The 144,179-nt window shown below is 32.6% G+C and overlaps 2 protein-coding genes and 4 long non-coding RNA genes across 8 annotated transcripts in view; 3 read left to right on the top strand and 3 right to left on the bottom strand.

Moving 5' to 3' along the window:
* Positions 1–18,898: 18,898 nt before the first annotated feature.
* On the bottom strand, positions 18,899–63,568 carry LOC138124145 (uncharacterized). The gene is made up of 3 exons (XR_011157024.1): positions 63,428–63,568; positions 23,241–23,314; positions 18,899–19,082 (listed from the first exon to the last, which is right to left on the bottom strand). It is a non-coding gene; the product is annotated as an uncharacterized lncRNA (long non-coding RNA).
* A 1,170-nt stretch (positions 63,569–64,738) lies between these two features.
* On the top strand, positions 64,739–65,495 carry LOC138124146 (uncharacterized). The gene is made up of 2 exons (XR_011157025.1): positions 64,739–64,880; positions 64,933–65,495. It is a non-coding gene; the product is annotated as an uncharacterized lncRNA (long non-coding RNA).
* A 22,344-nt stretch (positions 65,496–87,839) lies between these two features.
* On the bottom strand, positions 87,840–90,366 carry LOC138124143 (uncharacterized). Its single transcript, XM_069039086.1, has 5 exons — positions 89,853–90,366; positions 89,699–89,799; positions 89,528–89,641; positions 89,208–89,472; positions 87,840–89,038 (listed from the first exon to the last, which is right to left on the bottom strand). The coding sequence occupies exons 2-5, from the start codon at positions 89,757–89,759 to the stop codon at positions 88,099–88,101; spliced, it is 1,380 nt and encodes a 459-aa protein (XP_068895187.1). The 5' UTR covers positions 89,760–89,799; positions 89,853–90,366; the 3' UTR covers positions 87,840–88,098.
* Positions 90,367–107,846: 17,480 nt separating this feature from the next.
* The window catches only part of retn (retained), a 73,258-nt gene continuing 36,925 nt past the window's right edge, over positions 107,847–144,179 (bottom strand). For all 3 annotated transcript variants that reach the window (XM_069039085.1, XM_069039083.1, XM_069039084.1), the window contains exons 4-7: positions 133,369–133,441; positions 113,971–114,154; positions 109,388–110,043; positions 107,847–109,168 (exon numbers count right to left, since the gene is read on the bottom strand). In XM_069039085.1, the coding sequence (XP_068895186.1) occupies positions 109,044–109,168; positions 109,388–110,043; positions 113,971–114,154; positions 133,369–133,441 (1,038 nt within the window). In that variant the 3' untranslated portion in view covers positions 107,847–109,043. The remainder of the gene's footprint in view (positions 109,169–109,387; positions 110,044–113,970; positions 114,155–133,368; positions 133,442–144,179) is intronic.
* The window catches only part of LOC138124149 (uncharacterized), a 22,149-nt gene continuing 6,908 nt past the window's right edge, over positions 128,939–144,179 (top strand). The window contains exons 1-2 of the long non-coding RNA XR_011157029.1: positions 128,939–129,068; positions 129,922–129,990. This is a non-coding gene — a long non-coding RNA (uncharacterized lncRNA). The remainder of the gene's footprint in view (positions 129,069–129,921; positions 129,991–144,179) is intronic.
* LOC138124147 (uncharacterized) lies at positions 140,601–142,553 on the top strand. The gene is made up of 3 exons (XR_011157026.1): positions 140,601–141,790; positions 141,876–142,013; positions 142,068–142,553. It is a non-coding gene; the product is annotated as an uncharacterized lncRNA (long non-coding RNA).

Consider the following 144,179-nt stretch of genomic DNA (forward strand, 5'->3'; position numbering starts at 1 on the left):
TACTACTTTTTGTCTGCTTTAGTGCTTTCACATTTCTTGTTTTATGCTAGTGGTAAATACGACCTAGACTGAATTGTCGAATATGGTATTGACTCCCATTTTTTCTTCCAATATAAATAACAGTGTTTTTCATAACAAATAAGTCTTACTGGTTTTTCAATAAAATCAAATGTATTCAACAACATAATTTACAACACTAAATAACGATAACAAATAGGTATTTTTTTTATAAAATAGATTGATGATGTCCCCCATTAACTTCTAAACACTTGACAATTCTTCATTTATTTTCAAAAATATTTTGCAGCATTTCTTAGTTAAAGGTACAGCAACACTGCTATCCACAGTTCCACACACCAATTTTCAAAACATGTAAAGGAGTCTCTACAAATTGGTGTGGATTCTCAGCACTCCAAATTATGAAATTGAGGTGATTTTCAAACTGAATACATTATTAAGCACAACTTTGATAATCTACAGGTTGGAGTTCTTGTACAACACTAATTTTATAAAGATGCAGTTGTAGCCTATTTTTAATGATAAACAGGCTATGGATATCTGTAGAGTATTTCATCAGATACTGGTGGTTGTCCTAATGATTTACCCTTGCTAATTGTTCTGATTGTTAAAAATCTGTTCACAATGTTGTTCAGATATTTTGCTGGAATTCATTTTTACAAACAGATAATTCCCCATAAACCTTCCATTTCGAAAGTATAAAACAACAATGAACGTGTTCTGTTCAACAGAATAAACCATTGTAAAGAAAATAAAGCTAAAATAAAACATAAAACATTAAAGCATAACCTCACAAATTTTGCCAGTGTATTTACCTCTAAAAGCGGACGTACTTGCAATTTTTATTGAAAAATACAGATTTTTGGTGTATATTAACTGTGATTAACTGCGATAAAACGAATATAAGGAACCAAAACTCGACTGACAAGCGCAAACGAAACGTCATTCACTAATGTCAGAAGTGACCGTGAAAACGAACTAGAATTTGGCATCGGTTTCAAAAAAGCGGAACAGTAAATTTTTTTTCCAAGGCTGGCTTGACCAGATAATCATTTATAGAGACCCTGTAATATTTCGGATATTCATGTTTCGATCTATTAGAACTTTCAGAAGCCTCTCGTTCGGGATGGACTTAAGTTAAATTGGACTTTTGAATTTAAAATTTTTAACCACATTTTCGGTTTATTCACGTCTTGAAGATCCTGGGGTTTTAAGATTGTGACGTATTTCGAATTCACGCTGTACATATATTTCAACGATATGTGTTCTTATATCATATAAGAACACATATCGTTGAAAATTGATTAAAAAATGCATTAGTATTGCGTCGTGACTAAAAGTTTATACCTGCGGTCTAGACAAACCAACATATTTATTAAGAGCCGTATCTCAGAAATTACCTATTGATTGTACAGAAATGTCTATAGAAAATATTTTACTGAAAATATAATAAGCTACAAAACCTGTTAGAACAATTTTTACGTAGGATCAATTCTAACGGGTGTTTTTTTAAATTTGGCGTCGAAGTAGGCGTTGAAGTGTCAATTGTGAACGCACTATACAGGTTACGGATCACGGATCAGCTGTTTAAATCTTACGCTTTTACACGAGTGGTGCGATCTCAATCGACTCTCCAACGCCTACTTCGACGCCAAATTTAAAAAAACACCCTTTAAATATGTTATTGTATTGTCAAAACTACTTTGCACCTTCTCACTTGTATAAAGCCAACGGCACACCTAAGGTAGTTGTGTAAAATTGATATGAGTATAATTATGTACGAGTAGATATGCATTTTAATTTACAGAATCTCCTGCATCACACTTTGTACAACAAAATTCACGAAATATACGAAATTGAGTATTGTTTTAGATGCTGAGTGGCGTGTTTAGATACTATCGGATGTTCATTTAAATTTCTCCTCAAAGTTGGCGTTGAAGAGTCGATTGTGAACGCATCACTCGTCAGTCTCCAGAGTAAAAACACAAACAACGCAAAAAGTGAGGTTAGATTTTAACAGGTGATCCGTAATCCATGGTGCGTTCACAATCGACTCTTCAACGCCAACTATGAAAAGAAATTTAAATGAACATCCGATACGTAAAATGGCGACAATCTGAAAACTGACAAGGGACTTTTCTCACTTTTTTAATCAAGTATTAGTGGATACAAGTAGTGTGTTTTTCATTCAGCTTACAAAACTAAAGAGGTATAAAAGGTATAAAGAGGTGTAAAAATTTGAAAAAAATCCTAATTAAAATATGCAGTAGGTACGAAAAAAATTTCAATGTGATTTTCTCTAAACTTTTTTTTAATGGCTACCATAATATGTAGGTATCTCAAGATCTATTTACGGGACTAAAGTGCCTTTCCTTCTCTCATAATAATTAATGCCCTCGTGGCATGCGGGTATAAACTTGCACTCAAGATGAAATTTTGTTTATTTTGTAAAATCGTGATTATCTTTTGAAGCTTTCATCTGTAAATACAGGGTGTAACAGAAAAAAGTGCATTTATTTTAACTGGTAATAGGACTAATTTACACTACAACTTTTCTAAATAATTTTTTTTTCGAAAACAAATTTTGAAGGATTTTAGAAATTAATCTAAATGTATGTACTAAAGATTTGCTTACCCGCCTATGGAACGATTTTAATCTAACTAGATTTAATAAAGAAATAAAACAAAGAAGTAACAAAAAACAAACGAAAGTGAAACCTTTTTATTCATAAAGCGCAAATGTAACTTCTCATGAGTCATGACATTTAAGAAAAACAGCAGTAATAAAAAAAAAACAAACAAAAATGAAACCATTTTATTCATCGAGTGCTATACGAAGGGAATAAAAACATTCAGTTTTTACGATTCCTGTTTAAAAAAGTTTTCAGGTTGTTAAAAACTGCATTCAACGTGAACGGCATGCCAAAATTTTGCAAATTCCAAAACACTTTATTTAGAAAAGTTGTAATTGATGAATACTATTACCAGTTAAAATAAATGCATTGCATTCGTATAATTTTGTTTTCATTTTCATACAGTGTGTCGCACATAAGATGAAAACAGCCAGATATTTTCGTTATTTTTAGAAATTGAGCTTTGAATTGTTGCACAGTCGTAGAACTTTATGAGGTAGATTTTTTGAGACCTCAGTCCAACTGTATATTCTCAACCCAGCAAACTTCGACCTAGAGAATGAGGCCAATTTTCGATGTTTTGCCTCACGTTGGAAATATCTAAAGAAGTTATGAGAAAAAGTTGTTTGTAAACCCATTTTGATCATACCTATCGAGTTTTAATGCAAAATTCGCATCGTATAATTTTTTATTTAAAAATGATGTGAATACAAAAATCGTAAAAATAAAACTAACAATGATAGATAATAAACAACAAAAGCAAGCATATCTTTTAGATATAGCTGTTCCAAATTCACATAATATAACACAGACATTTAATACAAAAATTAATAAATATTTAGAACTCTCCGTTGCTATGAGAAATCTTTGGTGTTTAGAAAAAATTTCGATTTTACCATTTATAATTTCAGCAACAGGAATAGTACCGCAATCTCTTTTTAAAAATTTAAAAATTTTGGACTTAGACAACAAATTGGTGGTTGAAATTCAAAAAGGTATATTATTATACTCATGTCATATCGTGAGGAAATTCCTTAACATTGACACAGAACATAAAACACAAAAAAGTCAAAATGTGGAGGCGAGACGCCGGTAATTATGTTGATAAGCACTGCACTATTACTTGATAGTATTATCCGTAATAGTGTATGTACTCCGGCAAAATTGCCGTGCCGCCGGGTGGAGGTGGGATACGCATAGGATAATCAAAAGTCAATGGCTAAATAATGAAACATTGGTTATTTTGTCTTTGGTAATGTAAACAAATTTATTAACATTAATACGAATAATTGAGAAATTCTTACACTACTAAATAAATGAGATCATCTAAATACAGCTCAGTAAATCATATCAAAAATGTCTATAAAATTTTGTATAACGATTATACTATCCTTAATTTTTCTTTACCATTTGAGAAAAGTTAAAAAATTGTAAGCAATTTATTTTCATCTTAAAATACTTTCCACAATTAACATTTACATCAAAATAAATCATATGAGCATATGACTCTTTAAATGGATTGATGAATAGTGTTTAAACTTACGTTTAAAATTTGATCTCCTTCCATAAAGTTTTCATCCATTGCTGATAATTTCTTGACATTCTTCGTTAAGCATAAAAAGTATGTTTGATTTGCAACCATATAATACATTAAATTTTAACATAATATAAATATGAACACCTAATTTCGAATGATCAGATAATTAATATTACATTATTACATAAAATTTAGACATATTAATTTGTCAAAATGACAATTCTATGTCAAGTAATTGCACATGCTTTTTTACTATAAATTTTACTTTATCGAAGAAACAATTAAAGGCAAACTTTTTATGTAAATTAGGATCCAAATTTTCGATTATAAATAAAATAACTGTCGATTGTAAATAAAGAATAATCTGATGTCTTGCGTATATGGAAAATTGTGAGTTTTTAATTTTAATTATTTTTTCAATAATTAAATCAGTGTTGGTATTTTTAAATTAGCCATTGGCTCCGTTTCGCGGGATTGAATTTCACTGGACAGTAAAGACAAAATTTTTTGTATTTTTATACATAAATACATTTGAAGAGCTGATTGAAATTTACCTGGGCCGAGCCAGAGCAACCATTATTATTAATTAATTACAAGTATTAAAAATAAAAAGTTTTCTATCACTCTCATGTATACGCTTGCCCGATATCGTTTTCTAACGACTGTCGCGCCGCCTCGCGGAGGCAGTGCGCAGCTTTCAGTTCGTGTTTTCAACATTCCGCCTGTCTTGATATGTAATATCACTCATTAAAACACAGGAATTTTTGAAATTTTCGCATTCAAGTGTACAATAAATCATGCAAATAATAATAACTTGCGGCTTTCAGTCGATTGATACGAGCTGTTTACGGAAAAAAAAATGTCTAAAGGTAAAATTTTCGATTCGGAAATTGTTGCTATATTTTATATACCTACAAATGAGCAAGTTCAACGACAGAATTTCGATTCGGAATGTTTTTAGTGTGATTTTTGAGATTTAGCAATATAAAAACATATTTAAAGAGGAACAAGCGCGATTTTAATAGTATCTGGAATCTGGAACATTCTCATTGCCAAAGAGCAATTTCATGCACAAAATTGCGATTTTTTGTCTATTCTCCTAAAGATCAAGTGCATATTAAGATGCAACGAAATAAAAATGTTTTGATGACAATAATTCCTAACATTCAATGGTTTTACTTTACGTACTTTGTCCAGTAAATTTAACGTACTACATTAATCATGTAAATTATTAATCCAATTGAAATTAACTGCGTTAAGCGTCTATTGTTTATTTATTGTATAAAAAGTAACAATTAATTGTGGTTTTTTAATTCTCACGAATAAGAGGTTCTTTGTTGTTGGCAAGTACGCATGCCAAATACATTATTAAAATTTCAGTTACCGATTCTTTTTTTCGGTATTTTTGAAACCCGGAACACAGCAAACACCTTCCCGATTGATCACTCTGTTTTTTTTTTATAAATAATTTGAATTTCTTACTTTCAAAAAGCCGATTTTACACGTCGGCAAATACGAAACTGTTTGTTTACAAACTGAAAAATGCCGCGCTTCGCCGCTTGGCAGTGCGTCAATCGATATCGGGCAAGCCTATTAGACATTCACGATCTTTTTGGGACCGAATTAGTTATAACCATCTAGTGTTTTTGTTGGCAGTACCTCGGTGGTAACTAAATACTCTAAAGGAAATTGACACTTTTTGTGTTAGGTTAGGTTGTTTTCAGTTTAAGGATATATTTTCTAAATAGGTACATTGTTGCCGGATCTCTTAAATCTGGTCTGTCTTTTTTAAATTGGAAGTAGCATCGTTGGAAATTTTTTGTCGTATACTCCACTCTTTATCTTGGTGAGTGGTCGATGCGATCAAGCAAGCCATGGGTAGCTTTGTAAGTTTTACTTTTTCCACCAAATTTGTGTGCCGTGTAAATCAAATATTAACTGTCATCGCTGTCATTCGAATTCAGAATCTTCGTCCAGCATTCATCTCCAAATCTCACAATCTTATGTCGCGAAATGTAAATATATAAGCCGTACACATCGATTCTTAAATTTAACAGTTCCCGATATGAAAATTATCGGCGTCCGTCGTCGGTCAATCCGACCGTCGAGCGTCGACCGAACATTATTCCCGTCCCGTGCCGGGCAAAGAAGTTTGGGTGTGAGAAATTAACCGGATTCTTAAACCAAAAACCGGATCAAATTTGACCAGAAAGTGTGTGGCCGGTCTAGAACATTTTGAAATTCCCAAGCAAATTATTAAAATTTTTGAAAACGATGCGATATGAAGATGACACGTTTGAGGTTATGTGTCGGTGGTCTTGGTCCATATGAATCATGAGCAATTTAACCAGGAAAATAATAAATAGAAAGACTTTGCGGCGTCTCTGTAAGTACATTATTGTAATATTTGAATATTTTTCAACAACTACCAACGCACTTTTCCATTGGAACTTTCAAAAACCCCTAAATTCAACTTGACGGCTGAAAATTTCCCAAAGACCACTCACCAAGATAAAGAATGGAGTATAACAGAATTATTTTGGCAATTTTCACTTTTGGTATGACGGAATTTAAATTATGTTTAGTAACTTAATAAATCATTTACTTTCTTACGAATATTCAAATAATAAATCTGGCAATGCGATGGCAAGAAAATGTCGAATGGATACTTACAGGAAAAAAAGTTGCATCACTGAATCAGTTAGTCCAACATCAAAAAAAAAAAAAAAAGCCAACAAGGTCCCAAAAATATCGTGAATAATAAGGACGTTTTTATAAACCACATTTTCAGTTTTCATCTGTATACAGTGCATTTTTTTTAACTGTTGCCATAGGGAATTGCATGGTAAAACTTATACCCCCTGTTCACTTTTGTTCTGATGAAAATATTCAAACCATTTTTGGAACAAAGTTGGAAGATTTTTTAAACTATCGGATAGATTATAATTCAATATCACAAACTGTCGAAAAAGTTGTGAACATTGTTTTTTCTAACGCGTCGGAATAATAGTACGTCGAGCGGTCGCCAGAATAGCGTCCCTGTCAGCACCTGACTAAAGTCCCTAGATATATCCAGGGACTTTACACCTGACCATCTTCACTTTTGACTTTTGTCACTTAAAAAATAAATAGCGAGATCTCCTCGAGGCTATGATTAAATTACTCCTAGCTTTTGGAAGGCAGAACATCTAAACATTTATTTATTAAAAAAAAAACAAAACGTAAAAACGTTAACGCACAAATAACTCAACAAATTAACAGAAATTGTCAAAGGAAGTGTTTTCCTTCGACTGCTAGACAATGTCCCAAGCGATCTTGAAAATTTCTTCGCGTGTTTTGTAAATGAAAATGTAAATGGAATTACATACAAGCATCAGTCATTCTTGCCCTTGATTCCTCCACAGTTTCTGGTGGACCTCTTATGCGTTTTTTTTAACTGTTGCCACAGGGAATTGCATGGTAAAAATTATACCTTCTGTTGACTTATTTTCCACTGCAGATTTTGTGCTAATTTTTATTTTTGTAATAAATCATTAATAAGACTACGTAATGCATACTGTTTGAACAACGACAAGCGTTCTATTTTACTAATTTTACTCTTAATAGTTTATAGTTTATTCACGCCAAGAAAGCAATTACAAGAAAACACACATGGAGCATTAGCAAGAACAAAAAGTGGGAACAAGATGCATCACTTGCATAGAAGTCTCCTACAGTCACTCTTGAACTTATTTGTCGAGACTCCACAGAAGTCTAACTCGTTACAGTAAAGGTTGGCCAGGCGAAGGGCACTATTCAAGGGTGAATTGTAGGAGTAATTGTGTTTATGGCAGTAAACATGAAACAAATTCGGGTGTCTGAGGTTACATAAAGGAACATTAAAGCCGATACGAAGCAGAGCATCAGAAGAATCAACATTATAGTTAATTATTTTATGTAGAAAACACAGCTTGTGACAATCCCTTCTGGTTTTAAGTGAGGGCAAAGACATGTAAGCGGCTACAGAGTGCAAATCATCAAAATTGATATTTTGAGTTCTCAGCTTATATTTCAAATACTTCAAGAAATTGTTCTGTACCGACTCGATACGTGAAATGTGAGTACCGTAAAAAGGTGACCAGATAACACAATTGTATTCTAATATTGAGCGGACCAAGGAATTATATAATATTATAATCGCTCTGGTGTTCTTAAAATCCACTGTCCATCTTTTTAAACATCCCAGCATTTTTCTTCCCCTAGAGATCAAGAAGTCGTAATGTTCATGAAACGATAAATTGGAATCGAAAAAAAGACCCAGGTCTTTGATGGCATTGATAATTTCCAGCTGCTCCCCTTCCAATGAATAATAAGGAACGGAGGGCACAGTTTTCCTGCTGAAACACATTGCCTTGCATTTGCAAACATTGAGTTTCATACCATTGCGTGCGCACCAGTTTTCAATTCTTCTGACATCCTGCTGAAGATCAAATACATCCAGCTGCGTTTTGATGATTTTATAGATTTTTAGATCGTCCGCGTACAGCAGCGATGCCGAGGTCAGACTATCAGTGATGTCATTGATGAAGATTATGAATAATAATGGCCCGATAATAGAGCCCTGCGGTACTCCAGACGTGCTACAGTATGCAGACGACCTCACACCCTTAAGGACAACATGCTGAGTTCGATTGGAAATGTAGGTAGATGTCCAAGATAGGAACGGATCGCGTACTCCGTACGTGTATAATTTATTCAAAAGGATCTTGTGATTAACAGTGTCAAATGCTTTGCAAAAATCAGTATAAATGCAATGCACATCAAAACCGCCCTCAAATGCTTCAAAGACATTATTAACAAAGGCAAAATGATTGGTTACCGTAGATCTATTAGCGAAAAACCCATGCTGTGATGGACTGATAACAGTTTTGAAGGAAGCGGACAAGTGTTTGGCAACTAGCTTTTCAAAGATCTTGGCGGGAACTGATAGAATACTGATGGGTCGGTAATTCTCGAAGTTTTGTTTAGAGCCAGATTTAAACACTGGAGTGACAAGAGCTGATTTCCAGCAGTTCGGAAAAACACCTGAGTTGAGTGAATGTAAATAATTTTACAAAAAAAGTAGTATGCGATATGGGAACAAAAATTAGGTTTTATATTTTAATTTATTATTTATTTCAATCATAGACTCGAGGAGATCTCACTATTTATTTTTTAAATGAAAGTGACAAAAGTCAAAAGTGGAGATGGTCAGGTGCTCGTTGAGCCGACAGGGACGCTATTCTGGCGACCGCTCCACGTACTATTATCCCGGCGCGCGTCGCGCTAGAAAATATTTTTTTTTTGTTCGACACTGTCAGAATTTGAGAATTTTCTCCTGTGTGAACGGATTTTGATAAATGTCACACAACTTGTCAAAACGAAACGTCAAGCTAATTTTAAAGATTTTAAGCGATTTCAAACCTTTAAGGGGCTCGTCGAACAAAAAAACGTTGTATTCAACTCGTTCGTGTGTAAACTGGGCCTTTTTTAGCACTCGTGACCCTTTAAAACTGGCCCACTCGTGCCAAAAAAGTCCCAATTTACGCACGAACTCGTTAAATAAACTACTATTTTCACAACTTTTTTGACAGTTTAGGATATTCAATTGTAGTCTATCCGATAGTTTAAAAAATCTTCCAACTTTGTTCCAAAAATGGTTTGAATATTTTCATCAGCACAAAAGTTAACAGGGAGTATAAGTTTTACCATGCAATTCCCTATGGCAACAGTTAAAAAAATGCATTGTATAGTCCTTGTATCTTGGTAAGGAATTCTGATTTAAGCCCTAAATAAACCGAACAAAGACCCTACTTAAAGAAATTTATTGTCATATTGTGCCTGTCAATCACTAGACTAGATATTTAATTTGAAAAATTATGAAAAAATGTTTAATATAAAAATTGTTTGGTTTATTACCATGCATGACGTTCAACAAAAATTGTCAAATTTCCATGGCATTCTTGATATTGCATTTTATTACTTAGTAAGTTAATTTTATCACCTTTTTTTATTTTTTTTTTTAAATTTTATTCTTTTTCCCCATAATGGCAAAAATGTATTTATGAATACAGAAAGATACGCTTGTTTGAAAATCACACAAAAAATGTATGGGTGCTATTTAAAAAACCAAAGTTGGTTGCCATAGCAGCGAAACAAAAGAAGATAGGAACAAACTAGAAAGACCAGATGATGCAGGATAATACACCAATCAACTTTTATATTAAACATTTTTTCATAAATTGTCAAATTAAAAAGTTACAGCCAGTATTTGATACTTTTGTTCCACCCTGTATAAAATGCAACTGTAGATACCTAATTAAAACATGTAATAGTTATTTGGATCACAAGTCCAGAAAATGATATTTTGCGAGTGTGAGTGATATTGCGTAGCGGAGGCGAAGCAACACGAGCACTCGCAAAACATTTTCTGGACGTGTAATCCACAAAATTTTTCATGCCGACAAATTTAAACCATTTTTAAAAAGTTAAAAATTTGTTTCACAAGCGGAATCGAACCCGCGACCCTTGCGTCCCTGAGCCGAAACGGAGTCCGTTGGCTATATTCAATGCTGCCTGTCTATTCACTAGCGAATTTTTAGTCAAGGTCACTACTAGGCCGGGAATTTTACGTTCCCGGCGGATTTTGAATCATGCAAAACCGTCGATAACGGCCGACGGCATGAAAATGTAATTGCAGCAACTCCCACGCCTTACACCAAGGCAACATGTTGCCGATTGCTGACTTGGTGTAAAGGCGGCGTTACACCAAGGCATCAATTGCAACATGTTGCCTGCAACATTTTTTAGTAATGACCGGCAACATTACTAAAAAATGTTGCAGGCAACATGTTGCCAATTGTTGCCTTGGTGTAAGGCCGCCTTTAGGCCGCCTTAAGTCGCAAAACGTAGCTTGATACTTGAGATGCATAGATAGAATGAGAAATCCCACTTGCAAGAAAAACCGAAAATGCTCCGTCGCGACGGCTTCGTTTGGGTCTCTCCTCACTACTTCCCACAATTTCACTGCGCATCCATTTCCCAAGTACAGGTGACAAAACGTAGCTTGATATAGTGGAACCAGAAATGTAGTGATTTTATGAGGGATGGAGTACATTAACTTGAGAGGGTCAGTTATGGCAGGGCAATAAACTTCTGGCACTCGTAGCGCGACTGGGCTCTACCCACCGGCTCTAACTACCTTTGTCTCCGATGGTCCATTTTCAGACGGCTCAAAAACATCTGTCATAGAAGATTTATAACTCTCTTCAAGTTGGTAATAAAAAAAGTGACCCCAAAATTGTAAAAGAAATTATCGACCAGAGTCCATAAAATCACTATATTTCTGGTTCCACTATACCTGAGATGCGCAGATAGAATGAGAAATCCGATCCGACGGAAAATCCTTCCACGGCTTCGTTTATAGTGGGTCTCTCACCACAATTTCACTGCGCATCCATTTCCCCAGTATCAAGCTACGTTTTGCGATTTGTACAAAAGTACGTTGCTTGTCGTAACTTTAGGATCGAAAAGAGCTCCCTTTCGAAACCCGTTTGAGTGTTATACTGACTGTGTTATAGGTGCAAAATAGAAAAAAATAATTTTTTGTTCGACACTGTCAGAATTTGAGAATTTTCTCCTATGTGAACGGATTTTGATAAATCTCACAACTTGTCAAAACGAAACGTCAAGTTAATTTTAAAGGTTTTAAGCGATTTGGAGCCTTTAAGGGGCTCGTCGAACAAAAAAACGTCGTATTCAACTCGTTCGTGTGTAAATTGGGCCTTTTTTGGCACTCGTTTCACTCGCGTTTTAAAATGGCCCACGCGTGCCAAAAAAGGCCCAATTTACACACAAACTCGTCAAATAAACTACTATTATGGAGGTTTAGAAGTTTTTTTTGTTTTTGTTTTTTTTTGTGAACAACAATTTGATTCTGACCAAAATTCCGTTTTACAAACATTCCATCTAAACCTACGTTTGACAAACTTTTGACTACGTTTTTTGAAAAAAATATACAGTTTTGATTATATCAATCGCATATTTATGATTTATGATAACAAACAGTTAATTCTATAACAATGATATCTGCATTTTATAATTGTATTCATTTTAATTATTACCTTTTACAAAACATCATTAACTAAATGTATTACACGCATTTGGTTTCACTTTTGTATCAGTTAAACTTAAAAAAGACTAGTCTAAGAATAAAATACACTAGTAATACCTACTAAGTAATAAGACAAAAAAATTCAAAATTCAACCAGCAACGCCTTGTTTATGCTATCTACATCTTAAATACGACATACCGTATGTGCATATTTTAAATTGTATTGAAATATTTTTAGATAAGTTAAGAAGAGGACAAAGCGTTTAGGCAAAAACAGAACAAATAGGGTTATAGCCTGCGTTAAATGTTCGAGTATAAATGAAAATAAAATTATCAGAGTAAATAGGGAACGAAATTATGACACAAGCAGTTTTTCAAGGTTTTCAATTCTGCAAATGTAAAAATATAAAAACTTACAAAACCAAAAACGTATACATTTTCTCCCATTGTCTTTTTTATTCTTTTACTCCGCATAAACACACATTCATGTAGACAACTATATGAACAAACAAAAATGACAAACAACACATACTACGAAGGGTTCAATAATTTCATGCCTATTAACCAAATCGTTCAATCAGCATGTCAGATTTAAGTGACTGAAATTGCATCCTTATTTGTTAATGTGTTCGTAAAAAACAAATTTTTTCTTGTGTTAATTTAATGGCGGATAGACTAAAGCTGGACACCCAAAATCATTTAAATGAATTCAGTATCACTGATGAATATTTAGTTAAGATTGTTTCATCAAATTCGGTCTTTCGACTTTGAGAAGGGACATTGTTTAAGCCGACCACTCATACATAGTTAGTTGCAGAGCACATTTTGACTAGTGCCAGGACTGTACGCCATCACATTAAATTTGAAAGCAAAGTACAGCAGCAACATGCAAAATTAATGCAAATGAAATAGATGACAATTGACAAGTGATAGGCAATGGTGGACAACTATGGAGATTGCAGAATCTGACCCTGTGTTCACGGTATACATATGTATAGGCGATAGTCTCCAACGGTTTCTACTTTTCCAGTAAGGTACGAATTTTAAACAGAAATAAATGTAACCATCTTCTTACTTCACCATGTGTTGGGTACAATTGCTGTAGACTGCCCCCAAAGAAAAAAACTTCATAGTGTGTCAACAAAATCTGCGTAGAATATTTTCACCACTGGCGACGCAGGAAATATCACTATATGGATATTACCAAAAGTCATGTTTAATTGATTTTAACTTCTGTTATAGCACCGCCCCTGTCCCACCTGTGGCTTTATCACCGACCCAGTTTTGGTACAAATTTTATAAGGAAAAGTTACCCGAATCGGTGAATTTTATTACCGTTAGTAGAAAATACCACTTGGAATTACCCTCAATTTCTCATTTTGACAAAACATGTTACAATATCAGTACCTACGAAGTTCTATTAAAGTCAGATTTCCTGAATGTAAAGAATACAATTTTGAAGAAATAAATTAGGGTTCTGCGTTTCGAAGATTTCCACAAACATCTCAAGACAGAGGCTAAATACGATGTATGACAAATTTACTTAAATTTAAAAAAAATATGAAGATAAGTACTAGAGAGCGGATTTATATGCGACTAATTTTGATGAAATTTTGTAAAACTATAATTTTTCGGTTCGGATCTGGTGTGTTTTTATGGGTATTCTCATTCGAATAAAATCCTTATGATATGATATTTTAATATGTACAATTTATTCACATTTATTTACAAAAGCTGATATAAATGAGGAAGTATCTAAAGTCCATTCACGTTCGATTTTCCTCTCAAGGTCAAATAATTTAATTTTTTGGCTCTGTAATTATGTTTTGTAAATACTGACATGCAGCTAACCAACATAATGCGATTTAGCAATGCTCAATCCAACCTGTACGGTGTTTACCTGCATGTCACTATTTACAAAACATAATTAGAGAGCCAAAAATTTTAATTATTTGACCTTGAGAGGAAAATCCAACAACTTGTTTAATAAAATAAACATTACAATTGTAGTTTTTCTCTTAATCCCTCGAATCCTTAATTCCCCATTTTCTGGGTTGCAGTTCCAGCGCCAACTCTAATTAAATTCAATGGATCGCACGACATAATTACACCATAAAATAAAAAAATGTGAAATTAAAAATATCAAAGGATACGGACAGACAATAAAATATATTTTTAATTTTCATTTAAATATGCCGCAGCCCAACGGCATTCGTTTCCACTGTCATGACCCACTTGATAGAAAAACTTTCGGATTTGTACCGAGCGATCATTTAAAAAATAAATCGAGTTTGCTTTGGAGCCTATGCTATAGCATGGGTTGCCATAGGTAACACGCCGACTCGATTTATTTTTTAATTGATCTCACCGTATTTTCGCTCGCCGCCTTAACTTACAAATTTTTTCGCGCTAGCCGTCATATCAAATCGCTCTGCTACTGAATGCGCCCAATCGGTTTCGGGGACCTGTTTATTTATATTTTAAATAATAATGATATAGTCTATAGAGGACTGTTTAATTCATCTGTCATTTAATGTTCATCAACCAATGAAACAAACTTAATTTTAGTGATTTCCATTACAAAAAAATTGCAGCGGATATTGGACTAGTACAAATATTATCGAATATTGTACTGTACTAGTAGGTATATCCTGTTCACGTTGGATTGAACATCAGAGGTGCAAATCCCACACATTTGGCATTAACTTTCATATGAGTTATTATAGTAACAGGTCAGTCATTTGCACCACAGCTGTTCTTCCCAACGTGGACAGGTACGGGGTGATCAAGAATGACTGAGTCTGTTGGTAACAATGAAATTTGGCAAATTTAAAATTTACCCACGAAGTTTCATTTTTGTAATAGTAGAATCATAACCTGCATAACCAAGAATGTTTTTAATGTCATCTCAAGTTAAAAAATCCGGTCAGTGCGTGGTAAGTGCCAATTACTAGACAAAAATCACCAGTATTTTCAATTGTTTCATTGCCAACAGACTCAGTCATTGTTGATCACGCCGTATTACTTGAAGTGACTATTTTAAACAAATGAAAATCTTTATTTCAACTTTTTTTTGCAGCGAAAAATGAACAGGTGGGATACGAAAACATTTTCTAACAAATTGAAATGTACAATTTGAAAAAATGAACACATTTGAGGAATTTTATTCATTAAATAGTCCTCCAAATATGACTCGTAGTCAATGTTATGCAGATCATTTTTGCGGTGGTGTTACTCATGTCAACGACGCTTCCGAATTCGACTACTCGTCGTATTACAACTGATTATCTGATAGGATCTACATAATTATATTATAATTATAATTAATTATAATTAAATTAATTGTAATTATAATTATAAAATGTAAATTCACGAGGAAGCCCAAATAAAGTAACAATAGTATATTTCAAACCAAGGTAAGAAAGTGGTTTCTTGCAGACCGCAGGCAAAGATTATAAACCGAGTCGTAGACGAGGTTTGTAAGTGCCTAAGGTCTGCAAGGACACTTTCTTAACAAGGTTTGAATACAATTTTTTTCCCTACCGGCACAACTTTGTTGAAAAAAGTCAAAAAAGATGGTTATATTCGTGATTAAAACGAAAATTTTGAGAATTGAATAGTAGGCTGTGTTATTTGTTTAATTAACTTGTCATCGCATTTGAAGATTTGAGGTTTGTTCGAAAATTTTATATAAACAGGGTAAAGTAATCTACCTACCTAGCTTATCTGTTTATTTTCCAGATTATATGATTGACCTACCAACTTACTTCATTGAATTGGCTTTCATTTATCAATAACTTATTTCACTTTTGACACTTTTGACATTTGTATTTTGGTACAGTTTTGCCATAAACATTTCATGATTAACTTTCTTACCTTAGCGAGAAAGTTGAATTTTCTCACCTCAAATGAGGTATCCACAGCCTACATTTCTAACCGGTAGGGAGAAAAAGTATGTTCAACACTGCTATTATCAATTCTGTGAAGGTGGTATTTGTGTCCCGGCGCCTCTGAACAGCTTTTTGTCCATTTTTATTCCACGAAAGCAAACGTAGTCGAAGTGTTTGTATACTTTTCAGTATGGTTTCAATGTGATCATTATTTTTGGACATATGCGAGTTGTCTCCCCTTAATCTTTTTTCCTTGCAAAAGGATCAGAGGTGAGTTGTCTCTTAACTCTTATGCATAGTGCCTTTTTTTAAACCATGGATGGTAAATAATTGGGTAAAAACTTTTGTGAAATAATTAAACGTCTCATCTTCACATTCAGCAAGAAATTGTATATTTGTCAAACAGGAAAACATGATGATATTGTTTTCGTTGTCATTAACGGTTAAAAAGTTTTCGCCATAATTTGTCTTTATCGAATAAGTACTCGGACAACAAAACATTATGCAAGTCATCTAGAGAAACAGCGTGCTTTGGCATCACATTTCGTCTGGTCCAATGCATGTTCTTCTTAATTAAATAAAACATCATTAGCAAAAAGACTTGTAACGTCGTTATTTCTCTATGAATAACTTTCGGTGGTCGTCCATATACATCTTTATTCGCTTTTCTTTTCAATTTATTGTTGAGAAGTTGCCCATTCAATGTAGATTCTTAAATAATTTCGTTATTATGGTCCACATTTCTTTCTATTATCGAATTGTCAGTGCTTATAAAAAACACAGATAAAGGAATTTTTTCAATTTTTTAATACTTATGACGTAACTAAAAAAGTCCTTGATGATGATCTCATTATCATTCTTGGGATTTATGGATCGGCACGTGCCACCAGTAGCGACGGTGGAGAAGAGACAGAGGCCGAGTAGATGCAGTTGCGGAACTATAATCTGATTGTTCGGGACTTAAAAAAAATTTTTTTTTTTTTTAAATAAATTATTAATAAAAAAAAAATCGGGACTTTATTTTTATTATTCTTTTTTTAACCAATAAAATCCATCTTTTAAGATTTAAAACGGGAAGAAGAAGAGGACCAGTTTGATACACAGTGATACACTGAACTGACTTAATATCTGAATAATATTTCAACGGACTCTTCACAATCACAAAATCAATGCGAACTAAAACTTCATATTTTCAATTAATGGAACTGCTATCATTTCGTTTTTTCTTAGCAATTCTTCAATCCTATTTCAATTATTCTAACTGATTTTCTTATTCTGATCTAATCACAATAAGTTGATTATATTGGGTGATTCAAAATGATTGTGGATAAGAATGGCAACTATGTATGAACAGATATAGTAATAAAAAAAAGGGGATGTGGCCTAGTTGCGTAGAACGATATACGCCGAAGCCTGTTTCACAATGAAGCAGGTTCTTTCTAACACATAGAGAACCAAAAGTCTTGAAAAAAAACTATTTTGTAATACAAATCGAAAAATGCCAAGGAAAACAAACAAACATAAACACGTGGTCAAACTCCCGAAGCGAGGTTAAAACGAATGAGATGCCGGATGCCGTCAAGTGATTTTTGTGGATGTACATCAGGCTTTCGAAAATCAGCGCACGTTTTGAATAAGCCAATTGGAAGCTGCTATTTAAAATACGCGGGCACTAGAGGGCGGTTTTATTACTATATCTGTTGGTTGGCCCAAGTATAGGTGGGTAGGATAGAGTTGACGTTTCTTTGACAGGTCATAGTCGCGCAATTTTGAAAATTGTCAAATCAACGTGCAATGATATAAATCAAATGTACGCTTATGAAATGTCATACAAATGTCAGCTCTACCCCACCCATACAGTTGCCACACCAATTTTCATACATAATTGCCATACTTATCCACAATCATTTTGAATGACACAATAGTATATTATTTAACGAGTTCGTGTGTAAATTGGGCTCTTTATGGTATGAGTGGGCCAGATTAAAACGCGAGTGAAACGGCCCACGAGCGCCATAAAGAGCCCAATTTACACACGAACGAGTTGAATACGACGTTTTTTTGTTCAATGGGCCCCTTCAAGGCTCCAAATCGCTTAAAATCTTTAAAATTAGCTTGACGTTTCGTTTTGACAAGTTGTGACATTTATCAAAATCCGTTCACACAGGAGAAAATTATCAAATTCTGACAGAGTCGAACAAAAAAGATTTGTATTTCTAATGTTTTCTAATTTTACGTTAAAAATTGTTTCCCGTTAAATTAAACTGTTATAGTTTATTGCAGGTAAAGTAATGCGGGGCCGACTGTAAGTGGTTTGTAAACTGTTTGTTTGTTGATGTGATTTATGATTTTAGTCAATATTTCTATTATGGATAAATATACAATACACGCGTGTTTATAATAATAATTACTTTTAGAACCAATTAATTATTTATCAAACATTTTCGTTATAGATAAGTATTTCAATCAGGGTTGGGGGTGGTACTGAGGCCGTGGCGGTATAACGGCTGGGGACAATAGGGTGCTACCGCCACCAATAATGAAGGTCTTCTATATTTTTTGTACACGAAAAAATTCAATTTAATTATAAATTATTGTAAAACAACGTTTTTGCCCAAGGGTTTTATTCGCTTATTATTATTGATAATAATTAATACATCGACTCGTCAAATTAGACAGCCTCAGCTGCAATCGTACTCACCTTTGCCTAATTCAGTTAGTCAAAGGTAAAAGCACAGGACTGGATTCGGGTATCAAGGTTTGCGGTACAAACATGTAAATCATTAGTTAGTTTCTTCCCCCTAACCCGATCATTACGCGGCGCTCCAACCATGGGCGTCCCTATATTCCGGTGGTGCATGTCCTGGTGGCACCTTTACCTGAGGGAAACTTTGGCAAGCCATAGGTTTTCCCAATTTATTTCCCGGGCGATCTTCCCAGCGCTAGCCGGTGACGGTCCTTTCGGATTGTGCTATTGATATGTTCAATAACGCCCGGGTGTTCGCTACTACATGATGTAGTTTAGCAGACTAAAGCAAGATCAGGCAACCCAAGCTGATCCAGAACGGAGGCGAATCCCCACGGGGGGGTCCCTGAGGTGCTGATTAGTCTATCGGTGGGACATTTTTGAGAGCAAGCTCTTGCCTATTCAAGGGCCTTGCTAACCCTGATACTACTAGATCAACTCGGGTCCGTAGAGTCGTCACTCCCTACTGCAATCCAGGACAGGGGGGCAGAAGTCCCAGTGGGCAATCCCCTTGCGGAGGGCACCTGTAGCAGCCCTAATTTTGTGTTCATAGGAAAATTGCATCTTTCCACATTGATCTTATTTGTCCAAACAAGGTTTGCTCGAGGTGGTAGTAATTGTTTTAATATAAAAATGAATTTATGATGCCCTGTTTAATATTTTTAAAATTTGATTGATAACTAAAGAAAGCTGCTGGTTCAACATTCTAAAGTTTTTTGAGTATATGTATATTGCACATTAAAAGTTTGGAATAACAGAAATATTTTACAGTAGGAGTTTTACTGTCATTCTATTTTAAAAATTAAAAATCGATATGTTAGGAAACATGAGTCCAGTGATCATACATCGCACATGAACATAAATAAGAGTTTATTAATCCATGCACATCTACAAAAAAGGGCAATGACGTAATTGCGCGGACACAGAAAGACGCGGAATGGTGTAAATTACAGAAAATTTTCTATTTAAAAAAAATTAAATTAACTTGTCTGAGTTCTTTTCGAAAGATTCAACGTGAAAAAATATTTACCCCTTTACTCAAAGGAAATCTGGAAGTGAATTATATAAAGCTAGATGCCTTTAAACGGCCTCTTGAAATCAGATAAATTAAAATGCCATACAACATTCTTACTATTTCTCCTTACTGTTAAGGCGGCCTTACACCAAGGCAACAATTGGCAACATTTTGTAGTAATGTAGTTGTCGGTCATTACTAAAAAATGTTGCAGGCAACATGTTGCCAATTGTTGCCTTGGTGTAAGGCCGCCTTTACACAACCATCTACAGTTCACGCGTTTTAGAATGGCAAGCGGCTTAGATGCGCAAAGGAAGCGCGGCAGGAGGATAATCATAAAAGCAAAGCCTACCACTTACACATAGGTAGACAGTTAACTGGAAATGCAAACACCTTAAGAGAAACTTAGATCTTCGATCTAATTCTTTGTTGTTACATCACTGCATCGACTCTTATTTACCAAACTGTTCCGAAGCACCAATCGCGGTGCGTATATTTAATTTCATAATTATTTTAATGTTAAAATTGGATTTCTTAATGGATCTATATAAGTATATAAAACATTAAATAAATTGCACTAATAATAGTGAGACTTTTTTTTTATTTTTAGGCAGAATATAGCCTAAGGGAGTCCGTTTCGGCTCAGGGACGCGAGGGTCGCGGGTTCGATTCCGACCCAGGGCGAAAAAAAAAGCTATATTCTATCTCGTGGTTCGGGGGTCACGTTAAACCATTGGTCCCGGTCAATTGAGTTGGTCATCACGCCCCGCACAGATTTGTAAACCAGTCCTAGACTGTGTAACAACATTTAACTTTAAAGAACTGGAACAACCAGAAATTAATATTCAGGCCTCTCATGCATGGCTTAAGAAATCAAATATTCACCCTGAGACGGAGAGTTTTATATTTGGAATACAAGATCGTGTTATAAATGCAAGAAATTATAAAAAACACATATGCGGTTTACAATCGATAATTGATAAATGTAGGATTTGCGGAACTGAAGGGGAAACAATTGAACACATAATTTCTTCTTGCACCGTTTTGGCTCAAAGCGAATATAAGAAACGTCACGATATATTCGCTAAAATTATACACATGAATTTAGCTGCTATATTCAATTTATTAAAGAATACACAACCACATTATAGTTATACACCAGAAAGTTGTTTGGAAAATGATAATTACAAGTCATATTTTGATAGAACAGTTTTAACTGACATTCATATTAAGCATAACAGACCAGACATATAATTTTAAATAAACAAGAAAAGCAAACATATCTTTTAGATATATCTGTTCCAAATTCACATAATATAACACAGACATATGACACAAAAATTAATAAATATTTAGAACTCTACGTTGCTATGAGAAATCTTTGGTGTTTAGAAAAAAATTCGATTTTACCACTTATAATGTCAGTAACGGGAATAGTACCTCAATCTCTTTTTCCTTAACATTGACATAGAACATAAAATACAAAAAAGTCAAAATGCGGAGGCAAGACGCCGGTAATTATGTTGATAAGCACTGCACTATCATCAATATCAGTAGGTACAAATAAATTTTCAAAATACAGTGGCGGACAGAAAAAAGTCTTATTCAGAAATTTAGCTAAAATTGAGTTGAGAAAATATTTTAATAGTAACCATAGAAATAGTAAACAGACTTACATTAGCGAAAAAACATTGTCATACTTTTTTTGTCTGCGACTGCATATCAGTAATAAATCTCACAAAATTCAAATGTGATTGCAATTTGTGATTAACATCAAGATAAAATTGATATAACTGATATAAACCTATCATACAGAGTGATCACAAAAAAACGCCCCAGCTTATATCTTTCTTATTTGACATCTGATTTCAACGAGTAATATAACTAATATATCAAATTAAAGAATTCAAAAAGTACTATAAACTGGATATAAAATGTTGCCCTTAGCAACCCTCCCTTTCAAGGGTTAAGGGTCAACTTTATTTTTTTTAATGGCAACATACATTTTTTTTGGTACAGTTAGATTCATTATGTTTTTCTGAGTTCAAAAATATAGTACACCCTGTATATTTAAATGTCATTCTAATTCCTAATTCTAATAGGAATAGTAGAACTTTATTCGTAACAGGCCATGAATTACTTATGAACACATTTTTATAGTCATGGCAACAATATTTATTAAGTAATACAAACAATAAAATAACAATAATTTTTTTTCAACTGATCTGTTCAAATTGAGCACCATTTTGTTCGAGACACTTCGCGTGGCATTCAGAAGGCTTTCAGGTGGGGTTTCTCTGCAAGTAGTAATTTCTATTATTTCCGAAATATGCTTGCAACATATCCACAACTTCATTATTGTTCATCACAACACTAAATTGGAGAAACAAAATTAAACAAAAATTACGACAAATAATAGTATATTGTATATCAAGAGTTGAAAATGAAAGATTTCGAATCGAAATCGAATTTTCAACACGTGGTATACACGATATTTTTCCGACAACCACAAAAAAAAACGCTAATATTCAATATTCCTTCAAACTTCAAATATTATTCGACAGAGCTGCGGACAAAACATACATTGGTGGCCATGGTTACTACAACTGTGTGCAATGATTTCATTGCGCACAGGCTAGAAGGTATCTGATTGGCTAACCAGTTTCATTGCACACGGGTTCGCTATTTGCATGCAATAGCCAACTTTCAATAATAGTTATTTGTGCGAATTTACGCATTTTTCATAGCGGTCGTCGGAAAAGTTTATTTTTAAAATAAATGTTTATTTTTTTGTGTTTCCATGGCTACAAGAATATCTTAAGTAATTCATGGCCTGTTACGAATAAAGTTCTACTTATTCCTAATGATTTGTAATTGAATTTTATTTATTTCTTATGTTACAATAACATTTAAATATACAGGGTGTGCTATATTTTTTAACTTAGAAAAACATAATGAATCTAACTGTACCAAAAAAATTATATGTTGCTATTTAAAAAATTTAAGTTGACCCGTGACCCTTGTAAGATAGGGTTGCTAAGGGCAACATTTTATATCCAGTTTATAGTACATCATGAACCCTTTAATTTGATGTACCGCTCGTTGAAATCGAATTCCAAATACGAAAGATATAAGCTGGGGCGTTTTTTTGTGATCACTCTGTATAAACTTTTATGAAGATGGATCTTATTGGACTATCAATTACGACAAGGTTGGACCAGTTGATATTGATATAAATAGAAAAAAAATTGCTGAATTAATTTAACTTACGTTCAAATCTAGGGGCTCGTCCTCAGGTGTCAATGCCAAGGAAACTTTTCTGTGATTGACTGTCCTATTTGTGTCTGAAACAAAATGAGAATTCAATGCGACTAAAGAAAATCCTGCAGACAGAGATAAAATCTACTCAAACAATGATCAGTGAAAACCTTTTGCAATAGAAGATTGTTAGCAATATTAAAAAATACAATTGCATTTATACAGGTGTCCCAGAGAACTACCTCCCCAGAGAAAAAAGGGGATTATTTGGGTAGATGTGATAATCTGAATTTTAAAGAAAAAAAGTCCTTTCTCAACCGATAATCGAGAAAAGACATCCTAAACTTGACCAATATAAGTTGAGCACCATCAAGGATGAGGGCAATTTTGCGTTCCCGGGGTTTCAAAATCAAAATTTTCGCTAATTGTTGCGATATCAATAATTATTTTTGCTGTCTAGCAACCTGTCCGATTTGTTAGTAATACCTGAGGACGAGCTACTGCGATTGCCGAAACTGAGAACTTTATAATTCGGTTGTTTTATTTTAGTCATTTTGGAGTCTCTGCCTGTTTTCTATGGGGAGGCAGTTTTGGGGCAGCTGTATAATGGATTTAATATATTTTTTTGTTCGACACTGTCAGAATTTGAGAATTTTCTCCTGTGTGAACGGATGTTGATAATTGTCAGAACTTGTCAAAACGAACGTCAAGCTAAAGGGTTCGTCGAACAAAAAAACGTTGTATTCAACTCGTTCTTGTGTAAATTGGGCCTTTTTTGGCACTCGTGGGCCTTCAAACCGCTCGTTTCACTCTCGGCCTACTTGTGAGAAAAAAACTCAATTTACACACGAACTCATTAAATAAATTACTATTATCTACTTACTAATGGGCTCGTTAATATATCGAAAACAGTTTAATAATGGATCGTATGGTTAAACTGTTTTAGGTAACTTTTACCTTTGTTATATTGGCAACATAATCCGTTTCACGTCAGGCGTCAAGGTAAAGTGTGAAGTTACGAAGTAAATTTAGTAAATACAGGGTGTCTCAGCTAAGACTTTCGAGCCTACAATCAATTGCATATAAATGTGCATCTAAGCAATCCATCAAAATCTGATTTTCTGTTGGTATTAAAGTAACTTTGATTGTCAAAGTTGCTTGCATGTTGCTTGCCCTGCGCGAACCTTGATTATAATTTGTTAGTTTTTTGGACCGTTTTAGCATTGCTGATTTCAAAAGCAGTGTTACGTTTTTTTACTGATTAAATTAAAGTAAGTCTTACTTGTTTTTGTCTTGATATTTTTACCAAGTAAAGACATAACCTGCTATGGATCTGTCATATGTAACTTTTGTAATGTAACTAAATTAAAGGTGCTTTTACACATCCACAGGTCACTTGTTGAACATTTATATGAAATAAACTATAATAAGTCAGTTATTTTCCAGTGGATTTTTGTGAAATTTAAAATGCAGATATTTTGGACGGTGAAGAATAAAATCCCATTAATGCAATCACCCAAGTATTAAAAACGTAATTTTTACATGTCTTTTTAAAATGTTGAATCAATTAAGATTTACATAAAAAATTGATCGTCAATAAAAAATGCTGTAGGGAAAAACTCGTCCTTGAAAGACGTCTGGTTTGCAAGAAAAAAGCAAAAAACTGTGTTAAACGTGGCTGCAAATGCAAAAACGTAGACGCGTATGAAAGAAACGCCCAATTTTGTAGAATTTTGGTCATCCCTTTTCGCAGAAGCGCAAGTGACATATTTGACATTTATCTTGCTAAACATGTGTTAAAATTACATTTTTTAACTCGAGGTAATTTTATTACTACTAATTGAACCTTCACGGTCTAAAATATCTGCATTTTAAGTTTCATAAAAATCCGTTGGCAAATAACCGAGATATTAGGCTCGAAAGTCTTAGCTGAGACAGCCTGTATAACATTTTAAACATTTAGCACAGGAATGACAGACGTTATTGAATTTGTTTCACGGCTACTAGATTAGTTTCAAATGTAAATACAAATCGTCAATGTCTGTTACCAACCCACGCAAAAGTCCCTAGTCGAATATGAAAACTGGAGCAGTCGAAATTTCAGGAATTAGTAAAGCAAAGTAGATAAAAATAGTATATTATACTCGTTTAATAAGACGTATTATCACATTATTTCCATTAAACCACTCCTCGCTGGGCTCGTCGTGCTTTAAACACATTCGTATTATAATTAAGCGTCTTATTAAACTCGTATAATAATATATGTACTATTTTTTAATAAATTTCAAAACACTATGCGTTTATTCACAGTTTTGGGTCATCTTGAAAAAAATGAACAAATCAGTATAATCTGTTGTTTCGACACTGGAAGTGAAGTAATAGATTTGTTATTTGAAAATTTGATACATAAATAAATCTCAAACTGATATTGCTTTTCACCGTTGACAAATAAACTAGGCAAAAATGAATAGGGAATTCCACAATTTTTCTTGAAAAGCAAAATAATTACCCCAATCCTCCCACGTATAATTGATTTCATATAAATGTTCATCAAGTGAGCTCTGCATGTATAAAAGCACCTTTAATTTAGTTACATCGCAAAAGTCACATTTATGAAGGTCATGTCCAATAAATCTTTACTTGGTAAAAATACAAAGACAGCAACAAATAAGAATTACTTTAATTTAATCAGTAAAAAGACGTAATATTGCTTTTGAAATCAGCATCGTTAAAACGGACAAAACTGAAAAATTAGTCAAATCGGGTTCGCGCAGAGCACGCAACTTTGAAAGTCAAAGTCACTAGCTTTGGCGTTAATACCAACAGAAAATCAGATTTTCATGGCTTGCTTAGATGCACATTTATATGAAATTGAGTATATTCTAGTGTTTACACTAGATAAATTTAAAACGTTACAAGTACTTGAAACGTTACATTTAATGTGTATAGATACATATTTCTAACATATTTCATTACAAATTTTAAACTGTATTTATAAAAAATTCCAAAATGGAAAAATTCCCTATTCATTTTTGGCTAGTTTATTTTGGTTGCGTTAATTTACACCTTTTTCACATAAAATTTTACTCAAACTTTAGCAAATTCTAACCACTAAGTTACTGATTATGTGGTGCAAATGACTGACCTGTTACTATGACAACTCATATGAAAGTTAATGCCAAGTGTGTGCGATTTGCACCACTGACGGTCAATACAAAGTGAACGGGTATTAGATCAGGTAACTTTTAATTTTTCATAAATAAAGCAATTTGTTCAATTCTCCAACTACATTATTACTACTGTAGTATGCATAAAATTCTCTTCGAATGTAATCACAATCACATTGGGAGAAGATAACTAAAACGGTGTTAACTAACACCCATTTGCACCGCTTATAGTTAAGTTGTAGTTAACTTTAACTTATATTAAAGACAAATTACTTTGCACGGTATCCGTTAGTAGAACTTAAATGCCTAACTCATAGTTAAAAATTAACTTCCACTTAGGGTAGGGATTAAATCAATCAGTCATTGTTGTGGTCATTGTTATTAGGTTATGTTTATGACACATATCACAAGTTGCTGCCGGATTCGCACAATATCGCTCAATTTCCGAGGGTTCTAGCAAAGAATAAATACGCTATATGAACGTATAGTGTATTTATTTTTTGGTTTTAGAAACTGTTGACGGCTCTCATTTTAAAATTCAATCTCCTGGCGGGAATGACCACGAAATTTTTACGAACCGAAAAGGATACATACTTTTCTATTAATGAACAATTTATTTAACTCGCATTTAAGAATATTAGACGTTGTAGCTAGATGGCCAGGTTCCACTCATGACGCACCAATTTTAAATAATAGCCGTATTAAAGAAAAATTTGAATATAACAATTAAGTACATGAATTTTGTACTGTTAGAGGATAGTGGTTATGCAAACAACTCCCCTTCTAAATCCTGCCACTCCAGTAAAACAACTGGACAACGAAAGTCATATTAAAACGAATGTAGCCGAACGGTTGTTTGGAGTGTTAAAACGAAGATTTCCTATCTTGACTTACAGTTGTCATATTTTGGAACAATTGATTCGGGACGTCAACAATGATGATGTGAAAGAAGTTGTAGAAAGGCGAAGGATTCTAATTAATGATTATTTTCAACGAAGGGTATAAAATTTAGATACATGTAATTGTTTTAGACTTTGAATTGTTTCTGTTTGAATTTTTACATCTACGTAAATAAAACCACTTGTTTGGAGGTAGGTTTTTGTACTTTTTTTAATTGAAAAATAACAAGCAATAGTAAATTAATTAAGATTTCGCAATGCATTCAACTGCTCTTCTTTAATTTCCATGTCTAACATCAACGCTTTTTTCTTGAGTTCAAATATTTCTGCGTCTCTTTTCTTCTTCACTTCTATCTCATCCAACTGGGCATTTACATAGCACAATTAAAATAGAGTAATTTCTGCTTTCAGTTTCTAGTTTTTCAAATTCTAAAGGCGGCCTTACACCAAGTCAACAATTGGCAACATGTTGCCTGCAACATTTTTTAGTAATGACCGGCAACATTAATAAAAAATGTTGCAGGCAACATATTGCCAATTGTTGCCTTGGTGTAAGGCCGCCTTGAGGCAACAGTCACGGTTGCAGAGTTTGCTGCAGGCCTGCGCCGACGCGACACTGGAAACCGCTACCGTATTTTAACCATCAGGCTTACCAACTTTCATTAACTCATGGTTAGTTAACTATTAGTCCAGTCAATAGAGACATAAAAATGGCTCCACCTTGCAAAAGGTACAGAAAAGTTTATATTTGGCAGGTATTTTCTATTAGGCATATTATTAATATTGCCGAGTTTGCGACCTTGGGGGTTGCCGCTCGCCCCGCCATACTGGAGAATAGGGGTGGAAAATCACATTTCTGCGATTATTTTATTATCCGTGCGAGATATGTCTATCTAAGTTATTATAGAAAATGTAGAGCGTACAATTCTCTACATTTTTTGTTGTTGCTTGTAGAAATCGAGAATATCTTTTATTTTTGTACTTTTTATTCTTTTCCACACCACCACAGAGGTAGAGGTATAGATGAGCTAAATTCATCAGAGTTTATGAATTCGGGAATTCCTCTTGAGAATTTTCCTCTTGTTCCTCGGGGTCATCATCATCATCATCAGGATCATTTGGCGTTTACCTTTTTCATTAGTATACAGTTATACACGTTGGAGTCCGATATGCCCGTAGTAGTCCAGTCAATATAAACATTCGACCTTGCAAAAGGTCATGTAGTTCAGATTTTTTAATATGTTCTTTGGACCTCAGCCAAGAGTAAAAAACCAAATTTGCAACTTCGAAAGACTTGTGCGTGTTGCGTGGTAGCCGAAGAACAGCAAAATTTTCGCACTATTTTCAGTTTTTGCTCAATATCTCTTAAGATATGACTCTTACAGAACAAGTTGAAGTTATCTTTTTTAAACTAGATTAAATTCACTTTGTGCGTCCAGCAGTTTCCGAGATACAGCTCTTCAAATATTGGGTATTTTTTCCAAGAAGTGAAAATTTTTTGTTTACGTCTCTTATTTTATTAAATATCGTCAAAAATACTCGCCCCATGAGAAAAGTCAACGGCAATGAACTTGAAGCGTATTTGTTTAGCTTTAAACTGAGATCTGATGGACCGCTGCAGGCCAAAAGTGGAATATAACCGAAAAACTCGAAAAAGGGAATTTGGGAAAAATAAATGAAAACAAGTTTTCAGCGCATCAAACATCACGTATAGGGCATAAACCGATCAAATAAGTTATTTTAACGTAATTTAGTATGTGTGGTTAACAACTTGAAGGGATCTGTGAAGTCGGTGGAGAAATACTGCCCTCAGCGCCAGACTTGTTCTGATTGTATGGAAAATCATCAACTACCCCAAGTATGCTCCTTTGGAACGGGTTCATTAAGCAGGTGACAAGTGGCCTTGAGTTTTATGCCTCAAAAATTATTTTCCTCTCATTTATCCGCACCCCACCTACTGATTTCAATACAGTGTTCATATCACCTTTTGAAGTCAGTGAGAGAAGTAAAGGTCATTTTCAAAAAACCTGCCTCGTTACTTTTGATCAACCACTGTTCTTTAAGGCCAGAGATATTGTTGAGGGTGGCAAACATTCTGAGTTAAGCTGTGAGGCTTGGAGAGTTCCATCTCCTTATGTCATTTATGGGTTGTACGAGCACACATTTTGACTAATCTGATATTGGCTGGCATTATTTTCGATGAGGTAGACTTGACTGGGAAAGAGAGAGCCGAAACGAGAATAAGCTACGTGAGAGTGAGAGGTCTCTCATCTTGTTTGTAAAGGAAAATAGGACTTACCAAAGCTTAAGTGCCAAATTCAAAACTGCATTGCATAATTTGGAAGGTAATCAAAGCTGTGGGACCAATATTTTCACACGTCTACTCCCGTAAAACTATTCATCCAGGCAGAGCGTCAGGGTGATTAAGAACCTTCACCTGTATACTATCGATAAAATGCTACCTTGTTTTCATTCAGTTGGTCACTATTTCTTCACAAAGAGTGCCCACTTATATTTGCAAGATATGATGGCTCTAGAACAGCGGATGGATCCAACTGAGTTTAAGATATTCATAGAACAAAATTTTACTATCCGCCGATCCGATAAATTTTGGCCCGGCCTATGGTCAGATTTGATTGCTGACGTGGTTTATGAAAAGCTACGGTGGATTGGCAAATGTGCGTGGAATCTCCAGCAGTGAGCTAGCACAGTGGACCGTAAAAATGGGGTTCATGATAAACATACTTGTATATGCCAGAACATGTACCCGCCGGAGCTCAAATTAAAGCGCGCCAATGAATGAGAGGAAAATAATTCTTGGTCGATCAAAATCAAGACCACTTGTCACCTGCTCCATGAACCCGTTCCAAACGAGCATACTTGGGGTGTTCGATGATTTTTCCATACAATCAGAACCAGAACAAGTCTGGCGCTGAGGGCAGTATTTCTCCACCAACTTCACAGACTCTCTTCAAGTTGTTAACCACACATACTAAATTACGTTACAATAACTTATTTGATCGGTTTAGGCCCTATACGTGATGTTTGATGCGCTGAAAACTTGTTTTCATTTATTTATTCCAAATTCCATCTTTCGAGGTTTTCGATTATATGCCACTTTTGAGAGAAGTGTTGGACCTGCAACTGCCTGTCAGATCTCAATTTAAAGCTAAATAAATGCACTTCAAGTTCATTGCCCATGACTTTTCTCATAGGGCGAGTATTTTTGACGATATTTAATAAAATAAGAGACGTAAACAAAAAAATTTCACTTCTTGGAAAAAATACCCAATTTTTGAAGAGCTCTATCTCGGAAACTGCTGCATGCACAAAGTTCGGTTGGGCCTCAAACTGTAGCGAATTTAATCTAGTTTAAGACTCCAACTTTTTCTGTGAGACTCATATCTTAGGAGATATTGAGCAAAAACTGAAAATGGTGCAAAAATTTTGCTGTTCTTTGGCTACCACGCAGCGCGCACAAGTCTTTCGAAGTTGCAAATTTGGTGTTTTACTCTTGGCTGAGATCCAAACAACATACTAAAAAATCAGAACTACATGACCTTTTGCAAGGTCGGACCCTTTTTTATGTTTATATTGACTGGACTATAGACGGACAAACAATAAATGCTCGATTTCTACAGGCTGTAACTACGAAACTATTGATCTGACAAAAAAACGTAGAGAAAAATTGTAGAGAATTGTATGTTCTACATTTTTTGTAATTATGTAGTTAGATATACGCATCTCGCACGGATAATGAAATCGGAAGATCAAGACGAACAAATTTCAGGTATTCAATGAATTTCTACTTTGGCAAACGCCAGATGATCTTGATGATGATGATGATGATGATGACCCTGCGGAACAAGAGGAAACTTCTCAACAGGAATTTCCGAATTCATAAATTCTGATGAATTCAGCTCATCTATACCGTTCGACCCAGATCATTCGGGTCCGTCTACCTTACAAAGAGATCAAAAAGAGTAAAACAGTAAACTTCTACTGCATCGTGAACTATGCCCACTGGGGACACCACGTCAAAAAAAAAACGCAACCTATTGCTATATCTCTTTGGTGGTGTGGAAAAGAATAGAAAGTACAAAAATAAAAGAAATTCTCGATTTCTACACGCTTGAACTACGAAACTATTGATCTGACAAAAAAACATAAAGAACAAAAAATGTAGAGAATTGCATGCTCTACATTTTCTGTAATAACTTAGACAGAGGTATCTCGCACGGATAATGAAATAATCGCAAAAATGTGATTTTCCACCCCTATTCTCCAATATGGTGGGGCGAGCGGCAACCCCCAAGGTCGCAAACTCAACAATATTAATAATATGCCTGATAGAAGATACCTGCCAAGTATAAACTTTTCTGTACCTTTTGCAAGGTATTCTAAAACTCCTTATTGATTGGACTATATTACCAGTCTGACGTTCGGTGCAATGTTTTCCAATTGTAACTAGTGGTTAAAGTTAATTAAGAGTGAACTAACTACTGATTTAACTATAAGCGGTGCAAATGGGTGTAAAACATTCATTCAAATCTTGACCCTGATTATCGCCTTTGGCTAGATTTAATTGCTCAAAACGCTCCTGACTGTCTAACACTCAACTGATATCATTTGTTAATTAAAATTTTATTAACCTAAAAGACATAGGCCCGGTTGCATAAAGCGATGTCAAGTCGTTGTTAAAGTTAACATAATGTCAAGCTCTCTGATTGGAGGATATTTAACATTTTATTTGAATCAGCCAATCAAATGGGCGGATTTCCGACTTGACGCGTTGTTAGCTGACACGATGTTAACTAAGCTTTATACAACCGGGCCATAAAGGAGTTGAGACACAGATTAATAAAAGACATTAAAAGTTTATAGAAAGAGAATGAAATATTTAATTCGAATTAAATTTTAGTGCGCGATAACTCATGAATCCGAAACGTCGATTGGTTCAATCTGATCACGTGTTCAGTTAATTTCGCATTTGTTTACGATTAACTTAATTTCGCTTCTCTAACTTGGCCCTTAGATTTGAAAGAATTTCATTGATGTAAAAGTTTCCTTGGTAATGCTGAGTATAAAAAAATAATAATAATAATAAAAGATCGGAACAGCTTTATTATGATTAAGATTTTCTTCTCACTAATACATATATGAATTTTCGTATTCATTAAATTGTTTTAAACCGATTTGCATTTAATATTTGAGTTTTTAATTATTAATGTGTTTTTTATTAATTTTTAAAATGTAGGATTATCATTTAAAAGTTTGAAATGACATTTCCGAATAGGCAATATTTCCTCAAATCTTTGTACATCATATGGTCATTCACTCATTCAAAAATCCAAACGTGCATTTAACATTAATAATGAGAGAATTATTGTTTTACACCCACTAAGAAGGTCATTCACGAAACTCAGGTAATTTGCAAATTGTTAACGAAACGGCAAATACAACGCTTCAACAATATCAGTTGTCATGGTTTATCAATTTGCTACGCCTTATCGAGACTTACCGGGTTTCGAAAATGACCCCCTTAAGAAAACGACTGTTCACTCCTACAAATATCTATAAACTCTCGTACTACCTTATCCCCTCCGCCCTATTTTTAAATGGAGAAATTTACAACATTTTTAGTCGTAATTCGAAACTGTCATGCAACCTGCCTAATTTATAAACCTATCCTAATTATTAATTATTACAACAAACCAAACAGTTACGGAGAAACAAAATTTTTAGTGAAATTAGAACTGGAACTTTCAAGTCATGTCCTGTTGAATACCCCAAGCCAAAGACAAACCTTTAACGATCTGTGTCCTTATGTCCATTACCGGCTTCTTTGTTACGCTATTCAATTTTTTAACAATGGGGTCTGCAATATAACGTTAGAGTTCTTGAACAATCACCTACAAATAATATACAGCCTGAGTCAGCTAAAACAGGTCAGTTGTATAAAACAGAAACTAAAGAATAATTTGGAAATTTTTTGTGGTAAATTTAATGTGTGGTACACTCTCATTGTGTGCACGTTTTTTTATGATTGTATGATAACCCTGTTAGGAGATATTAATTAAAACAAGACGTCAAAAAAATTTTTTTTGTGCAAATTTATACCTCTTTGTATTCAGTTAAAAGAAGATTTTCTTTTAATAACGTTAGTGCATTTGTTTTGGTAAAATTTAATCAGATTTGCTCAAAATAATCCCTTATTCTCAAGAATTATTTCAGGAATGTTGCTCATTTATTCAAAACAAAAGAACAGGATCTCTACTTGACTCTGTTTTGAATGCAAACGACAACATGGCTAGAATAATTCTTGGGAATAAAGGATTGTTCTGAGCAATCTGTTTAATTTTCACCAAAACAAATGCACTAACATTATTTTTAAAAAGTCCTTCTTCAACTGAATATAAAAAGGTACAAATTTGTACAAAATTTTTTTTCTTGTCGTCTTGTTTTAATTAATATCTCCTAACAGGGTTATCACAGAATCCTAAAAAAACCTGCATACATTGAGAGGACACCACACATTAAATTTACCACAAAAAAATTTTCAAATTATTCTTTAGTTTCTGTTTTATACGACTGACCTGTTTCAGCTGACTCATGCTATATTTTTGTATAAAACAGTAACAACAAAAAATATTTCTCTTGTTAACTATTTTTAATACTTGAACGTAAGTGTATTTTAGTATTAATGCACTAGATTTCTCAAATTAGTACTAAACAAAATTTAATTTGCCATTAAAAAAGCTTACATATTTTATTATACATACATTATATTATTTCTTCAAATGCCCGTAAATTAGGACATTATACTGCTGCGTTGATAATGCTAAAGTGTCACTTCATTGTCATGGCATGTAACGAGCTGACCAGCGTCCGTGAAGTAAACTAGCTAATTATTTGAAATTCCTACTTCAAATTGTAACAAATTCGTGTCTGAATGTGAGATATTGAAAGCTGAAGTGAATAAATAAGGTTTAATCAAGAAACTTGTACATTATTGCATAAAATCGATATAATTTATCAGTCTACCCAATCTCCTACCTGGTTTCTTAACATTTCTTAAATAATTTGTTATGAAGGTTTGAAGAAAAAATAGTATATGTTGTTCGGAGCAAAAATGGTTTTATGTGCTTTGGTTGGTTTATCTGCCTCACTGCGTTCCGCAGCCAAACTACCATGTGCTGCGGCATAAAACTCCATTCTTGCTCCTTATAACATAATATAACGGGCCTTCAAATAAATTTATATTTAGAGCAACCTATGGAAATTCATTTGTTAGCAACATTTTTCCAGCGTAGAAAATGACACAAGAAACGTTTGACATTTTCACGAAATAAAATTAGGTTAAAAAATATTTTTAATTTTTGTAGTGCATTTTCCCTATTCCCCCTCCACGGAATATCACAATATGAAATTGGGAAAAAGCTTACTATGTAACCTGTGTAATTCCGGAGAATAATTAGTTACCTACAAAAATTTCTTTACACTGTTAGAATGTCTCCTACGCCTACTCTAAATATATATTTATTTGCAGACCCGATACTATTACATATTATACAGTGAGCGGCAAAAGTATGGAATAAATTCTTTAAAAATTAAACACAATTTTTTTCAAAAAAATCTTTGGACAGGTCAATTTTAGTCTATAAAAATACATATTTTAATACAAAATAAAATTCCAAGCAGTCATTTATTTTCGAGTTTTAAACAGTTTTCAGAACAGTTTTGTTGTTTTCAGAATAAAAATCTCTATCAGAATTATTAAAAAAATATATGTAATCCCATTTGAAAAAAAATTTTTTGACAGTTTACCATTGAAGCCCATGGGGCTAAACTTGAATTTATTAGGCCATTTTGTAGCCTATTAACAACAATTTAATTTGGTGTACAGATAATTAAAATCTTCCGATAAATAACGGAGTTATGGACTCGTCTTCTTTTTTGGGGACACTCTGTATTAATTTGACTATCCCACCTCCACCCGGCGGCACGGCAATTTTGCCGGAGTACATACACTATTACGGATATTACTATCAAGTAATAGTGCAGTGCTTATCAACATAATTACCGGCGTCTTGCCTCCGCATTTTGACTTTGTTGTGTATTATGTTCTGTGTCAATGTTAAGGAACTTCCTCACGATGTGACATGAGTATAATAATATACCTTTTTGAATTTCAACTACCAATGTGTTATCTAAATCCAGAATTTTTAAATTTTTAAAAAGAGATTGCGGTACTATTCCCGTTGCTGAAATTACAAGTGGTAAAATCGAAATTTTTTCTAAACACCAAAGATTTCTCATAGCAACGGACAGCTCTAAATATTTATTAATTTTTGTGTTATATGTCTGTGTTATATTATGTGAATTTGGAACAGCTATATCTAAAAGATATGCTTGCTTTTGTTGTTTATTTAAAATAATAATGTCTGGTCTGTTATGCTTAATATGAATGTCAGTTAAAATTGTTAATGGTTATTATCGTATCATTAACGATTCACTTTATGTTACACATTATAATAATTATGAAGTCCATAATATTCGAATAACTGAGCTTCCTTAGTTACTTATAATACGTTAGTTAGTCATAATAATACATTAGTTACGTGCTCATCATACGTTAGATACAGTGATACGATAAAGCTTGAAATATGTGTAACTCAAATATTATGGGATTTAAACAACGCTCGGACGTTATATAATAAACCCCATAATCTTGTCGTTATATTATAGTTGTCCGTTTTCTCTAAGGTTATATTGGGGCCGTAAAATTATCCCATTGTGTAAAAGTTGATTTGTCTACAATAGGAAACATTTTGTGGTTGTAAACAGCAGGCAAACCCGGCTGGTTGTTTCGTTCAGAGTTTTTGATTTATTGTAGGGGCTCGTAGCTTCTGAAACCCACACAAAAGGGCAGCTTATTAGGAGGTAACAACTTTTTTTGTTCGACACTGTGAGAATTTGAGAAATTTCTCCTGTGTGAGCGGATTTTGATAAATGTCACAACTTGTCAAAACGAAACGTCAAGCTAATTTTAAAGATTTTAAGCGATTTGGAGCCTTTAAGGGGCTCGTCGAACAAAAAAAAGTATTCAACTCGTTCTTGTGTAAATTGGGCCTTTTTTTGGCACTCGTGGGTCTTTAAAACGCTCGTTTGACTCGCATATTTGACGTTTATCTTTCTAACCTTACAAATACTTACAAAGTTAAAAACAACATTTGGATGTACATAATTTATTATACTGAATGCTTTAATTCTTCCATTAAGGATTAAAACAGGATCGGGATATTTTAGCAAGGTGATTTAGTTCACGTACGCTTCCTGTGTCTTCAAACAAATTAACGACTCTCATAACCTTACATTTTGTAAAGCCTACATTTGGATAGTGTTCCACGAGAAAACAAAGTGTCATTGAAGTTCTTACGACACTCTCCACAGGCAAAAATTGTTTCCTTTTTCAACAATATTGAAATGTATGCCCATGTAGTCTATTTTTAGAGTTTTTTCAATAAATTTACACAATTTGACTTTTCTAATATAGCGCGCCCACTTTTGACAGATTTTGAGGGGTGTACAAAATGTTGCTTGGCAACTTTTCATCAATTGTTTCAAAAGGTCACTGCTCAAATACCTTCAAAATTTAGATTACATTTTTAACAACAAAATCTAATCTTTTCTTTTGAATCAGACGAGTGATTCAGTTAATTGATTGTATAGACACCTATTTTTTAATATTTAACAATCTAATAATAATTGCGCTTAATTTTCAATAAAAGTAACATGTGTTAAAATTATATTTTTTAACTTGAGGTAATTCTATTATTACTAACTGAAGCTTCACCGTCTAAAATATCTGTATTTTAAATTTCATAAAAATCCCTTGGCAAATAACCGAGATATTAGGCTCGAAAGTCTTAGCTGAGACACCCTGTATAACCCGGAAAGTGGTATATAACTAAATATAATAATAAGTTTACCCGGTTATATACTTAACAGATGTCAAAGATAACCTCAAAATTTATAATAAATTAATGGTTTTTAAGACTTTAACTAAACGAACACGAAAAATGTTATTCAATATTCGCGCGCTGTCAGTTTTCAAGTATACTCATATGAAAATAACTCTTACTTTTGCATACTGTTCACAGACAAAGAGCACATTAACGTTGAAGTTTAGTAAATCATAATCTCACAAAGTCACATCACAACAGTCCTATTTATGTCTGAAGAAAATGAAAATTCAATGCGACTAAAAAAAATCCTGAAGACAGATAAAAATCAGACATGTGTATATACTTGTTATATCTTGAAAATACCTACCTGATTAAAAATTATGACTGTTAATATTTGTAACAACCTGTGACCTATTTTCTATTCACAAAGTATGTAACATGTTTATTCTAAAAAAATAACATTTTGTTCGTCAGACTGTAACGTTACTCGCGAAAAAATTGTGATTTATGGTTCTTTGTTAATCATTTTAATTCCAAAAATAATGGCGTCCTACACTTTTCTAAATGATGTCGGCGCCTTTAAATGATAATTATAATCAGTTAATAAATACTTGATAAGTTACCTGATGTGCTGTATAATTATATAATTAATTAACACCCGCCTTGAACGCAGGAGGTTATAAGAACATTGTGAAATCACATTTTAAAGTTGTTGTTAATGGACACAAATAAAATACAAACCGCCTACTTGATCAATTAATTCCATAAATTATCTACCAAAAAGCATCAAACACGGTCACTCGCTAATAAATTATTATTAGTCACCATCAAACAGGTAAAATTGAATTTAAAAAAGTAGGTAGATTTTCATTGAGCGTTCTAATCAAGTGTTAACTGATGGACAATTAGATAATTAACGGAATAAACAACAATAGAGTTTAGAAATTTTCCTATATACGTCATATGTGCCACGACTTAGGTGGCACATATGACGCAAGTATTATATTCTCTAGTTTTACGAATCTTATACAGAATGTCTGACCTGAGATTTTTAAGTCTTATATTATTATTTGTACATAGATTATAATAAAATTTAATAGATAGTTACTTTAAAGGGTGGAGATTAATCTTGCGTTATTCAAGAATTACCTCCAGTCTTAAAAACACCATTTTAACTCCCTTTATTTGTGAATTAAATCGTTTAAAGTTCATACTAAACTGTAGAATAACAATAAACAATGACTTCCGCAAAAAGGCAGTCGTACTATACAAGAAAAAGAGGAAAAAACCCTGTTAATTTTCCAAAAGGTACATATTAAAACGCGCATATCCATAAAACGAATGAGCATCATTGTGAAATTTTGGACATTCCTGCAATTTATGACACTTCTGTGACATTTTTGTCAACCTTACATGTTGTGTATGTGTACAAAAATGGTAATGCTGACAAAAATGTCACAGAAATGTCATAAATTGTAGGAATGTCCAAAATTTCACAATGATGTTCATTTATTTCATGGATATCTTAAAATAGTATATTGTATATCAAGAGTTGAAAATGAAAGATTTCACACGATTTGCAGAATTGAGCCACAAGCCGTAGGCGCGTGGTATACACGATATTTTTCCGACGACCACAAAAAAAAAACGCTAATATTCGGCACAACAGTACAACAGGCCATCTCGGCACCGGTAGCCCATGGATAACCGGCCAACTCGGCACCGCGGTCAAGCCAACTCGGCACTGTCTACCTGGGACGGTCCCTCTTTAATATCGCAGCCAGTGACTAAAGTTCTTGCGGGAATAGGTATATCAGAGATTATAAAATAAGATGAAATACTTTTCTTTATAATATACAAATATAATGTTATTTTTATAGGACATTTATAATTAAATATTACCTACAAGACTACTCATTAATTATTAATCTTATATCTATATTTATAAAATTATGACATCTTGCATTAAAGTAATAATTTACGACCATTGTCAAAAATTAAATATACTTAATGAAGAACAAAAAGGTTGTGTTAAAGAGTGTTTTGGTTGTAAAGAACAACTCATAATAGATACGGTAATAATGGAACAAGCTAGAAAAAATAATAGAAATATTTATACCGCATTCATAGACTACAAAAAAGCCTATGATTCAGTACCACATTCATGGTTAATTAAAATTCTTAAAATTTATAAAATTAATTTGGATTTGATTAACTTTTTATCTCATGTTATGACATTTTGGAGAACTACTTTAAATTTATCAATAAACAATAATAAATTAAAATCCGAGCCTATTCAAATTAAACGGGGAATTTATCAAGGAGATTCTTTAAGTCCTTTATGGTTTTGTCTAGCCATTAATCCTTTGACAAATCTATTAAATAGCACTGGATATGGTTTCAATATTAGAGTTAATAATACCACACTAGCCAAATTAAATCATCTTCTTTATATGGATGACATAAAACTTTATGCATCAAAAAAGAATCACATTTTATCTTTACTAACAATAACTGAAAATTTCTCAAATGATATTGGGATGAGTTTTGGTATTGATAAGTGTAAAATGCAATCAATATGTCGCGGTCATTACGAACATTTAGAATATATAACTCAAGAAGGAGAAATCATTAAAAATTTAAATAAAGGAGAATTTTATAAATATTTAGGTATTAATCAATCAAATCATATTCAACACTCAATTATAAAAGAAAATTTAGAAAAGCAATTTTATTTAAGAATTAAATCTATTTTAAAATCAAAATTAAACGGTAATAATTTAATTAAAGCAGTTAATACATATGCTCTTCCATTACTGACCTATTCTTTCGGTGTTATAAAATGGTCCAAAACTAATTTACAGAACATAAACATTAAAACTAGAGTTCTTTTTACCAAATTTAGTAAACACCATCCTAAATCTGCTATTGAAGGATTTAATTTACCACGCGAAAACGGTGGTAGGGGTTTTTCAAATCTAGAAATACTGCTAAAAAATCAAATTGCTTCACTAAAAAATTATTTCCTCAATAGAGCTCGTGATAACACCTTTTTCACTGCTTTGGTTTCAGCCGATAAAGGCTACACACCTTTAAATTTAAGTGATAATATAATTTCAGACATTGTTAAGCCAAATATACCTGACACAATAGCAAATATAAAACAGAAGTCTTTACATGGAAGATACTTTAAAGAACTGGAACAACCAGAAGTTAATATTCAGGCCTCTCATGCATGGCTTAAGAAATCAAATACTCACCCTAAGACGGAGGGTTTTATATTTGCAATACAAGATCGTGTTATAAATACAAGAAATTATAAAAAACACATATGCGGTTTACAATCGATAATTGATAAATGTAGGTTTTGCGGAACTGAAGGGGAAACAATTGAACACATCATTTCTTCTTGCACCGTTTTGGCTCAAAGCGAATATAAAAAACGTCACGATATATTCGCTAAAATTATACACATGAATTTAGCTGTTAAATTCAATTTATTAAAGAATACACATCCACATTATAGTTATACACCAGAAAGTTGTTTGGAAAATGACAGTTACAAGTTATATTTTGATAGAACAATTTTAACTGACATTCATATTAAGCATAACAAACCAGACATTATAATTTTAAATAAACAGCAAAAGCAAGCATATCTTTTAGATATAGCTGTTCCAAATTCACATAATATAACACAGACATATAACACCAAAATTAATAAATATTTAGAGCTGTCCGTTGCTATGAGAAATCTTTGGTGTTTAGAAAAAATTTCGATTTTACCACTTGTAATTTCAGCAAGGGGAATAGTACCGCAATCTCTTTTTAAAAATTTAAAAATTCTGGATTTAGATAACACATTGGTAGTTGAAATTCAAAAAGGTATATTATTGTACTCATGTCACATCGTGAGGAAGTTCCTTAACATTGACACAGAACATAATACACAACAAAGTCAAAATGCGGAGGCGTGACGCCGGTAATTATGTTGATAAGCACTGCACTATTACTTGATAGTAATATCCGTAATAGTGTAAGTACCTACTCCGGCAAAATTGCCGTGCCGCCCGCCGGGTGGAGGTGGGATATGAAATAGATTTTACATAATCATATTCTGATATTTGACAATTATCATATTCAAATATTTTCTGAGATACAAATTTCCCCGCTTCTTTTACTTTTTTGGTTTTTTACAATTATTTGCGTTCTAATACATACTCTGAATTTTTATGTATATAGAACATTGATACTCAAGAAGAGTTTTTACAAAAATATTAATATTTGGGTGCGTATGGTAGAAGGATTTGGCAAAATGCGAATGAAACGATTCACATGGATTGGTAGTTAAGTATAAATGACTTGATTTAGAGGCCCACAAAGAAGGGGGAAATGTGGAAGCTTCCCTTTAGGAAATACCCTCTACTAGGAGGCATCATAGTGAGTGGGCGCTTAGTGTCGAGTTGGCCTATCTCTTGGGGTGTCTTTGAAAACTACCTGTTTTTTTTGGTGTCGAGTTGGCCGGTCAATGTTTATTGCTTCTAAGGTTTGGTGTCGAGTTGGCCTAGACCCGTTTTTTCCACCCCCGGGTGACTGACGAAAAACCTTTGACGCTGTATCTTGCTTATTTTTTATCCGATTTAAACAAATAACACATCAAATGAAATACGAGTAGTTCAGAAAATATTTCAACATTATCTTATTCGATACTTTTTTCCATATTTATTTTTTGACAGACGATAGTCAACCTTTTTTGTCAAATTACACTGTATAATATTTTTCTATTCGTTCTTTTTTTTTTCTTCTGAATATCCGCACATTAAAAGAAAGAACAACAAATTTATTTTAATTGAAAAACAAATTTTAAATTCAAAAATCAAGTAACCAAAGTTGCAAACAATAAAAAATCTATTGCAGTTGTTCAAAATTGCCTCCATGCTGGTCCAGACACTGTCGACACGTTGCATTCAGTAAAAAATTTGGGGGTATTTGCTCACAGACTTGCACTATCCTTCTTAACTCCTCTCAGGTGAGAAGACTTATCTCTTCTCAGGTGAGAAGAGTTACGTGTGATCAAATAAACATTGTCTCGAATGTAACCCCATAAAAAGAAATCCAATGGATTAAAATCTGGGGATCTAGGGGGCCATCAAATAGGTTCCTAAGTACCCATCCATCGATCACGAAAATGCAACATTAATGTGTGCATTATGTGGAGTGGCACTGTCCTGATGAAACACGACTCTGTTCAACACTGCTAATGGAATACCTAGCATTTCATCCAGAAAGTTGCTAATTCCTTGATAATAGAACATGATATTTTGGACCCACTACTCCAGTCTATCTCCAAAAATGCCACACCATACGTTAACACTAAATCGTCTTTGGAAATTTTCTTCCATAACAACATGCTGTTTTGACAAATGGCGTCACTGACAAATATTCAGAGCTCTTTAGTCATTTTGAGGAGTTAGAATATATTTTTCTCTTGTTTACTTTGGTCATTTGATTTTTATAGTATTTTACGGTAGAAGTCCGTTAGGATAGCCTTTACTGCCGAGCCAGAGATTTTGTGAGACGAGCTCGCAGAGCGAGTCGAATAATACTGGCGAGGCTGTAAAGGCCCTAACGGACGTGTATTGTACAATAGTTTTTGTAATATCTCTACGATTCGTTCACAATTATCTTTTTGAAATACATTTTTTTCAACGTCATCGAAAAAACCTAATGATTAAGTGTGCGGACGACGTCGTCATGTCAACCGTTGTTTGTGAAAAAAAATAGTTTCAATGTTGTTTGTCAGATTTGTTCAACGCTTAACTTTCCGTTGAAAATAAACGACTGAAATCAATAAAACATCGCGATCAAGATATTCCCGATGCCTGGATGGCCGCAGAGCAAGTGAGGTCATCGTTATTCCCTGCAAAATCGCGCTTGTGTTGGTGTTAAAATTCTGAAGCATCATCTTCGACCTCGTCTACATCTGCTAGTGGCATACGGATTTCGATTAATTCAAGGTGTGTCCCATAACATTCAACATTAATTATTGTACCAATTGTAGAAAAGTTGAAAAATAAAGTTTAGATCTACGTTGCTATAGTTATTTAGTCATTCATAACGGCCGCTGCCGCTCATAACGGACACCCTTAACGGACTCCGGCCGTTATGAGGTTGTTTACATGGTGACAAACAGTCCGGAAAGCCACCTTTAACAACTAGATATTACAAAAAATGTTTTACATTAACCCCTTCATTTATTGACTTTTGTTTAATGTATGGGTATAGTTCTTTGCATTTTTTTTATTCAGAAAAAAATCTCTGTAATATTGAATAAAAAAATGTACAGTGCCATTTGAAAAAAAGAAGTTGATGTTCATCTGTCAAAAACTGGACCCAAGAAAAAAATTTCATTTAGTTGGTATTTGTTGGTTGGTTGGTTGGTTGGTGTTTTGAAAATTATTTCATTTGATGTGTCATTTATTCAAATTCGATAAAAAAATAAACAAGATACAGCGTCAAAGGTTTTTAGTCGGGCGGACGCCAACTCGGCACTTTATTATACCTAGGGAAAATTTTCAATAAAGTACAACAGGCCATCTCGGCACCGGTAGCCCATGGATAACCGGCCAACTCGGCACCGCGGTCAAGCCAACTCGGCACTGTCTACCTGGGACGGTCTCTTTAATATCGCAACCAGTGACTAGAGTTCCTGGGGGAATATATCAGGGATTATAAAATGAGATGAGGAAATACTTTTTTTTATAATATACAAATAAAATTTGTTACACAGTCTAGGACTGGTTTACAAATCTATGAGGGGCATGGTGACCAACTCAATAGACCGGGACCAATGGCTTAACGTGACTTCCGAATCACGAGACAGAATATAGCCTTTTTTTTATTATTTTAAATTTCGCCCTGGGTCGGAATCGAACCCACGGCCCTCGCGTCCCTGAGCCGAAACGGACTCCCTTAGGCTATATTCTGCCTGTTATTTTTACAGGACATTTAGAATTAAATATTAACTACAAGACTACTAATTAATTATTAATCTTATATCTATTTATCTATATCAAATAGATTTTACATAATCATATTCTGATATTTGACAATTATCATATACAAATATTTTCTGAGATACAAATTTCTCCGCTTCTTTTACTTTTTTGGTTTTTACAATTATTTGCGTTCTAATACATACTCTGAATTTTTATGTATATAAAACATTAATACCCAAGAAAAGTTTTTACAAAAATATTAATACATATTTGGGTGCGTAAGGTAGAACGATTTAAAATAAAATAGTGCGTAGCAAACAAAAATTATGAAGTGTCTATAACGCACCACTCGAACTCCTAGTGCGGAAAAGCAGTACACCAAAATTGTACCTGCGGTTATGGGGGTATTATAAGCAATGGTTGATGCGGAAAAGACATCTGCCCTTCAGGAAATACCCTCTACTGGGAGCATCATATAGATAGGTAGTGAGTGGGCGCTTAGTGTCGAGTTGGCCTATCTCTTGGGGTGTCTTTGAAAACTACCTGCTTTTTTTGGTGTCGAGTTGGCCGGTCAATGTTTATTGCTTCTAAGGTTTGGTGTCGAGTTGGCCTAGACCCTTTTAGTCAGTTACCCGGTGAAATCTATGACTGATAAAACGATTTGCCGAATTTGTAATATTGTTTGCTGTGAGTCATATGCAATCATTTATTTTTCACACTGACCCTAATAAATAATAAGTGATGTTTTTCTCATGATAATATTTCTGTAAATTTTAGTTATTGAATCACTGCAAATTTATTGAGAACTAAAATAATTCATATGTACGTCGTTTGATGTTTTTGAATTTAAAGTAAAATGAAAATGTTTCCCAAAAGACGCAGTAAGCTATAATTATCCTGTTTATCGTCCGATTTCAGTAGGCAAATAGTATATTATTACGAGTATAATATATTGGGTGATTCAAAATGATTGTGGCCAAGTATGGCAACTATGTACGAAAATTTATGTGGCAACTGTGTGGGTATGGTAGAGTTGATATTTCTTTGACAGTTCATAGTCGCTCAATTTTGAAAACTGTCAAATCAATGTGTAATGATATCAAAAAAATCAAATGCACGCTTATGAAATGTCATACAAATGACAACTCTACCTCATCCACACAGTTGCCACATAAATTTTCGTACATAGTTGTCACACTTGGCCACAATCATTTTGAATCACCCAATACTATTTTATCTACTTTGCTTTACTAATTCCTGAAATTAGTGAAATTTCAGCTGTTCAAGTTTTCATATTAGACTAGGGACTTTCGCGTGGGTTGGTAACAGACATTTTTCACAACAATGTAAGGTTATTTTACTAAATTTACTTCGTAGTTTCACTGGTTACCTTGACGCCTGACGTCAAATGGCTGATTTTTCCAATATAACAAAAGCTAAAAGTTACCAAAAACAGTTTAATAATATGCTTCATTATTAAACTGTTTTGGATATAATAATGAGCTTATTTGTAACTCAAAGTAGATAAAAATATACAAGTATAGAAAGGCCTCTACTCGTATTTTGATTGTTTTCAACACTAACTTCAACGTAAAACGATAATTAACTGTTTTTTTTTTCAAATCATGATCTATACTTTCCTAAATTTAGTCTTCTAAAAAAAAAATTGGATCCAGTGACAACGATTTAACAAGTTGTCTTGGTGCAACAATCAATAGAAGAATTACCTAATTTCAATGGTTTGAAATCATTGTAAAGGTGTTTTTTAAAATTTGGCGTCGCAGTTGGCGTTGGAGAGTCGATTTAGAACGCACCGCTCGTGTAAAAGCGTAAGATTTAAACAGCTGATCCGTGATCCGTTATCCGTATAGTGCATTCACAATCAACTCTTCAACGCCAATTTCGACGCCAAATTTAAAAAAACCCCTTATATAAAAGTTATAAAAATCTTTAAAAGCTACAGTCAAATGTTTCACTGCATTAAATAAAAGCGGTTGCTAATCGTAAGAATTTCTCTAAAATAATTATATTGGGTAGAAGTTAAAATTTTAATTACAAAATCTATACACGTAAGTAAAATTGGAGTATTTGTCTGTTATTTTGATGTTTAGATACATTTTTCAACTGTTTGGATTACTTAGGCGATAGAGAAGACATTTTAATAATTTCAGAATTATTGCCTATCTGGTTGATACCTACTCTCTTTGAATTCACTTAACTCAAAAACTCATGGATCTATTCTCTTCTCTTCAAACTTTGTTAGAAGGAGAAAATTCCTGATTGTGTTCTGCACTTGTTTCATGGCATCCTGACCCTGTGCAATAAAGATAAATCTGTATATAAGTTTGTCCCACCGCCGTCTTGATGATTGACATATTTCACTATACATCTGCCTGGGCGAAGCTTTAGTGCCTGTGATCTCCACGGCGCCACTTGAGGGGGGAATGTCACTAAATAATCATAACCTCACAAACAAATGTAATGAATTCAGTGAAGTTGTCAAAGTGCAATGTCAAGAGTCTCATAGTTTAAAAGTAACTTTAATAACAAACATTTTATTAATTTAGTTGATGCTAGTTCTGTTTGGTGTTTCTGGTCTTTAGTATTTTGCTGTTAGTGTTTATGAACTGGCTTTTTTATCGTATTAGAACTAATATTGCGGTAAATGCAGCAACAAGTTCCGTTGGTTGTAAACCTATTTCTGGAATTATATTAAAATTATAATCTCAGTCTTGGATTTGCAGTAGGTAGGTACGGTAGGTGGACAAATAAAACTGGGACACTTAAAATTTAATCTATGTAAATCAGACCATTGAATTGTCAATATATTTGTCAGTGTCTATATAATATGTCACACCAAAGTTAACCTATTTGTGATAAAGCCGTAATTAAACGATGCAAATTTGTAAATTTTGACTTATGTGATTGTCATTTTTGTCCCAGTTTTATTTGTCCATTGACTGTACATTATTTCCTAAGCGGATCATTTCAGATAAAGATGGATCCATAACAAAACAATTATATTTGCTTAATTAATCCGTGCCATTCTTGGTGGGAATGAGTGGAAAGCATACTTTAAGTTTTGTACAGTTTTGAATGTAATTATATAATTTTGGACAAATTATTATTCTATGAATTTGCACTCGCCACTGACCAAGATATTTTCAAAAAACGCGGCGCCGAAACTTTGTTCCTTCCGCACAACCGAACCAGTGCGCAACATCTTGCTTCTACCAATTCAGAATATCCAAACTGTAATTACAATTAAAGTAAAGTATCATTTATCACTGGACAACTACGTATGACTGCATGCATCATGCAGATACATGAGTGTGGAGTGTGGACTACATGTCTAAATTGTCGCGATGCACATGACGTTGTCACACATTTGATAGCATGACAGTTAGTTGCTAACAGCAACTCCCGAAAACAATCCCAAATGTCAGAATCATGAGAACAATAGGATTTTTCGCTCTACGCCCAGGCCGCTATAGACACTCTGACTATCTAGCAGGTCGTGGTTTGCCCTATGGCCTATAGTGCGCTTATTTACGCCGTGTCACCTTACGTCATGTTTTTTACATCAAAATCCTAATGTGAGAAGTTAATTTTTATTAAGTAATTTAATTCATACTCCTTTTAATTTCTTTTTGTTCTTCTAAGAAATTATTACATACTTTCTTTCTTCAAAATGTTTAGTTTTTAATTACATATTTAAAAAATTACTACTGTCACAGTATTTGAATAGTGGATAGAGCAAAAAATTGTACAAAATTGGAGAAACTATCTAACTATACAAGTGTCCTAGAACTGCTTCCCCAGAGAAAAAGGGAGTACATATTTGAGTAAATATGATAATTGATAATCTAAATTGTAAAGAAAAAAAGAGCTATCTCAAGCGATAATCGAGAAAAGACATCCTAAACTTAACCAATCAAAGTTGAGCACCATCAAGGTATAAGATGACCGCAAATTTGCATTGCCGGGGTTTCGAAGTCAAAATTCCAAATAAACTTTTCGCTGATTGTTGCGATATCAATAATTACTATTTTAGACACCCTTAATGAAAAAGGTACTTTTACGTATTTCCAAGCGGACGAAAAGTAACTCTTTTTCGGCCGCACTTTTCCGACCCTAAACCTTGGCGCCATCTGTTGGTCTGTTTAGTAAGTTAACAACGAAACCGACAAAACCGAGTAAACCGACTGAAAACAAATGAAAATTTGACAATTAAATTTAACCAGAGTATTTTATTTGCCAGAAAAAGTGTTGTATCGATTATTTCTGGTGCTTATTTGATGGTGCATAATAAGAAAATGAACGTTTATAATCGATAGCAACAGCGTGATGAAGAAATGTGTGTAATGCAACACCGAAAGTGATGATGTCTAATACATAGTTGTATGAACTTATATTCCTTGTAGCTTAAACAACTATTGCTGTCTAGCAACCTGTCTGATTTTTTAGTACATAATATGTACCTGAGAACGAGCTTCTGGGAAATGAAAACTTTATAGCTCGGTTATGTGAGCTACAGGAAAATTTATTTTAGTAATCTTGTAGTGTCTTTTGCTATCGGCAGACGCCTGGGGAGGCAGTTCTGGGACAGGCTGTATATCGGTGTTATCTTAACACTTTTTTGCACATGTCATGTAATGTTATTGATTATTGATAGAGATAAAACGCACATAATAAATAAAATAATGTTCGTATAATCATTCCATTTTATTTTTACATTTTTTGAAATATAAAAATATTTTTATCCAGACTACTAAATAATAAAAGATTAATAAACAAGATTACCTGGAGGATCAAAGGAGAAAATTTAATTAAATTTCTTTTTAAAAAGCATTATAATTTCCCTCAAAGGTAATTAAAAACAATTTGTTTGTTTTAAGAGCATGTTACACTTAAACTTTTTTCATTTCAACAGTAATTAAAAAAAACACTTATAAGAAATAAATACTAATTTGTTGAAATACAATGACAATTTTGTTCAATCGAAAGAACATAACTTGTTAGTTGCAGGTTTTAAATGAACAGTAAAACTAGATCTATTGTGTTCAAAAAACCCAATTTATGCAACACAAGAAAAATAATAGAAACAATACTAATAATAATCAATCAAATCTAAAAAGAAATCTTTATTTGCAATTAAAAATAAGCCACCTTCAACATTCATTATAGTTTTGTATTTTCAATAAACTAACTGTAAGAAACGTATTTAAAACGTGCTATCTAATTTAGAAGAATTTTTTGTTGTAATAATGACTTGCTAGAAATCTTCGTCAAAAGCTATCTTACAGTCGAATACTTAATACTATTCTTACAATCTACACAAAAAGTTTACAAAGCTTTTCAATACGTAATGATTTCACTACGTGCTTCTCACCAGACTTATATCTAAATATTTCGTATCTAATGGATTTTCATTTCAACGGCAAAGTGAAAAGCGGATTTACCTACTTTTCTAACGATTTTAATGTTGCATTTTGTGAACGTTCCAATAAGCAGAGCTTTATGTATAGAAGCATATGTATCCTATTCGCCTAAACACACAATTATATTTTAATATTGTACTTATGTATTCAACGAAAATGCATTGAAATTTATTAAATAACTAGCTGACCCGACAGAAGTTGTCTCGTCCAATCTAAATTTTAATAAATTTATTTGTGATCGTTTTGTGAATTTGTGAAAAGCTATTGGAAATGTGTAAACAAAGTAAAAATGAGAAATTTTACATGCGAGATGAATAAATTCTATCAGTAGTACACTGCTGAAATGTGATCAATTTGAAACCATGCGGTTTTGTTCCAAAATTTAAGTCACAATTTAATTAAGTCAGCATTTCATGTGAAACAAAATGATTTATTTTCTTACATGAAATTTGAAATCACAATGAATCTCAAGGTGTTTTATTTACATTTCGATTTCAATTGCAAGATCGATGTTCAATCAAAACAAAGAAATTATTTGTTTCGATTGGATTTAATGTGACATCACCATTTCGTTCGTATGATTCACAATTTGAATGTCAAAGACATTTGTGCACGTAGCGAAATAATAAATTGGATTAGAAATAAAACTACATTTATTGGACAGATCACGAAACAACATAAAAATAAAAACAAATGTGATTTTATTTTAATTTAGGCTGGAATTCGTTTTTCTAAATTTTTCTCCAAATCTTGCAGATTTTTTTTTTCAATTGAAAATACGAAATAAAAAGAATCAATCAAATTCGTCGTTATGATCGAGAGTGCATACAAACATTATATTATAATTTTTGCAGTTTGTCCGAATTTTCTGACTTCCTTTGTAATTGTCTCGAATTTTTTTTTCTGAAAACTTTTCCAAGACAATAACGAAGCAAACAAAAAAAGAATTACGCATATTCATCGTTCCAATCCTGAGTTGGTCTCGAGTTCATATAAAAATCCCATTCCAATTTTCAGGGCAACTTTTCCAATTTTTCTTTCCCCAAAAACCTTATTCGGACTATTACGAACATTAAAAAAAAAATAGCGAAATCGGTCCAGCCGTTCTCAAGTGATGCGCTTACCAACGAACAGCATTTCATTTTTATTATACACAGTGGGCCGAAAAAAACGGTACAAATTTTGTACGGTCATATCTTCCTGCGTCATTAAGTTTTTTAAATGATTAATAACTCATGAAGATATGAGCGTACAAAATTTGTACCGTTTTTTTCATAATTATTCTCGTTGTAAAGTAGAGTAATATACAGAAACTGAAGTTCTTGTAATTGTGTATTGTTTGTAAATAATAATTAATAAAGAAAATTTTACAACAACTTCGTCATGGTAGTTTTCTGTACCAAATCTGCGTAAAAGAACTTTTTTTGTTATACTTTTTACTGAATTCATTTTCGATGAAATGTTCATATTAACGTGTGTACCGTACTGTTTTCACCAAATATGGAATGAAGACGGCATTTGAGTGAGTTTGAAGTGAATAGAGCTATTGGAATGTTTGAAGGCGGTCCCACCAAGTAGAAGTAACCCAACATTTTTGGGTTAGCCAGAGTGTTGTAAGTAGACTGTGGAACCGGTTTGCTGAGACAGATTCTGGTAAACAACGGCCTAGAAGTGGAGGACCGCGAAATACAACAGCTCGACACGATCGTTATACGCTTCTAACAAGAGAAGGCACCCTTTCTATCGAGCGTTACAAGTACGAAATGCCTTACGACATGCTGGTGGACCAACAGTTCACGTTCAAACAGTAATAAATCGATTAAAAGCATTTGGTTTAGGCAAATTTCGTCCATACATACTACCTGATATTGGTGAAAACTTCGTACATATATGTCGACGATAACGCTCGTCCGCACAGAACACAATTGGTTTTGGAAATGGAAACGTTAGATTTGCACGGAATTTAACATTTTCAGCTACCTGCACGATCTCCGGACCTCAACCCTATCGAACACGTCTTGGGATCTTCTTGGAAACGCACTGTCAGACCATTTGCTCTCTATTTTGTGGGAACAGATCCCGCAGGAGGAGATTGAGAACTTAATTCGAAGTATTCGATAAACTATACGGATACGAGGACAAAGTACCCGTTATTAGAAATTAAAACAAAAATAATTTAATCTAATCTTAATTTTATTTACTTAATTTCAGAAATTTTACTTTTTTTTTTGGTTTCATTCTGTATTGATTTGGCTAAAAAGATTTGTATTTTTTATGTTCTCTTTTCTTCATTTGTTGTTCACAAACAATAATATCCTTAACTTTTTTGACGCAGTGTATGTAAGCACTATCGTTGAAGTTAAGCAGCGTTAGATGCAGTCAGTGTCTGGATGGCTAACTGCATTTATTATTCTCCACAAATTTTATTTTTGTGACTGGGACCTTAATACTTTGATATTTAAGTACCCACATACTTTTCTAACACGCAGGGAACTTAGGTTCACTAGTACCGCTGCTAGTACAGTTTAATTCCAGTGGAGAGATATCTAACTATGTATATCTACGAGTATATAGAAATTGTATCAAAAGGATCGTATTTTGGAATGTCTGTGATCAATTTATCAAGATAAGCGCGCTTGAACATTATGTGAAGCTGACTGAAACTCTGGTGAAGAACTTCGGCAGACATGATTATAATAATGTCTCTTAAAGTTCATATCCCTCACGTTCACCTTCATGACTTCTATTAGAACATGAGTTCGTACTTGAAGGATCTAGGTGAGCGCTACCAAAATATATCTATTGACACCGTTAGAAAGGACAGCGTAAGGAGAACATGATGGGAGAGCACATTATTTACGGAATTGATTCGTGAAAGTGATTTTTATTTAATCATACAGTTCGAAAAGTGACTTATTTCAAAATCTGTTGGAAAACAAAATATGACACAATTTTGCCGATCGCATCACGATTACAGCGAATAAAATGGAATAGAACTTTGATGCAAGTGTATATTGTCACTGTTTCTTTTCCCCGATGAGCAGCAAAGAATTCTAATCAAAGTCGCGAGATTTTGTAAAGATTAAAAGAACATATTTTGAATTATAGTACGCTGTCGTTAAATTTTCTCACCGAATTGTATTCAAACTAGTTTTTATGTACTTACAATATTTTTATTTTGAATAAACTCAAACTACATAGTTTCTTTCTGGCAACCACATTTTCGTATAAAATAAAATATCCGACAAAAAAATATTCTAGTACAATTGCGTTCGATAATTGGTTTGCATTTATAACATCTATAGGCAAGAGAAAGGCATTTTTGTCAGTTTAACATCGATAACAACGTACCTTCCTTTTTTACAGCGATATTTACATCTGTTGACTGTTTACTAGATTTAGTAACACCATTTGTTTGAACTGGTGATCAAATAAATATCGTAAAATAAAACTAATGTTTTTGTAACTGTCGAAGCATCTAGAAGGATGAGATTATGGTATCACATCGTTCTGAAGAGAAAAAGACAAAAGATGTTTATAAACAATTATTCATAAAATATTGGAAGGAATTTGTATTTGTTGAATTATTTACAACATATGGATATCAAGTTGATCAATCGATAGTTGAAAGCATCTCTCTTATCACTTTTCTCGTAAATTACCATAACGGAAGCGACAAGCCATTTAAATGGCAAGGAGTAGGTACCTGAATAGAGAATAAATAAACATAGTGGCCCCACTATTTGTAGTACACAGGATTTTAGCACTAACGCTGATATGCCGAGGCAAACTTCAAGAGGAGAGTTCCTTTAACTCTTCAAGTATGATATCCAGATCTACGTCCAACTTGTTCACAAATTTAGCACTCCTCTCAGAATCCACCATTGTCCTGTTGCCATCAAACTTCTCAACATAGGTATACATTTTCAAAAAAAAATGTGCGAATTTCAAGAGGGTCAACATCAGTACTGGAAAATTCATTAGAGTCAAGTTTCAGCATCGGTAGTACTGAAAAAAACAACGATGAACATCTATTCTTTGATACTTTAGACCAGGTAACTCACAAAAATGTATCCAACGAAGTACTACTATACGAATATCAATTTAGGGTCATTCACGTAACCTGGTAAGGCTCGATAAGACATTGTAAATTGAAAACCATGACAACTGATATTGTTGAAGCATTACACATATTTGCCGTTTCGTTAACGATTTGTAAATTATCTGAGTTTCGTGAATTTACTCCTTATTCGATAAATTGCTATATTAAGAATAGATGATTTTGATAAAGTTACGGAAACTATTATATGTATGTATGTAATTGGCACAGTTTTCAGCGTTTCACTTAAATTTTCGAGAGCCTCTACTTTCGCCATGGTTTCTGCTTCCTCTTGACACCTAAGATTAAATGTGTGTGATCGATTGCTTGGAAGAATGTGTAAGTTCGTTTACAGCTGTTATTTTGTCTAGCCGAATTCACATTGTTACGGAAAAATATCCAAGTCGTGGATGAATTTATACAGTGGTCCCGATATAATCTGCCAGAAGAAATCCAGTAATAGGTAACGATGAGTAGAACTCATACACAAAAAATGTTTCTAACAAAAGTCTTTTCGTTTTCGTGATAAAAATAATTGAAAATTTGGTCAAAATTTCCTGTACGTTAATGAGTTAATGGGTTTTAAAAAGGTAATTCTGGTTACTTGGCTGCAATTTCTTTAGCAACGGTACCTGTAACACCTGTGACATTTGTCAAGTTTAATTTTAAATTTGCGAATCCTTCAAAAAGTTATGAAATTCACAAAACAAGAATACGCCGATTTGCATTTACTCTATGGCGAAACACGTGGTAATTCAAAACCGGCAAGTCGACCATACGGCGAGCGTTTTCCTGAAGGAGTCCTTCCGACCCCGTTGTACTTTTGTGGAGCTACATCTGCATTTATGTGAGGTTCGTTCTGACTGATTCCAATACGATGGCGTCCCCGATCCTCCATTTAACCCCTCTGGATTTTAATTTTTGGGGACACACGAAAGATTTTGTATACGAAGTTGAAATAAATACAAAAGGCCAACTCCAGAAACGCGTAACAGACGCCGCGAACCAGATTCGTGAAAACCCAGAAATGTTGAATCCTGTTTATGAAAATTGGTATCGGAGTACTCAAATGTGCTTAAATGCCAACGGAAGGCACAGAGAACATTTATTATAAAATATTTTTTCTAGTCTAGGTCTAGTTTACCTTTCATTAGTTAGTAGATATTCTCAGTTAGAGTTGAAAGCACGAATATGTAAAGTGTAAATAAATTTATTCAATACATTATTTTGGCTATTTAACCACAATTAAGACGATACTCTTATTACACCGTTCTTCCACAATTTTGCACACACTACCTCTACATTTATTTACACATTGAGGAACACCACTTTATTTATTACTCATTCATCTCAGTCTACAAAATCAGCTTTTGTACCTAAATAAGCTGGTCAATTAACGCACACAGTGTACAGCGTTTAAATGTCATTAATTTCATTTAGTTTGTCAGATTTGAGATTTGTCATAAACGATTCAGGTACCTATGTTGCTTAGATACTGTCATCCTTACAAACACCAACAATTAATTCCTGAGTAGGTATGTATTTTTGTGGTCAGCAGCGTCGAATGCGTGTGAACCTTCTAATGACCCCGAATTTTTTTGGCAAGTTATATCGGGACCATTCTGTATACGGAAAAATGGAACAGCAGTTAAAAATTTACAAAGTTTTCTTAAAAACGTTCAAGTTGATAGTATATACAGAGGATCTATTTGCTATAGCGTAAGTGAACATTTTTAGTAACATTTATGTCAAGCAATCTATGAGTGAACAGAGTTCGCTTTAGTTTCATTTTGACAACAATGCCTGACAGTTTGTTTTAACGTAAAATATTTTCATTTATCTGCAGTTCTTAAAACTTGGTAGTACACTCTTCTTGCTTCATGCTTTATCTTCGACAATTTTAACCTTAGAACCTAGACATTTTTGTAACAGTGTCTAGGGGTTGGAATCTACCACCGGTTAAAGTTTGTATGATACTATATGAATCACCCTGTATGTGCAACTGTTTTAAGAGAATGTTTTGGTAAAAAGTCGTATAAATTGTATTAAATTCTATGCGCATGATCAATACTACCTAAAGGATATAACAGCTCTTCAGTTATGATTATGATTTTAATTTAGTTCCTTAATGAAGTGCTTAAATCATTTTCACCTACATCTTAATTCTGTTGCTACATCATGGCTCACGGTCTTATTTCAATAACCAGTTTTCTTCATGTCAATAATGCAACTGCGTTCAAATTTAATTACTTAGTAGTAAAATCTTAATTCGGGTCTTCTCTTTACGCAAAATGAGATTTTGTTCATCCAACTAGTGATCTAGTGACTTGAAACTAATAATGTAATTTATGTCTACAAAAAAAGGAGGCAGCTTAAAAGCCTGAATTACCAAAACTTATAAAGATGACAAAAATGTCAATTTAGTGGTCGCTTTTATTTGGCCGCAACTGTACTTAAATCATTTGCACCAACATCTTGATTCTGTTGCCACATTATGGTCCACGGTCCAATTGAATAACCAACCAGTTTTCTTCATATCAGTAATCTGACCGTGTTCGAATTTAATTAGTTATCGTTTATTTGTACCTTAATGATGCCTTAGCAACTTTGAAGACGTTGATTACGATTATGTTAAATAAATAAGTAAACTCTTTTAGCTGTGTTGTAAATATTTCAATAAAATAGTAAATTAAATAATGTACAGGTTCTTAATTTTTATTTGGAAATTTCGTTATTGCAATTTTTGTTGACATAATTAATTTTAGAGTTATCATAAGCGTATAATAAAGTTACAATTAACTTATATGTTGGACGTCTGTAAAAAACAATCTGTAGAACAAGGGAAAATATAAAACAATGTATTTTTAATATAAAAAGTGCTTCAATTTCTTGTCGGCAATATGAAAACCTCAATAGTGATATTAACATAAGTATTGATTTTTTTTTTACATCACCTTAATTAATCACATAATCAATACCAGCTTGCGTCCATCAACGGTTAAGATAACTATCTAGTTTTAATCTATGTAGGTCAGACAAGTTCGCATTATACCCAACAAAAAGTTGTAGTTTCATTAGAAGAACATTATTCTGATTTATATGTTTAGAGAAAAAAATAATAGTCTAAAATCAAAATGCTTCGTTTACTGCGACAAACAATGACTTTAATTTAATATGAACAATTGCGTAGGTGTGCCAGCGTACATTCGCTTGTCGTCAATGCACTGTGATTGATGGATGATAAACACAACTTGCCTTCTGGTGGTGAATTTTGAAATCAGAAAAAGTAATAGTATGGCTTTACTATAATGTCAGTGTGATTATTTAAGCGTTATTTAAATTTATGTCAACTGTTTACGTAGGTTTATTATAAATGAGATAAAAATGTATCGTTCACGCCAAGTCAAAATGGTTTCAAATTTTCCATAATAAATAAAGTCTTTTCACATAGCTTAATTTTAAGTAGGCATTTTAATTTCTGTGACAGGTATGGAATAAAACTAATATTTTAAAGATGAAAACGTCCTTTTCTTAATAAAAATTTACCTCATTACATTAGTTCTATTTTTATTGTTGTATCATTTATCATTTAAATCTTATTAAACATTCTTTACTAAAAACATAAACACTCGGATAGATAAAAGGTTGGTTAAAAGTAAACTCCTTGGGAAATAATGGTGCTCAGTTAAGCCTATTATGTGAAAATTCTTTAGAAACTGTAGCGTTGTGTTAAAAATAAACGCCATTTTTAATCAAAAATATTTTTAATTAGTCATTTCATTTTAGAACTCGAGTTTATTACCAATCAAAGGTAAAGAACACATACTACTGCTATTATTAAAATGAAAATTGTATCTTAAGCTAGTTTGACACGATACTAAATTTTGTAGAAAATTTTTTAGAAAATGAGAGAGACCCTCGATCAGGACCAATGAACGATCAGGATCATAGTCTGTCTGTCAAACTAGCTTTAATATGTACTATTCCGCACACGGAATCTTGGCCAACATTTTTTTGACATTTATAAAAAAAAATGATGTAAACCAATCATTAGCGTCATTAATAAATGACAATTATTAAAAATCACTTTGTAGTTTTTATTCTGACATCAAAAAAGCAAGAAAATGGCATTATCGAGTCAAAAGTTGGGTTGTATTCAATAAAGGCCAGTTCACACATATTTGTCAGTTAAATGTCAGTTATGGCCAAGATTCCGTGTCCGGAATAGTACGGTGCGATCAATTAAAAAATAAATCGAGTCGGCGTGTTACCTATGGCAACCCATGCTATAGCATAAGCTCCAAAGCAAACTCGATTTATTTTTTAAATGATCGCTCGGTACATAATTATATCGTGCGATCCATTGAATTTGTTATTAGAGATGGCGCTGGAACTGTCAACGCATGTCTAATTTTGAACTATCGCGGCAAACGTCACATTTAATGACAATTGTAAAACAGAAAATGGCGAATTAAGGATTCGAGGGATTAAGAGAAAAATTACAATGGGAATATTTATTTTATTAAACAGATGCTGAAAGTGTTCACCATTTTGTTCTAAGCACAAACGGGCCCTTCGTTTGACTCCACTGATATACTCTGTCCACTCATAGATTGCTTGACATAAATGTTACTAAAAATGTTCACTCAACGCTACAACAAATAGATCCGGCGCGAAATTTAAAAAAATGTTTGCACTTAGAAAAGACGAAAGAAAACTTCAGTATAGTAGGAGTAATATATTAGGTTTTATTAATACAGGGTAATTACATTTCACGAGTCGTCGGAATGAAAAATGCAACCCACAATACAGTTTCGAATTTCCGAAAAAAGCTGGGTAATGAAATTAAAATATCCAGCTTTTTTCGGAAATGGCTAAACACAAACAAGAGATTAATATTTAATGCATGAACAAAAATTACCTCTGTATCATTTTCGATGTTTGTACCTAATGTCATGTCCCTTAAAGTGTTCATTATGCTAGATTCTTGAGGCACGCATTCACTCCCCACATTCAAAAAATCAACAAAAAATCGCAACGGAACAGATCAAAACAGCAACACGATCAAAATTAATAATTTTTAAAACCAGAGAAACGCAAACCAAAGCTCTAAAGATGAAAAATCGCAAATATAAATGCTTAAATCACTTGACAGCACTGACAGTTTCAAAATTGAAATGTCATATAATTTATTTTTCGCGTGGGTTTCATAACAACCAATGAGAATCAGTTGCGCGAATGTTTCAAGATATTACCAACACAATCTATGATGCTTTGTTAATATTTCAATGTTATGGTTTGGGGATTTTGTTATCTAAGGATATTTAAAAAACATCAATGACTGACAAGTATAATTTATTTGAGTGTTAAATATGGCCATCAACATCGTTTTTATTCGATTATAATAATTATCTCTGACATGGAAAAAACAGAACGATCTAGATTTATCTCAACATACAGCTAAAAATATATTCACTAAAACAAATTCGTTCAGTGCAGTTGTAATTGCTCAACTATTTCGAATTCGTGACCTTTACCTGAAATTTTCAATTTTCGCAACCAAAAAGTACGTAATCTACGAAATCAATTACGGATTTAACAAGATAACGTTATCTCACAGTTATTATTTGTTATAAAATTATTTCTATGTCGTGTAAATGTTGTCAGAGATAAAAAAAAGGGAAGACAGTCCTGTTTATAGAGTTACGAATTTATGTACCACTGTGTCCTCCAAGCAATGACATCATTCATTAAAGTCAAATTAATCAACTTAAAATTAATGGGCTTGATATCGGTTATTTGTCGAGTTCATAGCAATTTCAAGTGAATCTTAGCCTTTTCATTGCATTATTACATCTCACAAATAAAGATGTTTCTTATCTAACTAATAAGTAATAACAAAGCAAAAAGCGATCGTGTAAAAGAAATGTAAATGTTCATGGAACATTTTAAATTAAAGAAATATGTACATACAAAAGTAAATATAGAGTTTACAATTTCAATTCTGACTAAAGATCAGAAAGCTAATTATTTAAACAATTTTTCACTGTTCTCAGCAAAGGTGGAGTTTTATGCGTTAATTTAATAGTCATAGATCAAATGAAAAGGCAATTTTTCAAACAAATAAAAATGAATACTAAATGTTAATTATAATTTATTACTATTGTACTTTTAATCGCATATGACTCTCAAATTCTTTTGATTTTGATTTTGATGATGCATGTATATGTGTAAGATTTATATGAACACCATCGTAATACAATTTTATTATTCCAGGTTACAAGAGAATAAGCTTAAATTATTGAATTTTATCTGCGTGTGAACATAAAGTTTGGAACAAAATTCATAATAGTGTTATGTGACGTTTTTAAGAAAATTTTATTTTAAAAAATGCCAGCCTGTGACATGCAATTTGTTTAAATGACGTTATTGGTTTTTGCGCAATGACTTCATCACCAATTTTTTTAAATGACAACCCCCAGTTCTTTTTCTGATAGATCTTCCTACCTTAGATAACAATCTTTTTGAGAAAATGATAAATTTTACTTCAAAAATTTAATTCAATTTTTAATGTAAACATTTTAATTGACCTGAAACAAAAACAAACAAACTACTTAGATTAACAATAAAATTTAATGCAAATGTTGAAATTGTACCCCGCCAACCATTTGGCACTCACAGGCACTTTGTACACTGCGCTCAATAATGTCAGGGTTTATTTGTTCCATTTCAGCGCGAATTCTCTGCAGTAAATCTTCTAAATTGTTTGGTCTATTAAAATAAATCTTCTATTTTAAATAATCCCTTACAAAAAAAATATATTAAAAATTAAATTAAATTTTTGAAGTAAAATTTTGTCATTTGTCAAAATGTAGCTAATAAGATTTTACAATAGTTTGAAGTAGAAGTTAAAGAAAGGAAGACGAAACAGTATATTTTACAGAAAAGCTTTTAAAATTTGATATACAGCGTGAAATCGATATACATCAGAATATTAAAACCATTTGCTAAAATCACGTACTATCGGTGGACATAAAAAACTGGGACAAACATCAAATTTGTATAAAGTCAAAAATCACAAATATACATCGTGTAAATTTGACTTTTTAGAAATAAGGTTATAAAAATTATGACATACCAATGATACACTGTCAGAAACATCAAGTTAAAGTTCAGTTCTTTAATGACAATTTTTATTTTGAGTGACAATTCAAAAGTCTGATACACAATGAGCAAATTTTGGATGTCCCAGCTTTTAATATCCACCGATAGTACATTCAGTTTTGCGCATGAGGGCAGAAATGCCAGGTACAGTTCAAGCACAAAGGTTGAGCACGCCACTGATATTACGCTAGGAAGAATAGCAAGATTACAAAGCTTTCGACTGTAACCCAAAAAATGTGCAAAAAGTTTTTGGTTTTCATTCATGTCTTACACGTTGTTGCGGCTCTATGTATTTAAAGTGTTTTTGGGCTACTTCATTCACAGTAAAGTTTTGTGACTCTGTTTTTAAAACGTTTTTGTGGCTATTCATGTTTCGATATACATAAACGGTGTTCAAAAATCAAAAAACCATTGTGGTGCAAATGACTTATCTGTCACTGTGATAAGTAAGTATGTAATAAGAAATGTCATGAAAAATGTGTGTTGTTTGCACCACAATGTTTTTTTTATTTTTGAACCAAAACAACCGTATACGCGTGTCTAAAATAATAGGAAACATTTCTCAGGACAGTTCTACCACAACATTACATTGTGTTGACAACAAAAAAAAAATTAAATCCAGACTAATCAATGTTAACACGTCCTAATTGTAACATTTATAAAATTAATTCTTATCAAGAAATCACTGAAATTTTACAATGGTCACTAAACTAAATTAAATTAAAATTCAAAAGTTTGTTCAATATCATAAGTACCTAACAATACCCACAACGACAAACTTAGTTAGTCAAAGTTAAGAAATTCTACCTATGATTTTATAATATGTTATAGCAAACTTGATAAAATTAATCAATATTATACTGATAGCAAATATACATACACATATCCAAGTTCATACTTTTTAGGAAACAGTAAAATAAAGTAAGAAGTTAAATATTTTGAAAATGGTTTGGCAGATGTGGTATAACGTAAGGAGATATTGTTGTTCTGCTGGGCCACCAATATATGTTTTGGAACTAGAACAACTAGATGTGTTTGTTATCTATTAACTGAAAAATCAGCTTTTTGTTAAAAATTACTCTCAAGAATTTTTTGCTGAAAACCTTTTTAAATTGTAAATCTAATTTGTAATAAAAATTTGCAACAAATTATAGTGTGGTATGCTTATATGAAGTTAACTATTTGCGTGCTAGACTACTGTTTTACAAGCAATTTTCTGGATACTAGATTCATTAGGAGTTCAATACTAAATATAAGAAACAATAACGTCCTTTTTAGTTACAAAGCGAATACTGCGGCGTGATCAAGAATGACTGAATATGTTGGTAACAATGAAATTTGGCAAATTTGAAATTTATCATCGAAGGTTCATTTTTGTAATAACAGAAACATAACCGACATTACCTAAATTATTTTTAATGTTGTCTCATGTTAAAACATCCGGACAGTACCAATTACGAGACACAAAATACATCAATATTTTTCAATTGTTTCATTGCCAAAGACTCAGTCATTGTTGATCAAGCTGTAGTTCCAAACTATTATAATTTTTATCCGTAAATCGACCATATTTCATTTACATTTTAACACACTGTTAATCTGTTTTTATTTTAATTAACAAGGTTGTACAATTTACATAAATGAATAAAACTTATGTAATTTATGCAAGTTTGTGTTTTTTCATATGTGAACTCTTGAGTGACTTTAATGTTTATAATTTAAATAAACCTGCGCTTTAAAAAACTAACTATAATATAATTTATTTAATTTTTTAAGTATCTAATAATGTCAATAATATATTTAGAAAAAAACATTTTTCCACGAGTGGTGCGTTCACAATCAACTCTTCAACGCCAACTTTGAGGTGAAATTTAAAAAAACACCCGATATAACATCTACTCCGCTATTTAGTGTATAAATCTAAAAGAAAAAGCTTATATGAAACATTGTAACAGTCAGCACTTTAACATGCACTCCCCTAATAATTCTCTTTTACCTAGTTTTGCATAAAGTACTAATATAAGGATTACCTATTTAACTTCTATTCAAAAATAAATTATTTAGGAAAATAAGTTGGTTTATAAATTAATAACTGTGGGAAGAATTGTGTTATACAACAAAATTTATTGCTGCAAAGGAAAGGCAGCGTCCATTTAGAATTATTAATTATTAATTTGTTAAATTAGATCAGTCATGCAAGCACCTAAATCAATCTTGATTCAAGAACAAGTTAGAGCGCGTTAAAATGTATAAAACAGCCGTTAATTAAAGCACCGTTAGTGTCATTTGAATATTTAAAAAAAGAATTTAAAAAATCGTATTGCGTACCATTTAAGAATTTTTTACTTAAAATAAAGTTTCGCTTTCCACGATTATCTTTGTGTAAAACAATAAATTAATAACAAAAAAATTGATATCTGCAAATTAGTTGTTAGAAACAAAAAGTTGAAAATATATATTTACCGTTGGACTCCTCTTCCACTGTATCTTCATCGTTGATACTATCCATTTCTGAATCCTTGTTTTGTATGATCATATTTTGATGTAATTACAAGGGATTAATCCACATTTGATAAGAACAACATCATATCGTCTCCATTATGGGTTCAATTATATCAACTTTGTTTGTGGTAAAACATATTTTATCACTTCCAGACAATCTTTTCCGTAGACGATAATTTAAATATGTATTTATTTTTTGGTTTTACAGTCATACTATTTTAGTCTTTTTACGATGTTTTTGCGTTTTGTAAACGTATTCGTCCGCTGTTGTTTTGCAGGAAAGGAAAATGTTAGTACATGTTAAGCATGACAAAGATTTAAGATTTAAAAAAATGATCTGTGCATTATTGCATAAAAAAACATGATAATATTACGTGACATTTACATATTTGTTAAAGAATACACCACTAAAAAATAATTTTATAAATTTCATATTTTTTTCGTACTTTTAATTTAATCTCACATGACACTAATTAATATAGTATTGGGCACACTTCTACATAGTTGAATAAGAAACATCGACTCAATATATCAATAATATTCGAATAAATTGAAAATTACAAGTAATTTACATGTCCACAGTGTCGACAGATTAAATCCTTCGCCTCACTCTAACCCAACGAAAACAAGTGGCTGTGGTTGATTTTTTAAAATTTCGTTTCATTCTAGAATTATTACATATTTTATAAAAACGCAAAATCCATAAATCACTTCCCTTCTTTTTTGGTAAATTAAACGACAGTTTTCCCATGAGAAAATTTAACGAAATCATTTACTGGTACCACATTGCGTCTTTTCGTACCCTGAATTATTTGTTGTGGTTTCCGTAGCCGTATAAATTAAAATGAACTTGTTAAATAAACACACAGAACATTGATTAAACCAGAGGTGTCGGAAGGTGTAAAATGACTACATTATATAAAATATGTGCCTGACGTATATAGCTCATTTACACTTTGATATTAATAAGTAAACAGGGAAACAGTTGTTTATTCACTTGTTTCACTTTTCACAATAAAAGTTTAAAGCCACTTGCACTTAGAAAGATCATCCACTTTTATCGATTAAATAAACGCACTGACGCAGCTGTAAATGCATAACTAAATAGATAAGATACCGTTGTCTCCGGCTGACAGAAACGGGGTTTGTCTTACGATTAGCAGGACGCATTAGTCCGTCGGCCCGGATTGACAACAGGACAACCAAACCATCGAGCAAAACACCTGGCAAACTGTTTGAGCCGCACTGAGAAAGCATTCGACGAGTTTTTACCTCCTTGCAACGTTCGTTGGTGTGAGTGTGTGGCAATCTGGTGGAAGTCACGACAACGAGGCTATTCTATGAGGTTTATGCATGTATACATGCGTATGCGACATTGCCACACACAATAGGAAGCAGACCTTGGATAATAAAGGTAAGTACGTCTCGGTCGGTTTCTAGTGTCTAATCGAGGGTATGTTTTCCAGCAATTACCAAGAAAGAGAACAACTGACGCGAATTACATCTTAAGAATTCTAACTAAGAATTGTGTTGTGATTCAAAGAGGGTAATGAGACAGTCAATCAAGGTTACATCAACGTTAGTTGAAAGACCAAGTAGACTAAATGAAAACGCCAGTGGTAGTAATCGTCATCTGATTTATTAAAATGAAGCCATATAAACGGTAACCGCCTTTAATGACGCCTACACAAATTAATTAAAGTCATTAAGAAATAATTGATACGTTGTTCTTTAGTTGTACATTAGATTCCCTGTAGCAAAAATTGGAATCGTGCAATTCACTACAACGTACCTATATGTTGGTTGGTTGATTCGTTGTTTCAAACGAAAATGTCATTACTTTATTAACACGTGGCACGTGAATAATCAATAATTCACCTATCCTATTCTTGACAACATTACCGATAATTTTGATTGCGCAAACATACTTTTGTTTGTTATAACCACAAGCTACTGATTTTCAGCACAATATAATATTATGATTTTTATTATGTATTATTATTATTATCATCAATAAAATGTTACGTTACGTTGTCTAAGTAACATTACAGCAAGATGGTTAACATATTGTAGTCGATATAGTTTCGCCACAACATGTTATTTTGTGAAAAGAACATTTAAAAAAAACATTCTTGAATTTACTTTTTTCACTATTCTCAAAATATGGTCAGACCAGGTCAATATATTGTTTGTCACTACACCAAGATCAATTGAGATTTATACAAATAATTTAAAATATACTCGTATGTTTCAACTAATCAGCCTTTAATAAAACCGTGCTGCTCTTTGGGTAACTGAACTTGCCTCCAAAAATTTGTTCAGGTGAGCAACAATAATTGATTGAAAAACATTATAAATCGACAATGTCAAGGTAACCGGCAGGTAATTTTCAGCGTTTAGTCTATTTCCCTTTTCAAAAATCAGTTTTTTGTAAAGTCGTATCAAAATGAAGTCGTTTATACAGTAATTTGCGGGCGTAAATAATGTCTTTTGCGCCCTAAGGCCTAAAAGAACAACTATTAATTTGAATAGCTATTTTATTTGTTGCATCACATTATGTAGAAGAAAAATAGAAATTTTGCGTAGTTTCGCTAATTTTTTTGATCAGTGTATATCAAATTTTTAGTAAGGAATATTAATCACATCAAACCTTTCAAATGATGTGACTGTAGATGTCACAATTATGCAAATAAATCGAAGAAGACATCCAATTTCAACTCTAAAACTGATTGGGTTGGAAATTTTCTTGATCATACGATACGTACAGGGTGGAATCGATATACAAACATCAGAATATTAAAACCTCGGGATCTTCAGACCATTTGCGAAAATCGCGTACATTCAGTTTTGCGCATGAGGGCAGAAATGCCATGTACAGTTCAAGCACAAAAGTTGAGTACGCCATTGATATCACGTTAGGAAGAATAGCAAGATTAGAAAGTTATGGACTGCAACGCAGAAAAAATGCAAAAAATTTTGGTTTTCATTCATATGTACATAGTATTCTTATACCTTTTTGCGCTATTTTTTGGGCTATTTCATTCATAATAAGGTTTTGTGACTCTCTGTTTAAAGCGTTTTTGCGGCTATTCATGTTTCGATTTATTAGAACCTCCAGAAACGTCCCGTTCGGGATGGAATTAAGTTAAATTGGTCTTTATGAATTTAAAATGTTGAGCCACATTTTAGGTTTATTCACTTATTTAATTTTTTTAATTGAAGGTATGTACTATGATTTACATATTATGATGCATGTCCGATTTCGTTTGTTCGAATTTGTTATCTTCCCTCCAATACACACATTTTAAGATGATTAAAAATTGAAATTTTGAATAACCTAATGGACAAAATGTAGATACATACAGGATGATTCAAAACGAACGCACCAACTACTAGCAGTTGTACAAAATACAGTGATAAAAACATTAAAAATATGTTAAAAAAAAAATTCCCAGCTTCAATTAAAAGTTACAGCGTGTTACAGTTAGAAAATTTTAACCAAAAATGTTCTTGAAAAAAAAATTATTTTTTGTTCGACACTGTCAGAATTTGAGAATTTTTTCCTATGTGAACGAATTTTGATAAATGTCACAACTTGTCAAAACGAAACGTCAAGCTAATTTTAAAGGTTTTAAGCGATTTGGAGCCTTTAAGGGGCTCGTCGAACAAAAAAAACGTTGTATTCAACTCGTTCGTGTGTAAATTGGGGTAAATTGGCGGCCGCTCGACGTACTATTATTCCGGCGCGCTAGAAATTATTTTTTTCACAACTTGTTCGACAGTTTAGGATATTGAATTGTAATCTATCCGATAGTTTAAAAAATCTTCCAACTTAGATCCAAAAATGGTTTGAATATTTTCATCAGAACAAAAGTTAACAGGGGGTATAAGTTTTACCATGCAATTCCCTATCCTATGGCAACAGTTAAAAAAAATGCACTGTATATATACAGGATATTTGACGAGTGATAATGAGCCTGGCGTAATTTAAAATGCAACCCACAGTATATTTCCGAAAAAAGCTGGCTACTGAAATTAAAATGTCCGGCTTTTTTTGAAAATGTATTGTGGATTGTGGGTTGAATTTATTATTCCGTCAGACTCATTATCACTCGTGAAATACTCTGTATAGTTTTATATAATATAAACGATAAAGACACGACAAATATTGTAAGTTTACAGATGAATGTAGGATTTAATACGTACCTACCTATTCTTCTCAATTATGTATATGGCTTCAACAATTCATCTATTGGAAAAATTTGTGCAGCAAAATGTGAAGAGGAAAATAGACAAATTATCATAATACAGGGTACTGGTATTGCTATGAAAACTTGTGTTGTGTTCAATATCATCGTCAAGAAAATAAAACTGTGCCTTGATAAAACTTAAACATCCAAACCTAACCTCACAAATTTTGCTAGAGCGCTAAAAGCGGACTCTAAAAGCAGTTTCTATTGAAAAATACAGATTTTTGGTGTTTATTTAAAAACAGCATTGGATTTAAATAACATTAATTATTTATGCCTTGCTCCTTATTCCTCCAAGTCAACCATAACGATATATTTTTTATAGAATATGTACATATTACTTAAAATCAGTAACGAGCATCATAGAAGTTTTCACTTCTATCGTGCGGTCTTAAGCACACACTCTTTTTTTTATTATTGAATTTACCGTACTTTTTGGAATGCCCAATATTTCCGAAATTTGTCTGTGGGACATTCCCCTTTGAACCAAGATTACAACTTTTACTTTGTTAGAATACGAAACGGTAGGCATAAGTGTGACAGTTTATTTTGAAGTTCAGTCACAATTAATTATAATGACATTTACAACAATAAAGCAAAGACTACATTGTTTTATTTTAATGATATATAAATTGCTGCCCGAAATTTCGTGCTCCCCACTGTGCATCCAACAAAAGCTGTCATGTAGTACACAAGAGGTATCTTTATATGTTCCAACAATTTCAGCAAAATTACAAATATTCTTGTACGAATAAATGACCGTTAGTAATGTTTGACGGTGCTGTCGCGTAGGTAAAGTTCCATTGCCTCGTAATTCTCAAATTCAAAGTTAGATGTTAGTTTTCAATGATTTTATTTTTCACAGCCATAAATATTTTGAAACATGCAATAATTATTAATATGAATAACAATTAGATTACCATAAATTTATTGATCAGTTCACATAAAACAGGTTCTGGTTAAGTATCAAATTTCGGCGCATGTTATCCAAAAGCTAAACTTTCTAATAAAGTCAACTTGATAGGTAATACATATCTTACAAAATCCATAAATAAATGTTGAATTTCTAAAACAAAATTTATGCCTCCGAATAAACTGAAAGGATTTAATTCATTTGAATAGAATACTTATTACTAGATAAGATAAACTTGGTTTTAAACAAAAAAAAAAGGAAATAATCATACATTGCTAGACATTAATGTAATCAATAATCATCTACAACATTAAAAACATCGTGTAAAGTAAATAAGATTTTAAAAGAAATATTAATAATGAAAAATATTTTCCCTATTGCGTCAGTCAGAACAATTAATAAAAGAAAATCCAAGAAGCAATTGTTCAAAAATTATCTTTGTTTTTAAAATACACAAAACCTGTTAACTAACCATTATTAAATGGAGAAATAGAAGCCAACATTTAAATAACACATTCATTACGACATTCATGAAAAAATTGTGTTTTCAGTTGCATTATAATGAATGACTAATGACGTACGCTTTGGAACTTGATGTACGAAATATCTTCGAGTTATTGAGTTACGTAATACAATCACAGAAAATCATCTCTTAGGGACCTATTTAACTATCCTTAAATCCTCCTCCTGGACAGTTTGACAGTAACAACACTAACAATACATATTATTTGGGTAGCAGCAGAAACATGGTGGATCACCAATGGTGAAACTGGACTAAGGTTTGGGGGTTGTCATTGCTTCACATAATTGTCAGTTTGCTGGTTATTTATATAGCAACAACCGTAATGACGAAGTTCAGCCTGATTGCTGGTTAACTGCCAGGTAAGTTTATGGAACGACAAATAATCTATTTATTTAGTTTCCGATACTGATTTGTCGCAAATCATAATACTAATGTTGGATACATGCAACTTGCGCTAGCAATAAAAAAAATATGTATATGCAATTACGATTTTTCCATTTATCATATCTGATTAAATCAAAGAACCCCTAAATTAAATAATTAATTAAAATTCAATTTTCTATAATTCATCAATTTCCGTAATTCGTCACCCACCCGGTCCAGGACGGATTCACATGAAACTTCTGAAAATGAACATCGAACATGAAAGTTAAACACTGGAATAGTTTTGGTAAATGACGAAAACTAGAAACATCAAGTTAAGAACAAGTTATCAAAGAATTACAACACAGTTTGAAATTTTTATGTAATTTATTATCACTTAAATGGGTAATTTAGATAGGTAAATGGTATTTCTATGAGATCAGTTTAATTCATTAATCATGCTTATGATTAAATTATACGGTTTGCTTATGTTACGGACAAACGAAAGCTGCATGTTTTTCGACATCCACATTCAAATTTTTAATGGTTTCACAGATAATATTGTAATAAACAAATCTGAAATTTTAAATTAAGTTAATAAGCAAAAAAGTTTTTTGTATCAACGCTAAGAGTGTAGACCAATTATAACAAACGATGTCATGAATAAATATTGAAGGCACAGTCGAGTCTTAACAATCTCAATCTGAACCCAATACCAACGATAAAAACTAGCCTATTCCTAAAACGACGAGTTTAATTAAGATTTGTAAAGTCGCATAAGATATTATGAAAAGCAACCAGTTGGATTGCTGATCGTAATTATTTAGATTATCATTAGCTTTTAATTGAGTCGTACTGTTACGGAACGTAAGGTAACCTTTATAAATTTTAAGAGCCGACTATTAGTGTTTTGAGGTTGTCGGATAAATCCCACTAACTTCACTGTCGACACTTTCAAATCCGTTTATCAATCCCTATTTGGTGCAAACGGATATTAATTATGATAATTACTCGCGTCAAGAATAGAATTAAAATACCTTTTTACTTAGTACTGTGATTTATACAGATTCATGTCGGAATTTATAGGAAATCTTGGAAAATTTAATTATAAGCACGTACACCTAACTATCACTTTTGCCTTGCAGAACTAATTACACGCGAAATGCATTTGAGTAATTACGGTGACATCACTCATGAAAAAACAATGCGTTTTCTATTATCGATTTGGGACTGAAATATTAGGGTGTCCAGAAAGTTCTGAGCGTTTTTTAGAAAAATAGATAAAAATAAATAAATACCTATTACTTAAAAAATTAAACAACAATTAAACTAAATACTGGCCGTTATTGTCAATGACTTCCAACCATCTTTGTCCCAAAAACTCAATTCCAGAACGATAGAAGATGGGCTCTTTCGTCCCGAACGACTCTTATCTTTAAGACCTTCTTCCCCATTTAGAAATTTCGCAAACCATCACCGACAGGTATAAGTACTCTTTTACCGTCCCCGCACCCTCAATTCTGCATATATTTCTTGTGGCTGCTGCCGCTGAATGTCCACATTTAAATTCATATAACATTAAATTACGATTTCGTTCTTTTTCGATGTAAACAATCAATTACCAGAATGTAATCAATTGAAAATTATTTAATTGAGACACGTCAAATTGTTTATGGACAAGTGTACTTCATATTTTAAAAAACTAAGAAAAATTACCAATTGATTTTACATTTATTTTATATCGAGAAACAGAATACCACAAAAACGCTCAGAACTTTCTGGACACCCTAATAGGATCTAAAATAGTAGTTTATTTAACGAGTTCGTGTGTAAATTGGGCTTTTTTTTGGCATGAGTGGGCCAGGTTTAAAGGGCCACGAGTGCCAAAAAAAGCTCAATTTACACAAGAACGAGTTGAATACAACGTTTATTTGTTCGACGAGCCCTAAAGGATTCAAATTGCTTAAAATCTTTAAAATTAGCGTTTCGTTTTGAAAAGTTGTGACATTTATCAAAATCCATTCACACAGGAGAAAATTCTCAAATTCTGACAGTGTCGAACAATAGCGCATGAAGTGAGTGTTTTTTGTACATGAAAAGGTCTTTTACGCAGAGAAGCAGTCAGCCTTTGAATGCACAAAAATATATTCACGCACGAAATATAAACAATATTTTTTCTATAATAACATAATTACATAACATTTTGTTTTATAATACAAAAACTTCCGATAATATTGCGGAATCTGGAAAAGTGTCCCGAATGCTTGCAGCGTTTCCACGTTGAATGGCAAGGGAAATCCTCTCGAAAAGGAATTTCGTTGATTTTGAATCGCCTGATTCCGCGATAAGTCGGTTTCCGATGACATTAATGAAATCGATGGCTTCTTTGCACAAGGGCCTAAGGTTTCAAATGCTAAACCTTTAAATACGTAGTTTGACGAAATGATTGAACTATATTTACTATGTTTGCGTTTGCAAGCTATTTCAGCGGCAAAACCTGAGACTTCAGATGATTTCAATACGTAACTGTCTGCAAGTGTATCTACAACAGCAACGTCCCAAACCAAAGGTTGACCTTTAATCCACGGTACTAAAGCCATCCCATCTGGGCGTTTTCCGTCATCCCGAGACAGTCCGTTTGGTTCTAAAGTTGAATTCACATGAATAGAAGTTAAAGACCGGTTGAATTCATTTCATTGTGTCTTAAAAATCTACCACTGCTTTTGAAACAACTTAGACCGTGGGTGCCAATTTCGTCAACTTTCGCATTGCATTTGCAAATATGAGGTGTACAAAGATTACAACCCAATCTGAAACCAATACAAACTTGGAAGGACGTGTTATCTAAAAGAGTACCAATATTAGGAGAAAGTATTGCATGTAACCAAGATCCTGAACAAAAAAGCTTATGTGTGTGAAATTGCACTGTTATGTATGGTTTCTATAGTTTTAATCTTACAACAGTGTAAAAAAATTGTATGTAAGAAAATGACCCACTTCACGCATAGATAACTGCGTGAATACCAATTTTTTGAATCAATTATGGAAAAACATATTTTTGACAACTGTTGTCGTGAGCAAAACAAACTGGTCGTCATGCTTTGAGGCAATGGAAAATGCTCCATTGTAAAATGGTCGTAAATAGCATAACCTATCATCATGTTGTATGACATTGATTGACATTAATTAATTAATTTTTTGACACTTTGTTGACATGGGCATAATCAAGCAGGGATTTTTTTTTAAATTTGTGACATTCTAACCAAATTTTGAAATGACATTGACGACCAGAATTTTTTGCTCGCGACAGTCCATACCATTTGTACTACTGTTTAATTTCTTTGGCTATGGTGTCTCTAAATAACTATGTTATTGAAATATTACAACCTAATATGCCAATTCTATTGTTTAATATTTGTCGGTAAAAGTCTAGAATCTACATGATACTTGTAAACTTATTGATTTCGGGTGATTTTTAGTTTTTTTTTTTAATTAAATAAGAGCCTGTTAAGCTTATAGGTGTGGTTAGAAAATGATGACGTACGTTAATTGCACGTAAATAACAGCCGCAGGAGATTTAGACCACACATCGACAAGTTGAATAATCATTGCTGGTGGCGGATTGAAGCTCTCATTACTTCATTATTATGTATTAAGAAATGAACATTTTCTCTTATTTTCGTTACAGATTTACTGTATCCTTACTGTGAGAAATTCGAGGAAAAATGTTTGTACATATGAACACACTAATGGTGAAAGTAATTTTTCTGTTGAGCATGCAGTTGTTATTATTATTATGAGAATTTACCCAATTATGAATTAAAGGTCCGGATCTAAATGAAGTTAAATAGGTTAATTAGTTGTACATTTTGTTGCTTGGTTTCTCTGTGTCTGTACCTATTTAGCAATGTGCGTCCATAATTGCTACCTATACCTAACTACATATTTCTCCAGTATAATAATGGAAAATTATTTCTAGAAATTATGTAGTGATTGAATTCCATGCGGATTTAATGTATACTATGGTATACAAAACTGATTGTGAATTAGTTTTTACTCGTTACAAAATTTGAATATGTTATTTAATTGGCTAAGTGGATTTATTATTATTTAATTATCAGATACAACATACAAGTTCCAATTAATTAGAGTAACAGATGCTAATAATTACAAGTTAAGGAACACCTTAACACATTAGTGGCGGCACTATATGTATAGATTTTTCCTGTCCCCAATATGATTAATGCTTAATTATTGTCTATTGCTTACATATTAAATGTCAAGCTTTATAATAATTTATCGCCTAAATTCGACTTCTAACAAGAAGCAAATATTTAGTTACATTAATATTACGACATTTTATTTCGTTTGATAGTCTATTAGCTAACACGATAATTTTTGACATTTCATAATTTCATTAAATTTCATAAAGAAGAAATAACTTCATTTTATAATTTGCATCATTTAAGATAGCATGCTCTTAAAATTATTTAGTTTTAATTTAATTTTTTTTTTAATTTGATTTCATGTGACGTGCATATTGGATGTACATTAATGTGTTCCAGTTAAGAAACGGTCTGTAATAGTTATTTTTATATTAAGTGCGTGAAGAGAGTGTTTTTTGTGCATGAAAAGGTCTTTTAAGCCGAGAACAAAGGTCGAGGCAGTATAAGCCTTTGAATGCACAAAAACATCTTCACGCACGAAATATAAACAATATTTTTTCTATAATTGATTCAAAAAATTGAAATTAAAAATTCAAATTTTTGAAGGAACTCTGAAGTTTCAATGCAGTGACCATGTAGCTAGGTAACTAATAAAATCCAGTGCGTGAAGTGAAACACAGAAATAGTCGTGTGCGTGAAATCGCATTTCACACACTGTTTTGTATGGTTTCTATGGTTTCGATCTTACTAACAATGCAAAAAGAAATACACGTTAGAAAATGACCCACTTCAGGCACCGATAACTATGCGTGAATTTCAATTTTTTGAATCAATAATAGAAAAATACTTTTTTTCAATTAATATAAAACTGTAACATAAATTTAAACTGATTCAAAGTTTTCGATAATGAGCAGCAAGATAACTTACTGAATAACATGCAGACCATCAATTCGTCCCACACACATTATAGTGAGGTTTAAAAAGTGAATGGAAGTTTGAACGTAAAGACCAGTTTTCATAATTAAATTACAAAGTTGCAAAATTCACATCATGGTCGCGCCACGAAGGCTTAACTACGGTATTCCGTAATTTAATATATTAAATCTGCCTCCTGTGGTACCTACTAAAATAATTTAATTTTTCTTAGTTATTTTTATGTCATAGTTCCAAAATTAATTTGTTTTAAACTTCTGTTACCCTAACAGATAAAAATATTGTATCATACTATTTTTAGAAAGGATGATTTATGAAAGAAAACACATTTTGTATTGGGCAAACTTCAATAAAATTGATCACCTGAAATAAGTCATAAATTTGATTTTTTTATAACTACTTAAATTGGTCTAACCATTTGGTATACTAACTTTCACGAGCTGGCAAACTTATACCTACCTAACCACTTTTCCATACCTATCGGTGATATAAATATACAGGGTTATTCTAAATGATTGTGGTGGAAGCAGGTCATTCCCATGTTATGACATTTTTGCCGCTTTCATGTGAACTGTCAATTTTTGTCGCTGTCACTGTCATTTTTTAGGTGAAAAGGGCGGTGATGAGGATTTTATTTATTATTTTTAAATTAACGATTGAATCCAAAAATATTGAGTTGTTTTACAACCAGTTCTAAAAATATTGAGTTGTTTTGCACCCAATTAAACTCCTGTGTGAACGGTGTCTGCTCACTTATTCACATCATTTTGATGTTTTTATACGGAGCGGCAACCATAAATTTTACACTCAGTTTTCACGTCTACTTGGACTACAATCATTTCATATCAATAAAACTTATAGGGGAAAATTGGTTTTTAATTGTTTGTACGGTCGGTGGACAAAAAAAAACTGGGACAAAAATGACAACTGTTCAAATCCAAATTTGGCAAATTTGCACCGTTTAATTCAGACTTGCTAACAAAAATGCCACGTGTGATATAGTTCTCCCAGAGCTGCAGCGGTTTTATGGCAGGGCAATAGTAATTATTACGCCTGTTGAGATGCCGATACGCGACATAAACAGACCCCTGTCAATCATCATTTTCGTTCTATACCTGTCAGTTTACAGGGTAGTACTTGGACGAATTTACGATTAGGGGTTGTACTTGCGGTTTAAACCTATTGTCGGTGTTGTTAACGTTTATACAATGGTACCCTGCCATAAAACCGCTGCAGCTCTGGGAGAACTATACTTACAGTTGGTTGCAAAAAAAACGGGAACTGTCAGAATAAAATTGACACATTTTTACAATTTTCCCATAGTGTGAAACCTTCTTACGAGAGATAGGTTAGGATTAACGTCAAAATTTAATGACATTTTTAAAAATTATTTGATAGGTATTGTCAAGTAGACAATTAATTGACAAATGGAGAAAACCAAATTTACATTAGGAACATTTTCGTTTCCCTTTTTTTTTTACAACCAACTGTACAAACATTTATTTGGCGAGCAAACCAGTGGCGACGTGGCGATAACGCAAGGATTTGAATATCCTTTCACATCATAATGAAGCTCAATTACCTACCTAAGATCCTATAAGATCTGTTTCAATTCCATTGTGAGTAATTTTTTTCTATATTTTCTATATTCTGTGGTGCTGATAAAACTTTTGCGTCTATTAAATTGTTTCAAACCAACATATTAAAAAATATGTATGTATGTATGTCTTTTCTTAATTTGCGTGCTGTTTCAAACAAAGATCTTGAGGGTCTCCAAACTATCCGGACTAAAGAGTACTGAAGATTTGGTTATAGCTCTGCACTATGGATTGACTTCATCTAAATGATATGGAAAAAATAATTCATGAAGGTCTGTAAGCAGCCAAAATTCGCTTGGTGGTCAGGTTAAATACCATTTTCCTCGTCAGTGTCATAAACCTAAAGTTGTGCATAAATACGAGCCTAGTGGCCATTAGCCGAAGCCAATGTGAAGTATCTGTATCCATAGAGGTTTCCATAAATTTGAAGTTTTCGAGTTGATCGTTGATAACGCTGCATCGTTATCGAAAATATTTTTGCGGAAGTTTCAGAATTTCATATCGTCTTGTATTAGAAAAAAAAAGATTATGTCGGAATGCTATATAATAGAGATATGACAACACTTCAAGAAACCTACTCTGGTTGATCACGCTGAAGCATAAGAGTGTTGCTAAATCTTGTCAAGAGCTCCAAGTGTAAATAACTCCAATAATAATTAATGAATGAACTGGGGGAAATGGAGAAAGTTAAAGACGATTTGCTCCAACGAAGTTTCTGTGCCTTCGGCAATGTACACGTTCTCTTGCTGGCATATTTTAAATATTATACAGTTCAAATGGGCATTAGTTGTTTATGGTACTTCACCTTAAAATTGGAAATAACAATAATGTTACAATTGAGATTTAGAAATTTTGAAAAGAAAAGTACTATTACGATCATTAAATTTTGGACATCATTCTTCTATCACATAAAAAAAATTGCTCTAAATCATGCTTTATTGAAACTGTCACATGAATGATGTAATTGTTGTCAAATTTGTCTACAATTTGTCAGTTATGCCACCCGTTTAAAATATTAAGTTTTTAATTTGTATTTACATATTTATATTTTTTATTTTTTATTAATTAAAACCTCGTTCTATTCCATTTGTCTGATTTTTAAAACTTCTTGAAATTTTCTCGGTAAATCTGACATTCACATTTTCAAAATTGACACAATCAAAATTGAGATTATTAATACATAAGGGTCATTTTACAATATATGACAGCACGATGACACTAGCGTGCAAAATTTATTGATCGCGACCGTATAACCTCTGACCACAACTGTCAATGCCACTATTAAGAAATAGGTAGTAGATTACGTTGAGTTCAGAAAAGTGGAAGTTTACTAGACGAGTATGGCAAGTTTAAATGCCATACGAGTCCAGTAAAATCACATTTCTGATGAGGATCGTATACTATTTTTTCGCATTTTAAGAATATGTATTAAAATTTTCGCATTTTAAGAACATTAAAATTTGTTCGTAAAAAAGTTGAATATTATTCAAAATCGTACGGTAATATATTTCATTACTGTATAAAATGCGAAAAAAAATTACGTGCTGTTTAAAAAAACCGTAGATGACCTGACAGTATGAAAACAAAAAACGATCGAAAAATGACAATATGTAATTTGAAGAGATGACGATTTTATTCAATTACTCACCTGCATAAATAGATGTTTTTAGCCTTTGTCAATAGACTCGAATATGCACGTATTTTGACAGATCGTAATTCTGATTTGTATAAAATATGATCATTTATTCTATTTTGGTCAATAATCGTCTTTATATGCCCCAAATGAGGGCATAAATTGGCCTTTATGGCCCGGATTTGTCAAAAATCTGCCAAGCAACGGTTGATTTAATTATTCAAACAATGGTATCAAACATTATTTGATTAAAGAAAATCATAGATTATATACACAGTAACCCTAACAACATCAAAATAGCTAACTAAATTGGCATGGACACAACTTTTACGAGTAGTTGATTTCCTTTAACGAATACTAAATATTTGTTTGAATCTTTTAGAAATTATAAAATAGAATAAAACGTTGTATGTACCACGGGCATAATTGTCGATTTTGGCCCTCGGGAATTTAAAAGCCCTCGTTCCTCGGGCTTTAAACATTCCCTCGTGCCATAATCTTCTGATTATGCCCTTACTACATAAATAACTATTATATTAAATCGTGGAAGTCACCTTATTGTGGCTACAATAGTGTAAAGTTTTCGGCTGTGAGAAATAAAAATCTAATGATAGGACGTTGAGTTGAGTTATTCCCTTTTATTTAATTATGGTTATTCGAGAAGCAGCACCGTAATAGTTATAGAGTTATAGAGTTATTTAAATGAAAGGATTGCATATACTTCACTTAAATTTTATTTAACAAGAAAACGTGATTGGATGGAGTTCAAACAAAAATTACAAATAAATGGGTGAATTTAATACATGATTTTTGGTTTAAAATTTTGAGTGAATGCAAGTAAAATTACTTGCGGGTCAATTTCTAAACACGAAACAACTTTAAAATAAAGTATGAGATGCGAACCATGTGATCTTAAAATTTGAATTGTCTCCCCTGGTAAATTTAGCCTTTTCATGAAATCCCCATACAATAACGAAACGAAGTGGGACGCTGGGTATAGCTAGATCCACCTTAATTTGACGATAGCTGTTGATGCTCTACGTCGGGATCCCCAGTTAAATGAATATAACGGGCAGTGGGCAGCCCTCCGTAGGATAGGAAATCCAAGGAACAAATAATGGCTAAAAATTATTTTAAAAATAATTGGCGAGGATGTGTATCGCGAATCATCAAATCTAAAAAGATCACATACTTCCCGGTAGTGATTTTACAACTCAAAAGAAAGATTTTGAAATTAAAAATTATCAATTTTTAAAGAAAATAATTTACTTTTAACTTTTAATGGAAGAAATAAACTAATAATAATCGTGAAATTAAATTTTGAATAAGAATAAATTTCAATGAACAGAAAGATAATTTATTTACGTTGTAACTTTATAAGACACAATGATTTTCAGTACGGAAAGTACCTCCAGCCACCGAGTTCCAAACCCAAGTCCTCTGGTCTCTTGGATGATTCTCAAACATCCCACTTTCTCACCCTCTTCTTGACCAAAATTACCAATAAGTTATATTCAAAGCTTGTTATTTTAACCAGTCACGTTAACTTTACCAGCATTCCTAGAATTGTGCTTGAAATGCTTTTACACAAGGGCTAAAGACTTTGAACCTTGCACCGTGGAAATTCTAAGTCTAAGAATTGTTCTACTTTTGTTTGAATTTCGCAAAACCTTCCTAACCTCTCTCACTCACACGTTTTATTTCTGCAAAACTAAATAATGTTATTAATACTTTCTTGTGTTGTCTACTTCTTATAATTCTTTTCTACTTTGTTTTGTTACTTTTCTAACTGGAAGTGCAAGCACTTTTTGTTATTAATTTGTTTCTAATTTAAAATTCTGGCCCATTTAACTTTACATGCACTACCAATCACTTAATCTAGTGAACATTAATTTGGTGTGTCTCTCAACCCGAAATCATCAAATTCCTTGATAACATTTTAACCTGGTTGCAAAAATGGCGAACACGTATTTTACTGGAACGTTTCTTTCCAATGAGCATTTATTACCCTTGCACCTGGTTTAGTTTCACGGACGGTTTAAAATTTCAAAGACAATTGCCAAATTTTATTTGAATACTAAACCACCACTTTCAAAGATTATTAAGCCGATAAAGATTTTGAGAAACATTAAAATTTACAGCTAACAAATATTCGGCTCCCAAATATTTCTTTTAAGGACATTTCCTTGAAATTATCGAAACAAAAAATTCTTCATTTGGCGAACCTTTTTGAACCATTACAATGGACAACATTTGGAAATTTTATTAATGTGTTAATTTTGTTTCCACGTAAGACTCCACCGAGTGCAGAGTCAAAACATGTATTCTTAAAATAATCTTACAATTGGCGTGAACATAAATATGATATAACAGGTAAAACATGGTAAGCCGAGTCACGCACAGCGTTAAATCGGAAAAGGTGCAGCGATAATAATCTATTATGTGTTATTGTCGAAGAGCGACTGACCTTTCTTATTACTTTGTGGAGTGGTTTTCTTGATATTTTTCTCTTGGTTAGCTGTACTGTCCCTGTGGATATGCTCCAGCAATACACTAGGAGAGCAGCCCATACCACCGGGAGATCAATCCACGATTTATAACATCATCCGCTATAACGCTTGAATGATCTGAAAAAAATCATACCTTGCAAAGCTTAGCAACAACGAAAATGCATTTACTCAGATTTTTATGACATGTAAAATATTTATGTTAAAAAATTAGAAGACAAAAACAATTTTATTAAAAACTGTATGTATACCTGAAATCTAGAAAAAAACGAAAAATATTTTGCGGAAATACATTGATTTGAATAGTATTAGATTCATGTAGAACGACAAGATTGACGTGAACGCAAAATGGTATTTACGAAGGTCGAAGAAGTTCTTCAGCACAGATAAAATATAAAATAAAATCGGAAGTTAGTACTTATTAAAAACTTGTAATAACTAATAACAATAAAGAATTGAGCCTTCCTACTTCTACTAAGATGCTTTGATGAGATAAAAATTTTTGGATTTTTCGTGAATGTTTTGTTTCCGCTCGTTTTTGAATGACTTCTTTTTTCATGTTTTCAAATGGTTATAAAAATATTATAATACATATGTACTATCTTTTACGTGCGACTTCGCGGAAATGTGAGAATAATCTTCAGTGATCTTCTTGGAGATTCGCGAAGCTACTAACCATCATCATAAGAAAATGGGCACACTATACGGGGTGTTACAGAAGTCCACGTAATAAATTTAATCACCAATAGGACTCTTTAAAATAAACATTGACCTTTTTTTAATTGAATATTGTTTTTTACATTCTTCCAACCCCTAATTCGACACTCCGCTCTTGGGATAATCATCAATTGAAACGAAAGAGTGAGTGAAAATGTTTTAGTGCGATAAAAACTTTACAGTTTCTTTTGAAGAAAGAACGACTACTTTTTACATTAAAAAATCACAGTACGGTAGCTGTTCGATTTTTACGAACTCATTTCTTGCCAAAAAATGTCATTTGAAATAGCCCATTATAAAGTACCTATCACCTTATCAATAAAGTTTTTAACGAGTGTTCATGCGTGAACATGCTTCTCAAAGGTTCTGGATGTGCAACTAAGGGCATTGACTTAATTTTGCAATATATGCTATTAAACTTTTCTGGCCACTTCTTTACTTCAAAATATAAGCCAATATTTTTTTAACTGCATACTATAACTTTCTTGTCTTTGTAAGTAAAGTACATATTTGTTACATATGTGTCTGTTGGCTAATTAGCTTTTCTTCCCGTTCAATCTCTGTTTCGGTAGCTTTGTTTCATACGTTACCTTCATATTGATTCTTTGGTCCTTTTTGGATTTCAACTTGAACATCAGATTTAGATCTATTCCGAACAGTTCTATTGCGTTATTGATTAACTAATTGTCTCAGTTTCAATATCTCCTCTTGCAGACACTCGCATGACATTATTACTTCCATCTTCTACTTGCGATCACATTTCTTTTCATTTTGAAAAGCTTCTCATTTGTTTGACAACTTTTGGCAACAACAAAAACTGTCTACCAACTCGGAGTAGAATTTTTGTTCACTACCCAACCCCTGAGTAAATCCCTTTTTCAGGGATATTTTTTTAATTTTGAACATAATCCATATCTAGTCCCTATGTTCAGTTAAAAAAAAAAAAACACAGATCAATGCATTGCGAGTATTTTGATATAATATTCTACAAACCTATCAAAAATGGTCAAAATTTCGAGTACAAATGTCATTTAAGATTATTTTTAGTACCTCACAGCAAAAAAAGTGTTATGTTACACAGAAAAGTTTTTGAGATATTGAACATTAAGTTAAAAAAAATGCAATATTTTTCAATTTAAAAAGTCAAATTGGGCTAATTAAACACTAGAAAATTTTTAAAATCTTAAAAATGAGTCTGCTATTGCTTAAATAGCAAACGGTGACCATTTTTAACTTTTTAATTTCATTAATATTAGAACATTTATTAATTACATATTTTGAAATTGTTGATAACATAATAACATTATGTTATCAACATAGTTATAGAGGTCGGTCCTAACGGTTTGTTAAACTTATTCTACGTTCGCACCTCCAAACCGACCCGTCTCTCCCAAAATTTCAAAATGCGTGCGAAAAAGGGCCTTTAAAACACTAAAGCTTTAAGAGTTGCTTAGGTAACAACAAATTCACCTACATTTTGAACGATGATAAATAGACATTTATACACAATTTATGATAGCAACGAAACAACAACAATTGACCGTTTCTATATCAACGATTAATAACACAGATTACTTCGGAAAAGGTATTTCAATTCACTTTTTTTGTTATAATTTTCAGATTGTAGTGCAGGTATAATAAAAAATAGCGTATGATACAATTTTATAAGGGCCTTTAAAGCACTTGCGACGTTAAAAGCTCTTAAACTCGTCGCGCGTGCTTTAAAGGCTTCCTTATACTTGTATCATAATATACTATTATAATTTTGTAAGATAAATTTGTTATAAAATGTTTTTATTTCGTAACCCTACTTTTATTGTTTTTAATACTCGTAAGTGCATAAATAGAAAAGTAGTGTCGATCGTGAACATATTTCTTTAAATTGAAATGCGCAAAGTAGGTATGTATATTGAGCTAGAAGTAAAGCAGACATCTTGAAATGTGCTAAACAATCATTAAAACAACAGGTATCTAGTTTTGCACTTATCTTATCACATATTATTATCACTCTTTTAGTTTTTCGATAAATTAACAAATAAATGAACTTAATGATGTGATGTGTTATACTCACTTATAATGAGACAGGTTAGAGTACCCGTCCAACAGACGTGTTTGAAAAGTTGCCTTTTCATTGTACAAACACATTGTCGAAAAAGTACCCTAAAATGAAACACAAATTGTAGTTTTTGCAAACAGATATTATTAGTAATGTTTTTAGATTGTTTTTTTTTCAAAACTTCACGCATAATTTTAGATTAACACATTTGTCGATGAAGCTTCATGAAGTTTCATTTCTAAAATTGACAAAACAACTACATCGAAGTTTCATTCATTAATTACCTACTTTTTATATAATTATTATCAATTTATCATTAATGTGTTGCCAATAAATACTTATGTCTTAAAATGAATGGCCTGCGAAGCAACCACTGATTTTTGAACGTTTCTTGTGATTCACATATGTGTATCTATCGTATGATCAAAAAATCTTTGGATCGCGATAGCCATGAAATGTAAAAACCATCTAAAGAATTATTTACTTCTACTGCCCCTAGTTTTTATGTGTATTTCAAAGCAGCGCTAAAATGTCACGGAACTCGTTTAAACATAAACGAGGCAAATAAGCCCAATTACATAGATATGTAGTTTGTTAATTCCACGGCAACCCTGATCCAAAGACTTTTTTATCATATGATAGTTATACGATCCAAAATACAGGCTTATGATAAAGTAACACACAAAATTCATAAAACGCACAATATTCATTTTTGAAAAAAATGCAAAAACACGTTAAACAGTTTTTTTAATTCTGCGTCTTTTAACGTATAGGTATAGAAAAAAAAATTTCAAATTTGGGAAGCTACGATTCCGATAAGATTATTTGATAGAGCTTATTTTTCTGATTATAAAAATCTAGTTTAAGTAGAAATTTAATAAAAAATAAGCAAATTAATAAAGAACGAAATAAACTTGATTTTAATAATATCTAACTAATAAATAAATGAAACAATATTTTAAAGCAAGAATTTACTCTATAAACTGTTTGACGTGTTTTTGCATTTTTTTCAAAAATTAATACTGCACATTTTCTGAATTTTGTGCGTTACTTTATCATAACTCTGTATGTATATAGCATTTTAAATATGTATGTCTTTAAATTCATTTCATTGTATTATTCCTTTAATAAACATTTTATTGTTAGTATTTGATTTATTTCTCATATTTTCTATGTTCCCCATGTAATAAGAAAACAAATAAAATCATTTACACGGATAACTTCAGTGAAAAATTTCTTTACAAAATAATGACTGACTAAAAATATCGGTATGAAGAAAGAACCATGTACGTTTTCTAAGTTCCAAAATCTGACCTGTGTGAGCGATTTTCTTTAAACATCACATAACGCTATTATGAATTTTATTCCAAATTTCATGATGTATAACTGTGGTGTGGTGTTTTTGACAATTGGACCTCATTAGAATAATTTTAATGAATTTTTGCATAAGGAGGGCATAAAGCATTTCTTATGTACGGTCGTAAGAGACGCAAGATGACATAAACATTAGAATTATGTAGACGCATTGTGAACACTTACATTGGTTTCCATTTATTCATCTTTATGAATTACGTATCTGTTATGTCGTTCTTAGGCTTATGTCCATTGTGAATAAGCACTTAGAAAACAATTACTGTATACCTAATTGAATGATAAAGTTTCAAATATCAAACTTCTGTACCTACACAACTAGGTACTCCTCTTATTTACAAAATTTTAATATTCTCAATCAGATGTTTCAGTGAGAAATGAAATAATCGAATTGCGATATTCTCTACTGCCATAGCTTTGGTTTTCTCTAATTTTTGACGGATTTTAAATGCTGCTTCATTTAAGTGTTTTCATTTTATTTTAATTAAGTTTTGATTTTTTTCTAAGATTCTGTCGAACAAATCACAAAACCTATTATAATTCTAAAAAAATAAGCTTTTTAATGATGCCCCATTTAACCCATGTTCCCATTTAAAAACAATCAAGTTGGCTTTGTACTTTGAAAGCTTATGGGTATTTTTTTTTTGTTTTTAATTTGATAAGTAGCTTTTAATGAGTCCTAAGTGCATTTTTAAACTTTCAGAGTTCTAGTGTAAACCATTTATAGCAGGACGGAGCCGGTTTCATACATAATCGCAATTCTGCATATTTCATTCATTAATAATATGAAATAATCTTGTTCAAATGTGTATTATTTTTTATTTAATACATTTTGCATTAACATAACATTGTTGATAGTAATTTACTCTTTATCTAATGTATGTTTAGATATTGCCATAAATTATCATCATCAAATTTTAAAAGGATAAATAAAAATCAATACTAATTAGCGTCAAGGTATTTTCAACGAAAAATCCGATGTTGTTGCAGATATGTAAAGTTTATTTCTATATTTCGTTTACTAAAACTTGTAAAAACAAACAAATGTGTTTTATTTTACGTAATGATAGTCAAAAAACCATTACTTTATCTTGGCACATCACGGTGTTAATTTATGATAAAAACATAGTTTTCAAAAATATGTATCTGCACCGTACCCTACTTTTTGTACGTTATCATCACGGACACAAGCACTGCAATTACTAAATTGAAATACGTCATTATCATAAAAAGACTATTTGGAAAAGTAATTTTCAACTTTAGCCATAATAGAATTGTTATACTTTGATAATTAATTACTACGATAATTGAAACAAAGTGACCCCTATGATTGTTTTCAAAATACCAAAACAATTTTAATTTATTCAACAGCAAACAAACGATAATAAATTACTTACATTAATTCATTTTTAGAACTGAATAGCTTCCTTAATTTATTATATAAGTACTTATCACAATTATTTAAACAGAATTACGCCACACCACGTGCTATTCAGTGTACTTGTTATACCATTATTCTTATTTATAGTTTAATTTAAATAAAAAGATACACATGTAAGATGTGACGAGATGTTCACGCGCGCGGGTTTAACACATCACACTTGCTGCCAGGTCCAACAAGTGAATTTTGTTGCGTGAAACCCGCCGAAATTTTCGAGTTTGCGCTAGAGTTGTACACAGAGGACGCTACCTACAACTTATCGACTGCGAAGATCTGTAAAAATACTAACATTAAATGTTCATGGGTTTTATACTCATTGTTATTAGCAACAACGTTTCCGTTTTAAAATTAGTGAGTATAATTAACTGAAACCATTATTATTTAAGTATACGTAAATTAAATTAATGAAAATATTTTAACACAATTTATTTGTTTACATTTAAAAATGTAGCAAAAAAAAGTATTCAAGGTAATGTTACCGTCTATATTTATTTATATTAATTATAAAAATGGTCTCAAATGATGTGCGGAATTATAGCAATACTTGCTTGCCCGATATCGTGTTCTGTTTTTCTAACCGCCGCGCCGCCTTCCGGAGACAGCGCGCAGCTTCTCCGTTGGTGTTTTCAAAAATTCCCTGTCTTGACATTAAACACAAGAATTTTTGAAATTTTCGCATTCAAGTGTGCAATAAATCATGCAAATAATAATAATTTGCGGCTTTCAGTCGATTGATACGAGCTGTTTACGTAAAAAAAATTGTCTAAAATTATCAATTCGGAACGTTTTTACAGTGATGTTTGAAATTTGTCGGTGTAAGAAACAATTTAGAGAAATGTTGGCGCCTCAAAACAGCAATCTCTATAAATTATTGATAGGTATATTTTAAATCCAAATGAGCAAGTTCAATGACAAAATTTCGATTCGGAACGTTTTTAGTGTGATTTTTGAGATTTGGCGATATAAAAACATATTTAGAGAGGAGCTAGAGCGATTTTAATAGTATTTGGAACATTCTCATTGCCAAAGAGTAATTTCATGTACAAAATTTTGTCTATTCTCCTAAAGATCAAGTGCATATTAAGGTGCAACGAAATAGAAATGTTTTGATGACAATAATTCATAACATTCAATGGTTTTTCGTGCCTCCGGCCGGAATTTGGTAAATTACAGATCTTGAAATCGTCCAGAAACACATGCATTGCCGGCCTCGTCCGGCTAAAAGTAGGGATTTCGAGTTGTCATCGGTTTCGGTTGGCATTTGTTATCAGAATTCTATCAAACGTCAATGTTTGTTCTGTGAATGGCTCGTTAAAAATGTTTTTCTATTTATAACAACGTACAAAGTACAAAGAAGCAATATTTAACTAAAATTAATTAATTAAAATTACGTTTCGAGCCACTTCTTGAATATGGGCTGGTGTATTTATTACAACAAATGTTTCAGGAAAATGTCAAAAACAAAACAAATTGATTAAATTTAATAAATGTCAGGAAACAAGAGCGATGTTGATTTTAAAGTTTAAATGTAAGTGTTGCCAACATAAAAAAGTCCCTAATACCAATTATTAAAACAAGTGCTTTAACTTCCATTTAACAAAAATCCGCAGAAGTCGGCACGAAAAATGTTTAAAATTTAAATTTAAATTTCCGGTACCGCCACAACAGCGCGCCAAATGTGAAGGTACTATACTACATTTGTTTAGCAGGAAGAAACCAGGTTTACACAGCAAAAATTATAAATCGGGTAGCAGGATTGCAGGAGAAAAATGGCGGGAATATTTGAAAATGCCGAATATAAATCTCAATTAAATTATTACCGCAGAATGTTATTCAATTCAAAAAATTGCATTATGTAGTAATTTTTTCTTCTAAATGACTAAAAGAATTAATTCACTAAAGCCTGTTTATATAAAAATTTTATTATAAATTCATATTCAAAAGGTTGAGAGGTCAAGAAAAAATAACAAATACAAACAAAATATGTATAATAATAAAAATGCGGAGGCGAGACGCCGGTAATTATGTTGATAAGCACTGCACTATTACTTGATAGTAATATCCGTAATAGTGTATGTACCCCGACAAAATTGCCGTGCCGCCGGGTTAGTATAATAAGAATATAATTGTCTTTGAAAAAAGTGGCCCATGGTTGACCAATTTAATCAAAATTTTCTTTGTCACTATCTGACTCAGTAGATGTATCACTGGAGGAATCCTGTAAAGAAATAATCAGTTCAGGTACTGTGCCAAAATTTTCACCAATTCTTCTCATTTCATTTTCAATTTTTTTTGAATGTTCAATACATTTTTTCCAGTTTTCATCAGTTACATGTTCCACAGCTTCCTGAAATAGGGGCTTCACATCTCTTAACTTAAAAGTTATATTTTTTGAAGCAACTTCATTTTTTATCTGGGCCCAGATTAATTCGATGGGATTTAACTCGCAATGGTATGGTGGCAAACGTAAAACAGTTTTTCCCTCTTGTACAGCAAGTTCATCCACAGCATACCTTTCAAATGTATGTTTATGTTGTTTAACCAACATCAGGAGTTCAGCTTTCAACATTGCTGATTCAAAGGCAATGTTCTTGGACGCCAGCCAGTTCTGAATATCACCCTTTCTCCATGACGTTGTTGAAATTTTTTCAACTTTGCGACTATGGTATGAGGCATTGTCAAGAACAATTACTGCATTATTTGGCAGGGTTTTTAAAATTTTCGCAAACCATGTTTCAAAAACTGTCGCATTCATCTCTTGATGATAATCACCACCTTTGCTCCCTTCAAATATTAACAAACCACCATCAACAAAGCCCTCGTCAGAACCAATGTGTAAAATTATAAGGCGTTTGCCTTTCCCACATGGGTCTTTCAATCCTGTTGAAAAGCCTTCAATAAAGGCTTGTCTTGCACTTTTTTTACTTTCATCAACCCATATTTTTGTTTTGGTATGACCTTCGTTGATCCACGTTTCATCCAAATAAAATATTTTTCGTTCTTCTGATCTGAACTTTTCAATTTCACGCAAAAACTTTGCCCTCCAAACAGTAATTTCAGGCCTATCAATAAGAAGACCATTTCTGCCACGTCTTTTGAACCTGCAACAGTTTGCATTATTACATTGTTGTAATTGATGTGGCTGATAATATAATATAAAATATAAGGTAGCAAGGATCTCTATTCTCCACCAGCATTGACTGTGACTATGCAAGCATGAACCTTGTTCCAATCCATGTTAGATACAACCCTTCTCTCAAAAACTCTTACCTAAATTGTAATTCTTTCAGCACTTTATGCAATTTTGATCGGCCCATCTTAGGAATTTCAGAATTAAGTTTAGTCTCCTCATGTACAGCATCAATTGTTGGCGGAATTTGTTTAAAAAAAAAATCATGCACAGTTTTCCTAATTAGATAGTTTGCATGATCATCTAATATTATTCTTTCTTCATGTTTCGCTTTTTTTGCTGGGCTGACATGCCCAGTTGAGTGTACTTCACCCAGAAGAGTATAAATTGTAGACAAAGAGAAACCTGTGAATAATTATATGTCAAAGAATTTTTGTTTTTAGCAAAATCACAGTAATACCAGTATATGAAGCTGTCTTCTTTTTCTGTTCAGTTGCTCCAATATCTGGGAAGTCCTTTACAATGTTTTGGTGAACATTATGTATGACAGTTTTTTCTCGAAGAGTCAAATGACCTATATGGAACAAAATTAATCATAACATGCACTTTTCATCACTATAATTAATTATACCTGTTGGTAATTTTCGTCTTCTGGCATTTACTGTAGCAAAATTTGCAGCTGGTGCCTCCATGATACGAGGAAATAGGTCCACAAGACTGGTTCTTCGAAATCTTGAAATATATATAACAGTATATCATTTTGTTTTCTCATTGATACAACTTACCACGAAAACTGTAAACACAGCAAGGATTAGTTCTGACAAGAACTGGTTTTTAATAGACAAATAAAACGAACACAGGAGAACCAAAAGATAACAAAACCACGCCAATCTCAAAAACGAATACCAATGACAGTTGTCAAGTGTCAAATGCTCAAATGATTCCCTCTGCACTGTTGTCAGTTTCACATCCTGCAAAATCCTGCGGATAATATTATTTATAATGGGTAAAAAAAATATTAACTTACTAAAATATAATACTTACTAAGTCTGGTGAACGCATGAACGCATGAAGAGTTTTATCCATTTCGATGTGAACAATTATATAATTTTTCTTACTTTACACGAACACAATCTGGCAACAACACTTAAATTTTCATTTTATGCGATTTTATTAAAAATATCTCAAAATTTTTGAATCTGTAGATACCTACAAATTCCATTAAGCTTTAAGAACATTACGTTATAGTTTCTTTTTTTTTTCAGTCATAATTTAGAAGTTTTTATTTTAAATCATGAACCCTAAACTTTGCTCGTGTAAACGCGCCTCGCTGTTAGCCAATCAAATTTAAATACTCCCTACCACGATTTCCATCTAACAAGAGGATATACTATAGCGGCTAGACTAGGCACTACGAGCGGAAATATAGCGGGGGGTGAAACGGGCTCGCGCGGGTGGTTGACAGGGGTAGCTCACTTTTGTTTAGTTTTTCGAAACGAACACACCTTGCGAAGAGCGATCCAAGTTTCTCAAATTAGTAAGTTAAACCTGAACAATTCCACTACCGTTCCGAGTAGATATTTTGTGTCCCCGTAAAGAATTCAACGTTTTTAATTCACCTGGGTAATTTATCTCACTTTCGTTGCCTTTTTTTTGTGTTTTGTTTTGGGACCAGGACCACGTGGTAAGGGTATGTTGTAGATTTTATTTTGTTGCATGTTGTGGCTTTAAGAAGCGCCCATTTGTTAATTTTAAGCGTTATCCCTAAGTTTTCTCCCGGGAGGTTCATTTTTTGTAATCTTGTAATTTCGGAAATTCGGAGCCGTCGTCCGTACCGCGAGCGTCCATTTTGTTTCTTTCACTAACATTTTATTTTAACGGCACTCGACCCGCCATCTTTTTGTTTAACATTACCAGCGATTATTGTATTCATGATTTATGTTGTTTACTGATATTTGAGCCATTTAATGTGGTTCTATTTTATCGTTATTTAACTTCACGTTTTGTTCTCTTTTATTTCCTCATTGTTTAATGTTGTGGTTTTGTTGTTTTTGCTTATGTTATCCTTGTTTAATGTTGCGTTTTGTTTTGTTTATTTGATCATTGTTTAATGTTGCGCTTTTTTTGTGTTGAATTTTCGCATCGTTTAATGTTACGCGTTGTTCGATTGAATTAAACTCGGGTTTTCTTTATGTTGTTGTTAAGCACCGCTAGGTTTCGGAAGAGTTAAAGTAAAATGTTGTAAGTGCGCCACAATGGGAGTTAGGTTTCAATCAGGAAGTCGTGGGGTTGTCTAGTGAATTCCTGGGGAGGCCACGGTTAAGTTACGGCCGTTAGCGGAGGCGGACCTAAGTCCTGCTCGATGCGGCTCTGGGATGCTGACGTGAAACCTCCGTCGCGGTTCTAGGGATCTTAGGTTTTTGTCGGTAACGGTTGGTTGGGGAAGGTGGAGCAAGCTCTGCTCGAAGCGGCTTGGGAAGCTCATCGTACAACCCCGAGGCGCTTTGTCACTATTTCTTGGTCGGTGAAATAGCCCGACGTTCATTACTAACCTGAGTATCTAGAAACGTCGCTGGTCTCAAGCCGATTCAGATTATTCTTCTGAGTCCCCTCGCGGCCGAGAGTTTGTTACCTCCAGCTCTAAGTTCCCGAAGGCGTACCTTGACCGCGTAGTTCCAAATTAAACATTGTTTTGTCATTAATCGAATTGTAAAATATGAGTAATACCTGGGATACGGTTTTTGAAGAGGGTTTTTCATCCGTCCCTGTCTGTAATAACTGCACCATAATTTGTTTACTTGTTTTGCAAGCTTTAACTGTCATTTTGTCTGTCATGTGCCGTTTTTCTGTTATGTTAAATATTGTTGCATTCATCTTGTCGTTTATCTTTGTGATGTACTCAACTAGTTAATTTCTTGTACTTCGTTAACTTAAGTTCTGTCCTTTATATTCGTTTCAATTTCTTTTTCATCAAAGTTATTACAGACATTTTTAATAAAAGGTATTTTGCGTCCCTCACATGTGTTTTATTTGCGGCACTCTTCCAACTGGAACCCTCACCGTTTGCATTCCGAACCTTTTCCGCCAAAAGAAAATCACAACGTAGGGCTCCTCCGATTCGATGACGATCACGACCACATTTGTTACCGTTTTGCGCAGGTTCAAATATTTGGCGGAAAAAGTAATGTATTCAAATCATTACAGTATCACACGTCCAGAAACTGTTTTGCGAGCATTCCTACTTGCAATACTCGTCTATCGACTCGTAGTGCAAACTGTACTCATGCTCGCAAACGTGCAGTTTCTGGCCTTGTGATACAACATACAAATAACTATTACTTCACGTACTGGCGGCCAAAAATTTTAGCCGTCACTATCTTGACATTCCCATAACCTTTAGAAACCGTAACTCCACTTTCGATTCTTGTCATTTTGACAATCAATTTAAACTGTTTAAAGCTCAGATATTCAAAAAATCCGACATGAATGAACAAAATTAGAGCTGTCGTACATAAATAACCTGAGGTAAACGTTCTGTGTAGTAGAAATGACAAAATAATTTCGAGTTTTGAAATTTACCACCCAAAAAATAACATTCATAATCAAGACGGTAATCATAGTGACAATAAAGTATGGCTTACAATTTTTTTTTTTTTTGAAGTGAGAAATTGACGGCTAAAAATTTTTGGCCGCCATTGTAACTACGGCGGACAAAAAATTTTGAACGATCAAATTTTGGCATTTCAAAAAATGTCATTGTAAGCTGCCCTTTACTGTTATTATGACGTTTATAAATTAAATCGAAAAATTGATCGTTTGAAGTAAGTAAACGTCTATCAAATTTATAATAATAATTTATTGATACAATGCCAGCCGTCTGAATTTACTAAAGCCAAAATAGTAACTATTCACCAGAGGGGTATGTCATATGGACAAATTTCGACGAATTTAGGGTTATGGAAGGGCACTATCCATGCCATTATACGGAAGTGGGAACACACTGGGACAGTGGTTCGGCGTCCAGGTTCTGGAAGAAGGCAGGTGTCTTCCGTGGAACAGAACGAGGCAGTCATCAACATCCTGCAGAATAGGCCTTTCTTTAACGCTGAGGAAGCAGTGGCAATAACTCATTTCCCGGGATCGGTGAGAACTGCTCGACGACGAATAAAAGCAAGTGGGATAAAGAATCACGTGGCAGCAAGAAAAATGACCTTAACACCTCGCTACAAGGAAGTCAGAGTTGGTTTTGCTCTACAACACTTGCCACAGGATGATGCCTTCTGGAGTCGAGTAGTTTTCTCAAACGAAAAAACGTTTCAATCGTGCCCCAATGGCCGAATAAGAGTATATCAACCCAGAAACACGAGGTACGTAGAACGTTATGTTGATGCTACCGATCGTAGTGGCCGTTTTTCAGTAAATATGTGGGCCTGGATTTCGGTGGAGAGTCCGGGGGTAATCTTACATGTGGAGGAGACGTTAACCAGTGCCGTTTATATTAGGATTCTTGAAAACGTGCTGCTGCATTCTGTGGAACCAGATTTTCCCAATAATAATTTTATTTTTCAACATGACAATTGCTCACTCCACACAGCACATAGGGTAGCAGCATGGGTTCAAGATCGTAATATAAACGTCCTTGAGTGACCAAGTCGCAGTCCGGATCTAAATCCAATAGAGAATATGTGGGGATTAGTAAAAAAATTAAAAGCTCAGCAGAGAATATTTCGAAACATGGAAGAACTTTTGACTGCGATTACCGAAGCATGAATAGCATTACCACCGAACTATCACCGAAATCTCTGCCTGTCCATGAGGAATAGATTGCTCTTGGTTGTACAACAAAATGGAGCAATGATCAAATATTGACTTCTTCAGTTTCATTTTGTAAAGTTTTTTTTTTATTTTAAACTTTTAATTTTAAATTTAATAAAATGTGGTAATTTGTTAGTATTGTGAATTGATCTGTACTTTGAATTTTTTGATATTTGCGTACCAAAATGCAACCTGTTGGGTCGTTCTGTCTTGACGTAAATAGGGGCTGCAGCGACTTTCGCAATTTCGACGGCAAAGAATGTACAGTAACGATTACGATTCATCCACGTTCACCATTCGTGAGCCGACATAGGCACACCAAAATTTTTGTGTTAATGTATGATTGACTAATCTGTCACTGGTGACATGACAAGAAAGACAAAAATAAAAAATGAGGTTAGTTGACCATAAAGCCAGTTTTACATTTATATGTCAAAGGAATAAGAAGTCGTTCAAAATTTTTTGTCCGCCATAGTACCATGGGCATAATTGTCGATTATGGCCCTCGGGATAGTAGTTACTATGCCGGCCAAAAAATTTTAGCCGTCATTGTTTGTCATTTCAAAAAATCAAATTGTAATCCATACTTTGTTGTCATCATGCTTACCGTCTTGATTATGAATGTTATTTTTTGGGTGGTAAATTTCAAAACTCGAAATTATTTAGTCATTTTTACTAGAGTCCGCACACTTTAAGGAGAACACGTTGAGTCATCCAAATCTGTCCGTGAAGTTTTGTTCAGTGGCGTATCACTTGCGTTCAGAAATGGGGGCATACGTTTTTATTTGATTTGAATGATTGTGATACCGCTTTTATCAATACTAACCTCGCTCAAATAAAGAAATAAAAATTATTTAGTTCTGAAAAGAACTGATTTTAATGCAATAGAAAACAACCCTGAAATCACGAAACAACGAAACGAACGCAAAGCAGATCACGAATGAACGCACGCCTCTGTAGCCGCATGGCCGAGAAGCGGTTCTTCCTTCCCACCCTAGAAATCGAAAATGGACTCGACTAACGTAGTTGCGTGTGTGTAGTGTTGGCACTCTACACAGAACGTTTACCTCAGGTTATCTACGTACGACTGCTCTAATTCAATCGAAAGTGGGGTTACGGTTTCAAATTTTAAACTTTAATTTGCAAACGTCAATCATAATGACAATAAAGGTTAAACTACACCCAATTTTTGTGAAATGACAGGAACCGGGTGGACGAAATTTTTTGGCCGAGTATAACGGGTGTTTTTTTAAATTTGGGGTCGAAGTAGGCGTTGAACTGTCGATTGTGAACGCACTATACAGGTTACGGATCTGTTTAAATCTTAGGCTTTTACATGAGTGGTGCGATCGCAATCGACTTTCCAACACCTACTTCGACGCCAAATTTAAAAAAACACTCTTTATACTTTGTCCAATATATTTAACGTACAGTGACGGCCACGGAATTTTGTCAGTTATTTTACTGTCAATTCGAAAAAACTTGTGTCGCCTAAGCTTTATTGTCATTATGACTGACATTCAAAATTTTTGTGAGAGAAATTCTGTCATGCACAATAAGGAAAGGATACATCTTTTATTCCCCCCGAAGGGGGGCAAGCTGCTGAGGCTTCCCAGAGCCTTTTCAGCCATTGACGAGAAGATTCGGGATGGGTACGGTGTGGATGGGTGCGGAAGGAAGGTGGTAGGTACTGCAGAGGTTGATACTGACCCAGCAATCGCTTTATCTGTGATATGAGACACCACGATGTGATGGTGTGGGGAAACCTCTGAAAAAACCCACACCTGGTCAGGCGGCACCGGTGTTAGAACCCGGGACCTGCCGAATGTAAAGTGGCGCGCTAGGCGCTTGGCCACAGTACTCGGTCATGCACAATAAAAATGAAAATGCCACCAGTAACGCTTTTGATTGACAAATTGACATCCATGTCAAAAATTCCAATTATCTGTACACCAAATTAAATGGTTGTTAATAGGCTACAAAATGGCCTAATAAAATCAAGTATAGCGCTATGGGCTTTAAGGGTAAACTGTCAAAATATTTTTTTTTTAATGGGAATACATATTTTTTTGTACTAATTCTGATAGAGATTTATATTCTGAAAACAACAATGTATCACAAATATGCACTTAAATACCAAAAATTCCTTAAAAAAATGTAAAAAAACGCTACTATCGTCTATGTTCCATTTTGCGCTAAACATTGGCGGCATATCTGCGCAATCCCACATGTTATTATTTGTCATTTGTTTTTCCTGATACCTTAATTTTGTTATTACACTGTAACGCAGTGCATTTTGATAGCTTTTCGCTTGATGCTCGTCATTTGTTTCAAAAGTGAGTGTTATTTTTTTTAATGCGAAGTTATACTTGTGATACATTGTTGTTTTCAGAATTAAAATCTCTATCAGAATTACTAATAAAAGGTATGTAATCCTATTTGAAAAAAAATATTTTGACAGTTTACCCTTGAAGCCCATAGAGCTATACTTGAATTTATTAGGCCATTTTATAGCCCATTAACAACTATTTAATATGGTGTATAGATAGTTAAAATCCTCCAATAAATAAGGGAGCTATGGACTCGTCTTTTTTTTTGGGGACACCTGTATAAAACCTGTGTTACAACTAATGTCAGTTGAATGACAACCACTGACGAAATTCCATGGCCGTGACTGTAGTATCGCGGCCAAAATACATTGGATCGTCACTTTTTGTCACTTCAAATGTAAATCAAGTATTAATGTCAATGTACATCGTTCGTTTAGAATTACACTGTCGTATAGTGCTTGTAACTTCCTAAGGAATTCTGACTTAAACCCTAAATAAACCGAACAAAGACCCTACTTAAAGACATTTATTGTCATATTGTGCCTGTCAATCACTAGAGGGTCTCCGACAAATATTTTGAGTACTACCCCAGGTAATTTTTTTCTCCGAGGCCGGCTAGTGACTGACAGGTACAATATCACAATAAATTTCTTTAAGTAGGGTCTTTGTTCGGTTTATTTATGACTTAAGCCAAAATTCCTTAGGAAGATAAAAATACTATACATTTAGTACCATTTTAAGATATTGACCTTCGGCGATTTTATATAATATGCTATATCTGAATTATCTATTCTAATCAACTGGTATGTTCAGTCAGCATTACTTACCTAATTTGAATTAAAAGTTAATGCTTTAGGTTTATCCAATTTTTTACAAAGATGAGAGAAAATCAAGTACATTATTATAGAAACACGTACGACTTTGTTATTTCGAAGTTCAACTTTTAAATTATTTATGGCCTATACAACTTTGTAACGTTTAATTAATATGTATTTATTGATTGATTTTTTTTTACATTTAACAATTGATACCTAATAAACTCGGTAGAGGTTGCAAAGACACACTTGTCATTTGCAACAGCGCTTTTATGGCATTAGTCATTTGAAATTACTTTAAAACTGTACTTATATGGAAAATATTCAACCCAAACTATGATTTTCTGGTCCCTTTGTGCCTTTAATTGGTTTAGAAATATGAAAAAAAATGCTGTTGCAAATGACAAGTGTGTCTTTGCAACCTGTAACGAGTTTAGTTATTTATGCAACGAGTTTCTGTGTAAATTGGGCTTTTCTAATTGCCCGAGAGACAAGATTAAAACACGCCCTCGAGGCCTTAAAACCCTCGCTGCGCTCGTGTTTTAATCTTGTCCCTCGGGCAATTAGAAAAGCCCAATTTACCCAGAAACGAGTTGTATACAAAATTTTATTGTTTGAAATGACGTCCCTGAAGCTTCCAAATCTTTTTAAAATGGTTTCCCATTTGCTTTTGACAGTTTTGACAAATTTTTCAAGACCTGTCAGAAATGTGACTTTGAATGTGTTGTCTAGACTCTAGGACAACGGTTAACGAACCGTTGCAGGCAAGGATCTGCTCATTTTGCTTTAGGGCAGTTAAGAGGCAGTTTACAAAGGAGAAAAATGAGAATTTATGACAGTTAAAAACAGTAAAATATTTTACATATTGTGCAAGAAATAAGTTCATGTAAAAGTAAAAAATGTAGGGCAAAACAAGTCGGGAAAAAAATCATTCATACAATAGGTATATTTTAATAACTCAAAATGGTTACCTTGTTAATAAAGCTGGAGTTAATCTTTAAATAACCCTACTAGAAAAGTTATGCTTGTTTACCAATTAAAGTTGATTTGTTTAAATATTCAACATAGTTTTGAAATAGGTAGTCTTGATCTTTCTTCGGCATTAATTTGATCATAGATCTGATTGCTTCATCTCGCGTCTGAATGGTTGACGTATAGGACTGTAATTTCTTATTTCAGTTAGTTTCTATCCTTCATCTTTATGTGATAACTTATATTGTATGTTAAATATATTGGTCGTAAACTTAAGAGCACTTATCTTTAAGAAAGGATTTTTTTAATAATTAATTATTTAAATTGAGATGCACATACGACTTCGTTATTCTGAAAAGTGTTTTGTTCGTATCATACGATTTTGTTTTTCATGTGTTAATAATGAAATGATATTAAAGAAGTTGTAAAAATGATATGTCTTTCGAACATTAAAAACTTAGAAAAACTAGAAATTCAAAATAATTAAAAAATGGCGTTTACGACATTGTAATTCTAAATGAACGATATGACAATCTCAAATTATTCTTGTCAAAAATATCGCACCTTCAGTTTTTGATAAATACAGTGTGGAAATTTTAACTGGAATAAAATGTATAACTTGGACATAGGTAATTTTTGTAAAAAATCCCGAAACAGGTCGATTTTTGTTATTCCTTGCCCACATTTTGGCGTATGGTTTTTGCGTATCTGCTTCTGGAAGTTCGCAATCACCCATAACTTTTTTTTTTCAAATGGAAGGGTATCCCAAGTGATACCTCGTTTGAAAAGTTACTTAGTAAGGAATACAATGCACTATTTGTTTCCTGCATATTTTCAAAGCCTACGTACTAAAAAATAAAAACCCATTTTATAAGTTGAAGACTATTTAATGCAACAAATGTTCAAAATGGACACCGTTTCTTTCTTGGCAAATTGCAAATCGGTAGTAACATGCATTCCTTACGTTTTGTAACATTTCCGGTGCGATTTGCCTCATTTTATGCCTAATACGTTGCTTAGAGTTTTTAATACTGTTAGGTAATATTGTCCTTTAGCATCCCTAATTTGATTTCCAATTCCATTTCCATCCTATTCCTTTCATTTTCCGTAGTGTTCAAGATCATCAGTCCGATTGACCTTGAGAAATTATAGAGAAGGGAAACCTTTTGAAAATCTCAAACAAGGGGAAACAAGGCAAAAAACCTAAAAAATACCTATCTATTTTTTTTTCGGATTATGATTTTAATACTATTATTAATTCATAACTTGGACATTGGTAATTTTTGTAAAAAATCCCGAAACAGGTCAATTTTTGTTTTTGCCTGCTCATATTTTGACGTATATGGTTTTTGCATATCTGCTCCCGGAAGCTCGCAACAACCCCTAACTTTTTTTTTCAAATAGAAGGGTATGCCAAGTGACACCTCGTTTGAAAGCCCACTTCGCAAAGAATACAACGCACTATGTATTTGTTTCCTGTACCTGGAGTAACACTCTTGCTGTGTGCACTCCAGGTATGTGGAAAAATTGTATTACACACTGCGAAACATTAATACAAATTGATTGGGAAAAGCTGATAGACACCGTTCCGATAGCTGATATTTCTCCAATCATTATCTCTCTTGGTGACTCTGATGATGAGTAGAGCGGGGATTTCTAGCTATTATGCCAGACGTGATTTTTAATTGCAGGGTAATTTTAAATTTATACAGGGTGATTTACGAGGAATAATGAGCCCGACGGAATAGAAAATGCAACCCGCAATTCATAAGGAGAAAAACCCGGACATTTACCGCTTCGATGTCCGGCTTTTTGTTGCAATGTATTCTGGGTTGCATTTTTTATTCCGTCGGACTCATTATTCCTCGTAAATCACCCTGTATAACAGGGTTATTCACGAGAAGGGTACTTCTGAATTTTTATTTTGCCGCAACCAACAATACCAATGGCTACTAAATCAAATGTGTTATTTCTTTTAAATTAGAAATCAAAGTAAGTTGGGTAGATTTGTCAGAAATGTCAGATTGGCAGATAACCTGTATTAATGTTAATGTAAAAGGTGTTCGAAGTGTCTACCATCGGCTTGTACAGTTGGCTTCAACAAAAACGGGAACTGTCAGAAAAAGTTCTGCAGATTTTATTAAATTTTTATAGTTTGAAACGGCCTTTTAGAATTTAGGTTAAAAAACTGCACTTATGTGTCAGAAATACTACTGCCAAACAGACACAAATTGACATAAATTGCCAAATTAAATTTCCAATTCACATTAGGTCAAATTTCATTTCCAGTTTTTTTTTGAAGCCAACTGTAAACATCCGCAGAGGCGACAGAATTCTTTCCACACTCTCCATAAATGAGGAGCATGTCAGTTTTTTCATCATTGTAAAAACAAATTTTTCGAATTGACAAAGATTTTTTGGTTTAACGTCAAAGAGCCATCGTGAATTCGGTTATAATTATTTTCAAAATTTGAAATCAAGATATTGTTGCAATGTGTATAATGGATTGCGGCAAAAAGAAATTCAGAAATACCCCTCTCGTGAATAACCCTGTATGTACAGGATTATTCACATAAGATGATGAGCCTGATCAGGTAAAAATGCAACCCAAAATACACTTTACAAAGCATTCATTGTGTTTTGGTATTCAAAAATTAAATCAGGAATCCGAGTAGGTAATTTGGTGATTTGAAAGGTATATCTGTCATTGCATTTTTTGTTCATATTTAGTATTGTTAGTAGTTAGGTTTCCGAACGGTGACAGAACCGATATGATCATACTTACCCATTACTTTTGTGATTTTAATCCCTTATTATTCTTATTAAATCATATCGCGTGTTCAAATGAAATCCTGGGCTGAGTAGGCGTTGGAAAAATTAAACCGTTTCCTTGTTTAGAACAGTGTAAAGTTTGAATTTCCCGCCGTTTGACACGTTCATGTTTAATCGGGACATAATTGAACATGTTTGTTTTCAGCAAAGGGTGCCCTTAGATATTTGCTTCGAGAATAACAATCGTTAAGTTATTCTTTTTTTAATGTTGAACATTGCAAAGGAAGAAAAAAGAAAGATTTTTTTGGTTCTAAATTTTAGGTTAGCTGTCAACATGCTCCAATTAATCTACGCTTTAAAAAAGCACAACAATTGACGGTTTCCAACGCCTTCCCAGCCCAGGATTTCATTTGAACGCGCGATATGTTGTTGAGAGAGGTAGGTATTTTTCTGTCAGAACTTGACATTCATTTGGCTGACGTTAAAAGCTATCTATGTTTTATGTGCATTACGATAATGCTGGATAATGTAATAGGGATCGAGATTGCTTTGTGAATTGCCTTTTGGGTTGCATTTTTACCTGGTTAGGCTCGTCATCTTACGTGAATAACCCTGTATAGTCGTTTTCAATGACATCCGTGCTGTCAATATGACAGTATGTTGGCATCATTTGCTGTTTGTTTTTAATTTTAATTTTGAATTTCCTAATTTGGTAATTTACCTTGACGCGGCAAATTGACAAATATATACAGTGTGGAAATTACTTATGGAATAAATTCAGTAACTTCAAAACTAATGACATTTGCGGAAAACGCTGAAACAGGTCAATTTTTGTTTTTAATAATGCTTATTCTAAGTTACTTCACTTGTTCATGACGTCATCCATTTTTGAGCTATGACGTCATCACCAATTTTCTTAAATGACAACCCCCACTTTTTTCTTCTCTATCTGATAGACCTTCCTACTACCTAAAGTACCTAAACGATGAATGAAAAAAATTGGTACCTTACATAAAAAAATTTTTGAGAAAGTAACAAATTTTATTTCAAAAATTTAATTTAATTTTTAATGTACTTATTTTTTTCTCTATGTGGTTATTTAAAATCAAGGGTTTACTTTAACAGACCAAACAATTTAGAAGATTTATGACAGAGAATTGGCGCTGAAATGGAACAAATCAGCCCTGATATTATTGAGCGCGGTGTACAGTGCCAAAAGTTGGCGGGGGATAATTTCAACATTTGCGTTACATTTTATTGTTAACCTTAGATGTTTGTTCGTTTCTGTTTAAGGTCAGTTAAAATTTTTACATTAAAAATTAAATTAAATTCTTGAAGTAAAATTTGTAATTTTCTCAAAAAAATTGTCATCTAAGGTACCAATTTTTTTCATTAATCGTTTAGGTAGTAGTAAGGTCTATCAGAAAAAGAAGAAAAAAGTCAGTGTTGTCATTTAAAAAAAAATGGTGATGACGTGATAACTCAAAAATGGATGACGTCATGAACAAGTGAAGCAACTTAAAATAAGCACCATGAGAAATAAAAATCGACCTGTTTCAGCGTTTTTGACAAATGTCATTAGTTTTGAAATTACTGAATTTATTCCATAAGTGGTTTCCACACTGTATATTAATACGTGAAGGAAAACCTTTGTACTATGGCGGACAATAAATTTAGGCCAGCCTGTCATTGAGTTGACATCAAAATGTGAAGCTGGCATTATGTTCAACTAACCCCATTTTCGATTTTCGTCATTCTTGTCATCGTGACAGCGATAATCAAAATTAAAATTGGGAAAAGAAGCGTGCACCAGAGAGAAGTGCTACTACAAATCAGTTATGCTAGTGCGTCATGATCTGTAAGTTACGAAAAAGGCAAAGGAAACGCCAAACAGCTTGAAAACCTTCAGTTTGAGAAACTGACACATCAGTCGTAATGACAATAAATGGTCGCTTGCATTGACTTTTTTGAAATGTCAGAACTTTGCCTGCCTAAATTTATTGTCCGCCATAGTACCCCTTTTTAAGCAAATTGCGCGCACGGAGGAGTGTGAGATTTGGCATAGTTAAAGTTTATGTGGAGAAGGAGTGCAGAAAAATAAAATTAAATTAAAATATACAGAGTGTCCCCCAAAAAAGAGACAAATCCATAGCTCCCTTATTTATCGGAGGATTTTAATTATCTATACACCAAAATAAATGGTTGTGAATAAGCTACAAAATGGCGTACTAAATTCACGTAAACCCAAATTGCTTCAAGGTTAAACTGTCAAAATATTTTTTTCAAATACGGACACATACTTTTTTTAGTAATTCTGATTTTTAGTCTGAAAACAATAATGTATGACATGTGTAACCTCATATAAGAAAAAAATTTAAAAAAATAACACTACATTTTGAAACAAATGACGAGCACCAAGCGAGAAGCTATCAAAATTCATTGCGTTACAATGTAATAAATTAACCAAATTAAGTTAGTTGAAAAAACAAATTACAGATATGTAATAACATTTGGGATTGCACGTACAGAGCACAGTTTAAGCATCGACGATAGTAGCATTTTTTAACTTTTTTTTGTATTTTGGGTAGGCAAGTGTACACTTGTGATACACTATTCTCTTTAGAATAAAAATCTCTATCAGAGGTGTTAAAAAAATTATCTGCTTGCATTTGAAAAAAATTTTTTTGACAGTTTAGCCCTGAAGCCCTTGAAGGACCTATATGTGAATTTATTAGGGCATTTTGTAGCCTATTTAGAGCCATTTAATTTGGTGTATAAATAATTAAAATCCTCCGATAAATAAAGGAGTTATGGGACACTCCAAGAGGAAGTTTACTTAGATTATTCATAAAAAAAAACTCTTCGGAGTGAAATACAAAATTCTTTGACTATTAGTGGTTTGCCACCACATAAGTTAGTATTGAACGTTAATTGCACGTTTTACTGATCCGAAACTTAAATACAAAGGAAGCATTAGTCTATGGAACAACAACACGCATCAAGTTTATGTATCGCAATGCTATTGATTGCGAAGTTTTAACTGGAACCGAACGCAATAAGAGAATTTTGATTCCACGTACCTATAAATTTAACATATTCAGGTACTATTTTACCATTTAATTAATTTAATTTTTCAAAGAAGTCAATTTCCAATTATAGCTGCATTTGTGATGACAATAAATAAGTCTCAAAACCAAACATTCGAAAAAATTGGAATTTTATTGAGGCAACCAGTTTTCAATTGTACGTCGCAGCAAGTAGAGTTCGATCATTCAATGATTTGAAATTTTATATTTCCGAAATAACGGCCACGAGCATTTAGCAAACGATGAAATTTTATTTTAAGTTCAATGGACAACATTATTTTTTTAACCGCCCGGTTTTTTTGTTTCAATAAAAAATATAGGTATAAAAAATACGAAACACGTTATTTTAGGGAAAACGGACATGAAATTACTATTTGGAAATGCTGGACTTCCAGCATTCTGAACGATTGTGATCAGGTTTGCAATTATTTTCTTCATTACTTAATGAAGAAAATAATTGCAAACCTGATCACAATCGTTCTGAATTATTATGCCAATGGCTAGGAAAAGGCAAATAATGAAAATCTTTTTTATATTTAAAATAAATGAGATCAAAGCTGCACCTTTTGAGCCCCCATATCTTCAAATTTAAGAGGTATAGAACTTTTTTATTATTTTTCTCATTATTTTCTAACATGAGTTGACATTGCCCCATTGAGTTGTTCCGCGAATTTTGGGGCACCCAGTATAATTTGAAAAAGATAGGCAAATTAACTGTGTAGCCTTGGCGAAACCTGGCCAATATAACAATAAAAAAAACCTAAGAAAATTTAAAAAAACGCGTTATTGTTTTTTAAATATGGCATAGCCAAACTATACCTCATTTTTCCTATGGTTCGTATTTTTCAAATAACTCGAAAATTAGTGCATAATAACGTATTTGTAAACGCTCGCAGCTGACGTAATAGAACAAAATTCAAAAAAAATTATATGCGATAATTTATTATAGAGGCATACTCTTTGATAAAAAAAAAACCTCAGTAACGTTCAAACTTAAAAATTTAATGAAAACGGTCGAATTTCGACCGCTGGGTGACAAAATTCAAAAAAAAATTATATGCGATAATTTATTATAGAGGCATACTCTTTGATAAAAAAAAACCTCAGTAACGTTCAAACTTAAAAATTTAATGAAAACGGTCGAATTTCGACCGCTGGGTGACCTCTAGTTCAAATTATTATCTATCATTTCCAACAAATCAAAGAAAATATGTAGTCTGATTTGGAATCCGAGGATGACATAGTTTAACCATCTTTTACAGTTTTACACCATGTTGAAGTTTATTATTTATTGTTGATGTTTCACGAAATATAAATTTTCTTTTACCATAACCTCAATTTCTTGTTTGACATTTTTTAAACTAGGATTTGCTTATACTCTGAATATTGGTTATGGATTTGTGTGTACAATCTGCATCAACATATTAATGACACTTACAACACGGATGTCGTTGAAAACAACTATATTGCAGTTGTAACAAATGGAGTCATTGATAAAAAAAACTTGTGCCTATTCTTTTCTTTGTGCTATTTAGGTGCTCATTTATATTTTTTTTTTTATTGGTAACCAATTTTGCTCATTTAAAACACGCCTGAGCGTGTATACCTATAAATCACGACCTGCTGTATAATAACCGGCCTGTTCATTTCATTAAAAAAGCATTGCGAAAATGTTTCCGAGAAAGAGCCAATTTTCGCCGATGAGGGCGCCACAGTACGGGTGCTTCTAAAGAATAAAAATGCGGAAAATCTGTTTAGAAATGATTTTAGAGTTAAGATTGAGTACAGTAAGTTCATATTTTCTTTCTAAAACAGTACTGAATACAATTGTATTTTTGTATTTTTGATTTTAAATTCGAATGTCATTTGAACGAGAAAAACTGGATGACAAAAACTTAAGATGAATAATATCCCCAAAAAGCGCCCGTACACTAGCGCTCTGCGGGGATCACTCAAAAATTACACTTTTGAACAGGCCGGTTATAATACAGCAGGTCGTGATATAAATACAGGGTCTCCCAGAACTGGCGGACCAAAATAATACGGTGAATTCATCATCTTCTGGGAATAATAGGAAAAATGTTTAAAAAAATCTATCTTAAATAGTGATTAGGAAAGAAGCAATTTAAACTGACCAATGCTGTTGTTGATGTTAAGTTACCTATTAATTAGTTTTCCTGCTTTATTTGCAACTATGGATACATTTCAAATGATGCATATGCATTGTTGGGTATCCGCATTGTTTGTGCAATGACGGACGTTTTTAGGTTATAGTATTTTTCAGGTTATAGTATTTCTGCTAGGATGTTCCCTACTGGGAAAACGAACTGTGTACTCCTGAGGAGCAACTGTGGCACTCTCATCACACTGTCCATATAAGACAAGCATATCAAAATACTCTGAAGCGGTAAACATTACGCGTTTTTAATGACTTGTCAGAATTGTCAGAAATAATTTATTATGACATAATATTCAATTATAATGTCTTTGCAACAATCAAATTTGTTTCGATAGTTACCAATATAATTTTTTAAGGTAATTTTATATCTACACGCGATTGGTCAATTAAAAACGTTCTTATTTAAAATCCAATGAGGATGGATTTTTTTAAATATTTTTCCTATTATTGCCAGAAGATTTCACCGTATTATTTTGGTCCGCCAGTTCTAGGAGACCCTGTATATAAATCGAACTTTAAAAAACGCTCTTTTCCATGGCAACATCGCACGTTTTCCATGGAAACATCACCAACCCGAGAGGACCGGAGAAACGTGAAGTCTAAATGTTACTCATGTAACATTTAAAAAAAAAAATATCGTAAAGTATTCGTGGATAACTGGTCTTTAAAACACTCGGTATAATACCGGGTGATTTTAAAAGATTGTGACTTATTTTCTTAAGTTGAGAACATTTTTCATAAATTATTTTGGCAAACTTGATATCTTGATCAAAACATTGGCGTACGTACATCATTTTGACATTTTATGTATTAATAAATTGTGCCAAATAGGCGAGGACGCCTATGTTTATGTCAACTATCACATTAAAAAGCAGAATAACCAACAATAATATTACCAACCTATGAAAAAAAGTCACAATCATTTAAAATCACCCGGTATAAATGATTGAAATTTATTTTGTTATGTGGTAACACATTTGAAATCTTTAGTTGGCAACATCGTTGGCATGACACACGTAATTTTTAAAATTAAAACAAACGTCAAAAAAATTTAAATCGACAATGTACGGTCGGTGGACAAATAAAACTGGGACACTTAAAATTTAATCTATGTAAATCAGACCATTGAATTGTCAATATATTTGTCAGTGTCTATATAATATGTCATACCAAAGTTAACCTATTTGTGATAAAGCCGTAATGCAAATTTGTAAATTTTGACTTATGTGATTGTCATTTTTGTCCCAGTTTTATTTGTCCATCGACTGTACTTCGTGACTTAACCTAACCTAAATAGAACTGATTGACAGATGATGCACGAGAAGACTTGCACTACCAACTGCATCAGTGTTGCCAATCCACTATTTTCTTTCAATCATTTTCTAGTCACTCGGTAGAATTTTATTTATTTTGATGTAATTATGATTTCCTATGTTTTATGTTTATGAAATAAAACTGCACATTTTTCAAAGTCTACCCCATTCAATCATTTCTTTATTTGAAAAGGTGTCCATTGAAAATATTACTGTTTGACGTTTGTTGAGTTTACATTACGTCAGCCTATTTGGCAAGTCACGTGGTAAATTTAATAAAGTTATTTTTACTGTAATTCCGTGATTATTTTGTTTTGTTTTTTAAAATACTAATCTAATATCCTACCAGATTTCACTTAAAAATTCCTACTAAAAAGCTCATCAACACCCTAAACTTTTTAGCATGTAAATTCCCATGGCCAGCGTTAAAAAAAGAATTGTATACATAAATTAATAGTTGCCGAACAGAGTGGATTTAATCAAAACCAAAACCAATCTTGCATGAGTAGGTATGTTTAATGATGATTGTATTTACAGTAATACACTGAAGAACAATGATTCTTGGACTTTTGCCCACATACAATCGCTTTAAAACAAAAAACAGAACACAAAAGCAGGAATATGTGTTGCGCCTCACCGTCAAATATCCCTGAGAGAATCAGATCAAAGAGTAAGAATAAGAAATCTTTATGAGGGATGATCAAAATATGTTTGTAATGTTATTAACCTACGACTACATGAAAACTACAGTATCTTGCATAGGGTCTACACTTAGGACTAATATTGCTACACAATAATTATTTTGTAAATACACTAAAAATCACTTAATAAATAAGTAATCTAGGTGGCTTTATATTATATTTAAAAATAATAAAATAACAGTCTTTTGGTAGATATACAAAAAATATATAACACACAACTATGTATCCTCAAATACTGATGCTAAAACATTTATACCTATTTACAAAAGATAAATAAAAAAATCTTCGAAATGATTCAACGCTTGGAACAAAATATTTTTAGCAATGAACTTTTGTAACAATTTGATTTTGATGCAAACTTTAAGCTAATAGAATATAACCAAGTGAATGTACCTATATGTAATTACAAATTGGCATACTTGTAAAATTTAAAAACTGGCCATATAAATGTATGTAGAATTTTATTCTTAATTCCATACGACATAAAAGAAAGACTTCATATTTCTAATTTCTAAATTATAGTTACTGACACTTTTATTTAACAGCAATTAGAATAAATACGGGATACAGAATAGGTAGATAGGTACTGAGTAAAGTATTATGTAAGTTCACGATGCCACCAAATCTTTCTAATATGCTTAGGTACCTTTAATGAATTTACCATTCAATAATTATTATTTTTGTACTTAACATGTGTTATGCAGTGTCATATGGATTTCAATAGTTTTGGATATACAGTTTAGCAGAATGAAATAAGAACAATAGAAATAAAATTTACTAAAACCTTCACAGTATTTTATAAAATTAGTCTGTAAGTGCACGTAAGTTTATCTACAGCACTAGATATCTCACTAAAACACACAAATTTAAAAAAAATAAAATAAAATAAATACTGACAAAATATCAGAAAAGTCTGTTCATTAGAACGTCATAAAACATTCGCAAATATTTCGAATTAGTTTTCGCTTGACGCAGCCTTCAGTTTAAGTCTCTTTATGAAGTTAATGCTGTTCTTCCGCTAGATGGCGAACTCTGTGCGAATAGAACGCCTTGGTACACTATACCATTTAATTCCATACTGACGACTAAAGACGAATTGTCATCGTTACCCGGATCCCCTGTAAATTGAAACGGAATCATTAATCATTCGGACCATTAAATTAGTTAATTTAATGCGAATAATGTCCTTTAATGACAAAAGCTGTCCTGACATGTTTTATTAAAAGTACAAATCATCATCAATTAGGTGAATCGACAATACTTTTTCTTAATGTTAACTTCATTACAAAATCTTGCTTGTATTTTTATTTATGACATTTTTCTCATAGACGACTCACCTCTCCTATCGATTTTTATGTGTGCGGCGGCGGGAGATATTTTACGTTCATTTTCTTCTTTGGAAATTTTTTTCGGTGGAGACGGCGAATCCCTACGTTCTGGTTCGCGTTTAATAGAAGGTTGTGATGCATCAGCCAAATTTAACGCTTCTTTTTGAGGTTCTACTGGAGTTTGGTTGTTGTTATACATATTCCATAATGTTATCCGCGACAATTCCAGTGGATTAAGAGGGGAAGTGGCGTTTGGAGGCGAAATGTCTCCTTGTCTTGGAGGTGTTGCAGTGCGAATTTCCTTATTGAGAAGTTTGACATATTCCATCATTCTCGCTTCGAACTCACTAGGAGCTAGTCCTGGTAAAGGACCACCATTCAGTGGTTGGCCTAAAGGTTGTGGATGACTCGGATGATGGGCACCGTTGTGAAGTCCCATACTTCCACTTATAACCGAATTCATGCGGGCAGCTAACTGTTGCTGTTGTGAAACCAATGACAGGGGTGACATTTGGGATGGGTTAGGAGAACGTTGCATAGAGTCATATTGGGCGTAATTGCCCCGACGACCTTCTCTTCGGTTACCATCAATGGCTGCTTGCAGTTCTGCAGGTGTACTTAATCGACGTTTTTCGCATTCATACGGATACAAATATTTCATGTATCTAAAACAAAATTTAAAAATAATTTAAAGAATAATAACTACGACAATGGAAGTATTCTGACGGCTATGTAAATCAGCAGTCCTAATTTACTTAGTCAAGCATAACCTTTACTAATCTTCAAAAATACTCCACCTTTTACACACTCTTTAGAAAATTGCTCCACCGATTTTAGGAGCTGAATCGGTTTTATTAATTTGCGGTAATCTCTACTTTATGTACCTACTGAGAGTGTATTGAGATGAGTTGAAGTCTCTTTGGTCATTGTTCACTTTAACTACTTCTGGAATTTTCGCGTTTTTTCTGGCTAGACAGCCTCAGGGCGTCCTCCTAGATCGTTTCCCACCATGCAAACCTTGTGCAAATGAATTTTCCTTACCCTTTAGTTATACTAAGACATTGGCGCCACCTTGACGCGACCTTGAAACACAACAAGAAAAGGCATTTGCACAAGGTTTGAATGGTGGGAAACGATCTAGGAGGACGCCCTGAAGCTGTCTAGCCAGAAAAAACGCGAAAATTCCAGAAGTAGTTAAAGTAAACAATTACCGTTTCTTTTTCAAAAATTTCGAAAGACTAGCGCGACCTGTTACATATATTCAGCACAAAGTGGCGCAAATCTGATTAGAAAAGTTTAATTTATATCCCCATCATTTCAGACATTTTGGTACCCCTCTACAACTTTTGTGTTCGTGCAATTCAAAAACACCTTGCATGTGATTTTATAAAATATATATAACTAATAATTATCATTATGTTACTGCTAGGCAGTCAATCCACTTAGTTCCAACAAAATGTTTAATTTTCTTAAGGACTTTAATCTCTGCCTGTACGACGGAAGTGTATTGTAATATGTAGTGATATAATAATAATATATTAAAAAATCTGGATTTAAATAACACATTGGTAGTTGAAATTCAAAACGGTATATTATTATACTCGTCACATCGTGAGGAAGTTCCTTAACATTGACACAGAACATAATATGTACACAACAAAGTCAAAATGCGGAGGCGAGACGCCGGTAATTATGTTGATAAGCACTGCACCATTACTTGATTGTAATATCCGTAATAGTGTATGTACTCCGGCAAAATTGCCGTGCCGCCGGGTGGAGGTGGGATACGAAAATACCCAAATTTAACTTATCTGCCTATATTTTTTAAAACAACATTTCACCTCTGAAACTACTACATATTTATATTTTTAATTTTTTTGATTAATTAAAAAAAGTTTATTAACTGTGGGTTCCTTTTAGCTATTTTATTACTTCGTTTAAATTTAAGTAAGTGAAAACCGTAACAGAAAAATAAATGAAATCTGATTAAATAATCAATTTATTCAAATTTGTACCATTACCTATGTCTTCTAACATACCACAATCAAATGAAAACCTACTCCACGGTGTTATTTATTATTATTTGTTAAAAATAAAATAACAACGTAATGACAACTGGAGATTGTCTTAATAAAAGCAGTCTTGGATTCATTAAAAAATAAAAATATCAATTGGTATCTACTCGTTTGAGAAATATGTTTATTTGGTTGCGTCGCGTCGGGACGGTGTTCGGCCCATTATTACTTGTGAATTCCTGTATTGAACATGTCGTTAATTCAAGTACCGTGCGATCAACAATTATTTAGATCAAAGAAGGCGTTGAAATCTTGGCCGAATGTCGACAAGTATTTCTGGTTGTATACAGGCTGTTTGATAAAAAGCGCCTCAACCCATAACTTTTTTATTTATTACCCGATTTCAATGAACAAAAAAACCAAAGATATGATTTTTCATGAGCTACAAAACATCAATGGAATTTTTTTTTGCGTTATCTTCAATAGCTAACGATAGTCAACTTTTTGTTTTTTTTTTAATGGATACATGTAGTTTTTTAGGCTTAATCTGGTAGAGTTTTTTTTTCTGAATCTAATAATGTATTGAAAGTTATCATTTGGTCCATTGCTAACTGAAAAAAAAAAACAATTTTTTTGTGGTTCAGCTTATTATGAGTGCCGTTAAAAACAATCGAAATATAAAGTGCGGTAAATGTCATCCAAACGTCAGCTTAGAAATTTTCATCTGCTTTTTTAATCTTTTTTTAGGTATGTATTTATAAAATAACAACATTGCCAGTCATGCAGGATAGCATTCATTTGACTTTTATTTTATGTTCGAGCATAATAAAAGTCGTAATTAGTCAAAAACAAAAATTTAATAGAAAAAATAATAATAATAATAATTTTTATAATTATACATGTTTTCCAAGAAAACAATAATAAAACTCTTCAAGATTGCACCTGAAAATTTTCAAACTGACACTTGACATTTGTATTCTAATTGTTTTTCACAGCACACTTGAAAATTTCATAATAAGCTGAACCACAATCAAAAATTGTTTGATTTTTTTTAGTTAATTATCGACCAAATGATAACTTTTAATACATTATTAGATTCAGAAAAAACAACTCTACCCGACTGAGCCTAAAAAACTACATATGTACCTATGTTCATTAAAAAAAAAAAAGTTGACTATCGTCAGCTATTAAAAATACCGCCAAAAAAATATATTTTATGGCTGCTTCGTAGCGCATGAAAAACCATATCTTTGTTTTTTTTTGTTCATTGAAATCGGATAATAAATAAAAAAGTTATGGCTTGAGGCGTTTTTTACCAAACAGCCTGTATACCTACCCGTTTCATGTATGTCCATTCTTCGTTAAGATTAATCTTTTATGTTCTGAAGAAAAACCATTTTTGCGTTAAAATTTGATTCATAGTGACAGTTGTTTGACGTTTATTAGTTGAGTTAGCAAAGATACGAAAAATCTGACACTGTCAAAGTTATAGCCGCCCCTTATCAAAGTATGTAATTGTTGATCGCACTGTATGTACTCGTATATATCAACCATAACACGAGTATGTAATTCAGTAGTATAAATTTGTCAAAAAAAAAATAACGAAAGGCCCCAGCCCTACCCATGATTGGGCTCTACGTATTATGCTGAAAAATGTGACGAATGGTTTGTTGTTTATGCAGACGCTGGCAGTTTTATGAAATTGCCATTGTTAAAGAAGGTTTTATGTGGAGTACGAGACAATGCTGATTATAATGAGGAGGTTGTGTCCCGTTTAATAGCGTTGTACTTGGCATCAAACATATTTAACCAAGTCTGACAGATGACAGCTACACTTACTAGATAAATGATCAGTTCTATATTAAGATCAGGGAATGGTGGCTGACGGATTGCCACATAGAAGAGAGTGAATCATTTTTAATTAATAACGCGTTTGAGAAAAATCAATTATAATCCGTTTTAAAATAAACAAGTTAATTAAATAACTTAAAAATATTTATAAAATTACTGAAATTCTGATGCAGGAGGGGTTCAAATCTCGGTTAATAATAAGTTGCTAACTTTGAAAGTGTTCAGAAATCGTGGTTTCTTGGAACCCATACAGTATATAATGTTTAATCATAAATACCAAGCAATAAGCTCTTGCAACATAAAAAGACAATGAAAAAAATAAAAATATTATTGGAGCTTAACATAAACTGCCAGAAATGTCTAGAGGTGATTTACAACCTAACGTTAATAAAAATTTAAATCATATGCTATAAACTGATATTCAAGAACGGTCAAACATAAAATGCCCTCGTCTCGACCAACAAAAACTAAATCGGTGCTGAAAGAAGTTGTATTCAAAGCAAATTTCATTACTGCACTGTAAAGAATGTTTTTAATAAGATAAAAATAAACTCAACCCAATCAATAATAAATCCGTGTTATTAAATAAATAAAAGAAAAAAAGACCGAATAATAATAAAATTATAATAAGTTCAAAAAACCCACAAAAATGCAGCACTTAGGCAAGCTCTTAATCAGTGCGATATCTAGTTTCAGATTCAGTTCAGTTCAGATTCGATTACTTACTGTGTTCTTAGTGTAAACGCTGCTGATGTTATCGACGACGGCAAGTGTAGTCCCTTTATAATTTCTTGCCACAGCTTCTTGTTGATAACATCGACAAGTCCACCTCGTGCAATCACTAAGTTGTACAACTCATAGAGATCTAGGACAGATTTGGCCATAATGGGCAGTCTATTAATTGGGGTACCTGAAACAATTGTACAAATTACTAAACCAGCTGTTCCACCGGATACAAAGCAGCATAAACATTCAGAAGATGAAAGCTTTCGCGAGTCTAAATTTAAATCGGTTAAGTTACAAACTAAAAAAATTGTCGCTGTAATTAATAACATGTGTTTAAAAAGTAATAAAACCCTGACTGGCCAGATTTACGTCCAATAGACTAAATCTGTTTAATTATTAGCTATGGATTTTGTTTGGCTCTCAACGAACTTACGTTACTAAAACCTGTAAAGCATTAGCTACCCATACCCATCAAGATTTAAGTTAGCAGAGTCTAACATTAACTTGGATAATGATTGATTTGCTTTGTGAATATATAGAATCGTTAATGACGAGAGGAGATCTTTTAATAGCCGATCATCATATGACAGTCTAGTTTTGTTTTTCTGGCTCGCATCTAAAGAATGCCGTGATGATTTATTTAATTTTAGCGTTTGTCCGTAGATTATGATTTCAAATTCTATTTCGGACCCGGTAATTATACTTGATGCGTTCTCAAGACAAATGTTTTCAATCTTAGATACGTCAATCTTCATTAGGTTTACACAACCTCGAAAAATCACTAATTTAAATTAACGTGAAATTTTATATAAGGTGAGATATGTTTGCTTTATTGACTCATCAGATTCTCTCGTCATGTAGCGCTATTTATACTTAAGCATTTTCGTTCCGACCGCATATTATTATTATCATCATCATTATTATTATTATTTTTGCTTAAGTAAGTATGTAATTCATTGCTCAGTTGTGTTTTCAGTATAAACCTTGTAACCCTAGAAGACATACATAATGACAGCTAAGAGATTTTGGGACTTTGCCAGTTTGTTAATAAACTAAATTCACCAGTTGACACAATATGACTGTTCCTAATTTTTTTCTGGAGTAAGATTATAGTAAATCGACCAAAATGTATTCCACTAATTTGACGTGGAACAATTTAGAGTGAGAACCAAAGACTTGAAAAATATCCTCAGTTTCACGCCCACGAAAAATGGAAAATCTGGAAAATAATATAAAAAATAACCTGATGCTATATTAAAAATAGAGATGAAAACTATTAAAAATTGTTTTATCACCTGTTCACAATTTATAAAACAATATAAACGATATGTTTGCAGCGGATATTATACGTCGGTCCTTTAACGTCACGTACCTAATTAAATTAAAAAATATAAATAAAGGTGAATGATTTTTTTATTCTCAACATCGCAACTACGCCAATTTATTTATCACCGTTATCTAGACATAATAAGAACATGATTAAATAACGAGAGTCCTTCGTACAGAGCGCTATCGATACTCCCAGACAAAACATTTAAACAATCCGACCGCTGTCAAAAATTTTTTCTGTTAAATAAAAAAAAAGGAAAACCAAATCTCAACACTTGTTCGTAAATTCGAAAAAAAAAGTAAGTTGCCGAATAGTAGGATCATAGTTTTGTTGCAAAGTTGGTATGTAGTAGAAAAATAGTTATTTTTATATTAAGTGCGTGAAGAAAGTGTTTTTTGTGCATAAAAAGGTCTTTTACGCCGAGACGAAGGTCGAGGCAGTATAAGCCTTTGAATGCACAAAAACATCTCCACGCACGAAATATAAACAATATTTTTTCTATAATTGATTCAAAAAATTGAAATTAAAAATTCAAATTTTTGAAGGAACTCTGAAGTTTCAATGCAGTGACCATGTTGCTAGGTAACTAATAAAAAACAGTGCGTGAAGTGAAAAACAAAAATAGTCGTGTGCGTGAAATCGCATTTCACACACTGTTTTGTATGGTTTCGATCTTACTAACAATGCAAAAAAAAAATACACGTAAAGAATGACCCACTTCATGCACGGATAACTATGCGTGAATTTCAATTTTTTGAATCAATTTATAGAAAAAATTAATATTATACAGGGTGACTTTGAAAGTTGTGCAGATATTTTAACCAGTGGTAGAACTCTACAATATAGGTAACGATTGAGCGAATAATGTCTTATACAAATGTTGATATTTTTCGAGAAAAAGGGAGGCAACAGTTTTTCAAAAAAGTTTGTTGTCATTTAATTCAAAATTAAGTCACTTTGACAAGAACCTCAATTTAAATCACAAATGGCTTTCACCAACCTGGAGAAAAAACTTCATGATGAAACTAAAAAAAAACTTAACGATAATAGTCAAACATAACCTCCAATGACAGCAGAAAAACTTGACATTTTAAGTTGGTCATGTCATACGTCAACACTCTCCACCAAACTTGAATTTTTCAGCGGTTCCCAAACAAACTGATTCCTTTGATTCTCTTGTAACCATTAACATTTGTATGGGGCAAGTTGGGTTGTTTTGCCTTCTTTTAACACGTACTACCTCAGGTTAAAATATTTGCACAACTTTCAAAATCAGACTGTATATTTTGGTTATAAAATATGTATGTATTAATACATTATAGATTATTTAAATATGTTTATAAAATAATTAAAGTTGAGTTTTAAATCTACTTCCATATAGGTACAGAATGAATTATAATGAATGATTCTAATAAGTTTGGAAAAAAAAGTAAAGTATCCTTGACACGAAATAATTCTGCGTAAATGACTTTTGCGAATGAAATCAAAAGAATGGAAATTACCCCATATCCTTGTATTTTTGACGCCTATGAATAGGGAAAATTTGTTCACTTCATTAGAAACCATTGTTACATCAATTCTACAATAAAGTCGTAGGTGCAAGCACACTGCTTTGTAAATGTTTCTATGGAAATGATAGAAAGGAGTAGGTACTGTCACGGTTGTGACTGACGGGCATCTTTTACCTTCGATTTATTACTGTTGCTAACCTACCAGGGTAATCTATTAATCACTTTTAATTCAGCAGCGTACTAGCAATATTGACCAAATTTTCAATCATTTGTATCTCCAAAACGAAAAAACTTCCATAAGAAAATTTTTTGTCTATGTCTTTTTCTCATCACCAATTACCGGCTTTTTTCCAAACTTATTTCAGAATCATCCTGTATAGTAGAATATGAATAAATCCAAAAATTTTCAGAGCTAGTGTACTTGAAGTAACATCGTATGATTTGAAACTGATATTATACAGTGTGGAAACTACATACTTATGGAATAAATTCATATTTGCAAAACTAATGACATTTGTCGAAAACGCTGAAACAGGTCAATTTTTATTTCTCATAATACTTATTTTAAGTTGCTTTACTTGTTCATGACGTCATCAATTTTTGAGCTATGACGTCATCACCAACTCTTTCTTTCCTTTCTGATAAACCTTCCTACTATCCAAATAGTGAATGAAAAAAAATGTACCTTATATGAAAAAAAAAATTGAGAAAATGACAAATTTTACTTCAAAAATTTGATTTAATTTTTAATGTAAAATTTTTAATTGACCTCAAACAAAAACAAACAAACATCTAAGGTTAACAATAAAATTTAATGCAAATGTTGAAATTGTCTCCCGCCAACCGACACTTTGTCCACTGCGCTCAATATTGTCAGGGCTTATTTGTTCCATTTCAGCCGTAAATCTTCTAAATTGTTGGGTCTATTAAAATAAATCTTCTATTGTAAATAAACCCATACAAAAGAATCTTTACGTTAAAAATTAAATTAAATTTTTGAAGTAAAATTTGTTATTTTTCTCAAAAAAATTGTTATGTAAGGTACCAATTTTTTTCATTTATCGTTTAGGTAGTAGGAAGGTCTATCAGAAAGGGAAGAAAAAAGTTGGGGTTATCATTTCAAAAACTTGGTGATGACGTCATAGCTCAAAAATGAATGTGGTCATGAACAAGTGAAGTAACATCATGAGAAATAAAAATTGACCTGTTTCAGCGTTTTAGACAAGTGTCATTAGTTTTGACATTACTGAATTCATTCCATAAGTAGTTTCCACACTGTATATGATAATATGATATCTAGCAGAATAAATAAGATGACAATGTTTGGAACGTGTGGTAAATTATCGTTATTCATTACTTGCATTAATTCATAAATTTTAATTCTGATATTTAACAGAGGAAACATTCCGTTTTAGAAAAATTCAGTACATTATATTTTTACTGGTGGTCAAGCAGTATCAATATATTTTCATGTTCTTATCGAAGTTTGGGTTTACCTTATGGCAGTTTTGATTCATAAATGTCACTACGTGTAAGTTATAGTTTCATATGGCAGTGCGTCTCGCAGCACTTCGCCGTGTTACTTTTACGACCCCCGGTCCGTCGGAATGCACATGAAAGAACAGTTTGTGTTTTATGTATCATTTGTTGCAGTGTGTCGCCGCTCTTTTGCCTGTTTCGATATATAATTTGATCAAAGGCGACTAACATTGTAAACTGCTACACTGCTTGACTTTGACGACTATTTGTTTATACGCTACCCTATCAGATCACCCCCATTAAACTTGTAACGATTCCAAATGTCGATAGGTTTTACTTAATTGGTACTACAAAGGCAGTACTTATGAGACGTGCGGTTTTCAAAGAGGATGGGTATTGAAAGCGGTGTTACTATAAAAGAAGCGATTTGGCTCCACATAAATGTGTTTGTAACGAATTGGCTGTACCTGCGTAAATGTGGTGAGGAGAAGAATAAATGTGACAAAATAACCGGATGAGTGACAAACCATGACTGATTACGCTCACGTGATCAGATTGACTTGGTGACAATAATAAAAATATCCTTAGCGGCAGACAGTATCATTATAAAAATAGTTTATAACCGCTCTAATTTCATTTGGGGTCGGGAACACGTGGTGCCCAAATTTCTTTGTTGCTTTTTACTTGATTTGACATGCACGTCTCGGATATTTATAAATCAAAATCGTTTGCCAGACTTGATACCTCAATTAACGAAGAAAAACAACGAAAATGATGTGTTCATGTTCAACGATAAATAAAAATTAATTAGAGCAATCCACTTTTGTTCAACAATATTCTAAATTCAAGATTGCCGTGTGTTAATTAAACAGTGTTTCTTAAAAACAGTGTACATTGCTTCCTATGTTTCTCCACATTTGTAATAATGAAAATTATTAGTAGGGACACATTGTTAATTAAAAACAAAAAAATAAACAGCAAAGTGGAGAATCGCATTGAAACTTAACTGTATGCAATTACGTTGATTTTGTAGAAATTGTTTGGAATTTCTGGTAGATCACGAAATGATTTTAATATTATAGTTTGCACATTTCTACCGTATTATTATAGGCAATATGCATATCACAGGTAATTTTAGTAATTTCTCCATATTACAAAACGAAGACTACGAAGCACTACATAGAGGATTCTCATGTGGGTTGAATAAATTGAAGGAAATATACCTACCAACTGCCAACCCTAATAATGCTAATGTTTCCGAAAATTTAAGTTAATTTGTATGTGCTCAACACAATCTTCCGAAAATAATTGCCATCAAACAACATCATTACACACACCTATTTAAAATAATTAGTTTATTAAATCGCACCTGCTGGTTAAAGACGAGAACGTATGATTTTAAGTACATACATGTATATGTATTTTATGTTTTCATATTCGGCAATTATCAAACAAATACATTAAATAGAAGAACCAAAATGTACCGCGTGTCCGAGCGAAAAGTTTGGATGCCTTTATTTCTAATATCTTTAACATTACAAATTTAAAATTTTAGGATGAGTAGGCAGATAAGGAGACCTCATTTAGTATAGATATCCAGTTATTATTTCGCCCTCAGCCACCCCCACTTTAAAACTTTAAATTAAATCCTACAATTTTAATGATAATCTAATAATATCTATAATGATTCGAGGACATCTTCTTTAGTCAGCGAAAAAAAAAACAACAAAGTTCGCCTTAATATAAAAAAAAATACAAGTTTTTGTTTAATTATTTAAAAATATATTTAAATATTTTTATATTTGTTGTAATTATGTATGTACTGCTTTTTTAATTTTCACAAAAAAAAATTGGTGTAAAACTATTCTATTATACCCCGTATACGTAATATAAATCTGTAAATGATTGTCTGGTCCAGCTTGCCATGCCTACTTTTTTCTGTCCGCGACTGTATCTCTACATACAGTGTTTACAAAAAAGTTCGCGTAACATCGAAACATTTTTTATGCATTGATTCGCAAAAATTGCAGTGCGATAGTCGCCGCTCTTTGTCCAAAGATGACAAAAGTTACCACGTAACTTCCAGGGCAGACAACATTGGATATTCGTTAAAAACAAAACTCAAAAATTCGACTTGCGTTGAATGTATCGAATATAGGTACTGTAATTAAAAAAAACATGAATTAATTGACGAATCCATTACCAAAAAAATTAATGTCGCTAATGGAATTTGCAACGGAACGAATAATCAAATCGTTGACAATTTCTTGCATGTACTGGAATTTTCACTTTTGTTGAATAAAAAACGGACCGGAAAGGCAATCAGAAAAAAAATTATACCAATTATTTTTCTCATATAGGTACAGAGTGCCGGAAAATTCGCGGAACAACTCAATGGGACAATGTCGACTCAGGTTAGAAAATTATAAGCAAAATAATAAATAAATTCTACTTATTTGAAGATATGGGGGGCTCAAAAGGTGCAGCTTTGATGTCATTTATTTTAAATATTAAAAAATATTTTCACTATTTGTTTTTTTACTAGACAGTGGTATAATAATTCTGAATCATTGTAATCACTGATCATGTTTGCAATAATGATGTATGTATTTACTTCATTATTTGCAGCATTTCCGAGAAGAAATTTTATGTCGGTTTTACCTGAAATAACATATGGCAACATGGCCTTATTGGCGTTGATTGTTCTTTCTTATTTCCATAGACACAAACAGAATTAAATATTTGCAGATTATTGGGAAAAATCGAATGTTTTTAAATGTTCCCACACTAAGGCCTGGTTTATTCACCTTCAAGTAAATTTATCTGCCCAGTAGTTGCTATGATTTAGAATCTGCTATTTATTGGTAGATCCATGTTAATTACCGTTCAAATAAAATTACTTGAAGGTGAATAAACCGGGCCTTAACGTAACAAATAGGCCCATATCTCCTACAAAATTTAATTTAAAAAACATAAAACATTGTTAGCTGTGCAGATTCGTAAAATTTGACATCAACGTTATTCGCTTGGTTAATGAAATTGTGAAAAAACAAATAATTTTTGGCAAAACGTTTATTGTCTGCATAAACACGCAACGGCAAAAGCTTTTTTTATTACATTCGCCATAAATCAGCATCATGTCTATTTTCTCATCGTTCGAATACATTTTAATCGTCGTATTTTAATTTTTCGTAAATGTCAATTCTGACAAATAAAATTATTGGAAGCTAAGCCATCATGGATTCATAACTTCTTTTTAAAACAATACGATATTTAAAATAGCCACGTTAACTTTGGAAATGTATTGTGGGTTGCATTTTCAATTCCGCCGCTCATTATCACTCTTAAAATATCCTGTATATACTGCTACACAATTCTGATTAAGGTTTTAAAATGTGCAAACAAACATTTACTTAAATGTTCACATATTCGTTCAAGAATTAATCGTAGCAATGAGCTTTTCGGTTATCAGATTTTTTTTTTAAATTTCATTATAAAACAAAGTACACGAAGTTGTAAAAATTACTATCAAAACTTTAATCAATAAAAAGTTCAAATTGACACTTTGTAACCGCAAGTTAAAATTTTATTATTAAATAATTTTATACCTACCGTGGACCCACCGCAATTAAACTGCAGCTGTTTTAATTTATTCAGTTTAACGATCCGCGATCAAAAGGCCCGCCATTTTTACAATTTCATTCATTTTCGAAGAAACGTTTGGTTACGGTGGGTCGCACATTGTATTTTATACGACCGTTCTTAGAAGTTAAATTTATTCTCTGGCTTGTTCTAATGTAGACCGCTTGTCTGCAGATCTATTTACAAACATATGTTGCAACAACATTTAAAAAGTGGCGACGAGAGCTGGACCGCGTAAATCCGGCCCGTGCCATGACTAGGACCGGACTTGTGTCAAATTGAAACAATTGGAGACTTCAGTTGCTGCACAAACGCTTAAAAATAGTTTACCCTTCGAGAATTTAAATCGTTCATTTCGTTAAACCGTTGTGCCGCTGTTGCACATAAATCAGAAATTCGATTTAATAGCGTATAAAACTAAATTTGTTTGTAAAAATCCACGATTTCGTTTATAATCAGGACGATACTAAAATTTTTAAGAGTTAATGGCTCGCCGAATTACTGCCACATGTTTTCCAAGCTCTTCGCGTATCTACACCTATTTTTCCAATTTGATCCTAATGCTATAATAAAACGATTATCCCATGTAAATATTAGTGAGGAGATTTTTCAAAACAAACCATGCAAAATAAACTCTGTATGCCTTTGATTTGGCCACATCACAACTGGATTTTTAACTACTATAGAGCTTAATGAGTTTTAAAATTTTGATTTATAAGACACTTAGGTTTATATCGCGGATATTTCTGGATTAATAGCATAAATTAAATGGAAAAGGCGGACCGCAGTTTTGACGCAAATAAATTCTTGACATATACTCAGTAACTATGGCAAGTAATGTCCATCTTAAAAAAGATGAATACAGTTTTGTATTACAAGTAACTATCGGAAAAAGTCCAGTTACTGAGTAGGAAATAATTTTTCAGATTTAAAAACATTGTCATAAAGCTAAGTTTGTGTTTATGTCTTCTACCACTCAAATGTCAATGACACTGTCTCTAGTGCTCTATAGTCAAATTAAGTACAGAATGTGTGATTCAGGAAAATTCCTTCACATGAATCTCAGAGACGAGCGAAATCAGCCTCCCAAATGTCGAATATCTCGATCATCGGGCCTAATGGAAAATTCTGAAGTATAGATTATTTAAAAAAATTAAAGTTACTTTCCTTATATCCATGGAAATAACAAAGAACAGTCAAAAACTACTTTTTGCATTTCGTAATGAAAGTAGCACTTTTTTAAACCAATACATAGTATTTTTTGCATCATTTTATTTCATCTCCTTGAAGGCCCACTTTTTTTATTTTGTATAAATCCTTTTAGGTCAAATTTCTCAACTTACAACGATATGCAAAAAAAATAGCGGATACAACACATTATGCAAGTCTCTTTTATTCACACACAAACTGCAAATTCATGAAAAAAGTATGACTTTCCTAACTACATAGTTGTACAAATAACTATTCTTGGTGCAATGGCAATGTCAGTAATGATATAGAAGTGTCAAAACTTAAAATAGCCAACGTTCAAAATTTTCAACAACATGTATTTAATTTTAATAGATGTATGTCTTAAAACTTCTTCAAACTTCATTTAGATAAGAGTTGTAATACACTCCTGTCTAGAGCCGATAAATACATATCTAATACAAGTACTTAATGTTTCCATATTTGTATTTAGTTTATTTATGGATCTAAATACATCATGTTAAACAAGGGATAAATTATTGTTAAACAGAATAACACTAGTAACTCGTAATTAGAACATGAAATGACAAAAATTCTTCACACGTTACAGTCTGCTTTAGTCCTATTAAATATGGTCTAAACTTTAAACAATTTTATCAAATAAAAGGCAGATTGTATCATTTATTAACAAAGATAAACTTTGCAGACATAGCTGTGCATCAGATTCATTTCAGAAGGATTTAATGAACTTGGTTGTTCGATTATAAAATATCGAATACCAATATAAAAAAATAAATAAATAAATTGGATAACAAGTCACAGGGCTCGCAATTGTAAAATATTCGCTACTTTTTTAATGGAGCGGTTCAAAGTTCTGAGTAGCGAATTAATGTTTCTTTTACACTGTAGATTTAAGTAGGTAGAAATGAGAAACTTTTAAGCAGTTTATGTAGACATAAAAATTCATCTAGAATTGCAGAACATTGTCGTATTTTACTTTCACCTGCTATCGTACTAAGTACTAACAATACATAACACGAATAAGTCAGATTATTACCAACAGTCGTTGTAGGCCCGAGGTGCCTTTTTAATAAAATGTGACGTATGATTAAGAAGAATATTTATCATCGTGCCTGGACAGGTATCCCGATCCCACCCTACACTTTCTTCACCCAATTATCATTTTTATAATGACGTGAAGCTCAATTCATTTAATTTTCACCCGTAGCTACATTATCCTATATTGGGTTAGGTATAATATGGTATTAATATGCATAGATCTCTTACAGATCATTTGTAATCCTATTTTTATATCTATTTTTTATCACGTGATATGGACATGGCGATTTTCTTTTACGTTTACGACATTTTTGATTTATTCACAGATAGTTTTTTTTCTATTGACCGGTCGAGTCTTAAAGTTGTATCAAACTGGACCAGAAAATTACTTGTTGACGTTACACGTAATCTAATGACAAATATATTATCGTGCATATTATACCTACAGCCATTAAAAAGTAATATACGCTCAGCTGTAGGAACAATATAGATGGCCAAAAGTGATGTAATTAGCAATCAAAATTGAACCAGTAATACCTATTTCGAATCACATATTCAGTATTTTACGAAGATCATAATTTACGATACAATTAATAAAGGCACAGTAATTATAGGAAATGTTATCAACATGTCTGGTTGGAGGTGCCATTAGGTACCCCGTTGATCATGTAATTGTCTGCAGAAGGTCGATTAACAAGCTTGTCAACATATTGTTTATGCCCACATAAAGAGTCGATATTTGAAATGTATTGGCACCATAATGCCGTGCTTCCAGATAAATTGATGTAAATTGCCTTCAACTTGATTAATTCTTGTGATAAACGATTCAGAACATTGTGACGCGTAATAACCCCACCGAATAAAAATTATATGCGGCCAGCCAGCAATTAAAAAGTGAACTTTTTGTGGGCGCACCTTTTAATTAATTTTTTTCAACAGGTAGGCATTGTCCAATTTCAAATCAGACATAACCTTTTAACATAATCACCTTACGGAACATAAGGAGTGAATCCTTTTTAATACAAAAATTAAGCAAAGAACGTTAACAATTCATAGTAACCAACCTTAGGCATTCAAAATTATTTTTGAAAATTCTAGTTACATACAACATGAAAAACGTTATTTCCCTAAAAATTCGAATTCTAATTAATTTATTATTTATTTTTGACACGATTATACATGTGAATTTGCAATTTATTGGCGATTGGTATTTATTACGTCGAACAAAAAGAAAAAATAAAGACAAGTAAAAGCATTGAAATAAAAACAAAATGCGGGCGCGGTAAGAAGTCTCTACATGTAATAATGAAGCAAATAAAAGGAAACATAATAAGAGTCTGAATACCATAACCTCAAAATAATAATTTGCAAAACGTGCTCAAGCAGATGTGGTGTAGGTGCGCGTATGAACGGACAATTACATTCAATTACAATGTATAAGATTTCACAGTTATATACAAGTTGGCTGTGGAGCAAAGCGCAATTGTTTCAGGCGAGGTGACCGAGCTTGTACGCCGCCATTGCGAGCACACAGAAAAAGAACAGAAGACCGTCGATCCATGTCACACTATTGCAAAATGCGTAGACGAGCGAATGTCACGTACAACAAAAGGAAAAAAGACGATTGATTAGCTATTGACTGATTTGTTTGTAAATTTAGATCGAAAACAATTAATACGAGTATTTTACTGAGGAGACTAGAATGTTACAGAGTGCAGCCGTTTTGTTCAATTTTTTGTTAAATACTTCAGCAGTTTCAGTAAATAACAGCAGTGGTTAAAGCTGATACAGCAAGATCGGCGGTTTATGCACACATTTGGCGCCTCCACGCGTCGTGCCATAAGACGCCGGCGTCATATGATTTCCAGTAGGTATAGTCTATTTTTTAATCAAAGAACCACAACACCGCAATTTACACCCAAAATAGAGCTGACAACATTGTACACTTTTGACATAGGGTGAAAAATCTCATCATAAAAGATTGAGGTTATTAGAGATATTAGTAGCGCAGCATGTTAATAAAGTTAATAACAACTAATAACAACTCATTTAAGAGTTTAATAAATTTCTTACTTTGCGAGGCATTTTTAATAACACATTCAAATTTTAGCTGCGAGTTTGCGTACTTTCAAGGACATTAAAAATGACAGATGTTGGCTGGTATAGCCAATAGACATCATTAAATTCCCTAAATTTAGTAAAATTTTATATTTACAAACCTAAATCAACAGGTTGTGGTTCTTTGATTAAAAAATAGACTGTACCTTATCTGTACTGTTTGATCAAACTATATACCTACTCGTGGCATTTGCCACCATTTTTCTTTTATTAAACGCCAATATTAGTAGTATAATAGTAGTTGACGAATTCGTGTGTAAATTGGGTTTTTTTGGCACGAGTTGAATACGTTTTTTTGTTCGACAAACCCCTTAAAGGCTCCAAATCGCTTAAAATCTTTAAAATTAGCTTGACGTTTGGTTTTGACAAGTCGAACAAAAAAAAACATGAACCTAATTCTTCAGTTCATTTATTTGTACCTGTGTATTTTTAATAAATCTCAGTAAATTTTCATTTTAGTTATAAAAATAAAAACATGTATTTTTATTAAATTACGTAGTGTATTTTGTGTGTATATTTATAAATGCGTAAATTTGTATGTATTTAATTTAAAATGTTCGATGCTTGGTCGTTACGAAACCCCACAGATTTGATTTTTTAAACCGTTGTTTGATAAAAATATGAGGTGTTTCTTTCGAAAAAGCGGCTTTGGTAGGAGATTGGTAGTTTTGAACAGAGAAAAGATTTTTGAATTTGTGAGCAAATTTAAAATTTTACTTTTCAATAATCTTATAAAAGCAATTGACAGTCAACAACATTGTATTGAATGTGCGGTGCTTCATTTAAAAACAATTTTTTTCTACATATGTAACGAGTGTTTTTTAAATTTGGCGGTCAAGAGTCGATTATGAACGCACCACCGGATTACAACTCTGATTAGCTGTTTAAATTTAACCTCACTTTTTGCGTTGTTTGTGTTTTTAATCTGCAGTTTGAAAAAATCAGTGTTTTTAAGACGAGTGGATCATTCACAATCGACTCTTCAACGACAAATTTAAAAAATCACCCATATATGGTATGTAAGTGTTTATCAAATTAAAGGTGTGCCAATTTTTACGAAAATTATTTATACCTGCTTACAATTTATGTAATTACAAATTCAAATCAATGTGTTGCAAAGTTCATTTGCAAACTTTTTTGAGTACCTATTTTTTTAACGACAATATCGACGATTCTTATGTTACGAGTACATTTTTTGTAACTATGTATGTACATACATGTTCTTCTTTAGTTCCATAAATTTTCAGCTTTAGTTGGTAAAAACATTGCGACTTAATAACAAGACAAGAAATGTACCAAATGAAACTGCATATTTATTTTAGATAACACGTTTCTAGTTCCTGTACTAACTACATAGTAGGTAGGTACTTTAATAAATTTACAAAAAAAAAAAAAATACATTAACTTGTTTCATTTAATCAGTAAGGACCGTTAGTTAGGTGAAGGACCGAAATGTAAAACAATACAACACAATGTAATGCTATTATGTGAAATAATTTTACTAAAATGTGAATAACAGAGAAAAATGTATAATCTCCAGAACAGTTCTACAGTAAAGTAAACAAGTTGCTATGGCGAAATGTAAATACTCCTACAATATTTTATCGGTGATAAAATATTACCTCAGTACTTGTCAGACTAACAAAAAAATTAAGATTTCTTATGGGATACATATTATAAGAATAATAAGTCTTTCATTTTTTACATCACTCGTGTAAAAGCGAAGATTTAAACAGCTGATCTGTGATCCGTTATCCGTATAGAGCGTTCACAATCGAGTCTTCAATGCCAGCCTCTGAGGATAAACTTAATTCAACGCACGATATGTATGTGCAGACAAAAAAATTAATTTCTGTTATGGAAGAAAGTAAAAGATGTACTCGTACAGTATGAGACACTTTTTGCGCTTTTGAAATGTTTATTTAATGATGCTACAAAAATAAGATATACTTTGTAGCATATGATTGTTAATCATAGCAAAATTACATCGTCAATGCGAAAAATAAACAAATTTTAACATCTTTCCAGATCATGAAATCTAATCCAGTTGTAACTTGATTTGATAAATTTCGAATCAAAACCTCTTTATTTGCACTTGACATTGAAGTGTTATTTACGTAAATTAAATATTTACCTGCAGACTATATTATTTGCAAATCAATCTCTTTTTTATTATTTAAAGATCACCGTCCTCTATTATACCTACGTGAGATAAATTAAATGACGAATCCAGGTTATCGACGAACTAATGAATCTGCATTAGAACCCGGGACGTTCCTATAAATTTCATTCTAGTTGCGCACAGGTGTTGTCTGCGAAGTTAACGCCAGCTCAAAAGGCAGCAAGCCGTCGTGGAGTGTTGACTTGAAGTTTATTTACAGTCTGTCACACGCGGTCACTTGCCGTGAGCTCTCCGCAGAGAAACATTACAAACTTGGTACAACATACGTGGCCTTCAGACGTATTTGTCAATGAGGAAAGCAGTCGTCGCTTTTGCAGGACCATGCCGCATCATTCATTGTTTTCGTATTCTATTATCCGGTCATCACCGGTTCTTCGACATCTAACATCACGACTATGGTTATCACTCCGCTAATGTAATTACAGTTTTCCACCAATAAAAAGAGAACGACAGTGACGTGTAAGATATGCACAACAATTGTTCGACAGTTGTTCCGTTTTTTTTTCTTGTTTGCTCTGATTAATAACGGTAGGGTGGATTTAATAGCACATGTGAAGTTGGCAACACAAGAGACATAATGGTCGAGACGGTGAGTGACGGGAATGCGTACATAAGGGCTGCCAACATAAACAGGCCGGAAGTGTCCGCTAATTATAAATATGTTCTCATCAATCACAGTTTCCATTTGACATCGGGCTTCTCAGTATCATATGATTTTACGATCTGCACAAGATGAAGGAGAAATATTAATTATGGTCAGATCTAAATTATGCTTCCTCGCTTCTACGAATGAAGACATTGTGATATAAATACTATATTGTTCCAAAGACAACCATTTTACTAGTTCCAAATTTGTGTACGAATATTTTGCAATTTGTAGAAAACAATTGAATTAATTGAAGAATTTATACAAAGAAGACAGTAGAAGCTTTTATTGTCCGAGCTGATCTTATGTTGTCATAATGGTGTTACAGAATAATGTGTTCATTTAAGAGGAACCACTGTACAGAGTACAGACTTGATTTCACGAATATATCGGGTGTTCATCCTCAAAGTTGCCGTTGAAGAGTAGATTGTGAATGCACCACGGATTACAGATCACGGATCAGCTGTTTAAATGTAACCTCACTTTTTGGATTGTTTGTGTTTTTACTCTGCAAACGGACGAGTGGTGCGTTCACAATCAACTCTTCAACGCTAACTTTGATTTGAAGATAAATTTAAATGTCACTCGATATAAAATATATCCACAAGACCTACTTGCAGTGATGGTAAAATCGCCATTTTGGTTTCGGAAGTTTGGTAGGACTAAACAGAGTGCGGTGGCAGTTTAGATCCAAGGCGATAGATAATTCAATTTTCGACGATTTTTTTTTTAATGTAACGATTATATTACATCATTAAGGTTACATATTAATATTATACAATACACTTCTATTTAGATTTGGATAGTGGGATTGCGACAACTTTAGCCCATCAAAATGGTCGTCCTGACGTCATCTTAATAGTGCGTAAGTACCTATTTAGTTTACTTTAAAAATTGACGTTTATGGGTAGCTCAGTAATTTGAAAGTCGTGAATCATTAACTTTGCTTTAATAAAACGAGAATTGAAATTTTTACGAATATTAAACAAACTGTAAAACTCCGAGGAAAACGTGGACGAATTAACAATAACAAATCAATGTAAAACATTAAAATACAGTGCCCATTGTCCTTTTTATTTACATTTTTGTTTGTGTGGTGGTACGAGTAGGTATATTTTAGCTTTATGCGATAAACCTTTTTTATAATTGTAAGTACATATGTATGTATATTAAAAAGGAATCTTCCCTTTTGAAAATATTCTGTATTTCATAATCACGTGGACAATATTTTTTTCAATGTGTTTCTTGTTTTCATAAAATATAAACCAATTACACTTTACATTGGAATTAGTGGCAATCTGAAAATTGTCCTAATTATGTCGTGACCTAAAGGAATCGTGCAGCTATTAAGATTATTAAAATGTTAGCAATGTTATATTTGAGCTGCTTTTCTTGGAAAGGAAGATCAGAGTTTTACTTGCCCCACAGTACAACACAGTAGCGTAGACTTAATTTTTTTTACATAAATCTTTCTTATTTCGTTTTGCAACAAATTTAATGTAATGTGAAAGACAGAAAACAAGCTAAGGATATATTATTTTGAGGAAAGAATATCAAAGTCAAATTAGTAAGCGGTTTGACCAGACGAGAATTTTGCGGTTAAGATTTATTTTGGAATTTCAAACGAATCCGTAATTTCTGGGATGTGAAAAACTATTTGTTAGCAACTTTAATTGTTAGAGATATTAATTTCAAGTGACGAGTAGCACTGGTCGTTGCATTTGCACCCTGCTGGCTAGGTGCAGATCGGAGAACGATCTTACACGCGATCATAACGTGCATACACGAAACATCATACCAGAAACTTCAAGATTTCTAATACATATAATATTAGTGAAAGAATGAAACCGCATCTCTTCACAATTCTAATTGAAATGCATCCCAAATTTAACAAATATCTACACATCGGCGAAATGAAATACTGTTGTCTGTTTGGAGTCGTGGCATGTCCTATCCAAGTTCCCAATCCCTTCTTTGACACATTTCTTTTCACCACCCTTCCTTCGGGTGGCTTTAAAGTCAAGCACGTGCTATGGAAAAAAAGATGTATACCTGGTTTAGTGAAACCTTCTGCTCAACTATATCTGAAAAGTAAGCGCAGAATTTGTTTGACACTCTTTTTTATCGCCAAATGACATAACGCCAGTTTTCATAATATGTACCTCGATTAGAATATGTGTCACATCAAAGGACAATAAAGCTTAATTAATACGCAATCGCCCAATTTTGCAACACCTTGGATACTTTATCGCTGCTATGTGTCGATTTCATTTGCACTATCTATGTTAATCGAAAATGATAAAAGTTTTTACACACAACGTGTATTGCGTATGTATTAATATAATTAATGCAAAGTACGAAATGTTTAACGTTAAATGTTCTTTCATTTTGTCTTACTTTGTACAAAATTATGTTTATGAAGACAAGTGACTTTCATTCGACCGCATAGTAACAATAAAAAATTAATTCTGTAAAATTTTTCTTTAATTCTACATATGATTAAATTTAAGTACATAACATTTTTGGTTTACAATACAAAAATTTCCGATAATAAATTTGTGTATGTAAAATTAAAAATTTTGCTAATTATTTATTTTCCAATTTCAAGTAAGATAAAACAATTGTTTGTAAATATTGATCAATTTCTGCAAGAAAAAAAGTTGATTAGTTAGAAAATTTATAAAATGTTAGTTATTATAACATCTGTTCATTAATTCATCAAGTTATTTTTATTATTATTGCTGTTTTGCTAACGAAAAATGTTTATATACATCCATAAACTACATATTATACATTCGTCCTAGAACTTCTTCTCTAAGGAGAAGCAGGTAATATACGTAAATAAACAGAATTTTCTAAACCGGATTTGACTATTCTTTTTTACAAAAGAAAAATCGTATTGCAATTATCTGTTTCAAAAGAAAATAATCAAAGAATTTTAAAAGTGACCCTTATAATACATATTTATCTACATGCAATACCACAGAAGCGAATATAACTTTCAAGATAGAAATTGTTAAAGAAAGATAAATCATTAACTATGTATTTACTTCACTTGTGGTTGATAGTAGATATTATTTTAAAATTTCTGTCTTAAATTTAACAATAATTATTTGTTAACATTAGATGAAATATGTACTGCCATATTTGAATTTTTATTTATTCATTGATTTCAATTTGCATTGTACAATGAATTCAAAATGCATCGGCTGACATTACGTTACCCAACATCCAGTTTCTAAGCTAAAAAACAGTTTTCTAAATCGTTCATTTATAAACTTTTACACATAATTATAATTAATGCTAGTTAAAATATAAAATTTTTATAATTGTTTTAGATATTCAACAAATAAGTGTTTTCTCGAAAATATCAATCTCAGGTACCCATCTTCGACGTGGATGATTTGAAGTGAAAAGATAAAAATACACTTGTTTACACTTTGTAGATACTAAGGTAAAAGAGTAGGTAGGTACAGGTAATTCAATAATGTACGGTTAGGTATGTAATTCTGAAGACTGCCACTTGCTATCGGTAGGTATACGAGTACATGTAGGTATTTTAAATTTTGTTTTATTTATTATGCAAATTCAAGTAAATTAATAAGACAAATAATTCATTTCTAATTTATAGAGTGCTTTTTATGTTAGTTACTAACATGAAAGCGACCGGACGCGCTCGATTTGTTCAAACGCTTCTGCCAAAAAAATCTAATTTGGCACCAAGGACAACAAGGTGGCCCTCTTTTACCCGGAAAACTGGAAATAAAATTAGTTATCATTTAGGAACTGTTTAGGTTGAAGTCCCAAGTGTAAAATTAGCCGAATCACTGTATACAGAACGGTCTCGTCAAGATGATTCGGCTAATTTGAGAGAATTAAACGGTAGCGACAGACCCCTATAATAGCTTAATAATACACCCTGGAATTTGATAGATGCCACTTAAGGTGATGAGATTGCCCGTAATTTCAACGTTGCTACTCAATTTTAGAGACAAAATAATTTCTGATTTATGGAGGAAAGATAAAAGTGCAACGCGGTTGCCATTTGAAAAACATTTGCATTGTTGCTGTGTTACTCATCTTGAATTCTTGTTGGTCAATTGTTCACAAAGCAGGTATTAGCTAGGCTCAATGCGATTTCCATTATTCCTAGGGTGAAATCGAATTTCCAGGAAGACAGGTTTTGGGTGGTTATTTATAGATGGACAGTACTGTCAAAAGTATCACTTTAAAAGGAACTTACCCCGTTTCTGCATAAACGAGAAGAGATCATCGAGAAATTCTTTCCTTTTTGGGTCGTCATTAATTTCGTATAACTGCAACAAAAAATTAATCAATTAGCACTGTATTTCCTGGTGTGGTGGAAAATTACATTGGGGTTTATGATTTATGGATTATTCTGAAGAGAATTACTGCTTTAAGCACTTTATTTGTGTAATTAACAAACATTAACGTACAATGCTACAATGTTGAGTACGATAATAAAGCATTTTTAAAATAACATTAAAATTTTACAAAGGCACGTTTATCTTGAAGAATATTACACTGCGAGAATATTGTACCTATTAATATTATGGCGGAAATACGCTTATCAATAAATTATGTCGTTTTAGAATATGCACATTGTTCGTATCACGTATAACATACATGATAAAGCTTGGGCTTTGTAAAGTTCATTTTCCGCTATAAAAATAATTACAGTATTCACTAATACCTACATAACTAAGATAATGAAAACGTTGCAAAATCAATTTTGTTTCATTATCAGTGGTAGTGTAATAGGTCCGATGTAAACTTTCGCAATAACTTTACCTTATGTTATGATATGAGTTATGAAGTTATGAAATAAAAAGTATCTTGCACGGAATATAATCCGGGTCTTTTATTGCATTTTTATAATCGTCACTGTCCCGAAGTGGTTAACATGCAATAAAATTTAATCAGTTTAATGCGCCAAAATAAAACAGCCATTAAGAAAAGCAAAACTGTATAACAATATTTTGATTAATTGCATAAATTCTCAAGGTTAAGTTTATGAACTCCTCATCTTGATACCTACATCATCCAAAAGGTTTGTGTTATGTGGTATTTTAAAGTTGCTGGCTTTAAAGTTTTTATGTTGTGTTTTATTGGAGCTTATCCTTCAACTTTAAATTATCTCAAACATTAATTACCATTTCCAAATTAACTTTTTTACTGGATATTAATTACTCATCATTTAGTTCGTTTCTAATTATAGCCATTACCGGTCTTAATGCAAAAAAAATATTAAATGCTCAATCAACACTACGTGAATGACATCCAAATAAATACCTATTATTCACCAAACTATAGTTTAATAAATTTCTAGTTGGCTTTGAAAGTGAATATTTGCCTATCAACCAAGATAAGCTCAGTATAAAATACGAACCACTATCCTGAATACATTTGCAAGTAAACAAAACAATTAATTCTATTTTAATTATAAGCCAGTTTATCGACAAAACGGTTGGTTTGAAATGCTGGTATGTATATGCTTCATTCTAATTTTCAAGTTACAACTTAATACAGTTTTACATAGGTACACAGCTTTTTTCAGTCAGTTAGATTAAGAACATAATGCAATGACCTTGAGACAGTTGAAGACATTGCTGTATTGCGATTAGGACAAAATATCACATTCTTCTAACACTAAAAATGTTGTAGGTACGTGGCTATAGATTGAACATTAAAAAATGCCATATATTCTTACGAAGATCTAAACTTGGCTTAACACCTACATACAATATAAAAACATATTTTAGTAACAGAAATGGCGATAGATCTCATGTGATTAAATATAAATAAAATTCACTTTGCAAGATAAATTGAGGAAGGGTATTAGTTTATCTTTGGATCTGTAGGTATAATTTATATGTGACACAATAAATGAAATTTACTAATTTCAGAATTGTCTTGGAATTATCCATTTTAACAATGCAGAACTTGATAATTGCGATGAAAAAAATTTAAATTAAATAAAGATCTGTAAAGAGCAAGATGTCGTATCCCATCCAAATAAAAATCGTAATTCATAAATTTGTTATTATAGTAATCGAGGTTGCACTGAATGTACGTCGCTTCGGGCTTAGTAAAGTAACTTGTAAAGATAGATGGCCACGGCGGACAGATTAGTTAACCAGGGTTATTAATGACCATGTTTAACCTCTACAACCCCACCTCACAACAATGGCCGATGTTTTAACACCACATTACAAGCGATTACGACCGGCTGCTACACTGTATTAACTCGGCTTCTGATGGTGGTCGTCGAGGTGCTGGCGTCTACTTCTATTCTAATTTCGACAAAGCTTTCAGGTTGCAACAACTATGAATAGTTTTATTAATCTGCCTTGTGCTTCTTGTAATGAATTATTAGTCCAACATTAAGTATTCATATTTGTTTGCTCTAATTTCAATTCATGATTATTGTAATTTTTATAATATGTAGATACATATACCTACATAAATAAGTAATACATATTTATATGTATATAACACAATCGGAAGATTTTTAAGTCAGAGGTATACCATGCAGAGGGCGGAGTACTGCATCAATCAAAACACTGTTAGCGCTCATCAAGCCTTTGGATCATCAACGTACTCGCCCCTCATATAAGTCTGTTAATCGACAGTAATCAATCTGAAGCTCATAGGTAAAAGATACAGATCTGGAAAACTGTTTCGTCCATACTAATTGCTGCAATTTGTTAAAAAACGCTATTATCAAAAATTTACTTTATTACTTTTTATATATGTATTTATATAATGTATGTGTTCTATGTAAAAATAAAAAATGTCAAATGTTTTCAGTGACTATAATTTTTGGCAATTTAATGAAATTCCACATTACAAACTATGCAGTACAACAAATCAACTACATAACTCTAATAAATGACATAGAAATATGTATACATATTAGCCATTTCGAGATAAATTTACAAACCCTTTGGAAAATACTTATGCACAATAGGTACTTAAAATTAACTGAATATGGATTTCTTCTCCCCCGACGGGTAAGAAGGTAGAACAATAAATAAAATATGCAAATTTTTGAATGTCAACACAAATATGTAGTTGTCTGCATCACTTCTCGATTCTATTGCAATTTTAATTAAGCAATATCAAATAAAATTCAAAACGGCAATGATAAAAATTATTCATAAATAATGCAGGTAGGTTTAAATTTTAAATGAGCCTATAGTTACGCAATATGTTTTATCGTTAGAATACATTAATTTATTGAAAAAAACAACGGCTTTTCCGCCCGCATACAAACAATAAAATGATAACTCGTCTTATCAATTAAAATTAAAAGCTACTATTATGGAACTAAACGTGCTAACAAAATAAAATAAAATGGTAATAATCCAGAAAATAATAAAGCATATCCTTGGAAAACACTACTATCGCATAATAAATGTATAAATTTTATCGACAAATAAATAATTCATGAGTATGTTGCTATTGAAATTTTGTATTTCAAAGATAAAAAGCTCGAAATTAGAAACAAGGTTATTGTTAAACTTATTGTGCGTTTGAAAAAATTAAATAGTGTTACTAAGCGTTAATTTCTTGATAACTATACCATTTATGCAATAATCGTCACTCGTCATTGGTGTCACTTAAAAATTAATACTAATTTTATTGAAATATATTCAACGATGACATTTGAGATAACACGACCGATCTGTAACCTCGATAAGTGTCTCAAAAATATAAACATTACAAGAGACAAACCACAATCAAATCACTTGACTTTCAACAAAAGAACGTAACCTGGAGATATGACCCCACGTATAGCGTCACTGAAAAGAACCCTCAGCCATTGTGCGAGCCCTCCAGGCTACAATACACCATTCAATATGATGTTTACATGCATTGTCACTCACAATGCCACAATATGGACTCACAATACATCGACGTGTCGATAGTGCTCTGATAATTAGGGCGATTATAATGCCTGGACGCCTCCCTTAGTTCTGATTCTTTGCTCGTTACGCAAAATTTCAATGTTTTCCTACTATTTTCACATATGAATGCACCGATTGGGGTTAAACCTGTAACGTATTTGAATGCATCGTTCGTTATCCTGAGAATTAATAACTGTTGCCGTCTTTCACACGATGCTTATTAGCTCAATTTTGATCGGGGTGAATTTTTACGAGCCGTGCCGCTGGGATCTAAAAGAAAGTAAGTACATACGTGACCTGCCACAGTCCATTACAATGTTTAAGAAAATATTTGAATAATTTGTAATTTTAATAAATAGAGGTTAGTATTTAATATAACTATTTTGGCTTCCGCGATTTTAGATAAAAACAAAACAATTAGTACATCACAATCTGTAAAACGCAACTTTTTCAAGTTTTTAGTCTCGACTTTTATTAAAACAATAAACTTTCGTCTAACAAGAGTTAGTTTTTATAATATTAGGCCTAGTTTCTGTAGAATTTGTTTTTGTGTATAGAATTTACCTGTTCATTGATTGACATATTTCAGAAAGTTTAAAAAAAGTTCAATTCTTGTTGATGTTTCCTAATTTATGTCATAATTCATCATTTCTTTAAACACAGCTCATTTTTCACACTATCATAAAAAAGTCGACCTTTTACCGCTTAACTAACCCCTTTTAGTTTCTACAAATGTCCGTTAATTTTTTAAAACTTGATAAACAATATTTAAAAATCGAACTAGTGTTTATAAAATTCATAAATTACTAAAATGTTCAGTATAGAAGATTTGCAAATTTTGTACACATTTTAAATCAACTATGTAGATATCTATCGACTATAATATTGACTGAGTATAATGAGTTATTCAGTGGTCAAACCGTTTAAGGAATCAAATGTGTGAAGCCACCTACACCCTGTAATGAAAACGATCCATCGATTCTCATCACATGTTTCCGATCACGTGTGGAATTCTACAGGTAATAATTCATCCCATTAATATTGAACACCTACGTTTATAATAAATCGATTAAAACAAAACGAAATTAATCGGAATACCATCATCATAGAACTATAACACACCTCAAAAACAATTAATTCCCTTTTTTACAACGATTGTGCAGCCCACACCAAATCATCTATCATGAGTATCGTTGACATGTTCTAAATTAAAAACACTAACCTGTAGTCGTGCCCCTGGTCGCGGTTGCCGTCAACGTGCGGCAAACTCAAGAAAAGAAGGGTTGCGACTCTTCGCGATAATGAACTCGTCAAGCCTCAGGGAAAATCTTTTGATTACATTTCTTATTTTATAAAGTGTATTAATAAACTATACTGGTTTAAGTAATTAACGAGTAACGCTGTGGGGTGTCACTTTCCACGGGTCTGGGATGAAATTTACTGCTTTATCCAAAAGATACATGATTTTCTGATTTATCGGTAGTAAGGACAACTTTAGTGATCAATTCCTTCTTGCTTCAAAGTTTCACTATTTTTCATGGTATCAGTAAAACAACAAAAATAAAGAAAAAGGGTACTTAATTCAGAATAACAGATATATGTACCTACTAATTAAAACTTTCTAGATCTACCTTTTCATAGAAAATGGTAAAAAGTATGTTACTGTCTATTATGGATGTTACAGTTGTTTTACAAAGCAACTCTTTCTATATTTATACTTATTTGGATTTACATAACGTATTCTTATGTTTGCATCATATAATTTTACTAATCATTGTTTTCAGTTAAGTCCACATTTTTAAATCAATAAATTTCTCCAACATTATTTTTTTAAATTCGTTTAACCTCTATCAATTTAAGTACCCTTAAATTTTTTGAATTGCCTAAAATATCTTTTCCTAGTATAATTAAATAGAAAGTATTGCTTGCTATACTTTGTCTATAGAGTTATATGACAAAAAAGTCCTTCGTTGAGAGATTGCATTTAGTCTCTGAATTACATATTATGTATTTTTTTTTTTCTTCTAATTAGCCTCATTAGATTAGATCACGAATTTGCTGGAATTCCATAAAACAAAAATGCGCAACAACAAAAAGTTAGCAAGCAAATAGAGAATTATATTGTATTTTCGCAGACTAAATTTAGTTGTGTTTAACAGTTTGAAAGTTTTATGAAGTTATATGAGAAATATATGAGTGAGTATGAGGTATGTATAATGAAAGTGTAAGAAAAGATGGACGTAAGCGATTGTTAATGAACAAATTATATAAAAATTTAATTTCCATTATAGATAAATGATCGTAAAATACCTTTTAATAGCAATACAATGTCAAGAAAAACAATAGGCTATTATCAAATAAAAGTTTTGTTATAACCTTGTGGTTCTCTTATGGGTATAGAAATAAGCGAAGTACCAACGTGAAATCATTAAACTTTTATGGCAAATGTATCCATATTTTTTTTATAATATAAGTTTCTAATGATTACTTACAATAGATGACAGGTGCAAATTGATTTTATGACTGCAAAATCATCTATCTGCTTCCGTTTAGTTATTCGACGAAAAATCGTAAAAACAATAATAATTTATTTTCAAATGGCAAGAGAAAAGTCATCAGGTCTGCCGGCTTTATTGAAATTTGATCACCATCACCATAACCCTATTTGATGGATCTAATTTAAAACAATCATAAAATCAGAGTGTGTTCTGTATTTAAAAAGTCCAGACACAAAAAGCTCATAGAGCCGATATCCGACAATAATAAAAATCACATTAAAAATGAATATTAATATGAAATATGTTTCTAGGGAACATAAAATTTTTAATGCCAGAGTGGATTTTATATCAGTCCATTGTGTTAATAAATTCCAGGCGGTCTATTCGAACAAAGGTGCCGTTCACCTTCTTAATTCTATGGCAATTAAATTTTTCTATTAAAATAAATATAGCTATTTAATTTCCATACATAATATAGCAATAAACTAAATGGTTGAATAATTCCCAAAATACACTTGATCTCCTCCCAATTTTAGTTCTTCATCTTGAAAAAAACAACAATATCCACTGGCCAGTGGTGTTGATATTGCTGTAATGGCAGTAAGAATTTAAATGCTTTATTCTACGGTTAATTAAAACCTGCTCGTATTTCATCCGCCACACTCCTAACACGTCATATAATTCATTTTGTAAAATCACCACCTTGCGGTCTAATAGTTATATCGATTCCTCAACCGATCTAGAGTCACAATTATTATTTCTGTGGATATTGCTCACATTCATCGACATATAAACAATATAAATAAGAAATGGTTGGTCCACTCAAGTAACATCACTCATAAAACAATGTACATCGTTTCTTTTTAACAAATTTCGATTTTATTTCATGGAACCGAGAACAAAATAAAACATTAAGTTGTATGTATTTAAAGTTTTGACTTAAAATAAATTAGTTGGCCAATTCACCAATGAATCACCACTTGTGAGATCATTTAGTAAACAAAAAGTTTCTGCAACCGGATAAGTGCCTGTAAGTATAGGTGTACCTGCGTAATTGTTTTGTGATTTAGTATTAAATAGGAGTAATAAAATAGACTTCATACTAGTACCATCTCAGATTAGGAGAGTATCTAAAAAGTATTAAGGCTTCGATGGTGTAAAATGTGGTTGAATGGTTGAATACACTACACACATTTGTGAGGATCGCTTCTACTACTTTATAAAAATGAAATCATGTTGAAATCCATGAGATGTTGCATTACGATTAGTGATAGGCGTGTGCCGGCATTCAGCGTTATTCTGAAGCAGTCACAATCGCGTTAGAAAAAAAACTCGTTTAGAATTATTAATGGTTTTATGTGCAGGTTATTGAATGGATAAGTTAATTAAATTATTACGTGGTTTTTAATATCGAAAGGTAAACCATCAAAGATTCGTCGAATTGGGAAACTGTTAATGAAACAATAATAAAAATAAAGTGTTAAATTCATCACTTAATAAAACGCCATAAAACAAATCCCACACACGTCGACTTATTAAATAAAAGAATAAACAAAGAAATGTACAAATTGCCAAAGAAGAAACCAAATAAAAGCCAACACACGGGCCTTCAGGTATCGGATATTAAAAATACAACACCTACCATTATTGTTAATAAAATATAAGTACGTAAAAAGAATATAACGCTTTGTATTGAAACTATTTACATAATTAATTAGCGTCGGGATGTTAACAAGAGCCTAGTTTTAAATAGTAAAATCCTAAGTGAACCCAACAAGTGTTAATAAGCTAGTGGCATTAAATTAAACATGCACTGACCTCTACGAGATCCGACTTGGCCATGGTTGCACCATAACATAACCACACTTCTTCAATACGTTAATTCGAACTTAGCACAAGCAATACTAAACCCTTATAACGAATTGGCAATAGCGGAAAAAAGCAGAATTGGTGGGTGGTGCATTCTCGGTAACTCCAGGTATAAGAGTTTAGCCCCCGGACTTATCGGTAAATTTGTGAGGAGTAGACTGGGTAAACAGCCTCCCTTCCAAGCTTACACGGATTACAAGATTTTACCTCCATCTCAAGGGTTTAAGATGGTGTTTTAAGCCCAGCCAAAACATTAACGCACAGCTTTTATGCTTGTTGCATTCAGTAATTCCAGCTATTTCCATTTTTTCAGGTGGTGGTGAATAGGAGCAGCGTTTATTTAGCATAATCGACCTACACGAGGGGGGTGAGAGTTGTTTAAACAGCTATTACGACGTTCATTAGAGAACGGAATCAAAGCAGACCGGTGTGTAATTATAAAGTATTTACAGACGTAGCTGGCGCGGAGGAGTGGGACCCTGTAATTCATCACATAGACAGCTCATTTGCTATTCGTATTATCATATTTGAACACGGGTTGAGTGGCCGTTTAGTGAGGTGTAGGTTGATATAATCTAATATCATGATAAGTAAGGATATTACAAGATAAATGGGATGGTTGATTATTTTTATTTTGTTTGCAGTTATTTTGCGGATGTTCTACTAAATTTGGAACGATATGTGAACTATGCACCTGTAACACTATGTAACACAATTTTTGTTGTTGGATAATAAATGTCATTTCTGAACTTGGCTTTTGTGATCAAGAACACGGAGATGTACCTACCAATTTTTGTTCCCATAGTGAGGAAACAGCCAAATTAATTAAAATTATAATTTATTTATGTTACATATTTAATCTATTCTATCCACTTACACAGCTAGAATTAAATTGAACTAATGAACGTAAGTTTTCTGTATGTTTGGACAATACTATGTAATATCACAATCTGTAATAAACTTCTGATCATAAATGCAAAGTTTGTTGGGAATAACAGCATTTTCTTAGACTTCCGAGGCAAAAACAATTACGAAATTGCACTTACTGATCAGGAACAAAGAAAAAATTATACTTTCTTACATCGTATAATCATACACTTGTGCAACATTTCTATTTCTGAAAATGAGTCACCGAATTGAATAAATTAGTACATACCAATTTTAGTAATTTTCCTCCGGAAGTTGATTAATTCCATCCCCTCAAATTTAACAATTTTCAGTAGGTAATTATGGTTATAATTGCAAATAAATGTAAATGTAACAGTGAGTTGCAGTTATAATTCACAAGTAAGTTATAACTTATAACACACCCGTGACTTATAGACCACTTTACTGGTCTACAATGAGAACAATTACGACTCTATAAGAAGCAGGTGTTGGATATGTAAAAAAAAAAACGTTTTTACGACGTTGGCGTTTAGTGAATTTTGACACACCGTAATATTTAGGCACATCAAATAGACAATAACTTTAGAAATAAGTACGTATAGGTTTGATGGGAACAGCGTTTAGAGACAAAATTATAAATTTGAAATTCTTCTGTCACTGAATTATTATTAGTCATACTTAGGTTGTTATTTCTCACGTAACTAGCAGAATTGATCCATTATTTTTAAAAAGGATCCATTTAACACGGCTTTTGTAGCGTAAAAATATATACAGAATCTGAATTCGCTGAAAGCTTTTTCTATCAAAGTTTAATACATACATACTTAATATTTTAAACGAATTTTTGTACAATAGAAAAATGGACCAAATTTGCTTTTTTCACCTTGGAATTCCATAAACTAAAGTAGAGAACGCAAAATTAGGTAGGTACTTTTTATGTTTTTCACTACATTTAATATTTGAAAATCGTTGCAGTAGCAAAACTGATTTGTTTATTTATTAAACAAATCAGTTACCTACTACAATTATGTTCTCCGTAGATCTTCAAAATTTTAATTCCTCCACAATTTGTCGTTAACAACATTTTCTTATACAAATAAATGAACTCAAAGTTGCAGAATTGAAACTGTACCCCTGTCATTATGGTTTTTACTTGTAAACAAATTCTTTTGTCAGTAAACGGGTTGGTTCTTAACCAAAACAAGAAATTATGATACCTATCATTTGGACATAGAAATTATAGGGTTGCTATAATACATATAAGACTTTCTTAAAGACCACAGCTCATGTGAGTTTATTATTTAAAGATTTTGAATCTCACGTATGTCAACCTTTAACCTTCTTGATTTTTTAATGTAATTCAGAACGTTTAAACGTCTCACTGACTTAAAAAATTATGGTTGTCTCGTATAATTAATTTTTGTTGATAAATGAGTTATATCGTTTCTAGGTCTTTCACAGTCCCGATAAAAAATCTTAGGCATTATTTAGTAGGACGTGCTGTAAATATTTACCGCGTTATCAATCACCAACTGAACAACACGTAAATTAAATTCATTCTCGTTAGTCCTTATACAAGAGGAAATTGCCAAATCGTTTGGGGTAAATTAATGAATTAACAAAATAATCAAGAGAGCTGACTAATTCCGGCCGCTGCTCTTAATCAAGGCGGCTGCCAAATGTGTAGCACAGCTGTCTAGGTCTCATAATCCCGAATCCATCGACAGGGGTTAGAGGTTAAATTTAGAGCCATGGACATAAATTTGACATCAGCAGAAATTTCCACCGGTGCAGCAAAATTTCTCCCGACTACTATCTATTGAAATTTGTTTAAACGAAATCGTCATGAACTGTGAACAGGTATTTTC

The sequence above is a fragment of the Tenebrio molitor genome, chromosome 2 (assembly GCF_963966145.1).
Source record: "Tenebrio molitor chromosome 2, icTenMoli1.1, whole genome shotgun sequence".
NCBI lineage: Eukaryota > Metazoa > Arthropoda > Insecta > Coleoptera > Tenebrionidae > Tenebrio > Tenebrio molitor.

Excerpts from the sequence above, each read along its gene's own strand:
- LOC138124143 (XM_069039086.1), bottom strand. The coding sequence starts at position 89,759 with ATGGAGGCACCAGCTGCAAATTTTGCTACAGTAAATGCCAGAAGACGA. Across the intron at positions 89,642-89,698 it reads AAGACGAAAATTACCAACAG|GTCATTTGACTCTTCGAGAA; the intron begins GTATAATTAATT and ends TGTTCCATATAG. Across the intron at positions 89,039-89,207 it reads CTGAAAGAATTACAATTTAG|GTTCAAAAGACGTGGCAGAA; the intron begins GTAAGAGTTTTT and ends AAACTGTTGCAG.